At 35.4% G+C, this 110,036-nt stretch overlaps 15 protein-coding genes and 3 pseudogenes across 17 annotated transcripts; 6 read left to right on the forward strand and 12 right to left on the reverse strand.

The window, feature by feature from the left end:
* Window positions 1-2,561: 2,561 nt before the first annotated feature.
* LOC108979334 lies at window positions 2,562-4,306 on the reverse strand. Its single transcript, XM_018949991.2, has 2 exons — window positions 3,718-4,306; window positions 2,562-3,381 (listed from the first exon to the last, which is right to left on the reverse strand). Exons 1-2 carry the CDS (start codon window positions 4,304-4,306, stop codon window positions 2,738-2,740), a joined length of 1,233 nt encoding a protein of 410 aa, XP_018805536.2. The 3' UTR covers window positions 2,562-2,737.
* Window positions 4,307-5,353: 1,047 nt separating this feature from the next.
* On the reverse strand, window positions 5,354-8,806 carry LOC108979339 (protein HEAT-STRESS-ASSOCIATED 32). Its single transcript, XM_018949998.2, has 5 exons — window positions 8,551-8,806; window positions 7,747-7,938; window positions 7,446-7,656; window positions 5,777-6,000; window positions 5,354-5,685 (listed from the first exon to the last, which is right to left on the reverse strand). Exons 1-5 carry the CDS (start codon window positions 8,671-8,673, stop codon window positions 5,575-5,577), a joined length of 861 nt encoding a protein of 286 aa, XP_018805543.1. The 5' UTR covers window positions 8,674-8,806; the 3' UTR covers window positions 5,354-5,574.
* A 2,625-nt stretch (window positions 8,807-11,431) lies between these two features.
* Window positions 11,432-12,768, reverse strand: LOC108979341 (cysteine-rich receptor-like protein kinase 10). Its single transcript, XM_018950000.2, has 2 exons — window positions 12,413-12,768; window positions 11,432-11,825 (listed from the first exon to the last, which is right to left on the reverse strand). The coding sequence occupies exons 1-2, from the start codon at window positions 12,558-12,560 to the stop codon at window positions 11,695-11,697; spliced, it is 279 nt and encodes a 92-aa protein (XP_018805545.2). The 5' UTR covers window positions 12,561-12,768; the 3' UTR covers window positions 11,432-11,694.
* A 1,111-nt stretch (window positions 12,769-13,879) lies between these two features.
* LOC108979340 lies at window positions 13,880-15,027 on the forward strand. Its single transcript, XM_018949999.2, has 3 exons — window positions 13,880-14,171; window positions 14,261-14,469; window positions 14,561-15,027. The coding sequence occupies exons 1-3, from the start codon at window positions 14,073-14,075 to the stop codon at window positions 14,784-14,786; spliced, it is 534 nt and encodes a 177-aa protein (XP_018805544.1). The 5' UTR covers window positions 13,880-14,072; the 3' UTR covers window positions 14,787-15,027.
* Window positions 15,028-17,797: 2,770 nt separating this feature from the next.
* LOC108979338 (probable transcription factor At1g61730) lies at window positions 17,798-19,651 on the reverse strand. Its single transcript, XM_018949997.2, has one exon. It carries the CDS (start codon window positions 19,345-19,347, stop codon window positions 18,091-18,093), a length of 1,257 nt encoding a protein of 418 aa, XP_018805542.1. The 5' UTR covers window positions 19,348-19,651; the 3' UTR covers window positions 17,798-18,090.
* A 13,708-nt stretch (window positions 19,652-33,359) lies between these two features.
* Window positions 33,360-34,659, reverse strand: LOC109020091 (oxygen-evolving enhancer protein 3-2, chloroplastic-like). The gene is made up of 3 exons (XM_035688413.1): window positions 34,203-34,659; window positions 33,673-33,968; window positions 33,360-33,570 (listed from the first exon to the last, which is right to left on the reverse strand). Exons 1-3 carry the CDS (start codon window positions 34,507-34,509, stop codon window positions 33,472-33,474), a joined length of 702 nt encoding a protein of 233 aa, XP_035544306.1. The 5' UTR covers window positions 34,510-34,659; the 3' UTR covers window positions 33,360-33,471.
* A 1,499-nt stretch (window positions 34,660-36,158) lies between these two features.
* Window positions 36,159-44,468, forward strand: LOC109020088 (kinesin-like protein KIN-14C). The gene is made up of 17 exons (XM_019002491.2): window positions 36,159-36,437; window positions 36,857-37,105; window positions 37,209-37,353; window positions 37,682-37,791; window positions 37,875-37,994; window positions 38,182-38,385; window positions 39,383-39,592; window positions 39,665-39,739; window positions 40,377-40,523; window positions 40,597-40,735; window positions 40,876-40,985; window positions 41,782-41,943; window positions 42,023-42,243; window positions 42,681-42,762; window positions 42,852-42,956; window positions 43,085-43,189; window positions 43,952-44,468. Exons 1-17 carry the CDS (start codon window positions 36,393-36,395, stop codon window positions 44,129-44,131), a joined length of 2,409 nt encoding a protein of 802 aa, XP_018858036.2. The 5' UTR covers window positions 36,159-36,392; the 3' UTR covers window positions 44,132-44,468.
* Window positions 44,469-46,135: 1,667 nt separating this feature from the next.
* On the forward strand, window positions 46,136-47,804 carry LOC109020092 (thioredoxin-like protein CXXS1). The gene is made up of 3 exons (XM_019002498.2): window positions 46,136-46,483; window positions 46,706-46,828; window positions 47,475-47,804. The coding sequence occupies exons 1-3, from the start codon at window positions 46,376-46,378 to the stop codon at window positions 47,628-47,630; spliced, it is 387 nt and encodes a 128-aa protein (XP_018858043.1). The 5' UTR covers window positions 46,136-46,375; the 3' UTR covers window positions 47,631-47,804.
* A 1,432-nt stretch (window positions 47,805-49,236) lies between these two features.
* Window positions 49,237-52,474, forward strand: LOC109020090 (transcription factor ILR3-like). 2 transcript variants are annotated; one of them, XM_035688414.1, is made up of 6 exons: window positions 49,237-49,728; window positions 50,471-50,533; window positions 50,801-50,878; window positions 50,981-51,143; window positions 51,336-51,432; window positions 52,376-52,474. In XM_035688414.1, exons 1-6 carry the CDS (start codon window positions 49,574-49,576, stop codon window positions 52,378-52,380), a joined length of 561 nt encoding a protein of 186 aa, XP_035544307.1. In that variant the 5' UTR covers window positions 49,237-49,573; the 3' UTR covers window positions 52,381-52,474. The 2 variants fall into 2 exon arrangements, with proteins under 2 accessions (XP_035544307.1, XP_018858040.1); XM_019002495.2 differs by lacking the exon at window positions 52,376-52,474 and having other exon boundaries at window positions 49,242-49,728; window positions 51,336-51,793.
* On the reverse strand, window positions 52,209-55,132 carry LOC109020089 (sulfite exporter TauE/SafE family protein 2-like). 2 transcript variants are annotated; one of them, XM_019002492.2, is made up of 4 exons: window positions 54,258-55,132; window positions 53,051-53,200; window positions 52,819-52,968; window positions 52,209-52,677 (listed from the first exon to the last, which is right to left on the reverse strand). In XM_019002492.2, the coding sequence occupies exons 1-4, from the start codon at window positions 55,059-55,061 to the stop codon at window positions 52,369-52,371; spliced, it is 1,413 nt and encodes a 470-aa protein (XP_018858037.1). In that variant the 5' UTR covers window positions 55,062-55,132; the 3' UTR covers window positions 52,209-52,368. The 2 variants fall into 2 exon arrangements, with proteins under 2 accessions (XP_018858037.1, XP_018858038.1); XM_019002493.2 differs by having other exon boundaries at window positions 53,066-53,200; window positions 54,258-55,125.
* A 7,478-nt stretch (window positions 55,133-62,610) lies between these two features.
* On the reverse strand, window positions 62,611-64,340 carry LOC118343734 (26S proteasome non-ATPase regulatory subunit 6 homolog). The gene is made up of 2 exons (XM_035688660.1): window positions 64,296-64,340; window positions 62,611-63,944 (listed from the first exon to the last, which is right to left on the reverse strand). The coding sequence occupies exons 1-2, from the start codon at window positions 64,338-64,340 to the stop codon at window positions 62,835-62,837; spliced, it is 1,155 nt and encodes a 384-aa protein (XP_035544553.1). The 3' UTR covers window positions 62,611-62,834.
* Window positions 64,341-64,836: 496 nt separating this feature from the next.
* On the forward strand, window positions 64,837-66,051 carry LOC118347964 (cysteine-rich repeat secretory protein 38-like). Its single transcript, XM_035688661.1, has 2 exons — window positions 64,837-65,635; window positions 65,972-66,051. The coding sequence occupies exons 1-2, from the start codon at window positions 64,837-64,839 to the stop codon at window positions 66,049-66,051; spliced, it is 879 nt and encodes a 292-aa protein (XP_035544554.1).
* Window positions 66,052-67,253: 1,202 nt separating this feature from the next.
* On the reverse strand, window positions 67,254-69,486 carry LOC109011558 (cysteine-rich receptor-like protein kinase 10). Its single transcript, XM_035688662.1, has 6 exons — window positions 69,425-69,486; window positions 69,150-69,340; window positions 68,739-68,949; window positions 68,322-68,559; window positions 67,675-67,825; window positions 67,254-67,583 (listed from the first exon to the last, which is right to left on the reverse strand). The coding sequence occupies exons 2-6, from the start codon at window positions 69,276-69,278 to the stop codon at window positions 67,254-67,256; spliced, it is 1,059 nt and encodes a 352-aa protein (XP_035544555.1). The 5' UTR covers window positions 69,279-69,340; window positions 69,425-69,486.
* Window positions 69,487-70,361: 875 nt separating this feature from the next.
* Window positions 70,362-71,192, reverse strand: LOC109011557 (cysteine-rich receptor-like protein kinase 25). The gene has a single exon (XM_018992809.1). The coding sequence runs from the start codon at window positions 71,190-71,192 to the stop codon at window positions 70,362-70,364; it is 831 nt and encodes a 276-aa protein (XP_018848354.1).
* Window positions 71,193-78,708: 7,516 nt separating this feature from the next.
* Window positions 78,709-81,857, forward strand: LOC109011548 (annotated as a pseudogene).
* Window positions 81,858-82,902: 1,045 nt separating this feature from the next.
* Window positions 82,903-87,373, reverse strand: LOC109011547 (putative receptor-like protein kinase At4g00960). Its single transcript, XM_035688416.1, has 7 exons — window positions 86,445-87,373; window positions 85,523-85,645; window positions 84,702-84,829; window positions 84,385-84,595; window positions 84,003-84,240; window positions 83,665-83,815; window positions 82,903-83,525 (listed from the first exon to the last, which is right to left on the reverse strand). Exons 1-7 carry the CDS (start codon window positions 87,289-87,291, stop codon window positions 83,172-83,174), a joined length of 2,052 nt encoding a protein of 683 aa, XP_035544309.1. The 5' UTR covers window positions 87,292-87,373; the 3' UTR covers window positions 82,903-83,171.
* A 4,128-nt stretch (window positions 87,374-91,501) lies between these two features.
* LOC109011544 lies at window positions 91,502-97,177 on the reverse strand (annotated as a pseudogene).
* Window positions 97,178-100,335: 3,158 nt separating this feature from the next.
* LOC109011556 lies at window positions 100,336-104,345 on the reverse strand (annotated as a pseudogene).
* Window positions 104,346-110,036: the final 5,691 nt, after the last annotated feature.

Consider the following 110,036-nt stretch of genomic DNA (forward strand, 5'->3'; position numbering starts at 1 on the left):
ATTCATTTCATAAATCATACTGGCAATGTAACATAATACTACATTTTTAAAACATTTTCAATTCAAATAATATAATTATAAATCAAAACATAATTTTTATAATAAACTCTGTATTTTTTTTGCATGAGCATTTACCATTCTTAGAAATTATGGCCAAAGAAATCTCAGAAAAAAAAAATGGATAATTGAACTCCGTGCAAATGTAGAGCAGATGAGCCAACAACGGCATAAAATTTTTAATATTTTATCAATTAATTCTACAAAAGAGAAAGAAATATGTTAATTACTATGGTTGTAGCATGAATTTTAGTTATTGCTTAGGAATTAAATCAAACTACATTTTGTAAGCTTATATCAAGCTTCTTTTGCATATATATATTACTATGATTGTAGCATGAACTTTGGTTATTGTTTAGAACTTAAAATCAAACTACATTTTGTAAGCTTATATCAAGCTTCTTTTGTATATATTATTTGTTTTCTTTTACATTTAATTTTTTTTTCAATTAGTTTATAACTTTTTATTGTTATATGATTTATAAATTTATAAGAAAATATAATTTTTTTTTACAATACAATTATGTTATTTTTATTTTTATCTATATATATATATATATGTATTGGCATTTTCTTACCGATCTAGTGTGTTAGTTGGCAACGTCCTAGGGTGTCAACTGTCACGTGCTACAAGGGGTTAGGTTTTTCTAACAAAGGGGAATCAAGGGAATGCAATAATTGCATTGCTCAGCAAGAAGAAAAAAAAGTCCAAAGCTGGTGGTTGATGGATTCTCACGTGTTTTTATTCTGTTAAACCAGCCCTCCTTCCGTCTTTTTCTTTATTTTCCTCGCCTCGTTGGAGCTCGTCATCCAAGTTCGGCTATTTGAATACAAATCTAGCTACTCGCCCAACCAGTGAATATAAGCCCGAATTAACCCATTTTTTCCTTTCCCCTATCTATAGCGTGACTCGTAGTGTTAGGTTTTATTTGTATGGTAAGCTGAATTTAGTTATTTATAAATAGTAATAAGTTGAGATGATAGAGTGAATTTTATAAAATTTATTTAATATGAGTTTATATACGTTTGGATGTTAAGATGATTTAAAATATATTTATGAAAATTTGAAAAAATTGTGAGTTCCACATACAAAAAAATTTTGAGTTGAGATGAGTTTAATGATTTGAAAATTAAGTGTTTGAATTTTAGAAAATATTTAAATTTAAACCGAACTCAACTGAACTGAGTGCAATCTAACAACCAAACGAGCCCTTAAAAAGGTAATTCTGCTAGTGCTCTGATAAAAGACCCTCGATTGCAAATTTCCAAAGTTTTGCAACCCTTCGTTTTGGACAACCGACAACCAATTGGATGTAAGCCATAATAATTCAAAGTCCATAAATACTTGATTTAACGGTAAGGTATAATCTTAGTTGAATGACCTCTATGCTCTGAAGTATCTTTTTATACTTTTGCAGTTCAATTCAGAAAGACTGGACTGATTTTTTATCTTTTTAAGGAATTTATTTGAGACAGCTTCGATCTCTAGGATTTCGGTTTGTTAGAGAAGGAACGGAAAGCACTCTAATGATAGGATTTTTTTAGGATTTCTGATTGAATAATGATATGATTACTCCTTTATTATTATTCATTTATTATTATTTTTTTCTATTTAATTTTTTTTAATTTTTTAATTTTACTTAATGTTTAAGGAAGTTTGGAAGTTTGTATTAGTAAATTTATATATTTTTTTAATTTTTTCTTAGTGATTAAAGATGTTAAAAAATGATAAAAAAAAAATTTGAAATGTATTTTGATAGTAGATGGGTAAGTAATAGGGTAATACTATTAGAGTAGTACCTTTTTGATTGAGTTTTGCTACACAATCTTTACCACACTCTATACTCTATATTTTTTTAAATTTTTAATATTTTTTTAATTTTTTTTTGAGTTTATTCTTTTTAAATTATTTTAAATTTTAAATTTATTATTTATATATTAAATATTTGATAAAAGAAAAAAATAATATGGAGTGTAGAGTGTTAGGAGGTTGTGAAGATTGTGGTTTGGATTCAGAGATGAGTTGAGATGATTTGTGAATAATAGAATAAAAGTTAAATTATTTATTATATTTTGTGTAGAAATTTAATAAAGTTATTTTGAAATTTGAAAAAGTTGAATTATTTATTATATTTTGTGTGTAAATTTAAAAAAATTATAATGATGAGATGAATTGAAATGAGTTGAGATAGATTACGAATATAAACGAGGTCTCATCTTTCGTACTATATAGAATAGAATCATCACTTGTTCCGACAATTTAAGTTGACGAGAAAAATTAGATTTGATTATTTGTATTATATTATTTCAACGATTATGTTTGATTCCAAATTTCATACGTGTGTCCGGAGAAAGCAACAAGAGTACAAATCATGTATGAACATGTGGCAATAGTGGAACGGCTTCACCTTCATGGCTAGTTGTCTCTACGAAAACAACCAAAGACATTATTATCATTCGATTGTCTCAACAGTTTCAGAATTATTCTGTGGGGGTGTAAAACAACCAAAGCCATTATCCAGACCAACTTACTCACAGGAAAATTTCATGGCAGATTACAAGCTGAAAATAATGTACAAAAAAAAAAAAAAAACTCTCCTAAATTCAGAGTAATGGCAAACCAAAATTGGCGCTTCTGGATAACAATCTAAAGCAGGTTCAGATATTCGTGTAGATTCCTCTAAACGAATGATCCTTTACTTATTATTACCACAAAACAGGGTAGGATAGCTTGGGGATTCAGCACATAGAGTTCCTCAACATTCGAATGAGAACCCATTTTCCTAGCCAATGAATCGAACCCTGGGGCAGTCATATCTTGAATGCTTTCCCCAGGTTTATGAACTCTCCCGGCCACTACTCTGCACACCATTAAAGCCTTCCTTACAGACCGATCTGCTTCATCTGTCTCAATAGATTCTAATGCTCTTTCACTGCTGGAAGTTGTAAAAACACCTAACCCGCCATTGCATTCCTTCTTAGCGAAGAATCCATGTCTTAAAACTTGACATACGCCACAGTTATCCAAAGTGCACAGGCTACAAGAGTCCTTATTCATGCCAAGAGAGCACACAACGGTTGTGCCGTAGAACATTAAAAGCTCATTCCCGTCGACCAGGCAGCGTGGATGCCTTTTGGGTAGTCTGCTAGCTTTGATCTTCATTGTTTCTCTATGTTCTTCAAAGCAGGACACATTTTTTGGCATGTTTTGGACCTTCAAGACCCTCTCCATGCGTCTGCAGTTGTTCTCTGTCTTTAACCAACTCTTTTGGCAGATTTTTTCTACAATCTTCCTAGATAAGTCTCCTTCACCTAGTTCAATTACTGCGCAGAACAGAGGGCAATCCAGTTTTCTTTATAAACTAGGGTAATTAAAAATTTGAAATCAATCTGCACAGCTAACAAATTGATTCTTTCAAAAGTATCAATGACGTCAAGTCCGAAATGATAAAAGGATGATGATAAAAAAAGAGAATCAAATAACAATTTTCTTCTTTCAAAAGACAAGGAGAGTCGTTATAGTTTAAATTAAATATTTTTACTTGATACTTCATAGCAACCAACAAGTGAATGATGATGAAACGAAAACATCAACCGGAGGAAGATTGAGGCTCAAACAATTTTAATAAGAGATGGAACTTTGAATGACTTGGTGTTCACCTGCATGCTTGGAAAGACGGTGTCCTTCAATAGCATCCAATTTTCTGAATTTCTCCCCACACATTTGGCAAATTAAAGTTGAAGAACCATTATAATCTGTCTCATTTGATCTCCTAATCTTTGAACATATATGAATACCACCACCACAACCATCATCAAAGATAATAGAACCACCATGGGTCCTAATGGAGGAAGTAGGCCCGCTAGGCTTAAAATGGGGCACCCTATGGCTATGGTCAGTGGTCCATGGTCTTAGGTTACCCACAAAAGTTGGACCAATATCCCTTCCTCTGTCTCTATCTTTATGGGAAACACAAAGCGGACCAGTTTTAGTTTCACATGTTGTTGGGTCGTCAAGGACTATTTTATGGGTCACAGGGTTGAGGGATTCACTGCTCCATGCTGTCCTTGCACTGCAACCTAGTGGCTTCTCTCTCAGATTTGATATGGATCCTAGACACCTAGACCTGCCTGGCCTTTTTTCCGAAGTGCTCGGATTACCATCGGCTTCTGGATCATGCACATCCGATGGGAGTTGTAACTTTCGGCAATCCAACGAATTCTTCAGAGCAATCCAAACCATTGACATTTCTGCGTCCTTTGTCTTTTCTATTATTGGTTCAACTTTCTGAAAACCTCTGACACTTCGATTGGATTTCTGTTTGCACTAACATTGGAATTAAGAGAAAGGAAGACAATTAAGGAAAGCCAGTTGTCAATAATATTTTTTACTCTTTTTGGTAAACTATTATGAGAATCTGAATCTTTTTATTTTTCCTTTGTTTCCATGTGGCAGTTTCATTTTTGGAACAACAAAATAGACTCGTGAAAGATATTATACTCCTAACCTTTTAAAGTTACATTATTTACTCCAACCAAAAAAGCAAACCTTCCAAGATTTAAGCACTCCAAGCAATTGAGGATCCTGTCAGCCTATCATGCAAGTAATTCAGCATGCATAATTGATTCATAGCGTTAGGGTGTCCATGAGAGTGGAGTGACAGACATCTGCAATTCATGCAGGCAGACATGAAACACGAGCAAAAACCGAGAAGTTTGCCTGAATAACTCATACCCCGACCAACCGGCATGATCATTCATAGGCCCAGTCAACCACTTAGGATGACTTCGCCCTTAGCTGCTAATGCTGGAGCCTCTCTGAGGACAGCACAAAATACATTTCGACAACTAACGGTTATTTATGTGATAGATTGAAAGATGCCTGTACACCGGGATTGAAATCCAAATAATGGCCCTTTATCCTTTATTTGTTTACTAGTCAGAGACTTGGATGCTTGGAATTTCTGAGGTTCGATTTCTAGCATAAATTACCCGAAACCATTCTGCATATCTACGTTCCCACATCAAAACTTCGATCATAACAATCATCTATACACCTTCACTGGGAGCAATGACGCTAAACATCATCACCATGTATTTCTCAATCTTAGATGACTTTCTTTTGAGGCCCTCTGCAGGCAGTTCGTAAATAATTCGAGGCTCAAAACAAAAGCATGCAAGTATGGCACTCGACTGGATCATGACACACTGCTAGGAAAAATAGCATTAGAATAATCATAATGATAATTAAGATAGATATGACTTGCTTGGCTAAGAAATTAATAAACAGAGACAAGCTTGTCAACCAAGATTATCAAATGGGCACACTTCCAGGGACTCACGTAGAACACGTACAAACTCACTCAGGTTTTATTGCCATTATAGCTCGTGTGATTCATGCTATTACTCATTGGTGGACCATACATATAGCAAACATCATCTCGACAGGCAATAGCATCAAATTACAACGTAACCGGTTCGTACTAGTAAGATATCTCTCTACAAAGCAACACCAGTTTAGAAAAGAAAATACGAGGATCCGAGGACAGATGCGTGGTTTTTACCCAGGTTGCGTCCCCGGAGACATTCAAGATCCATCAAGTGAGAGTGATCCACAAAGAGGTTCACCTGGAAGTAGAGGGCATCGGATAGGATGTTAGTACATGCAAAGATTCCAAATTCTGTAATGAACAAAAGGATGAAATAAAGGGCATCATACCCTGGGACCATATTGATTAATGAACCACTCAGAGGCTTTGGGATTCGATGCCTCAAACATTATCTTCTCAAGACCAAGACGCCCAATGACCTTAGCAATTATGTCAGCCCGTACAGAATCAGCATGCTTGCAGACATCATCAGCGTCAATCATTATCATGTCTGCTCCAGCTTCCAAGCATCTCACTGACCGTCTGAGCAGAAGATCCACATCTTCAACAAATTCTGTAAGAGCAAAGAAAAGCATAGTAATGATTCCATTAGCTCTCCCACTGTTCTAGTCTAATGAAAGAAAGCCCGTCACTTTTTTCTCATTTGATCTCAAATAACCGGTCTCCATGCAGTCCAGACTTACGGAATGCAGTAAGCAAATGAAAACATGATAGCATGAGGGTTAAAAGGGTGCAACACCTATACACACCCCGACTTCCAACTTCCAAACATTAACATCATAATTTTGATTTGGGGCTCGCAGTCCAATTTCAATGTTATACAAAACTGCACCAGTATCCTCCCCACCAAGATTCAGAGTGAAATTCAATTTGAATGGAAGAATAACATGCAGTTAAAATGCCAACAATCGTCTAATATGGTGCATGTGAAGTAAACATGAGGCACAAAACTTCAAAGATTGTGAGAAGACGGTGGATGAGCTTAGATTCATAATGGTTATTCTAAAAACTCTTTAAGGTTAGGTTTGGATAGTAAATTGAGATGATATGAGTTGAAATGAAATTTGAATAAAATATTGTTAGAATATTATTTTTTAATATTATTATTGTTTTAGAATTTTAAAAAATTGAATTGTTTACTATATTTTGTAAATTTGGGAAAGTTGTAATGATAAATGAGTTGAGATGAGTTGGAGGGAGTTTTTAATCCAAACCGGGCCTAAGTCTCAATATTTGTTCAGAATAGTCTTGGATTGTCTGCATTTATTGAATTTATGTCTTCTATTTCCGTTTTCTTCCTAATTGGGTGCTTTTTCTCATGTACACCTTGTGTACTTGGGTTGCGCTCCTCTGCGCTTTCAATGAAACTGGCTGACTTATTAAAAATACATTGACATAAAAAATGTGTAACTATGCAACAAATGATTTCTTTTCAATGGTGAGGTCCTCATGCTAAAATAAATGCATAACAACCAATTAGAGTATGGTTCACATACTCGGGCAAAGACACAAAGGGTGTTTAGGAAATATATTAATAGCATGAATTTAAGCTCATAAAAGAATTTAATGCATTCTAAGGAAAGTCGCAGCTTGTTTAATGCTAACCTCATCATTGAAGCTATGCATTTGTTAATTGCAACCAGAACAAAATCCAAGATGTTCTATGAAAAGTACTTCGAACCATACCAAACAATGCATGCAACGGTGAAACAAGCCACCCCGCCCCCTACTTTCCTCAGAGATCCTTCTGGAACACTGCTTATCAACCTAGATTAGGCTTATTACTCTAATCCACTTCAAAACCGTTTAAATCAAAGATGCTATGAACCAAGGATGTGAATTGCGCTTATTTTACTGGACAAGCATCCCTGGCCCATATAATTATATGAACACCAGATGTGTCCTTGTCAGATAACCTAAGTTCGTCATTAATCTTGAAAATAATAAAACTAGTAACAAATATTTTAATAAGCAGATTATCCAAAAGGCTACACGAACCAGTTGATCGAGGTCTTGGGGCAATATAAGCTCCAAATGCTCTATCACCATCCACAGGAATGTCAGACTTGTTAAACTTCACTGCAAACTGAGGTTTGGCTTTCAGACCAGCACTCTTAATCAAGCGCACAAATCTTAGAAGAGTTTCTTCAGGAACTCCAAGTGAGCCCACATTCAGCTCAATTGTATCAAACCCCAATTGCTTGCACTCCTGAAAAGATCATAGCAGGACACTGCATTACTGCTCTAAATAAATATCGAAGAAACCAACTTATTATATAAAACGTCTCACATGTCTTACCTCCACATACTCTTTGAAAGCAGATGGACCTTTGCGAAGCAGGTGTTCAGCCCAATCCCCCGTGCTCACATATATGTCATGTTTATGAGCTAAGTCGGTCACTTCTTTAACGAAACTCTTTGGCATCAGGCTATGAGAACCTCCGGAGAACTTCAATCCATCAACAAACTGCCCCATAGACTCAAAGATATCCTGCAGAACATGATATTTGAAACTATAACTATCAGGAGATCCAGCCACCGCATAGTGCATAGATCATAGATAATCCACAAGAATGAGCTGTTTTTGGCAGATAAGTAGGCCGTGTGCAACTGTAGATGTACACCTTCATTCGTAGTGGATATTACGAACTACTAACCAAAGGAAGGATCACTCTCCGACATTTCATTTAACATAGTTTTATTTATCTATATAATTCTTCAATCAAGATTCTCCAGATTTTTCTAAGCACAAATTCACGGTGGGGTTATAAAAGTCTTAACCAAGATGTTTAAATAAAGTGTTTGGCCACCTGAGTCACCTCGGCATCAGATGAAAAATGCCGAATGAGGTCAAACCTAGATCACTGTTTAAACATAATTCTTATCAAGATTCAAGAATCCTGGAGTTATCCTAGAAGAAAATACACTAACCCGGTTGCAGGAGCTGGGCTGAGAATAAATTACAAGATGCTAGAAATTAAGCTGATAAGCTCCATTTTCCCAGCAAACAAAAGCTCCCAAAATAAAAGCAGTTGTGGAGCATAACAAGATTATGATCAGATGTAAAAACCAAACAAAATGAAGAAGGTAGGAGAGGAAGTACCTGAAGAACGTTTTGGCTTAAGAGGGTGAAATGGGGGCCGCTCATCTCCGTAACTCCATAGCGGCGAGGCTTCTCGGGGCGGTCCTCGTCCTCGTCGAAGCTCTTCCATCTGTAGGCCGACATTGTCAGAGAGAGCGTGACAGCAGGATAACACGATTCCCTTTGATCTTGTTGTTCTTTCCCAGTCTGATTACTTGGGATTTTTGGATAGAGAAAAGATGTTGGAAAAATCGTCTTCAATGTTCGCGCTGCTTCTAGAATTACGTTCGTTGAATAAATAAGTTACCACACGTGTCGTTAAAATGAGAAGCCACGTCGTACTCAAAGTGTCATTACTACCCTTAAGGGTACAAGGGGCGAGATCTCCGTCAGGACTCAGGCCCATAGGGCATAGAGCTCGAAGTCGTCCATTCTATTGCCAGATGAGAGTAGTAGAGTATCCGTGTGCGTAAAAAAAAAAAAAGAATAAATATAAAATTTATATAAAAAAGTTAATTTTTGAATCTTAAATTTTACAGTATTTTAAAAAGGAGTGGGAAAACTCTGGTTGCAGTCGCAACTTGCAGACGCGGGGCAAACGGGGCTTACGTGGCATAAATGAAAACGCACCGTTTCGTTGAAGACGATGCTTCATTCTCGACATTTCTCTCCCTCGAATCCCATCCCTTCAAAACCCTTGCTGCTGGGGTTTCCCTTTCGAGATCTCAGCTCTCTACCGGCAGATGCTCCCCAATCACACTCCTCCTCCTCTGCATCATCCCTACCCGGCCTCCTCCGGCCTCTGGTTCCACCTCAGCCCCACTGCCGCCCAGTCTTCTACACTGTCAGGTGGGTCTCCCACTCTCTCCTCTCAGCTTGTATTTTTTAATTGAAACCCAAAAAGTTAAAATCGATTATATTCTTACCTTGTTGTGAATCGGAAGGACCATGGTGGGAGAGATGGGGTGCATTCAATCGCTGGTGCCGCTGCAATTTCGGATAAACATGTTCATTTATTTACCAATTTATTCTACAAAATGTTGGTATCTTCTGCAAGAATGAATTATCATTGAGAAGTATAATTAAGATTTGCCAGGTTAGGTACTGTTTAAAAGTGTCTCTGTTAGACTTGTTAGTGTAAGAGTTGGCTTCGGTGGGCTTACTCAATTTGTGGATGTTGTAATGTCAGGTATATGTTACATGCAATGAAGAAAATCCTTAGCCCCGTTTTTTAGATTACTGAGTGGCATGGGAGAATTGTTCGGTTGCATTAGCTGAAAGATCTACTTTATTTTGCAGGAAATGCAATTCTTTTTTCTTTTTTGCATGTCTTCTATTAGTAATTCTGAGAGCCATGATGCCAGAAATTTGAGATTTTTATTTATTATTTTATCAACAATAGAGATGGGGCTCTGTGTAATTAGCTACCATTCGTAGATTGATGGTACAATTGGCTATTAGGGACAACTTGGCAGGAGCTATTGGTCGACTTGGTTTTAAAAGTCTATAAACTTCTATAAGTGAAAATTGGTGTCTCCCTCTAGATATTGGAAGTGAGAACCCCCTTATTGAGTTTTTATTTGCTCTTTTGTTTTTAATTTTTTTTTTTAATTTGAGCCTGATGAGAGGGATTTTTTTTTTTTCTTGGTAGGAACTAAATAGGTGGGAAGTGGTTTTAATGAATTGAATGAGATGGAGTTGATAATATTGACCCTGGTTGCCCTAAGCACCCCAAAATGATTGATCATATTCATTTTCCTAAATATCTTAGAAATCTTCTTATTCAGATATTTTGGCTCAAATCTTTAGAATTAGGAATACGATTCCAATCTTGTGTACAAAATGAATAGCTGTGGTATTTGACTTCAATCTTAATTAACTATAATCCTAGCTTCCTTGATAACTTAAACTTTTTAATGGTAGAGGAGCAGTGTTTTTTTTTTGTGATATATTATTGCAAATTCTATCATTACTTGTGAAGGTACTAGTGAAGATGCTTGTGTGTAGGTACTAGTACTACTTCTGGAAATACTAGTGAAGGTACTAGTGAAGATGCTTGTATGTAACTGGAATTATATGGATTCCTTCTGCTAATCAATGCTGTAATCTTTTCCTGTGTTGTAGGTACCTGAATAGACTATTGGTTCTGTACGCCGGTGCTATATCTTATGGCGTTAGAACGTCATTCTTATCTTTATGGAGAGTATTGGGAGTACTTTAAGGGCATTTTCAATTAGATGGGTTCCAAAACGGTCCTGCTCTTTGGACAAAGGGCTCCTGTTTTTTATTGTGAACTCATAGAAGATTTTTTTTAGGTTGGATATTCAGCAGCAGTGGAAGGTTTTGGAATTAAATTATTGAGCCGTAGTTAGAACCAGGAATTTAATGTAATATTGTTGAACTGGTGGAAAGAAATGGTTCACATGCCAAATGTAGTTTTGTTTTTGGGGAAACAATTCTATTGTTGTGAATGAGCATATGAAATTTTAGGTATCTGACTTTCTTTGGTTTGCTCGTGCATGTCAATTACCCTCACTTGAATGCCACTTCCAAGTTCCAAGTCATGGATGGTGTTAATAAACTACTATTTCACATTTCTTACAAAATATCTGTATTGGTGATTAACCATTGCTAAATCAAACATGTGCATTGAACGAAAAGATTCCTGAATTCATGTACATTGCTTCAAAATGAGAAAAAAGAAAGATGCATGCAGGTTGGTCATAATGGCATGGCTTTGGATTAACGTGAATATGAATAACTAGTGGTAAAATATAGTCTGGTATGAGAATTAGACGTTTCTCACTCCTAAAATCGTTCCAAAAACTTTTTTTAATTTATACATAGGTAAGTCATTACAACAGCTTTTTCCTTCTAGGTATACCAAGCTTTCTTCCTTCCATAAATCATTACAAAAACAATCATTAGGACTATAGTCCTACCAATCTTTCTTCCTCCAAAAATAATTACAAAAACTATCACTTGCTTTCAAATAATTACAAAAACAATCACTAGGACTATAGTGCTGCCAATCTTTCTTCTTCCAAAAAAATTACAAAAACTATCACTTGACAAACTTTCTTCTTCCAAGCTTTCAATAGTATCCTAAGTAGCACCATCTGCCTCCACAAACAATACTCCTGCATCTCGCTAAATTAAGAATATTTATTGAGAAGTCATATCCTTTGTTTTTGCTCTCTTACTAAGGAAGAAGTAGCGAATAGCGAATAGCACCGCAGAGACGGAAATAGAAGCAACAATGGCAATAAGAGTCGGTGATGAGATTTGACTTTTTCCTGTATAAACAACAATGGCAGTCTATCAATTATTTTTGCAAAACATTAACATGCTGGCAAGGATAGTGACCTATGTTCTGAAGTTAAAACTACAAAGTTGCCATGTGGAATGAGAAAACCAAGTGTCTGTTTTTTTATATATGGTATCATCCAACAATGTTTTCCTAACTCGTTTGATGTTTTATTTGTATTTAGACTTGTAGCCTAAACACACTCTAAATAATTTAAATAAAAGTAACGTTATTCTTCATTCTTGATTTTGTCATCCTAAGCCACACTGTCATGTTTTAAGTGGTTGTTCCTTCAAGTGACTGGCATATAAAACCACTCATTATCAGATCAGGGTGATTCAGGATGACAAATTCAAGGATGAAGAAAGAAGAAGAAAAGGCCCGACTTTCGCATTTTAATTACTCGGTGATATCATATTCCAAGGTCCAACATCTTGACAAAACAACCAAGACAGATATATAGGAAAGTAAAAATCCCCAAGTTCTAATCATAATTGAGAAACCAACTTTACCTTCCATATTTTGGATTCCTTTCTTTATCCTCTAAAAAAGAACAAGAAAAGAATTAAACTTTACCAGGTGGCGGAGGCACAAGTGGAGTGGGCTTTGCCCCCGATGCGTTTACACTCGAGTAAAACGGGTGCACATCGTACCTAACTGTGCAGCTGGGAAAGAGAACTGAGGCACTTTCCTTTCCACCACAGCAATCCGGCAAATACGACATCGCTATACGAAGACACCTATTGCAATCGAAACCTGAAATTGAAAAAACTCACCAGTTCTAGTCCTCAAAGCTTGAGGGTCGGTATATATATATACCTGTTGGAGGATATGGTTTAAATGGTAGGTGAAAATTAAAAAACAAAAAAATTAACAAGGGATTTGCATACCTGAAATTGAGGGAGAAGAAATGAGGTGTAAAGAAGAAGAAGTAAAGGAAAATGGAGGCGACGAGAAGTCTTCCTGGGCGATGTGTTAGATGGAGGCTACAGGTAAGTTTTTTCCTTCTTTTGCCGTGCTCAGAGCATTTTGGAAGAAACTTGAAGAAGAAGCTCAAGCTTTTCGTCTTTCCCGCACTTTTGCTTTATCTTTTTTTTCTTTTTTTTTTTAAATAAATTGACGTGGCCAAAAAAAATTATTATTTTAAGCGCCGACTGTGTCCCGTTTGTAACTGCCGACTGCCTGTAGTAATATTGAAAGGAGTGTATAGTACTTATATAATTAATAGTTATATCTAATATTATTTTTTATTTAATAAAAATTATTAGATATATTACTATTAATTTTTTAAAAATAAAATAATATGAATAAAATATGTAATATTTTGCACTAATGAATATTTTAAAGAAAAAGATATAATAACTAATGTTATAATATCTTTAAGATTGAGAGGGAGAGACACATGCGTTGATTTTATAATATTAATTATTGTCAATATAACTCATACATTTTATCTATTTCTACAAAATCTATGATATTAAAATCCAAGTAAGAAATATAACCAATCTCAAATTCATATGTGAAGTTGCAGAAAATATTTATACAACATACTATAAAAGGCAAGGGAATACTTGCCATCAACCTAATTATAAAGTTATTTTCCCATCCCAGCAAAATGGCCAACTAGCCAGGGGGCTCGGTGATCTGATCTCCCAAGGATTTACCTCAATCCTGGTTTAATAATTTATTTCATCAAGCCAAGCACAAAATCATATGCTGTTTTCTTTTCTTAATTGAAGAAACAATGAATCTGATTCTTCCACACTATAAAATGAGTCCAATGGCCAGAAATAAAGAGATCAAGACCAGATGAGATCAGAACGAAGGAAATGTTGTGAAGGAGTAACTTTGTGGTATCTGTATGTGTCTGTGTGTGATGAACTGTCGTTATCTACAAGATACTTCTAGGCATCAATGTGCCCCACCCTTCTGATGATACCCTGCGTTCCTTGTATCCCATGAAAGGAATCCCACTTTAAAAAGAAAAAGGTATGGCAAAAGAAGAATAAAGAAGAAAATTTGAAGACCAAAAGAGGCATTTTACCCCAAGAACACGCTAATCTCTCTCAAGATATGTCATCACTCTGCATTCCTGACCCTACTTTATTCTTATTCTCATCTTCAACTGGAGCTCTTAAAACATTAATTAATAGAGCTAGGGAAAGTTGTCCATAAGATTGATCTCTCGCATCCTCTCCTCCAAAGTGATCTCTAGCAAAGCTCTGACTTCAAAAAAATGGTGAAAAACGTGGGCTTCCTCGTCTGCGTCTTCATTATGGTCGTCGACACTGTGGCAGGGATACTTGGGATGGAGGCTGAAATCATTCAAAACAAGGTACTCTTAGCTATACAATAAAGACTTGTATAAACTCATATTCTACTGATAAGTGACAAATTTATCTTTTATTTTCTTTCTTTTCACAGGTGAAACATTCGAAGGTACTTTGGATGTTTGAGTGCAGAGAACCAAGCTACAAGGCTTTCCAGCTAGGGTTGGCTGCTGCTATACTTCTAGCAATTACTCATTTTGTTGCTCACTTGTTGGGTGGGTGCACTTGCATTTGGTCAAGAGAAGATTACGGGAAGTCTTCACCTAACAAGCAATTAGCAGTTGTTTTCCTCCTTTTCTCCTGGTAGGTGTACATTTTACATGTTCAACATGCTAAGATACCATAGATTTCAATACATATACAAGTATTCCGACCATTATTGTGAAATTACCAGGATTGCATTAGCCGTTGGATTGTCGATGTTGATCATAGGAACATTGGCGAATTCAAGATCAAGAAAGTCATGTGGGATAGCACACAATCGCATTTTGTTTATCGGAGGGATTGTCTGCTTTGTTCATGAATTGTTCACAGTTGTCTACTATGTCTCCGCCGCTGCCGCCAAAACAGAAGAAAAGCAGAACAGAAACCCTCGGGGAGGTCATGCAACCCAAGCTTAAATTTGTCATTTGTCACTCTTCTTTTTGCTTCTTTGTGATTACATAATGTTAAATGGCACATTAATTGCCAATTCAAATGACAATAGATGCACGAGTGGATAGATATATATACAATATTCTGAGAAGTTCGGCTTTAGCTCAGTTATCATCGCCTGAGTTAAAAAAGAGTACCTATAAAAGAGTGCTGCATGAATTGAAGAACTTGATGCTGCAATGTCAGAGACTTTTGCTTTGCTTCTTATTATTATTTTTTTTTTATAGAAATAGAGGCCTTGCAAAACCAGATCGACTACCACATAGCCCCGACTCATCCATAAATAACATTGTTCAGAGCACTGAATGCAGCAAGAGATTGCGAGTACTCATCGACTCACCTTCAAAAGAAGAGAGCTATGTTTAGCTTTCACGACAATTTCATTAGTTGATTTCTTACTTAGAGCACCGGTTCCTTTCTTTTGCTTTAAACCTAGAGCTAATCAACAGACTAGCTTTTTTTGCAAAGCCATCCAACTTGGTTCAAGTTGTAGGGTTGATTGTTAACACATAGGCAAAACACGCAAAAGCTTCCGAAAGTAAGTTTTATGTGCCTGGCTTTCTTCATGCTTAAAAGGGGTAAAACACATCTTCCAATCTTTCCATCTGCTCAGCCAGCAAATATGGAATCCATTATAAAGACACGCAGCACTGCTTAATGCAAAGTGCATAAATTCTTAAGGAGAGAGAATTCAAGGATTGTCAATGATATCATCCAACAAAAAAATTATATACAAATCAACTTCATCCATTTTACTCTGATTTAGACGCATATGCCATTCAACATAAATGAAATCCAACCACTGCCGAAAAGAGTAGACATAGAACCTCTAAGACATAAAACCTAGATCACTTCTATAGCGGACCACCGGTGCATACTTGTATAATGCTTAAATGAGAATCCAATACCAGCTGAGCTCTTTGATGGAAGCAGTTGCTGGTATTCCGAGGCAGCGAATCTTTTCACACATTACAATGAACTATGAAGTATAAAAATCTCATTGAATCAGCTCAGCTCAGTTGGATTCTGTTTTAGACTTATCCTAACATCAAAACACAAAACTCCCAAATCACTAAACATCACTCAACTCAAAATCTCTTTACACATTAGACTCATAACTTTTTTCAACTTCTCATAAATACATCTAATCTCATCTTAACATCCAAACACATCTAAACTCATCTTAGATGGATCCCATAAAACTCACTCCACCATCTCAACTTCCTACTACTCATAAAGAACTCAACTCATCTAGCCCAACATCCAAACAGGGCCTAATATTAAGCACAGAATACATGACACACAATAGACATAAGTCAGTCTGGAGTCATAAGAAAGGTGCCAATCTCAGGATTCCAAACATTTGCCCGATAATATTAACAATACTATGCAAACATCAATCAAGTGGGAGCAAAAAGAAAATACAGAGACAATATTCCCCTTTATAGGTGCAATTTACAAATCACAATTATATACCAAAGAAAATGACATTCAAGCAACCAACACAGATGAGGTTGGACGCATTTAAAGAGGACGTAAGAAAAAATGAGGCTACAAACCTCAAACTCAATAAATGATTTTTGATCGATTTTATTAATCATAAGAATAGACAAGAGCCCAAGTACATGGAACATATACTAGTGCGTCACCCATGCGTGATATTCTAGTGATACAAGAAATTCATAAATGTTCATGCCAACTTACAATGTTATTAACAAAAACTTAAAATATGCATTCTTCTACTAAAACATATAGCAAACCTTTGCTTGCCGGAGGAACCTTGCACCAATTCGAAAAACCATCCACTACCAAGATATCCACATTTTCAAAAAAGAAAACATTTTTCCAAATGCCTTCCTTTCTAAACAAAACTCCAAAAATCACTTAACCTGAAAGGCATTATAAATTAGAGGACGGGGTCTTGTTCTTTCTTCTCATTTGGTGACAAACTACACAGTGACGTCTACATTCATTGGATACAACAGAGACACCGAAATTTTTGAAGTACCTGCATTGGTATACCATTACACCTTGTTAACAAGTTGGTTGGTAGATATGACATGGGCAGGTGTGACCTCAGCCCAGCCCACATTCTCCTCTAACCTCTTTACTGGGTGTCCCAAACTGTCTTAGAAGAGGATGCCGGGGTCCAATTAGATACTAACCAAAATTTGTGTACCTAATTTTCCATCAGTATTTCCAACCTAAACTCTATCATTTGTATAACACATTCATGGAATGTCCCACCCTGGTCATGGATGCACAAAGGAACAACACATCAGGGCAAGTGTGCAAGATGTTGAAAATTCACGATGCTGTCATTAAGACATAAAATACGAATTGAACAAGACTAGTAGAACTGATGTCCAAATCAAACAAATGATATGCGTGAGAGAAAACTGTTGTACACCATAATGGAAGGGACAGGACCTTTCAGCAGATAAATCATAAGTTGAAGTAGGAGCTAAAAGCAAGAACACATTAGTGTTTGTTTCCAACCTAATCTAGGATAATACAATCATGAGCCTGCTCTTCAGGGTAGACAGGCTAAAAAGAGACTTCTCTATACAGAATTCAGCTATCTTGGTACCCCTTGACATCTAACCACCACATTTTTCGCACCATCTTCTTGCAAACTATGTAACCCATTTCCTACATATCCAGAACCTCTGGGCATGTATGACCTATATAACAATTGGAAATAACCAAAAACTTTAAACACTTCAATAGAAGAAGCCCAGTGCTCTTTTCTCTCTTCTATTACTGAGATTTTTGACATACATCATCCATGAGTGAAATGCCTCCTGCATTAACTCCGTCCCAGCATATAAACCTTAATTTTTTTTTTATAGGTAGCATATAAACCTTAAAATACCAAGAGCTTAGTAGCACTCAGTATGAATGGGCCAAATTAGCTGTAAGAGAGAGGCAGCGAATGCGACTTGCCATAAGAATATAAGAAATCGGCACCTCGGAGTAGCAAGCATTGACGATCAAGCAATGGCATTGAAAGAAGCAACTAGCCCAATTCTAGAGCTAAATACCAGAGTTAACAAACCACAGCAAAGACATTTACGGGACATCACGCATGGCAATGGAATGTCAGACTCCACGCAGACGCCAACTTAGTCAGACAAACACAAAATAACAACATTACAGATTAAAAATCAGTTATTCCTAGGCATTTAAAATAAAGATTACAACCTGCAAACGTTCTCCCTAAAAATAAGCAGCAACAAATGCCACAGTTACCTTACCAAGACCCTTATTCTAATGGTCGTTTTCCGCCGCCTTGTACGCCTCCAATATCAACCTCGCCTGGTCCCTAATCAGCTCCGTCCGCTTCACGAAAACCTCCAATTCAGCCATCTGGACCTCCTTCCACCTCTCCTCTAACTCTGCCCTCTTATCTTTCCCGATCAACTCAAGTCCTCTCTTTATCACGCCCTCTTCCAAACCCGCCACACTCATGTTTTTATCAAACCGAACCACCTCATCAAGACTCCGCAATGAATCCGAACCCAGACCCGGATTCCCGTCATTATCCATCTTTTCAACCTCCTTGTTTGCAATCGGTGACACAGCAAGCAGTTCATCTTTCAAACTCCTGCCAGTATTAACTTTCTGATTGTTCTTCCTACTAGCCGCTTTCCCATTAGACTTGCCGTCCTCTACTCCTCCTCCTCCACCGGTCCCTTCAGCTGGGCCCCAAATTTTCTTCGATAATTCGTACGCCTTCTGCTCGTGGGGCTTGGAAAATGTGGGCTCCTTGCCCTTCTTTCCTCTCCCGGCGTTGTTCTTGTACTTCTTTCTCAACCTCCGGATCTTGTCCATCAGCTGGTTCTTCGAAACGTCGACATGCAGAGATTTCTTGACGAACTCGTGGAAGGCAGCAGCGTCGGTGAAAGGGTCGGCGCCCCTCTTCTCCGTGTAATCGAGCAAGCCCTTAAGAATCGCAATCTCGTCGTCCTCGCTCCACAGCCTCTGGAAGAGTTTCTTTTCTTCGCCCGCTGACTTCTTCGAGTCCCCTGGGGAAACGGCACCGTCCGTATTCGGTTCCGGAGCTTTCTTCTTGGCCCGCTTCGACGAGTCCTTGATATCGGTCTCGTTGTTCGGTCGCTTGGTTGCCACCGATCTCGCGGGCGTAGTAGACGAAGGCTTGGATCTGGGTTTGGTGGTCGCCTTCGGGGCCGCGTCTTCCATGGGCTTGGAGGCAATTGGCTTGACAGTCGGATTAGGGGTGGCTCCGGAGTCCGATTCCGACTCGGACTCGGACCCCGATCCGGACGAAGAAGATTGCGGTTTAGTTAAAGGAGGGTCTGGCTTTTTAGAAGGGGCCTTTTTGTCAGGTAGAGGAGTGGATGGCAAAGAAGATGTTTTTGTTGGTTCAGCTTCTTCTTCGGAAGAAGCAGATCCTTCTTCTTCATCCTCATGTTCTTCTTCTTCTTCTTCAGATGAAGCTACTTCTTCTTCGGAGGAAGAAGCGGCCGGGGGATCATCCAGATGAGATTGGCGCTTCGGGGCCATGATCAAGGAGCTAGGGTTTGTGAAGAGCAAGAGAGATATTCACACGGAGTGTTCAGCTAAATTTCGGAAAATTAGAGAGAACATTCCCCGTTCGTATGATTGCCGGTGTATAGATTTAATCGTGACCCTCAGATTATAAGAAAAAAAAAAGGTCAACCCGAGACTAGTAGCATGCCTAGCTCATGTCGACACCGTACGCGTAGCGGTGGCATGGACATGATTGTAGTCTGATCCAGTCAAATCAGTTTGAAAAACTCTATACACAGAGGCACAACTGGCCCTCGCGCACGATATTTTGATGAAGAGTCTTGACTCTTGTCACGTACAAGTGAGTATCAATATTAACGTTGTCTTCGAATTTTAAATTTAAATTAGTATTACTTTTAATAAAATTTATTTTTTGATTAATTATATTAAATAAATACGCGTATTACAGAACCACTTATAATTAAATTTTTTTATAAAACGGTACTTTAGTAACTGATGTTGAAACGGTGCGTATAGCGAAAAAGAAAAAATCCATTGAAAGATAACTGCCCCTCCATCTCCTGCTACGCGCGCGAACCGTAAGCCCCCTCCTTTTTCGATACCTAACCCTAACCCTCACCCACGACAGTCACAGCAGTTCTTCTTGGTCGTGGCTGCTTCTACTAGCAGACAGTGAGTCCCTCCTCCTTCTTCCTCGTGGATTCATTTTCATTTTCGTTCGTTTGTTGGCAAAATGGGAGGTGTATTTGTTGTGCCAAACGAATCCAAGGTAGCAGGAGCAAATGTTAGGGACGGATTCGTGCTTACTAGTACAATTGGTTTCTATGCTTGCTTCTGGTTCACAAGGCTCATCTACTCATCAGTGAAGATTGATTAGTTGTTTTTCAAGTGATGATGGAGTGGCCGTTCGGTACTGCCTTGAGGAAGCACAGAGTTTCACTTGGGATGTAAAATCGTGGGGAATCCTTCTGAACTTACCAGCTGGGTTCAGTTTTGAATTTTAAATCACAGAAATTGTTATTATCGGTAGCTTTCCCTATACAGCTTCTTCGGCAGTCCTACCGCTCCTTCCCAAAACCCCACCAATTTGGTTTTTTTTTTTTTAATAAAAAAATAAAAATAAAAATAAAAGTTTAATAAAATATTCTTAAAATATATATTTTTAATATTATTTTTATTTTAAATTTTAAAAAAATTAAAATTAAAATTTTTATTTTATTTTATATGATAATTTAAAAAAATTATAATAATAAATTAAATTAAGATGAATTGTAAAAATAAACGACGCATTATAATTCTGAATTAGATATTTGAGGGAATTGTTAAGCAATTCCCTTCCAAAATTAGTAGTGTAAACTCAAACCGGAAAACCAGTCCAGATCGGACTGGATCGGACCGGTTTTGAACCTGTCCGGTATAGAACCGGTTTTTAAAATGTAAAAACCGGCCGGTTTCGGTCCGGTTCCGGTTTTGAAATTTTTTGGACCGGACCGGTTGATTAAAAATAATATTTTTATATATAAGTTTTATACAAAATATTTTAAATATATATTAAATATTAATATAAATAAGTTTTATATATAATGTATAATTATAAATTTATACATTAAATGTTAATTTATAATTTCATATATATATACATATATATGAAATAATTTCATATTATAATTTATAAATTATTATATTAAATGTTAATACTAATATATAAGTTTATAAATAATACTAATAGTCTAATATAGACTATAGATTATAGTTATATTTATAATTAATACTAAAAGTTTTTACTAAAAGATTATAACTAATACTAATACTTATAATTAATACTAAAAGTTTTTTTTTTATAAACAAATTTTTAATGATAAATTGTGAAATTTATATTTTAAAAAAATAGGAAAACCAGACCGGACCGAACTGGAAACTGGTAAAACCGAAAATACTGATTTAGGAGGGTAATCGGTGCATAATCAGTTTTAAAAAATATAAAATTGATATATACCGGTTCGATCTTAGATTTTATCCAAAACAGAATCGGACCGAACCGGTTACACCCCCAATCCAAAATGCTTATTTTCGAATGAAAGAAGGAATTATTTTGTGTCAATGCTGCTGGCTGTTTCCTTCTTTTTCTATTATCCCTTCCCTCGGACTTTTTAGTATGATATAACTGCAGAGTAGTTAGTTAGAAGTATATTCAGTTCAACCTCACAAGCCTCGGGTGTTTTTTTTTTTTAAATAATATAAGTGCTGACGGCGTGCACATACTTGGCACAAGTTGTGCCTGGACGCAGCAGTACTGAATCAGTTTAATAGCTTATTTGGGTTGAGATTTGAATTTTATGAATAGCAAAAATATAATTTGTGAATAGTGATAGATAATTTAAGTTGAGTATTTTTTGTGTTTTAAAAAATGAGATGAAAAAAATTAAATAAAAAATATTATAAAGTTGAAATATTTTAATAATTTAATTTTATAATTTAATATTTTAATAATATTTTTTTAATAATATTTTTTATTTGAAAAAGCTAGAATTATTTTTTATTTTTTGAAAAAATTGTAATGATTAGTTTAAAAATTTTGTATTTGAATTAATGGAAATTAAGATCAGATAAAATAAGATCAGATAAAAATTTTGTATCTCATCTAAGGTCCTAAATCTGCCCAATTTTCGTTGTTTGATTTTTGAGAAATCCAAAACATCATCCCAATTTTTTACAATACACATCAATATATAATTTATTATTATTTTTCTTCTATTTAAATATACATATTTATATATTAACATGCATGTATTTAAATAACAAAATAAAAATAATAAATTACATGTTAGTACGTGATGTCGAAGATGATAAGCAAAATTTTTCTTAATTTTTATTTGAAAATAGGCAAATTCAATCAATTGATGATGCACAGTTTAAATAATAGGGATTTTTTCTATTTGCGATTCTTTTAAAAAAATAATAGGAATTTATTATTAAAAAATTAAACTTTTGAAATATGTTTTTTTTTTATTTATTTATTTAGTATAGAGTGCGTCAACTTCCACACTTTATGACAAATATCATTTATCATATTTGATAGTCAATCCATTTTTTTTTCAAACCACACGAATTAGTTTTTAGTTTATTATTATTTTAAATGAATAAGATTTCCTAACTGAAAGTTTATATTTTTTCATAAATTAGTATTAATAATCATAAAACTATATCAATTACATTGGTTATTTATTACTGTAAAAGTTACAGTAGCATTAGGGTGATAGAGCCTAAATAAGAGATGGAAAATGATAGAGCCATCGCTGGTGGCTCCAGTTGGTAGTCACCGTTGGTTCTATCATGTGTTTTTTAATATATTTTTTTTATAGTTATTTTTATATAAATTTTTTTAATAATTTAAAATATTTAAAAAAATTAAAAAAATTATAATATTATTAAAAAATACTTCTTTAATCATGAAGTAACAAAAAATTATTTTTTTATTTTACTTTATAATTAAGGAAGTATTTTTTAATAATTTTTTTTTACTTTATGATTAAGAAGTGTTTTTTAATAAATTTATTTTATTTTTTTAAAATATTAAAATGTATTAAAAAAAATTTTATAAAAAATAACTGTAAAAAAAATATATCAAAAAACACATACCGGAGCCAACGGTGGCTAGCAGTACTCACGAGAGATTCTATATGCATTAGGGGGCGTGCTTTGCAATTGTTCGTATTTTTAAGGCAATCAAAATTTTTTTTTTTTTTTTTAATAAAACACATACTTCATTAAGTAAAAAATAATTGGCAATCTGCCATTACAACTGAATTGATGCACTCGTTCTCTGTTTCTCAGTGAAAGATCTTGTTATTCAAAAATAAAAAGAGATGAATTGAAATGATTTGTAAATAATAATAAAATTTATGAGTTAAAATTTGTAAATAGTACCGAATAGTAATAAGATGAGTTGAGATGATCTGAACTCACATCTCAATCTAAACCAATCAGGGTGCAGTTTAAATAATGAGATGAGATGCCTTAGATGAAAAATAAAAGTTGAATAAAATATTATTAGAATATTATTTTTTAATAATATTATTATTTTGAGATTTGAAGAAGTTGAATTATTTATTATATTTTGTGTGAGAATTTAAAAAAATTGTAATGATGAGATGAGATGAAACACTTTCACTATCCAAATGAGGTCACTTTCTAATGTCCACAATCATTTTGGTGATATAGCTAGATAGGTTAGGGTAGAAGGTAGTAGAGAGGAACTGGAAAAAAAAATTCTTAAGTTCATGGAGCTTGTGGTATAGACAAAATCAGAACATTTATGAGAACAATATTTTGACAATGAAGTAGGTCGTGGATTATGCACTATCTTTTTAGAAAAGTCATAACGCAACTCAAGGTTTTAAAGAAGCAGAGCAATAAAATACGGTATTGTTGGGTTCATCCAAAAGAAGGCTCTCTTAAACTTAATGTGGATTGAGCTATCTTTCAAGATCAACATAGAGCAGGGGTGGGAATGATTTTATGAGATCACAAAGGGAATGTCCTTATGGCTGCAAGTAAAAATGAATATGAAGTGTGTGACCCTTATGAGATTGAATTATTGGTTATGTTCAAAGGCTTACAACTTTGTGTTACCCATGACATTCAAGATCCCATTCTGGAAAGTGATTCCATGTTTATGGTGAATGAAGTCAAAGTTGTTGGGGATTCAATGTCACTCATTACAGAGATAAAGGAGTTAATGAAGAAATTCAGGAGCTGCACTATTCAACATACTACACGAGCAGGGAATGAAGCTGCCCAAAAGCTTGCTAGATATGCTTGGCATGTAGATGATATTTGTGTATGGTAGGATTTTTTCCCATATTGTGTATCACAAGTTATCTAGGCTAAGAAACTTTTGTAACTCTTTGTGGTAATGAATTTGTTGTCATAATATATATATATATATATATATATATATATATCAACAATTTCCCGCAATTTGGTGATTACATCTTTGGCTAAATGGTGGGCTACCATATTAGCCTTTCTCTTCACCTGTTTGATTGGCCACTCTGTAGTTTGTGCTAAGAGTTGTTTCGCATCAACAACAAGACAACCAAAGGAGGTAGTTTCCAATTCATTACACCACTTGGATAGCATCTCCCTCCAAGATAAACTTGTGTATACCAAGAACATGACAGAGATGAACTGCCTCAACCATTTCGCTTGCCTCAACTATAAATGGAGTAGTGCAGTAATTCAAAGCTTTTCTTTTTGTGACAAGAACATCCCTTTGGTAGTTCCTAATCACCACACCAATCCCAATCTCAACAGAGTCCTTTTGAACAGCAACATCCCAATTCACATTGCACCATTCAAATCTATGAGGTTCCCATCTAATAACTGGACCAAAACCAGTTGTACTCCTCTCAATATGGATCACAGATACCTTTTGATAGTCAGCAAAAGTTAATTGAGCTTGATCATAGAGTAGTTGGGGATGTGAAAAAACACCTTCATGAATCAACCTGTTTCTTCTCAACTATATCCCCCTAGCAAGAATAGCAACCATTTCAAGTAAAGGTTGATTAGTAATATATGTATATATATATATTGTTAAAAAATGGCATCAAATTCATCAGCGTAGAGAGAAGATTTATGGATGGTTTGTCCTGCTAACATCCAAACATCTTTAGCTGAAGTATAAGACCACAAAATATGGCCAGTTGTTTCAACTTCCATATTACAAACAGGGCACATTTTATTAACCACATTTATGGTATAAAAGTTCAACTTAGTATAGAGATAATCTGTGCATGCACACCAAAAGAACATTTTAACTGCATTGGGAGTATTAAGGTTCCAGATCTGCTGCCATAGAAAATTTTGAGAAGAAACATACCAAGAGACATTTGTTTGCATTGTTTTTAAAGATGATATGCACTTTTCAATGTAAATTTTCCTGAGGGTGTACATTTCCAAGCAAGCCTCTCGTCACCATTTTACACACTCACAAGTAAGGAAAAAATGAGTTGTGCATCTGCCTCACTGAAAACCTCCTTCACTAGCTGAATATTCCACCATCCAGACCCTAGATCAACAAGATCAGATACCCTTGCATCCTAATGGAGTATCCTAAGGGTGATTGGATTATGCTTGAGGTCTCCTTTGGTATCCATTTATCATGCCATATCTGAATATTATTTCCATTACTCACACGTTAAATAAGACCTTCATGAAGCAAGTCCACAGCTGCCCTTAAGCTTATCCAAGCAAAGGAAGGTCTAAATCCCATACTAGAGTGCAAAAAAGTAGTTTTAGGATAATATTTGGCCTTAAAAATCTTGCATGCTAAAGAGTTAGGATCTTTCAACAATCTTCATGCTTGCTTAACTAAAAGAGCTTTGTTAAAAGAATGCAAATCACGAAACCAAGACCACCTTGTCTCTTCCTATACCTTAGTGAACTCCAGCTCTTTCAATGAATTTTGTTATGTTGTTGCTGAGAACTCCACCAAAATCTGGCCATCATACTATGTATTTTCTTACACAAAGTCTTAGGTAACAAAAATACACTAATTATGTAGGTTGGAATTCCTTGTAATACAGCTTTGATGAGGATTTCCTTCCTAATTTGTGATAGAAAACTCACCTTCCAATTGTCCATCCTTCAAGTGACCATTTCCAATATATTCTGAAAAGCATGCACCTTTGATCTACCAATAAGAGAGGGTACACCAAGGTATTTATCAAAGCTGGTTGATGCTCTTAACCCTGCACTAGTCATCAACTATTGTCTAAGCATTGCACCTATATTTTTATTGAAAAAGAGAGAGGTTTTTTTCTCGATTAAGTTGTTGACCAAATGCTCCTTCATACAAGGCCATAATCTTATTCAGTCTAGCCCATTCAATCAGATTGGCCCAACAAAGCAACAAACTATCATCTGCAAAGAATAAATGATTTACTATAAGTGACCCTCAAGTAATAGGAACACCAGAAATAAGGTCTCTCCCTTCAGCATAATGAAGTTGATTACTTAGCTCTTTTGCATAAAGGATAAACAAATATGGAGATAAAGAACAGCTCTATCTTAAGCCATGTTGAGGCTTGAACACTTCTTGTGGAACACCATTTACAAGTATTGAAAAAGAGGAAGATGTTATGCACTTGAATATCAACTGCAAGAAATGACTGTCATTTTCAACATAGTAGCTCTAAGAAAATCTCATTCTACTCAATCCTAAGCTTTGCTCATGTCAAGTTTTACTGCCATATACCTTTTGTAACAACCCGACCCAATAATTCTAAGGTCGAAATATCTATAATTTTTATTGGGTCTGAATTATATTTAATGAGCCATATTGGATAAGTTCACGAGCGAAAATTATTGAGGTTGATTAGGAGTTTTAATTAGACTCAATAATTAGGTTAAATCTTATTTATTATTTAATGAGTTAGACTCATTTTAGAATTTAAAGATCAACCATTAGAAATTTGTTTTAATTTAAAATTATCACTGATTGAAAGTCTCATACACAGTCTTAGTTATTGTCAATCCTACATTAAATGAAATGCTAAATCATGTTTTTGAATTCAAACTCTCTTCTTAGATGATCACCACTGAGTGTTCAATAGATTAGTGTCACCACATGTATTAACCGAGTCAAACTCAAACTCGTCGGCACCTAGGGGTGTTCATCCGGGTTCCAACCAGGGAACCCGGGTTTCAAACCCGGGCCGGAACCCGGACCGGGTTGGTCCGGGTTAGACCCGGGCCGAAACCCGGTTGAACCCGGGTTTTTTAAAACCCGGATTCCAGGTTCCGGGTTGAACCCGTTTTTTTTTTTTTAAATAGAAGTCTGTATTTAAAAGAATAATTTTATTTTAATAAAAACCTATACCATATTAAAGATTTTTCAAGAATAATCTATGTTAAAAAACATAATTTTTCTTTTTTTAATAAAAGCCTATATTATGTGAAATTTTCTTCTAAGAGGTAATGTTATAAAGCATAATCCTCACATTGTGCAGAATAATAAAATATATAAAAATAAAAAACTAAAATGCATGCAATCTACTACATATTACATTATTACAAAATATAAAATTACAAGATATGAGTTACAAATCAATAACATAGTCTTCTATGTGATTTAATCACACCAAATAAAACTTCAAGCCTATTCGATGTAGCCACCCAACTGAAGACAACCGCTACATTGAATTCCTAGTATATTCTCTGCAGCCACCCAAATTGAAGATTTTAGTTTAAATTAGAAATATATGATATAATTGAAAGTGAAATTGAGTAATAATGAGAGAGAGGGAGCAATTTTTCTGACCCCAATGTGGAGATCACCATAAAAGTTACAGATCTAGAGTTTTCAAGTAGAAGCACATGAATAGGTAAAATATAAATGAATTGCAAGCGGTTGTCTCATCTAACACAGCTCAAAAATGACTTAAAGGAAGTTCAAATATCAGATTCACACCAAAAACATGACAAACAGGAACAAATCTGCCCATAAACAAACCCATAAGCCCACCATAACAAAAACCATAAATTTCCATCGCAACCAAGACAAAAGAAACACAGTATTATAAATCTCTCAAAGCAGAAATCCAAATCAAGCACAACCCAAGATAATTTATAACATTCTCGTACAAACCAGACATATTGCTAAAAGGGTCTATTGATCATTGATCCAACAGAATCATCAAACACACTTGAAGCTACAAGAACACTTGATAATCACATGGGTTCTTGCTTATCATTTCAACAATAACACATTATAAATAAAAATAACCAAGTATTGACATTGAAATCAGTAAAAATAAATAGTTTGTAACCCCACAACATCCCACAAACTCCATCTCAATCCATTGTGAAAAGACTCCGAGAGAGAAAAACAAAGCAAAAGGGTTAAGCAATATGAAATCTTCTACCTTCATGTGTTTACCTTTGAGCAAAAACAAAAAAAGCACAGACAATATTACTGTGTTTATGCAAAATTACTCATAATATTCCACAATATTATTGTGTATGCAAGAAATTAGGGATGATGTATAATTAATCCTTCTAGAAATTAGGGCAGCAATAAACTAATTAATGACTCATAGAGGGATAAAACCAAACAAACCCATGTTTGCTCCAACTCTTCGAGGGCGAGGGCGAGGGCACGGCGGGCTTTGAGGGCACGGCGGGTTTGAGAGATGATAGTGGTATCATTTTACCAGGTCTAGAAGGCTCGAATGGATGTCGGTGAGAGATGGGTTTGAGAGCTTGATGGGTATGAGTGTATTGGTGGGCGAAGAGATGTACTGTGATCTAGGGTTGGCTAGTTTGGCCGAGGAAGAGAAGATTCTCAAAGCTACGCTTCTGCAAGCCATCGGTGAGAGAGTGTACTCAAATCAGCTACTCCTCTCCTTCAAGTAACCATCGAGATCATCATGACAACGGCTAGGGTTTCGTAGAATCGTTGCTAGGGTTGAGAGATGAGGGGGAGGGGGAGGGGGGGTCTGGGGTCACACGGGCCGAAGGAACGAGAATTTTTTTTTGCCTTTTATACAAATCCGGTTATACGGGTTATGAAGATGAAACCTAGGTTTCATACCCGGGTCCGGACCGGATATATCTGGTTTTTATAATACGGGTTCCGGTCCGGATTTAACCCGTAACCGGAACCTAGTTTTTCGGATTTCGGACAGGGTCGGAAAAAAATCCGGCCCGGATGAACAGTCCTATTAGCACCTTCTCTCGATCTTTCTATAAACATCTCCCTTTCGTGTGCTATTTGAAAAAACTCATAAAATTTTGTAAGTGCAGCAGTTGACCCAATACCTAGCCTGTCGCACAGTGTTCTACAAGGTAAGTAACTTGATCATAAATTAGGATTAACATACATTAGCTAATTATATATATATTATTATTAAAGCTAATTCTTTTATATACCATGCATGTCATGATATTCGCAAGCATGTCATTCATCTTATTTCATTTTGCATAATATAGTTATGCACTTTTTATGCATCTCACGTTACATAAGACACATCAACTTTCATAAAATCAAGTGTAAGATAAAGATCAGATTAATCAAATGGCCATTCATATGCATGGTACCATTGTAGATAGGGTAAATGTGCAAGCCACGGACTCAAGCGTAGCCCACCATAGCATTTTATCATATCAGATCAATGGTTCCCTTTATGGCCACAGGATGTGGGACTTATGCACAACCTTGCACACAGGGTTAAGTGCGTTGGTCAGTTAATTAAGTCAGATAATTCAGATCAGTTAAATCAATCAATATACCAAAAATATTTTCAAGTCATGTGTGTCATCAACATATTTATGAATAATCATGATTTTAACTCTCAACATGATATATTTTATGAAAACCTTATATTAAGTATGTTTACGTTATGATGAATTTCTTACTGAGTCATCGACTCATTTTAATTTATTTTTATATTTTTAAACCACCTATGTTAGAATATTTATGAATGTAGAGTTGCAGGATGAGCCTTAGTCCAAGGAGGCGTGACAGTGACCTAGATCATGTACATAGATTTTAAGTTATGATTTTTATGGCACAAATTTTAAGAAATTTTAATAAATGCTTCCGCACGCTCTTATTTATAATTGCATTATTTTAATACAAAAAGACTCTATTTATTGTAAGGAATCTTTGTACTTGGCACTTTTTTCAAAATAAAAAAAAAAAAATTTTTAAGTCAAAGTTAGTAGTAACACTTTGGCTCCCGAGAATTTTTAAAAGTAATTTTATTCTAAAACTTGGGGAGCGGGGTGTTACACCCTTTTTTTCCATTAATCCTGCTATTCATGGTATGTAGTGTCTCATATGTAGCCAAAACATTATCTGTTATCAATCTACCAGGAATAAAAGCAGATTGATTTGCTGATACAATTTCTTGGAGAATGAGTTTCAACCTATTTGCAATGACCTTGGTTATTATCTTTTAAATCACATTGCACAAACTAATAGGTTTGAATTCAGTAACTTTTGTTGATTTCTTATCTTTGGGATCAAAGTTAGTAGGTGAAATTAATGGATTTAGGACTTGCATTTGAATTCAATATGGATAGAACCACCACACTTACCTCTGGTCCTATCACATGCCAGAATTTTTGATAAAAACATGTTGTAAAACCATTCAGAGGCCCCATTTGAAAAAGTGCCCTTTCTACCTCTTCCACATAATAAGGACTCAGTAAAGTAGCATTCATTGTTTGAGTCACTCTCGATTCTACTGCTTGCAAACATTTATTGAGATTCACAGGATTTGAAGTGGTAAAGAGTTCCTGATAATATCTGGTGAAAGCTTGATCAATAGCTTTGGAGCCAACATGAGCATAATCATTTGCATCCATAACCTAGGAAATATAGTTCCTTATCTTTCTCTGAGTTGCACAATGATGATAATACTTAGTATTACGATTTCCATGTTGTAACCAAGTCATCTTAGCACGTTGTTTTCACTTGAGATCTTCTCTAAGTAAGATACCACCCACTTCATCTTTGACAGTTATAAAATCTCCTATAGTAGCTGCATTCAATGTTTGCTGTAAATTATCAATTTGTAAGAGTTTTTGTTGTAAAACCTTATCATTTTCCTATTTTTCAACATTACTCCAAGACACCAGACATGCCATACATCTTTCTAGTTTCTTACACATTGACATTGGACCCCTTTTTGTACTTGGGTTATACCTCCACAAAATAATCTTTACAATTATCATAAGTTGGCCAGCTAGCCTCACACCGAGAAATTCTCCCTTCTATCCTTTGGCTTAACCTGTCCATTGATAACGAAAGAAAGATAGCTCAATGATATGAAGAAACGACTGGTACAATAGTGACATTTCCATTACCAAATCTAGAACACCAATTCATATTTGCTACAGCTCGAACCAATCGTTCCTTTGTAAAAGAACTATCATCTCTGTTATTAGACCATGTAAATTGCCTCCCATAACAACCAAGATCAGACAAGTTGCAATCCTTTAATGCATCTCAAAAGTAGTCATTTGTCTGGCATTTCTGTTAGCACTCTAGCTTTCTCACTTTGATACATAATCTCATTAAAGAAAACACAAGAAAAATAGATGATATAAACTTGCCCAAAGCAAACTGCCCTTTTCAAAGTGAAGGACGAAAACTTTCTCCTCTCAAGACGAGAGAGAACTTTTTTTTTTTCAGTTATTAATATGCATATATGTTTTCCTGGATGCAATGTTGAATAATGGAGCTTATGAATATAACTCCTAGAAAAAGAAGCACGGAACTCATTGAAAAACTTTAAAATACGAACACGTTTAATGGAGAGGAGGCGCAAGACATCAATGAGGCGCACATATGGCGTTAAGAGGCAGTTTAAGCGTAGATATGGGGCTAAAAACCTTGAAAAAGAAAAAGATAAGAAAGAAGTTCGAAAAATATATAAAAACAGCATAACATGACTGAAAAGCCAACATGCAATTAGCTAAAAGTGGCTAGCATATAAAAAACCTAAGACTCGAGTTGGCTTGGTGGCGTGTGGTAGCCACATGCGTCGAAGGTGGTTCCATCGTGCGCTTGGTCAGCGGGGATTGCTAGTGGCCATGGGTAGACCAATATAGAGTGGTGCTTCTAATGGTAGGATTGGCTTGGTGAGTTTATAGTCCATGAAATTTCGTTAATAGCTCGAGGAAAATGAGAAAAAACTAAATAAAAAAAATGAAAAAACAAGAAAGAAAATAGGGAGATGGAGGGCATGATAGTACCATTAGATGAAGAGGAAGGGAGAAGCTTCATTGAGTTGCTAACTAATTGCTAACTGAGTTGAGGGTGAGATACGCACCATTTGAACTTTTAGTCTCAAGTAAAAAAGGAATAAAAATTACACTTTACTTCCTTAAATTACCTTTGATATGATCTTTAAGTTATTATTCTATCTTCCAAACTATCAATCATTTTGCAATTTGCTCATTTCTCTTGACTTCCAACACATAAATGGTATAAATATGATTGGTTTGGGTCAGAAGTTTCCAAAACTTTCAAGAAACACAACAATGCATGAAACACAAAAATACACTAAATAAGAGGCTAGATGGCAACTTTCCCCCAAAGGTTTTTCTTCACTTTCATTTGATGTAGCAGTTAGAAGCAATGGAAGTATAATAACAGCAATTTGTAGTTTTGACATTGGCGTGCCTCTTTTTGTCCACACAAGATTCATAAACAGTATCAATCCAAACATAGAAGAAGCCACAACAAAGCTAATGGCAATCCAGAAGCAGAAGCAGTGAATAGAAATTAGAAGACAATCCTTGTTGAAGGAGACTTAATTGGTAGTACAGACAATTGCACAATTAAAGTATGCAACATATTGCACAATGCAGCCTATAGTAAGAGACAATATTTATTACATTCATTTGATAAATGGAAAGTGCAAAAACAAATTGATGTGCGCATTATCTTACACAACATATGGAAGATATGGAAGCATTCCCCTTGTATGTATTCTCTAATGTCTACTAGATTTTTATAGTGAAAAAGATCCACTTATTCTGTAATCTGTACTACAATTTATTTTTCATCAACGAATCTTGCTTACAAATGATCAATTGCTTATCTCATACTCTTTCATGAAGAATCATAATCTCACTTTTAACATCTGAAAATTGAAACATGTGACATTCTTGGTAACTTGATGGAAGTATCACCACAATGTTCAATATCAAGAAGGAAAATGATACTATATCGTCTAAATTTGTTCCCTCAACTTGATCTTCATGTATTTTATAATTTTAATTTTTTTTACTTAATAGGTAAGAAAACGATTATTAGTCTATTGATATTTAAAAAAAAAATGTTTAAAGATATTCAAAAAATATATATTTAAAAGAAAAAAAAGTGCAATTTGTACTGCACACCTTGTAGTTTTTTTTTTTATTTAAAAAAAAAAACGGTAGTTGTTACTTTATTCAAACTCTCCTCTCAGTACTTAAATCAACATACAGAGAGAGAGTATCACAAATTGAGAGATGAAGCAAGAGTTTTTTCCAACTAGAATCCCTTCACATAGCTTCAAACAAATTGTCTCACAACCTTTAAAGAAAAAGCTTACATCAGAACATTGCTCATTTCTCTTAACCAAGCTTGGAAAGAACAGTATTCAGGGAAGATACAGTCGCAGTATAGTACTTCTCTGCTTCTGGGGTGCTCTTAATTTTTGCTGCATGGTCCAGCTGTTGCAAAAAAGATAAGAACAAACACACAATAATAATGAATAAGAAAATGAATTCAAATACTCACATAAATGAATAGTGAAATTAACTTTTTGGACTCACATTGCTAATGTCCTGGAAGAGCTTTCCAGTGAGGTCCTTGAGGGATTTCTTCTCGTCCTTCGGCTTAGCAGAAATGACAGTGTTAAGGTCGTATCGAAGATACTCTGCCTTCAAACGAAGATCCATCTGCACGTAGGGCCAAGCCTTCTTGTCAATCAACTCCTTCACGCCAACAATGTCCTTGGCTGACTCCTTCGCCCTCTGGGCTGCCTGTGCTGGGGCCAGCGGTTGAATGAAGAACCTCTCTTTCAAGGGCAGGTCAAGGTCTCTTGGCTCATCAGCATTTAGAGTTCCAGCTGCCAACATATAAAACAACTCCAATTGTTGAAAATGCCAAATACCCCACACCCATTTAACATGTTATGGCAGTTGTAGTATTGTATCGTTTCCATTGAGTAAAATATCAAACATCTTCAAGGAGAGTTCCAGCTGAAAATATCAAACCTCTTCAAGTATGGTTGAAAATTCCGATTTGAAGCGTAACTAAGGCTCGCAGATGCCTAAAGCAAGAGATGGGAAGGAAGACTTACGCAATCCACCGGAGGGTGGGGGAGGAGGGCCCACCTTGATTGACTTTGCCTCAGCAAGCACGGCTTGAACAAAGGACCCCGAGGCCAACCCGACAGCAACCAGACCAAGGACTGCCCGGCGGCTGGTTTCGGGATCAGCAGGCACCGGCTGCTGGGCTCTGACGGTCAGCCCCGGCCGTGTCATGGCCACAACTCGGCTGTTGCCATTTACATTCAAGCGGGTTGAGCCACTCAGCCGGAGGCTGCCATCTAACACAGCCTGAGATGAACCACGTAAGCCCGCCATTGAAGCTATAGCTTGGGCCATTTTCTCAACTTCTCTCTGCCTCGGGTGTACTGGGTTTCTCTTTTTCTTTCCAACTGGATTTCAAGTGAATGAACGCGGAATTAATATTTTATTTTTCCAAGTGTTTGTCTTCAGTTTCTGTGATGTAGAGTGAGCTTCGGCAAATCACCTTATCCGCCATTTCCTACTTGGATAAGTTGGATATGGCCTCAGCCAACCACTGCTTGAAACGTGTTATTTGATCATTCCTGTCTTCGACCCTTTGGATTGGGTTCCAGCTTGGGCTGCTAACATGTTGACACGTGGACACTACCAGATTTGTATGATGTACCGTCAAAGTATGGGCTATTATTGAACTCAACTTAAGAATGCAGCGATTTTGACGACAACAACTGCGTTACTCCCGAGTAGCATCAAAATTCTTTTCGGGAATACAATTATTTTTAGATATTTATAGAATAATTTATTATTATTTGTAATATTATTTATACTATTCATTATTATTTATAAATGGTATGAGACATTCTTAATTTTCAAACAAAAACTTGATGAGAAAATTGGTACCGTGAAATGAGAAGGAAACACTTGTGTTGTTGTGATTGGTTGTGTTTGGATAGTAAAATATTTTATAAATAATAATAAAATATTAAAATTGTAATAAATAATAGATAAATAATAATAATAAAATAATAAATATCTAAAAATATCTGATTATCCAAACGAAACTTTATTCATCTGAGCACAAATTATTTGCAGCAGCCGGCACCTTTCCTACAAACTAGTATGGTGGAAGTACTTTTTATATTGTTATGATTTGATTCTATAATTTTTTTTATAACTCGTATTTTAATAAATGAATTATATGGATGGTGCCTCCTCGTTTACACTGATTTATAAATATAACTTTTCATCGACATAATTAGATGTAACTTCAACATAATAATGAAGAGGCTTATTGAAAGGTAAAGCGCCTCTTGCCTAACTCAGCCATTTGTTTTTTAATGCATGTTTTGCTGATTGGTTAGTGAGGTGATTTGAGTTTATTTTATTATTATTTATAAATTATTTATTATTTATTACTTTTTTACTATTAATCATAAATTAGTTGAGATCAACTCAACATTCAAACGTACCTTAAGGTCAGGTTTGGATTGAGAGAGAATCCATTTTATTTCATTATTATAATTTTTACAAATTTTTATATAAAAATTTAATTTTTTTTATAATAATAATATTAAAAAAAAGTAAAAAATAAGATATTTATAATTGTGAATTGTGCAACTGTCGTATAATCGTTTTGAAAGAAGTGAATGAAACATTAGACTTATATAAAAAAAATTAATTTTTTAATAATAAACTCTACTTTTTTTTTAAAATGATTACACGACATTTACGTAATTTACAGTTATATTTTCTGAGATTTGAAACTGAAAGGAAACGTTTTCTCAGGTAAATTATCGATCGAATTACGGCTTACTAGGTTGGTATGGGCCGTATTTCAAAAAAAAAAAAAAAGGTTGGTATGGGCCGGATAAGAATCCGCTTCGGCCCAATAAGAAAAAGCAACGTCACTTTCGAAGAGCGTTATACAGACAGCGCCTAATTCTAAATTCAAATTTCATCCTTCGGAACCCCGTCCCAGTCCCAAACCCTCTTTCCTTCGTCTCCAAACCCCCCCACCCCAAACTTCCCCCAAATCCTCCGAGAAAAAAAAAAAAAAAAGTACTCGAACATTATATTCGCTCCCCTCCTTCTTCCTATCCTCGCCCTTCACCGGCCTTCCATCTCGCAAATCGACACCTATGAACTAGATCCCAGCTTACACGGATGCAATTCACGGGCCCACACCAAGCACGCTCCAGAAAAGCGATCTGAGAGTCCGATTTGTGTTATCGGCTTTGAACATGGCCTCTCGCAATCAGAACCGGCCTCCCAGGAGTTCCTCCACTGTAAGCCTTAACTACTCTTACCGAATTATTTTTATTTTTCTTCTTTTACAGTGGGGTTTTTTTGGTTGTTGAGAAAACGAGGAGGGAAAAGAGTACTTTTAGATCTTATGTTCCGTATTTATGTTTTCTGAAGTTCAGGATGTTGTTTAGTCCCTGGTTAATTAGTTCTTTTTCCCCCTAGGGTCTTAGATAATGGAAAATTAAGGATCCAAATTGCTAATTTGCGTACTTTTCATCTAAATTTGAGAGATTGAATTGCAATTTACACACTAATTGGATGCCGAGAAAACACTAGTAATGGGTGGCAAACGGAAATACAAATTTCTATTTCGTAGTTTTCAAGTTTAAAACGGATTAGTTTCGTTTCTTATGTAATGTTATCAGTAATTCATTCTTCGACTGGTACATCTTTTACGTAGAAAAAGGATGATATCGACCAAGTTTCTTTTGACAAGCGTCGGAGGATTGGAGCAGGAAGAATGGTCGCACCGGCAAGCACAGGCCGTGGGCGGCAGGCATTTGCTGTAGTCAACAATAGGCAGGATGTTACGGCTGCAAGTGACATGGGCAGTGCTGAGGGTTCGGAGTGTGGAGCTATAGAGTTTACAAAGGAAGAAGTTGAGGCATTGTTGAATCTGAAGTTTAAGGGAAAGCAGTTTGATCTTAAGGTTCTATTTGCTTTCATGGATTTAAAACTTGGTCTAGTCTAAATTGTTTGTGGGTTTCTTCTCTGGCTTCGATATGGATTTGTTTTGTTGATATGCTTGGCAGGGGAAATTGGAACAAATGAGTGAACATATTAAGAGGCTAAAACTTTGCATCAATTGCTTCCAACAAACTGAAGAAAACCATGTTACTGAGAAGGAAAAGCTTCAAAGTGCGATGGAAACTGTTGAGAAAAAGTGCATGGATACTGGTAAATTTTCATGCTTTTCTAGGGGAAGTGAAAACAAAAAGTATCCATTAGAACGATGGACCGCATTTTTTATTGTATATAAATTTATGAACCAACATTTCTCTTATATATGAGTGATTGTCCCCGTGTTTATCACTGTGCGTTTATGACTTCAATAGATTCCTATGTTTGATAAAGCGTTAAAATGATATCATTTCATTTATACCACTATGCCTTCATGAGATACCCTTCATTTTGTTGGATGTGCAGTTTCTTGTGTGATCGTCTAATGCATTAGAGTTGTTAATTGGAACCATTTTTTAATGTAGACTCATTTATGTTTTCTTAGAGATGGAGATGAAAAACAAGGTGGAGGAGTTCAATCTGATCATTTCAGACTTGAAGAAAAATATATCATTTTTAGAAGAGAGAGTTGCAAAGGAAGAATCGGATAAGTTGGTAAGTTTTCCAGTCATTGGATTTTGTAGGAACAGCGGATATCTCTGATTTCCACATCTTATTTATCATGGTTTGATGACTAGGATGCGATTGCATGTCATATAAAAGAGAAAGAAGCAAGGGTTGCTAGTGAGAAGTCGCAATCTTCTCTTTTGGCCGAGCTTGAAAAAACTCGGCAGGGAAAATCAGCTGCTGAACATAAGGTAATATAAGAGTCATACTTCGGTTGCATCACATGTGTTATCTTACCAGGGGAGTTCAGGAGTTGTCTTCCTTTGAATTTGTTGAATAATGAGTGCTAGGCTCAATGGTTGCGTCAGTTTATGTTTGTAACTCTGAAGATTGCCTCGCTTATGGTATTCTCTCCATATAAATTTGCTAAATCTGCAGGCAGCCTCCTTCGAGGATATGTACAAGCGAGCGCAAGAGTATAACATGAGTCTACAACAGTATAACAGCAAACTCCAAAAAGACAATGAAACACATAGTGAGTCTCTCAAACGAGTTGAAAGGGAGAAGTTGACTATTGTGGAGAACCTTAGCAATTTAAGGTGTCACAACAAGGCATTGCAAGATCAATTAACTTCTTTCAAAGTAAGTTCTCATACTCTAAAAGCCGTCCTCTGGCAGCTCTTGCTTTACTGTTACAATGGCTTGTAGTTGAGTTCTGCTTGTATTCTTATCTGGTTTATGCGATAAAAATCAACCTCTACTTGAATTACATATCAATACAAAAAAAAAAAAAAAAGGATAATAAAAATCAACCTCTTCTCGAATAAAATCTTTACTGTTTAGGTCTTAAAACAATCAAATGATTAGGTGACCTCTTTATACATGTTAGGGGCACGCTTTGTATCAGGATGACCATTCGAATTCCTTTATTTGGTGGCAACATATGAGATTGAAATTGAAATTAGAGTAAAATTCTAAATCTGTTTTAGACGTTAAAAAAAATTGGCCTCGGTGATTCACTCTAAAAAAAAGCAGGGGTAATCGTACCACTCGTGAAAACGAATCATCCCAGGACCTTTGTGGGTGGTGCTTTCCTTCTCGTAGCAGGGATGGTTTTATCACACTTCGAACCTTTTTTAAGCTTGGCTGACCATCTCCGAAAATATAATGATTTTGTTTTTAAAATTCAGTTTTTTTAAAAGAGAAGTGCTCTAGTCACGAAAAGATCTCATTAAAATAAATCTATAAACCGATATAGTTTTATACGATATATTAAATTTATTTTATAATAAAAATAATTTTTATATATTTTATTAAATCAGTTTAATTTTTTTTGTAATCTCTTTAGAGCTTAATCATTTCTCTTTTTAAAATACATTACTGTATTTCAGAAATAACTATTCCTCTTACCTTTGAGAGGATTTGCTCTTATTTTTAGGAATGGGATTACTCGTCATAAAACTCAATACCTCGCGCTAAACTTATCCGATGTCTTAGAATAATAAGAGGAATGGGTATTCAAATTGCATGCATCTTATGCAGTCGTTGGCATTGTGCTTGTCGCCAGAGACATTTTTCATCTTCACTCAAAAAAACCCCCCTGACCATTGGTGGTGTATTGTTAATTATTATGTTCTAGGCTTCTCAAGATGAGTCCATAAAGCAAAAAGAGTTGTTATCAAATGAACTTCGATGCCTTCGTGGGGAACTAAATCAAGTAAGAGATGACCGTGATCGCCAAGTGACGCGGGTGCAAGCTTTAACCGCTGAAGTGGTGAAGTATGAAGAATTCACCGGGAGATCATGTGTGGAGTTGGATAACTTGACGCTAAAATCAAATGCCTTAGAGGTTCGTCAATTGTTTATATGCATGATATATTCCTGCCTTTACTAGGGGTAATATTTTTGGGCCCTTTTACAGGAGACTTGTTCTTCTCAAAGGGAGCAGATTCGCATTCTGCAGCAACAGCTTACTGCTGCGAACGAGAAATTAAAGGTATGCTGATGGTGTACAGGTTGTAGGATGGTGGCTTGTGTTTTCTCAAGTTGGGCAATGTTTTGAATACCGTTCTGGACGTTGTACCGGTCAAGATATTGGAACGAAAATATTTCGATATCGGTATCGTTTTGGAATAGCGTTTCGAGATAACGTTTCAAGTTAATCGATATATAAATAAATTATATATATAAATATATATAAAAATTATATTTCAAAATAATAGTCTATATATAAATAAATTATATATAAATACATATATATAAAAATTATAAATAGTCTAGTCTAAATTAGGGATTAAAAAATAAGTTTGTAGTTTGAAAAAATGAAAAAAAAAAAAAACATACAGGCCGAAATATCAGCTGGTACCGGCCGGTATCGGCTGAAATATAGGTCGATACATGCCGAAATTTAGTCTGAAATGACCAGTACGGAAGATATTTTAACCAGTATAAAACATATATAATACCTGTACCAGTCGGACGGTCGAAACGAAAAATTTTAACTATACAAGTTGATACAGTATGAAATTTAAAACACTGGTAGGGCCTCATTAGTATGGTCGCAGATTCTGACGTACATGGAACATGTGCCTGACCGGCTGACCCCACGCTACTGCTACTTTTTTTTCCATTAGATGACCGATTTATCTGCTTCGGAGACCAGAGCTGAATTTGAAGAGAAAAAAAGAATTGTGCGTGAACTCCATGACCGCCTGGTGGATGCTGAGTTTCAGCTTAGTGAAGGAGAGAAGTTAAGAAAAAAACTGCACAACACTATTCTGGTAATTATGTTTTCCACTCTACTTGATCAGTATTTATGAGGTTTGACTTGTACTAAATTCCCTGTTATTGCAGGAACTAAAAGGGAACATTCGAGTTTTTTGCCGAGTCCGTCCCTTGTTGCCTGATGATGGCGTTGAAACAGAAGCTACATTAATATCTTACCCTACATCAACTGAAGCTCTAGGCCGTGGCATTGACCTGATGCAAAGTGGTATGGCCATTTCTGTTATCCCATTGGCATTTGATATGGGACTCTTGATGTAGACACTCAGCTGCACATTTACACGTTTACAGATTGTTACTTCAAATGAAAGCGTCTTGCTTTGAATTAATGCAATTTAATGTCAGCAGGGCAGAAATATCCTTTCACATTTGACAAAGTGTTTACGCATGAGGCTTCTCAGCGGGATGTTTTCGTAGAAATATCCCAGCTGGTGCAGAGTGCACTTGATGGCTATAAGGTATGTCTGTTGTGCCTGTCTCTGGTGCTCTTCAATTCTGACTAACTTTAAAGTGAGTTATAATCTGTTCTTCTGAGGTTGCTAGTCTTTCATACTGAAGGATCTATATTTCAGCTCATCGACTTCCGCTTATAAAATCAAGATTTGGATTGTGTGGCTCAACCATTGTAAACCAAAATGCAAGTAGGGTTAAAGAGTATCTGGTTATTGCTTTGGGATGAGAGAGGAATCTCCTCAAAATGCGATCACCTTCAGCTCTACAAATAAGCTTTTTTGTTGATGTGGCACATAGGAATTGTCACAAATTTGCTTAAAGGGGTCCAGACCTAGTCCTGAATATTTTTGGTTTTAGTTTTTATAGGTTTTGCTAAGTGGATGCAAGTGCAATGGTTTTAGCCATTGTTTGCTTTCCAAATTTTGGTGTCTGTGTTGCTTTTTTTTCAAGTGTGCACTAGTATCGTCTGGTTTATACCCGTTAATATCGTTTATTTATATATCAAATTTGCATGTTGGATAAGTTCAGAGTTATTCTCAACTCTTGAGTTGCCTCCTGCTGAAGTTCTACTCTAGCATGTTGTTTTGGTGGTATTAATATCATGCCACACCTTTAGTTGTCACTGCCATCCTAGGTTTGTTCTGGAGAAAAAATATATCCTATTGGGAAACTCAATCAGGTCCTTCACCGTTTCTCTGAAAATACGGGGAAGTGCAATTGCAATGTTAGACTAAAAAACACTGTTTGGTTGTGCATCACCTCTGAACTTGTATTATTCTGATGCTGATGTTTTTTTAACAGGTGTGTATATTTGCTTATGGCCAAACGGGCTCAGGTAAAACGTATACTATGATGGGCAAGCCAGAAACCTTAGAGCAAAAAGGGCTAATACCACGTTCACTAGAACAGATCTTCCAGACTAGTCAGTCCCTTCAAGCGCAAGGCTGGAAATACAAAATGCAGGTAAATTATCTGGAACTTCTTGTTTCAATCTGCTTACATTTTGTAGTAAAACTCTTAACAGTTATAAAAAAATATCCAGGCTTCAATGTTGGAAATATACAACGAGACCATTCGCGATTTACTATCAACAAACCGATCAAATGGGCTGGACATGTCAAGGACAGAAAATAGCATTCCAGGAAAACAGTATACTATTAAACATGATGCAAATGGAAACACTCATGTTTCTGACCTCACCATTGTTGATGTCTGCAGTATAAAAGAGATTTCTTCTCTTCTGCAGCAGGCTGCCCAAAGCAGGTAAACTTTAGAACATGTGTATTTGGTTCTGGAGGCTGCATTCGTGAGAATAATGGGATATACTGTATACATTTGTTTCTGTATCATGTGGCAGGTTTCTGTCTGCAGTTCTCCAGCAGTTTGTGTTAAAGTGGCTATGTTCTATGAAATGTTGAATGAGAAATGCCTATTCTATTTAAAAAGTATTCAAAGGTTAAACTGCAAGTTCATGACGCATGGGGAAAGGCACACAATTTCCATCTTCAAATATTTCATACATATAAACAACAAACAAACATATATACTACTGTTTCATAATGTCGCATAGAAATTGTGTATTCAGAGTTTTCATCTTGATATCCATATTACCTTTGGAGATTCTTTGAGTTTTCATCTTTATCTCCGTATCACTTTTATGAATAAAGTTAATGCGAAAAGTTGTTGCCATTGTCTTTTAGGTCTGTGGGTAGAACACAAATGAATGAGCAGTCATCAAGAAGCCATTTTGTCTTTACATTGCGCATATCTGGTGTAAATGAGGTATATTTATCATAATGCTGTATTCATGTTAGTGTTCTAAAGCCTTTCTTTATACATCTTACTGTTGATATGCTTTCCTGATTTGCTAGAGCACTGAGCAACAAGTTCAGGGGGTTTTAAACCTCATTGATCTTGCTGGAAGTGAGAGATTATCAAAAAGTGGGTCAACTGGAGATCGGTTGAAGGAAACTCAGGTGAATTTCGCTGAGTTTGCTGATTTTTTAATTTTTTCAACTGGACATCGCTATTCACCATTAATTTCAATTTTTTTTTTAATGATATCTATCTTTTTAAAATGATTTTGCTGATTTTTTGTAATCAGGCCATAAATAAAAGTTTGTCTTCTTTGGCTGATGTAATATTTGCATTGGGAAAGAGGGAGGAACATGTGCCTTTTAGGAACTCAAAGCTCACATATCTTCTCCAGGTACAGTGATTCATCGAAATTTTCAACCAGCTGACCGCATTAGTATGGTAATTTGTAGAGTTGCTGACACTGACATGGACCAACACCTTCCAGCAACTTCTGGTTGGCTTGGTGATGCATGAGTTGAATTTTGAATTCCATATTTATGAAGAGAGTTGCGCATTGAGCTGGATAGGCTCTAAATGTGATGTAGACATAGTATGACATAGTATCGGAAACTGCTGAAAAACTAAAATAAACTAGACTTCAGCTCAGATTTGTGTAAGAAATACAGCAAGTTAAAATGGAATGAGTCTTTGGCATACTGAACTATCATGTCAGAAGCTATCTAATCTTATCCTTAGAAATTCGTCTAGATATAACTTGTTTTTATTACCTGTAGCATGAGTTCTTCGTGGTTTAAGGCTTATACTAATTTATTTGTTTTTTTGTTCGTGTTTGGCCCTGTGAAATTGAAGCCCTGAAATATGTTCTCCTCGCTATCCATTGCTTCCTTCATGTAATCATGTTGCATTAGGACTTCGGAATACTACATTCATCTTCACAATAAAAATCATTGACTAGATTATTGCGTTAGAACTAAAAACAAAAGTCGATGCGTTTTGAAGTCAATAGTATTGTTTGTTGGAAGCATGTACTTGTTCACTTATCCCAACAAGTGGGCTCGAAGTGTGCTTATCTGATGGTTTACTTTGTTATCATATTAACCCTGTTTGTGGCCTCTCTTTAACCCTATATTTCCTTTACTGAATACAAAAACAGCCATGCCTCGGTGGGGATTCGAAGACCTTGATGTTCGTAAATATCTCCCCCGATCCTTCTTCAGTTGGCGAGTCTCTCTGCTCTCTCCGGTTTGCTGCCAGAGTCAATACGTGTGAAATTGGAATTCCTCGGCGTCAGACAACAGTTCGACCTGCAGATTCTCGTTTGAGTTATGGCTGAAATTGCGGCCCTACGTTGTCTGCCTCTGCCCTGCCCTGCTTCCATAACCTGCAAAGAGCAACTGTTAGTTGTACTGAGTAATTGTTATGATGTGGACGATGGGTGGATTGGTTGTACCAATTTTTTCTAGTTCCGTTTCTAGCTACTGCTAATTTGTACTTTAGATTTATACTTTAGGTATTGATTGGATGAATTTATTGCCTCAGCGAGATGATCCTCCACTGTTATATGAAAATGTTCATAACTTGACGTTTACAGGTATGAAGAAATTATGCATGATTTCTTATAGTCTATTCAGCCAAGATATGTGACTTACTATTCATTATGATCATTCTAATATTATCCCATATTATTACTAGACGGATTGTTATAACTCGTACACCATTCTTTTTATGCGGACTCGTTTTAGGGATTTTGCAATCTTGCTTGCTTGTTTGCATGATGAAAGAAATGAACGCGGGGTTGATTGTTTAGAAATGATTTCATTTGTATGATCTTCTCAGAGCACTTATATTGGATTAGTTAAAAGTTAAATTCAATAAATATTTAACTATTAAAGAGTAAAATACGCTCATATTGAATTAGTCAAATCTCAAATATTCAGAATTTAGCTACAGTGACTTTTAAATTTTTTTTTTAAATTTGAAGGTTACTGTACATACATCAAATACATATTTTATTAATTATTTATCTATTTATTTATTTCTATTACATATTTTATCACAATTGATATATTAATTTGACTTAGTAATATATTAATTTAATAAGAACATGATTATTAATTAACATATAATAAGTAGAATATTAAAATATGATAAAATTAAATAAATTAATAATTAAAAAAATTAAATATTTTTGAAATTAGTAGTTATTTATTACTATGTTATGAATATATGTATAATCTAATATAGAGATTTAATGTGAATAATTAAAATCAAATTTATCTTATATTATTTTATTATTATATAATGAAAAAATAGTTATTCTAATATGAAGATTTATGTGAATGAAATAGTCAAAAGTTAAATTTCTCTTATATTTATCAAAATTATCGTTTAATTTTAACTAATTTAATGAAAATACTCTTAAGTGGGCCATGGGCCCATGGTAGAGGGTTTTGCTCTTGAAAATGCCAAATTTAGATCCAGAAATAGTGGCTTAAAGTTCTACTGTAATGGAGAAATAGACGAGGGTGTCATTTTGTTTGATCCGACGATATTTTCATTCGGAGGTGGACCACTCGTCATTTGTGGGTGTATTTTTTGTCAAGTAACTTGATGGCTGTGGTGAAGTGAGATGAGATGATATAAAAGTTGAGTAAAATATTATTATTATTTTAGATGTAAAAAAGTTAAATTATTTATTATTTTTTATATAAGAATTTAAAAAAATTATAAATTTATAATAATAAAATAAGATAAAATATTTTCACCATATAAATTGGGTGGGGATTGTTTTCCATTCGTTCATCAATAGAATCAATACCGGTTGAAGAAAAGGTGGAGTAATGGTGAATTATTTAAATTATGTATAAGTTTCAGGCGAGGTCTAGAATCAACTAACTTTCATTCTCAGCCTTTTTTTCAACTATCCCAAAACTTCAAATCAGATAAAAAAGGCATATCCCCCAAGAAGGATGCATCCCTTCATTTTTAGGTTGTGTTTAGATGTTGAAGTGAGTTGAGTTGAATTGAGTTGAGATGATAAAATATTGTTAAAATATTATTTTTTAATATTATTATTATTTTAGAATTTAAAAAAGTTAAATTATTTATTATATTTTATGTTAGAATTTAAAAAAATTATAATGATGAATTGAAATGAGTTGAGAGTGGTTTAAATTCTAAACGCATCCTAATATCAGTGAAGTGGGCCCCTGTCTTGTTTACTTCTTTTATTTTTTTTTGAAAACCCGTCTTTTTTACTTGGTTCATGTCTATCTTGAAAAGTGAACAAATATCCAACTTAAAAGATGATTGGATTGATTAAATAAAACTTTATATAAAACAGTAATTTCTGACAGCTGAGACAGAGAGAACTCAATGGGGCATCGTCCTTATCTACCCCTTTGGCCTGGAGCGGTAGTGGAAATGGAATTATAGGACGGTTAACAGTGTCTCCGACTCCAAAGCTTTGACATATTTAGCCACGAAAACTTCCTTCTTTGTTTACACTAGCTTCTGTTTCTAGAGGGTTCAAAGTTCCTAAGGGGTAGCTGAAGAAAAAGAAATCCAGAAGCAGGAAATGGAAGGCCAAGGCGAAGAGCAGCATCCCAAGTCCAGAATTGTTAAGGTTGACTCTTTGGAGTCATGGGACTTCTATGTTGGCCAAGCCACCACTCAAGGCTGCCCTGTAAGTTTCCTCAACCCCACTAGTTTCACTCTTAAAACTCTCTTTTCTTTTTGAAACAAGTGGGTATCGAAAACAATCCCTTCAAAATCTTCATCAATCCCCCCTCCCTGTTTTTAATATAGATTTTATTAGGTTTCGTTTTTTGAGGAATTATTTTTACTTGGATGATCTCGAATAAGATTGCGTTTATCGGATTTGTTGTTTTGTGGGGGCGTATCATAGATTGTTGTGCACTTCACTGCTGCATGGTGTATGCCTTCAGTGGCTATGAACCCGTTTCTTGAGGAATTGGCTTCAAGCTACCCTGATGTTCTGTTTCTCACACTTGATGTCGATGAGGTTAAGGTAATTCGTCTGATCTTTTTAAAAGATTTAACGATTTATTTGTGGCCTATGTTTTTCATATAAGCATAATGACTGGTTTATCCAAAAGCACATCAAAATGAACGTTGGCATTATACAGCATCGTACTTCACGTGTTGTCGGCAGAATCTTATGTTATCTATGGAGTGCTTTGGCATATTCTTCTGATCTTGTGGTTTATGCACAATTTGGAAGTTGGATTTTTTTCAGATATTTGTGGTTCTTGCTTGAACCATTAGAAAAATTCCCGATTCCTCTTGACATAGGTATGATTTGACTTGTCTTTTGAGATATGTGCCAGCTATGTTACAACATGTGTGGATAAGTACCATCTTTTCATAATATAGATTTGTTCTTATGTAAATGGGACCAAAAAACGTAAAAATGAAGTGCTTGGAGAAGATCATTCACCTGAAGTGAATTCGGACATATTTTTTGTTTCTGAAACTCATCCTTCGCAATAATGACAGCTTTGAGATCTGGACCAATATTTTAATGGAATAGCATTAAAATAAGAAAAAGCTATATTTCCATCTGCTAGACATAAGATTTCTTCATATTGATGTTTGGTGATTTTCTTTGTTGAAGGTGATTTGATGTAATATATTTTTGCATTGTCATTGGTTAGGAGGTTGCAACTAAATTGGAGATAAAGGCCATGCCCACATTTTGGGTGATGAGAAACGGTGCTCCGTTTGACAAACTTGTCGGTGCCAATCCAGAGGAGATAAGGAAAAGGATAGATAGTTTTGTGCAGTCCATTCGTGTAAATGCAGCAGCATAATTCCAATATTAAGTGTGATCTTGTCCTTTTGAAAGTGTGAAATGTGTGACAGGTGGTTCAGCATCAAAACAGATGATAAAGTTAGTGTGCTTTGTGTGGGGTTTGATTTAAATATCATAAATATTTTTTTATTCACTGTCAATTATGGTATAAATTTGCTGCCTTTTGCATAAAGTTGTCCATGTTTTGGGCTCTGGATGTAGGTATGGTGCTTGAATTAAAGGGTATTCTTAACAATAGGAAATTCAGTTGTATACAAGAAATAAAACCAATATGGAGAAATCTTAAATGCCTTGTTAATAAGGTTGAAATATTGGCCTGCCTAAAACAGCTAGCTAGCTAGCTAGCGCTTGCGCCCAGCTCTGCGCTCTCTCGTTTTGTCGAAACCAAGAACTCGTTCATAGATCCGGCTTGAGGGGTGGGAGCTTCGGCTCCCTTCCCCTCCCTTCCTCCTCCTCCTCCTCCTCCTTCCCTTCTCTTCTATGTAGTTTTTGTTTTGTGTTTTTGTATTTTTTCAGGGGAAATAAGTGTGAATCGCCGTTCTGGGTCTTCCCGCCGCCACAAGCCAGCACGCGCCCCTCCATGGTGATGCCCTGCCGCCAATCTTAAAGACCACCGAATACGGCACCGAACGGAGCGGCGAGTAGCCCGCACGTGCGGCTCGAAGTTTCGGCGACGTCCGGCGCGTGGCCTCCACGCACCACCCGGGAGCCTTCTGCCAACACCTCGTGCGACGTTTCTGGAGTCTGTGAGTCTGGGACCTCCATGGTTGACTGGCGGTTCCCTCCCCAGAGTGGCGCGTGCGCTGCACGCGCCACAGCAGCCCCTGTGTTCTGTTTTGTTGCAGTGTTTTTTCTTTGTAGTTTTCTTTGTGTAATGTAGTCTCTAGGTTAAATAAAAATCCAAAAAAATTAGTACATTCGGACTTTGGTCCGAATGGAGTATTAGTCCCCCCTTCGCGTTGACGGAGTTGTTGGGGTTTGGGATACCCTACCCTGCTTAGTCAGGGTATGGGGCTTTGTAATCTCTGTCGTGGACAGAGAGGGTATTTTCTCTAAAGATTTAGGTCTTTAGAGATTTACTGTCTGGACTAGACCATGTCAGTCACGAAAGTGTACTGGGGAGTCATTAACGATTGTAATTGATTTGTTTTTCAAATCAACTTTGTAAGTCCTCTCTTAATGAAGGTTGACACCTGTTTACTCAAAAAAAAAAAAAAATGGAGAAATCTTATGTCTGAGCAAGTGATACAGACAATCACCAAACATTAATATATGGAAATCCATGGTATCATTTGTCATACAAAAAATCCGTAGTATTTATGCATGTAAGCTTGGCTGGTTTTTAAAAACAAGGACGCGAGACAAGCTGTTATCTATCTAGAATCAGATTGCTGTTAAGCCTTGAAAGAACAGGTTTCATATGAATCTGTTGTGTATTACTTGCTGCAGATCCATTCGAAGTAAGACCCAAAAAAAAAAAAAAAACAGAACAAGAGCGAATCTTCAATGCAAGTTCCAACTTCCAGCTCCAAAAGGAAAAAAAAAAAATAGAAGCTGATGTCTGCTTCGGTTGGGCCTTCTGGGTGTCGTTTATGAAGCCCAAACTGAACGTCCTGACAGCATCAACGTGTGGTGCATGCCTGTACTGCAAGCATATGGCATTGTGTGTGGTGGTGAAGGTTGGCGGGCCTGGTGGCCTCTCTCTCTCTCCCCGAATCCCCCTGTAACCTTGTTTCTGCGTTTTCCCCACCATCATATTCCACCACCTTTTCCCCACCCACAACCCAAAATCCCAACTGACCAACCAAATTCGCTCGTTCTATTGCCACTGTCGTTATCATCATTATTCTTATTCCTTGCTTATTATCTCTCAATCACGATGGCTACAAACGCCGCTTTGACACCAGCCGGAAATATTGAATTTCCACTAGTAAGTGAGACATGAGTTCTCAGGGAAGTGGAAATTCCCGTTGGGTGGTATTCGATGATTACGCTTTCATGGAGGACATCCCAGTCCCCTCTCTTCTCGACCCCACCGCTTTTGCTTCTCCTACTTGGCCGCCTCATCTCTCTTTCCCTGCCTCCACCTCTCTCAGGTATCCCATCTTCATTTTCTCTTTGATTGATTGATTCTTGTTCTTTTCTCGTTACTTGACGTGCTTTGGCCTCTCAAGTTGTTTTCCCTTGTGTTCTTCTTCTCTTAAAAAAAAAAAACAGTTGCTTTCCCTCGTGTTATTTTTATTTTTGTTTCGTGTTTTGTAATTGATTGGCGAGTGGTATTTGATGCAAGCATGAAGGAGTACATTATTGCTTAGGAAATTCACCGTTGAATATGTCAATCAACAGAATAATAACCTTTGACTTGGATGCTTGCTATCTGCACGCAACGATTTATGTTTCGAGTGATAATAGTAGCCGTGTCTAGTGGTTTTGTCATCAGGACTCGATGTTCCAATAGAAAAAGTAAAAGAATGCTTTTAGCACTGATATATTATTGTCTTGAAACTTTTAGCAGTTAAATTAGGAAGATTATAAGTTCATATAAATTCAGAGAATTTTAGTTACTTTTATGTTGTTGGTGAACATTAGGAAATTATACCTGGTTATGATGAGGTGACATGATATTAAGCAGATACCTATTTGAGCGGCTTTGCCCAGTTTGTGAATCTCTTGTGCAGTGTGGGGTAGTCAATAAAAGGGAATGCTGGTGAATATTTCATGCTGCTTCAAATTGTTGGATTAAGAGCCTGGGCTCCTGTACCTTGAGCAGGATCAGCTCCGATTATCTGATAACTCGTGCTATAGATATGCTCATGTTTTTTATTCTTGTTTCCTCAGTGTGGAGAATGGAGGTTCATTTCTGAATTCAGACTGTCTCAAGGAAATTGGCTCTCGAAAAAGGTAAACTGCCATGCAGCCTGTATGCACAAGAATTCTTTTATTCCATTTCTAGCTAGTTTTAGTTTTTAGTGTTTGAAAATTTTCCTATTCTGACTTCATTTGAGTCTAATTGTATCTCTTATCCCAAAACAGATTGCTTTCCAATGAACGTTGGCTAGTTACTTGCTATGTATCTCAATACCCCCCTGCCGTCCTATTCTTGGTTTGCTTTCCTAGTTTTTTTTTTCCAATTATGTATATAATTTCTGTACAATTGTTCACTCGCAGGGTGAGGTATGAATCATGCAGTATATCTAGTTCAAAAGCATGCAGAGAGAAAATGCGGAGGGATAGACTGAATGACAGGCATCCTCTTGTTCTCTAATTTTCTCCTTCCCCTCCCCTCCCCTCCCCTCCCCTCCCTCCCTCCTTCTCTCTTTGTTATGTTGACATTGGCATAATCTTAAGGTTCCTGGAATTGAGTTCAATCCTGGACCCTGGAAGACATCCCAAAATGGACAAGGCTGTTATATTGGGCGATGCTGTGCGAATGGTGTCTCAATTACGAGGTGAAGCCCAGAAGTTGAAGGAGTCGAAGGAGAATCTGCTGGAGAAGATTAATGAATTGAAGGTGCGCTTCGGTTTTGATGTTCCATTTTTTTCTTTTTCACTCTAGAAAGTATATGGAAAATGAACCTTTTGTTTGGAATTACTCTATACATGTGAGTGCTACCAAGTATGCTCAAGGAAAATAGGCAACTGCACATTCCGTTTTTTTTTTTTCATTTTTAGTGGAGCCTTGTTTTTTTATTTTTTGGTATAGGAAGAAAAGAATGAGCTTCGTGATGAGAAACAGAGGCTAAAGACAGAGAAAGAGAAGATTGAGGTGCAAGCAAAAGCTCTGAGTTCTCAATCAGGAGGTTTGCCTCATTATTCTGCAATCCCAGCTACATTTTCTGCCCCAGGCCAATTTATTGGCAACAAGCCAGTGCCATTTATTGGGTATCCTGGAGTTTCCATGTGGCAGTTCATGCCACCATCTTCTTTTGATACCTCACAAGACCATGTTCTTCGCCCCCCAGTTGCATGAATTTGCAGGCTTAATTTTTTTGTTATGCAATCCTTTATGCATAAGGAAGTCTCTGTTCATCTTGTTATCTCCAAATCTATGAGGGTTGAAATTATAACACTGGATAAGTTGGATGATAAATCTTATTCAATATTTTGGAACTGCCATCTCAATGGCCTGGATGTTCTTGAGGAAAGAGTTTTTTACCTTGAGCGCACGTTTCGATATAATTTTCGAAATGGATAGAAGCTATTTTTATTTTAGAAAAAGGTTTTATCTTGTCACAGTTATGAGGCCCTAATCCTGAACATGGGGCTTTGAATATGCCTTGTTGATTTACGATATCAGGTAGTTAAGGCGTGAAGTTTACAGATCAGTTTATCTACGAAGTAGTTTCAGATTTGATAGCTTAGTGTCTGTTTGGGATTGCTGTAGGTAAATAGATCGAGCTTTTACTATAAAAAGCTCTACTATTGAAATGCTGATCATTCTTTGATAAACATACATCTAAAACACTTTTAAAAGTTAAGAGTTATGGTAGTTTTTACATTATCTACGAGAGTTTTTTAAGAATTTTATAATCTTCCAAAAACTCAAAACCATACGGGCGCCACAAATGCTAAAAGAGGACCAGACCAAAAGTGCATGATTTTTTCCATTTAGTAGTAGCTGTCTCTGTTCCACACCGCATGTTGTTTTCTCGGTTCTTACAGATCTTCATCTGAAAACACAGTTCCTAGTACCTAACTGGAGCACTTCATTAACGAACCTATTGATAACATTGTTCTTAACAGGGTAATTTGAACCCCATGTATTTCCCAGACACATAGTTCCTCCAAACATCAAGAGCTCCAAAGCTCGTCATCAGAACGGTACTCAAAGCCATCACAATGCTGACTGAGAACACGATGAGAGATGCCCTACCATATTGACGAACTGCGCTCTGCACCACCCCCAATCCGAGAAGTGAAGCGGCGAAACAGATGACAGCAAAGATAAGGGCAGTGTGCGTATCTTCCATTCCTAACATTACATACTGCAATGCCGACATGGTAGATGAGAAGAAAACCATGAAAGAACAAGTCGCCGCTGTTATCTGCACCGAGATTTGAAAGCAAATAAGCATTACTGGCAGTACTTTAATCTCAAAAATTTAAATTGATGAGAAGATGTAACTTCAATTATTTAATTATACTCTTAACATAAATTAATGAGAATGATTGGACTCGGAGGTTACCTCGGGTGCTATTCCAACCTGAAGAAGAAGTGGGCTTATGAGCATTCCACCTCCAATTCCAAAGACACCTCCCAAAATCCCTGCTAATAATGCCATTCGTGGGAAGAGAAGTTTTCTTGATGGTCCATCTCTAATCAGTCCTTCTTCGTCCTTCAGAATTAGAGTAAAAGTTTAGGCTAATCGAAGTATAAACATTTTAATCCAAGTAAATCCTGGAAACTGGTATTCACACTTTTTTTTCAAGCACCTCATGGTCCGAACCCTGACTTTTAACTCTTTCCTTCTTGCAGAGGATCCAAGAGGTGAAAATCACGGCCAAAGGAATTTGGAATGATGAGATAATCCAGTAAGCTGCTCCACAAGGTTCTATTTGAATCATACCCTGTACATACATTACAGGGAAACTGAGAATCATACATTGAGTAATTGGTATTCAAGTTAAACAACTGAAGGTTTTTAGCTGCTGTCTTATGCACATCTCAAATTATATGTTTCCAATTTTAAAGAATGTCCCAAAATGCTAACTTTATAACACTGAAAACATTTGATCCTTTATTTTTATCATATCTCCTTGAACTTTGTGATTCGTTTTAAAAGTTGGGCCAGCAATTGAATAGTCAAACTATTTTTCGTACGAAGATTATTATATCTAAGCATTTTAACTACAATCAAGACATTTAATTTGAGGTATCTTTTTTAGTATATTATATGCTGTCCTTTTCATATCATGTGTTGGAATCAAGACACTTGATCTTGGGGCTTCGATCCCACGGCGTTTAAATGGGGTGCTTCGAATGGACCGTTTGGGTTTGCCTTCGTTTAGAGTTTAGAGGCTACCTGTTTGATGTATTGCCTGTTAGAGTGTTTGTATTATGTTTCTACAAGTTTTTTGGTTTCGGGAGTCCGTTTGTGGTTTAGAGAGTCTGTACCGTTGAAGTTTTTCTTGAATAAAGTTTGAAGGTTTTTTTTATTTTTTATTTTTAAAAGACACTTGATCTTGGGATATTAATTATTCTTTTTTGTTTTTTGTTTTTAAATTGCTCTTGAGATAGTTAAGAGAAAAGAAAAAAGAATGTTGAAGAAACAAAATACAAGGAATGTATGAGATCCACAAATAAATCTGGTGGTCGTGGATGCAACTTTCCCCCATGGTGGGTGTCAATTCCAAGGGACCACGAATCCACTGGGACTTCCCAATTAATTACATGGCAGCAATTCCATTAGTCATGAAGTACTAAAAAGTATCTTGATTTTATAAAGTTAATGGACCATCAAGTTAAGATGTTTCGAAATGGAGTGGCGATTTCTAACCATCCCATTTAATGATATTATATATGCAAAGTAATTCGAAAAGCCAATGAGGAATACAATCCGTTCATTTTGAAGTTCAAGATTAATACGTACAGAAAAGGATGGGTTAGAAATGGAGCAGCCTGTACCTGACCATGCCGATCGCCACGAAGAAGATAGAGACCAAAGAAGGAAAACCAGACCAGAACCAAGACCCCCATTTTCATCCTTGGAAACCTCAATTTGCAGCCTCCTTTCACACCCAAAAGAGGTTCTTTTGCAGTTTTGATCCCTTCGCTTTCATCAAAAGTCCCATCTTTAACCAACCCGTTTTCTAATTTTTCACACTCATTTCTCCTCAGCTCTTCAGACTCCATTTTCCAATGCAAAACGCCATTTTTACAGGTCTTTGAGGTGGACCAAGCAAGAAAAGCAGCAAAAAGCATAGTAATAAGCCATTCTGGGAACACGAGGTTGCAAATCACACCTATACTCACTCCTAATAACATACATGGCTCTGAAAGCAGTGCTATATCAAAGTCAATCAAAATCTTGCCACCAAACTTGGAACTGGTGGTGCACAAGTTGCACATAACATTTGCAACTGACCCACCTGTGACCATGAAAGCTGAGAAACTTGAGGCTGTCTTGAGGTCTACGCCTGCCACTATAGTCAGTATGGGTATGAAAAGCCCACCACCACCAATCCCTCCTGCACTAGATATAGAGGCAGCTATGAAGCAAAGAACTCCTGCCAGAACAACAGGGGTTGATAATTTCAGCTGGGCTTCTTGGGACTGTGTTTGGTGATTCCTCCATTGATATAGTTTGTTTATTAATTGGTCAAATCTGAGGTCATAGGATATGGATTCTGTTTGCTTTGCATGAGAATGATTGAGGATGATGAAAAGGATAAGGGGAAGAACAAACCATGGAAGACTATGGTTCTTCATTTGTTTGGGGATGCTTGAAGGTGGTGTCTCCAGATGAACTGCATTAGTGTGTTAAATAACAAGAAGTGGAAGTGCTGCATGGCAGTTGCGAGGAAGACGACAGAAATGACCACATCAAGGAGACAGAGGAAATGGCTGTGATGTTTCTCGTATCAATCCAGTGGTTGGTAGGCACGTACCATGCTTGGTTCATAAAATATAAAAAAGTACCTTGTCATGGAAATTAATGGCCAGGGTATTTAAATTTTTTTTCCTTCTATTTTCTTTTTTACATTCTTAATAAATAAGAAAAAAATAAAAAAAAATACACAATTTCATTAATAATCACTTCTTTAACCATTAAATAAATAAATAAAAATTACAATAATCAAACGGATAAATTTGAAGAGTTCCACTAGTATTTTTCTTTTTAAAATAATGGATTTTGATCTTTGATTAAAGAAAGACTAGATCAGAGGGACTAAGGCGAGATTTAGGAAGACTAGGAACCACAGCTTGTACCCATCTTTTTGTTTTTGACGATGACTAGTTGCAAAAACGAAATGAAATTTTGGTTCTACTTTAATTATAATTTATTTCACCAAGAAGGCACAGAAAGAGATAGAAAGGGTTACTATTCCAGTGGCTTTTTGTAGTGAGAGAATAAAAGAATAGTGGACTGGTTTAGTAGGCGATCAGGTTTATGTCGAAAAAGAGACTCGTTAATTGATGTAGTAATTAAGAGACTTTTCATATCATGGAAAACGTTAGAATGATTACCCTCTTAAGATTCAAAAGGCAGTCGATCAGACTGGTAGAATATATATGTTAATAAAAGCTTAAACAACTTAAAAAGTATCATTCCCATTATCCTAACTTTATAAATTACCACTATCATTAAAAAGTATAAAGTACATTTAAAAATTAAGTTAATTTCTATTAGCAGGCCAATTGAAAGCCAATTCAACAGCCACTTGCATCTAATCATAATCTGATTGATATTTGGTATCACTTAAGTTAATGCCTTCGATTTCTATGCCAAAATGATTGAAATTGCAGTATATGTCACATCTACAGTGAAGGAAATATGGTAGCGGACTCTCCAGCGAAGGAGGATGCCAATAATAACAGTCGGATATTTTCTAGATCAGGAATTGAAACCGGGACGCTTCGAGGACTTTTGCGCACTGATTATTGAGAACTTCTTTATTTACACTTGTAATTCAAAACTTATTATTTTGGTGTAAATGGTAGTTCTTCTTCCGCCTTAGCGAGAGTCTTGCATTAATAAAACTTCCTCCTTTTGATTAAAAAAAAAATGATTGAAATTTCGTGCACTGCAACACAATTTTATCTCCAATTCTATAAATAGTGTCTTGAATACCAAATTATGTACTAATGAATTCAAATGAAAAGTACTCTGGACGCCGCTGGAATGGAAAATCAAAGGAATTTTAGCCTTTAAATTGTGAATAAATTGGCTCCAACAAGGACGTTACAGTATAGCTTGAAGCCCTGAAGGCAAGCGGGTCGATCGCTTGCATGCAGTCACGTACTGCTGCAACAGGAAGGAAGCTGCTCTGCACTTCACATGTGAGCTTAAAGGATCGTTGAAGCCATGGGAAGTACCGTACGTCCTGACTCCTCACTGGGCCAACTGACACAATTTTCGAAAATGAAAGCTCTAACAAAGAATTTTGGCCGTATTACCCAATTCAAAATTTGGAGAATTTTCAGTGTAGAATTTAAAAGTCTAAAGCAAATTGAGACAACGAGTTCAATGCATATGTCGCCCACTTTTTAGGTTTCGTTCATGACCCACATGCTGCTGGTTATTTTGTTTGCTTGTCTGTTTTTTCTCCCTCTTGGCGCCCTAGCCCAGCTCTTGTTGCAGTTGAATTGCATGCAGAGGATGAGTTTAGATACTGTCCAGGGTAGGTATTGATAGCTAATTTAGATGTTTGGAAATGGTGTAAAGCATGGGTCACATTAGGCCTCGAATGCATCAATGCTATAAGATTTTGGCTATCATATATGACTGAGTCAATTAACTAATTATGTTGGACTAAGTTTCTGAGAAGATCAAGCTCAACTCACGAGCATATTCTAAAAAAATTAGTCAAAGTTACAATTGAAGTTCCTTAATTTAAATCATTAAAAATTATAAGAAATTTTATCCTTAAGCATTATGGAATCACATTGATGACCACCCTTCTACATAGTTGGGGTATTACAATTGCAGCAGTACCCTCAAATTTGTAACATCCTTGTCGGATCATTTTGTCCCTTCAGTACTTCTAGCACGATTAATTAAAGTTAATATTTCAATATCCTAACTTTATAGATCAAATGTGGTGAATAAGATCCCATATTGTTTTTAAAAAAAAAATTCTTATTTTTGTATAACAATCTTATATATATAGGAGTTTACAATTAAAACTTTAATAGGTCATTTTAGATTATAATAAGTCTAGTTCATGTGGTTTGAGCCTTCCTTGTATATTTACAAATGATATCAATATCAATTTCAATCAAAAGTGTGAGACTTGAGTTATGACAAAAAAAAAGAAGATGAAATGAACTAACGTAGCATCCGAGAATTTAGTGGAAAGATAATAAAACCTTGACTTTATAAAAGGTGGATGGATGATCCTATATATGTTGCTAGAGAGGGATAATTTCTTGTAGTTAAGAATAATTAATTTTAGAAGTTCCAATTTGTAACCCTGGCCACTTTTTTTAGAGCACGTATAATCTAACTTCTCTCAGGATCGATGGAGTCCAACCTATATCAAGGTAGCTAAAATGTAACAAGCGAGGATACACTAGAGGCCTAATGCGAACCATGCTTTACATTGTGTTAATGTAAAATGAGTGTGTTGGTATATTCATGTGACAAATTGTATTAAATTGTGTTGTAACTTGTTGGGTGATAAGTGGTTGAAGAAAACTGATAAAAAGACAAGGGATGGAAGTCAGCTCGACTATTCGCTCAAGCAAATCTCATGCAGAGAATTTGCTCGATACTTGTTCAACGTTGTGCTCGAGCGGTATCTCAAACATAAAGTTTGCTTAACATGCACTCGATTCATGGCTCGAGTGATGTTTGTATGCAATGTGCACTCGACACTCACTCGACACTACACTTAAGCGAATGTTAAAAAATTTGACTTTGACTAGGATTATGTGAAATCACCACTTGTCCCAAAAGTTTAAGTTGATGAGAAGATGTACATTTTATTATATATTTTTATATCTTAACACTCCCACTTACGTGTAAGCCAGACTCTACTTCAATGGATGACCCAATACGTGGAATGTTTAGTTAAATGGATAGAGTGTAGAGTTAGGATTCGAACTTAAGATTTCTACTTTGATACTATGTGAAATAACCACTTGTCCCAAAAATTTAAACTGATGGAAAGATATATATTTTATTATTTATTTTTGTATCTTAACAGGTTACACGCCATACAACACATTCTATAAAAGGAAACTTCAGCTCATTTCAAGGGAGTGGAGATATAGTGCAGTAGTTGAAACTTTGAGTTAAGAATACTTGAGAGTCTTTGAAATTCCATTCCACATCGACCAAGGCTCATTTCCTCTTGAAAATTATATCTCCATCTTACTACACTTAAGATCAAACACTTTTGAGTCTTTTGGTGTGGACTTGTTCTTTGGCCAGAGGAGATTCTGGAGTTGCTGTTGAAGCAAAGATCGAAAGGTTCTCATGGTAAAGTTATAGAAAGGTTGGAGGTCTGAAACTGCATGCGTGCAGAGATCGAGTAGGTCACTCATGGTGTTGCAAACCAGATTTAACTACTACAAATGTATTGTAAGTGTTTCTAAATTGGTTGCAACAAACTAAATCTCTATAGTGGATTTTAAATAGTGACTTACACCCCGAAGTGATTTTAAATTTTGAAGATACTTTTCAAATTAATTTTCACTTCGTGAATAAATTGTTGTGTTGATTATTTTTCTGTCAATTGTTTTATTGATCGACTATTTGTATGACAACATTTTTAAATAGTCTAATAGAATTGAAAAATACATACTCACCCCTCTAGCTGTTGTGTTAGGTTAGAACCACTAATTTTTCACATTGCATTTTCTAACATGTTAGCTATCAAAACCTACATATATAGGAATATATTATAAACTCAACCGCTGCATGCAATTGAACTGCAACAAGTGGCCGGCTAATAGAAAACCTCGAAAGGTGGGGATGCAACCAACCATTGTCGTGGGTGATCTTTGATGGACAGTTGTCCTGCACCCAGGTTACCCAAACCCTTTTATAGAGCAATTCTGGTCCAATAAAGTGACAATCTTCTGTATCATAAAAGATATTTTCATCGACATCTCATTAATCACATCGTGCATTATTATTACTATTATTTACTTTTTGAGTTAATGGGAGATCAGTCGGTAATCTTCTGTGAGGGTGGTTAGCTTTGTTCCTGATCGTAGGTCCAATGGAAAACAAAGACAGTACTGGTTTAGCAGAAACCAAGATGATATCGTCCGATCATCAAATCCTATGGGAATGATGATCTGGAACATGTAACACAGATAGCTAGACCGGGGTTCACATCATACATTAATCATATATTTAATTAATTACTTCCTTTCCTTCCCTTTTTATCTGGATTAAGCAAAAGAAAACAGTAATTTTGTCGGATAATAATAATTAAGGATGAGACAGAATTAGGTGGTGGGGATATCTCAAGGATAAAGATTTCAAACGTTTCTTTATTATTTCATAAGCTTGCTGGTGATCATCGCTTCTGATCACTAGACTCTAGTCAATTATTATGTATCACTATGATGCAATATCATGTCTCAACATGGCTTTAAAAAGGAGAATAATTAATCATCTCAAGTGTGCGGTGATTTTACATGTACCAGATAGATGATTTCTATGATCATCTCTCTATCTAGACCGGCCAGTTTATATCGCGCCGCCACCTTTGAATTATTCCAAAAAAGAACTCATGAGAGAAAAAGTGCATGCAGTAAGTGCGCACATGTGACTAAATTAACAAAATGACAACTCAAGAACCATATCCCACGCGGAGGCTGGTGAGTGGCAATGATCTGCACTATATATATTTTGCGGGTAGGATCGAAGTTAGGATCCTGATCAGCTTGTTCACTAGAGAATGACCGCACTGCTCTCTCAGTCTCTCTCTTACGTACCAATGAGTGAATCATAGTTATCCATGATACGCATGCGCGCTTCAGAGAAAAGCGATGGCATGATTTTCTGGATCTCTCTTTCCTCATGTCTCTCTTCTGCTTGGCGAGAAATATATAGATGATATTGGGTCAACGTATAAATTATTAGGCTCAGTTTGTTTGTGTGAGGACAATAAATAATCTTCTTCTTTTGATCAGCAAAGTAGGGCGTAGGTATGTATATATATATATATACCAACAAATATCTCTTCCTAGTTGTCAATTAATATTAAATTTAGTTTGATCTAGATGTTTAAGGGCCGGATAGATACGCTTTGAGACTGACTTATGAGGGGGATCGATAAATATGATGATGGGTAGATTTTGTTTGTTCCTGCACATATATAATATGATACGTACATATCTTACATGATAATTTATTAAATTTAATTTCTAGATATTTTAGGAGTAGATATAATATTTCCATTAGGTTTTTGTTTTCGCCTTTCGGATGTTTGAACCTCCATCGATCATGCTATATGCATCCCGACAACTTATGCATGCGCTAGCTCTTTGTTCGGTGTTCTATCTATACCAATTACTAGTCACGCTTGATCATGATTACAAGCTACGTACGTGAGTCTTACACGCTCATGTTCAAGCCACACGTAAGTTGAAAAATTCCTAAAGTTCTGAATTGAAAAATTCTCATGTTTGAAGATTAGAAGTGGATTCTTCGGCAATTAAATTCCCACTCCAATTTGCAGTGGTCATGAAGATCGATCGGCCTCTTGATGAGAAGTGGTGTATATATATATATATATATATATACACACACCATTGGAACAGAAAAACAATGTGTTTCATAACATTTAGGATTGTGGTGGCAACCTTTTTCTTAAGACTTGATCAATCGAGAAAATACGGGACTAGACCATTGAGTAAACTCCATTTTCTGTTCTTTCTTTTTTAATTTCCTCTTGTGATATTATCTGTAATCGGTTTTTTATTTTTATTTTTAACTTTTTGTTGAAATTAATCCTATAAAAACTTATCAAACAAAAGGGGAATCGAGGGTGTGGGGAGGTTGGAAGACTTAACCCAATGATAAGTGCAGTACATGCATTAAGTTTCTTAGCATTATCTTCTGTATTATTTCAACTTAATTTAACTGTTGCTTGATATATGTATGTATCCATTGTCTGATCGATCAGGACATTACTGGGTGTTTTTCTTTTGTTTTTCTGGGCATGTAACATCATTCTAATTAAAAGACAAGAAGAGTAAGCAATAAAAAATAGTAAATATACACAATGCCACATTGCCAACATCATTGATCTAATTAAAAGACAAGGGAATAAAGATTAGAAAAGAATGAGGAGCATCTACAAGATGGCCACCACCAAAGTGATAATAATTAAACAATAAATGACCAATCATGGATAGAGTTCATGATGCCATGACAGCTGATTATAATCATTTTAACATCTTTAATTAGGATTTTGATTTCTCAGATCAAATGGACAAGGATAATGTGGAATCGTGCCTTCCCCCGCTACAGGACCTGGTCATGATCTCTTATCCTAATACACAAATTAAAGGGGAAGCTGGGATATATGTAACTCAATGGCAGGAGGCCGCCATAGTGGAGACTTGATGTGGTTCAATTTGGATGGAGATATGATCCAACACTAGACAAGGAGCAATTCTGATAACCAATGAGTCACGTACACGTTATATAGTATGTTTTTTCTTTCTTTTCAATTCTTCTCCTTCTTTTTTATTTGGGGGGGAGATTTAATTGGTTGCTTCTTAAAGATATTTTAACAAGATGAATGATATTTATAGTTTTAAGATATGCAAGTCGCATACACTTCATTTGAAAAAGTAGATAATTAATATAGAACGCACATGAAAAAATTATTTTTTTAAAAGTGACATGACTCCAATATTTTTCAAAGAGAGTATATGAAATTTACAAATTATAAGAATATATTTAATATTACTCTCTAAACAATTCATATTTTTAAGTGAAATAATATTTCAGTTATCAACTTAAAAGGGAAGTTTATGGACAATATTTAGGCTAAAATAATTTTATACATACCGAGATGATCCGTTTTTTATGGCGCATTATCCTTTAGATACCGGCCATTTGGTTACGCCTTTATCTAGATGACAATAAGAAAGGCCGGTTTTAAATTAATTGTTAAATTATTTATGAATGGATAAATTTAAAATGCCATAGCTTTGCACCATTCATTGATTTACGATATCACGAAGAAGTATTTTTTTTTTTTTTTTTTTTTTTTTTTTTTTTTTTTTTTTTTGCTTTAATGACAAAACATCTTATAACCTAAGCAGTCGTACACTGTTTTTTAAAAAAAAAATCACCAAAACGAACAAGCAAAAGAATCTGAAAAACTGAATCGGTACCTTAAATCAGTTACTTCATCACCTTGATAAATTGGGATAACGAAAACAGATTGACTACCGCAAGATGAGAATCAGATTTATCAAATAAAAGGCATAGAAGACTTGTGTTCTGCATTACTAACAAATACGCAAGTTCCGGCGCCGCTTCCAAATTGCATGGAAATCCAATGTACCTCACAGATCAATGACACGAGACAGCTTCTGGATCCGATTTAAAAGGAAGTCCCCTTGCTTGATAGTTGCTTGGTAAAGAGCATTCTTTGCATCTGGACGATTGGTCTCAAGAACACCTGCAACTTTGTCAATCTTGCAATGAAGCTTCCTTGCTGCAATAAATCGTGAGAGTTCCAGATCAATAAACTCCACCGTAACTCCAAATGCCTTAGCCATTGCATCAATCGTAACACTCTTGTAGGATTCCAAGAACTGGGAATAAACCACAGTTCTGATCTCCCTCATATAGTACCGGAAGTGTGGATGCAAATAGCGGTCCAATTTTATTTGCTCCGTCAGGCCAGCAAATGCCAAGAAAAATGGTTTATACTGACAATCATATAAAGAGTTCAAAAACTCCGAAAGATGAGGGATTTTCCCGATCACTGTCAAGATCTCTGGAGCATCCACAACCTTTTGCTTCAGGGAAACTCTATCCAGGGATATTATGCTCGTAAGAACAGTGTAGAATATGAAGGTGTCATAAGGAAAAAGTTCATAAGTTGTGAAGGTTGAAATTGAATCCAAAAATAGATCAGCTGCCTTCTTGAAGTTTCGAGTAGACATGCAGTACAAGCCTTCATACACCTTCAGGCGGTTCTTTCTTTCCCAATCTCCGCCTTCTTCAAACAAGTTCTTTGCTTTATCAATGCTTTTGGAAATTAGATCAAAATCCATGTAGAAAAAACCAAGCTGCAGTGTATAGAACACCAAGTCCATCTTTTGCCCAACCGCAACTGTTTTGCTTTCCGTCACCTTGAGTTGTTCCAATGCTTTCTCCTTGTCACCAATTCGAATGAAAAACAAGGACTTTGCCAAATGAGCTTCTCGGACTTCACTTTCACCCAAGTTCTCTTCAGCATCAGCTATCTTTTCGTCAAGCTTCTTAATCTCGTCTTCGATCTTCGCGCGCATCGAGTCCAGAACGCCCTGATCTTTCTCCAGTACCGACTCGGAAATTAGGGTTTCATACAACGGAGCCATATCATCGGTTTTGACGATGGCGAAGACCTCCTCCTTAAGGCGGACCTTCTCGATGTCCTGGACGTCCAGGTGCCTCAAAAGGAAGAGCTGATATCACGAAGAAGTTCTTTTCATTCTTACATGTCTAAGTATACAACTTTATAAGTAGATAAATAGCAATTAATGAAAATAACAGGAGAGCCAAATAAATATTATAAGTTGGCCAAAAAAATAAATATCTAAATTGCACAAAAATAAAAACTTATTTAAAATCAAATTAGGAAGAATATAAGTTGGTTTATTAAAATAAATATAAACGATTAAATCTCTATTTTTCCATCCGCTCAAACTTTTAGATCAAGCGATACTCTGTAATCAATGTCGCTGCTTGTTAAGAAATGTTTGCAGCTCTTGGGCCTTATAAAAACCGAAAGGAACAAGTGGGCTTTTCCTGCTTACGTATTTAACAAACTCGAGATGCAAATTAGGCAATCCCCTGTCCATAATTGGCTTGTCTTTGTTGAAGGATTTATTTATTTATTTATCTCCGGGTAGATCAGAGATTGGTATTCTTTAATCCTTGTGTACGTAATATATATACTTAAGAGTCCTTTTGGGAATCTCTCAAGAAGATCTTAAGCGGATCTGCAGACTGCAGAGAAAGAACCCGCAAAGGTCGCAGATGCCAGATGGAGGACATTGTTGGAGGATAATCAACCATAAAAAATGGATACTTGATTAACTTATTTGCCTATATCGTACTAGTCAACGCCCTGAAGAAGTGTCCAAGAGGTAACCCATTCGCTTACAGCGGGAGCTAGCATCCGTTTCATTGACCTTCAATCGTACAAGTTGACATAATTTATGTATCTGACCAAGTAAGAGAAGTTGACTTTTGTGGAGTCTAAAATAAGGAAACCCCCCATTATTCAACACTATCCTGACCAATTGCTTAGTAGTATCCACAGATTTAGAACATGAAAATTTCAAACCCTTTCACATGAACTACACCCAAATTGTCAAAGAGGACAGAGGCTCCGAGGAGATGGAAACATTCCATCTTGCTATAGTCTGTGTTATATTGTCAGCTATAGCTTTGTCAAGTTGTCATTGCCATGCTATAACGAATGTCAATACAGGTTTTGTGTGCTCAGAAGCGGATGGTTCTGCCACTGAGAATGCATTCCAGACAAATCTCAAGAATCTGTTGGATACCCTTGTTGTGAAAGTGCCTGTATCCAACGGCTTCTATAAAACAGAAACCGGAAAGAAATCCAACAAGCTCTACGGACTCGTACAATGTAGAGGCGACATGTCTGCCGGTGACTGTGCTAATTGCACCAAGAACGCCGCTGCAGCAGCCCTCAAGGAGTGTCCAAAGAGCAAACAGGTTTGGACCTGGTTCACGTGGTGTTTTCTACGCTATTCTGATCAGAGTTTTTTTGGAATTATGGATCAGGCTTCAGCGGCCATCACCAATGATACTGATTTCGATGATCCATATGTGGTTTCTAAAGGACTTGACTTCATGGGTGGCCTTGCTTCCACAGCTCCTAATCAGCCTCATATGTTCCAGAAAGCGGTGTTGGATGTTGGAAAAAGTGGGAAGAGGTATGGCATGGCTCAGTGCACTCTAGATATCAATAGGGCTGACTGTGGCAAGTGCTTGGATTCTCAATTGACGTTGTTTAGGACAATTATTGGCAATAAAAGAGGGTGGGAAACATACGGTTCTAGTTGTTTTATGTGGTACCATGACTACCTATTTTACTTCAACATCTCGACCCCTGCAAGTGAAGGTGAATTTCGTGCATAATTCCTTGATTTTTCTTTCTTAATTTGCTGTATTTAATAATCGGATCAACCATTTCTAGTCAAGAGCACTTTCACGTTTATAATAGCAATATAATCAGAAGTCTAGGTATGCTTTGGCCTTTCATTGCTATGTGGATAGTCTATAGAATTAAGAGAAATTCTTTAGTTACAAAGTAAACTCATAAATTAAGTGATAAGTTTCTTTTACTGTAAAGTAGATTTACCGTATTATATGAAACTATGTCAGTTCATGAGTTTACTTTTATGGGAGTTGCAACAATTTTATAAAATTAATCTCTTTTACTTGGATACTAATGCAGGTGCTCGAAGACCCTCTTCGCATATAGGAGTTACGATTGGCGTAATTATTGGAATGCTAGCACTTCTGGCAGTCGTCTAGTTTTCAAATTGTTTGTCCTGTTTTCTCAGCTAGAATATGAATGCTAAAGGATCTGCAGATAGATATTTTTTCATCTGATTGCCTGATTTCCTTTATGAAACCAAAGAAAATTAGCTTTTAACCATCGTTTTATACAGAATCTTGATGTACTGCTTCATGGGTCCTGCAGAATTTTGTTGCTTTTGTGTTCTTTTACTGGGACCGATGTATACTGATAGTGATTATAAACAAGTAGAGGTGGGTCAACTCAGGCGAAAAAAGCCAAGGAAAAACTAGTATAGGTGCTAAAACAATTAGACGCCCCTACGCCTGCTCACTCGCTTTTTATAAGTCTCAATGGGGTGAGTCTCGACCTCACTTGTGGCAGCAGCTGTACTCTGTATATCCCCTGCGTTTGCAATCTGTTTAGCCTCTCATGTTAAGTTCCCTAATGAGCAAGGTGTTAGTTTGATTATGCTTAAAAAGGGAGTACCAACAGGCTCCCGTCGCTCACTCTTATCTTTTGTCTATTGAATTTTGATAGTCACAGTTAGGCAGGACACCTTTTTTTCCCTTTAAATTGCTATTTTTTCTTTTGTTTGTTCATTACACAATTATATCTTAAAATTGGATTCTTTTAATCTAAAATAATTGGCTTTTTTTTTTCTTTTTTTTTTTTTTTTTGCAATTCATTTTCTTAGTTGATTCTTCAATATTTGAAGTAGGCCTGGGGAGTAGTTCACGGTAAGAATCTCACAGGGTGCGTGTGGAAGCTGCTCATACTTGATTTATTAATTCCTATGCGTATCACTCAGTATATGGTTACCATTTTCTCATTTGATTTAGAGAAAAGAAGATATATCATCAGAAGCATCGAGCATTAGATTCATCACAAGAAATGCCTCTGTAAAATGCTGTAAGTTCAAAAAATTTCAGGACGAAGGTCTTTATACATGTAGATGCACAGAAATTTTGGTCTTTACGCGTATCACAAAACCAGGCCGTCCATATAGGACAGATCCTTTTATTTGCTTCGATATTCTGGTATATCATTGGAATGAAAATGACGCATCCCCTGCTACCAAAAGCTGCTAGTAACGAATTTTGTAATAAAAATGAAACATTCATGTTTGTTTGTTTGTTTTTTTTTTTTTTTTTGAAGTAGCCAGAACACTTGCTCCACAAAACATTCCTGAATCTCAACTGTCCCCGGTTGTTGAAAATTAATCAGATGCGGCAAAAGCTGCCGGGGCCCCAGATTTTGAAGATCGATCAGAGGTGGCAAATCCTATCCCGGCCCCAGTTGTGGAAGAACGATCGGATGTAGCAAATCTATTTGTAGAGAATGTAGGTGCTAATGGCTGAGGAATGTTTATCGATTTGCTTGCAAGCAGGAGACGGACCGATGTCATTGTAGGTCTAAGATTAGGATCTTCCTGAACACAAAGCAATGCGATTTGTATCAATCTCAGAGCCTCGTTTTCAGGACATGTGTCGACCAATATCTGATCTATCAACTCCATTCCTCTGCCTTCACTCCATAGTCGCCATGCCTGTTTTGTATTTGTTTGGTAAATAATCTCATTACAGTAAGTAAAAACTTCATATTTGAGCTGATGATACTGATAGGAAAGAGAGACCTACATGGGGCGGAAGGCTTTGTGCACGCTCTAAATAATAGAAGCCACTGTTCTTTTTCCCACTTAGGATTTCTAGCATTAGTACTCCAAAGCTGTAAACATCCGTCTTGAATGAAAATAGTCCTTCCATTGCATATTCTGGTGCCATGTATCCACTGTTGCACAAAATATTTAGATGGTGAGATGAGAAATTTTTTGTTTTAGATGAATGTTTAAAATATTATTTTTTAATATTATTATTGCTTTAAGATTTGAAAAAGTTGAATTGAGATTTGAAAAAGTTGAATTGTTTATTATTTTTTGTGTAGAAATTTAGAAAAGTTGTAATAATGAGATGGGATGAGATAAGAATTTTGTGTCTCATCCCACTTGCCAAACCTTATGGCTTCAATCATTCAAAAGGAATGACCATGGCTTATGGCAAATGGCTTGCTTCCTTGCAAGTCTCTGTTCTTGAACTTTTTACTCAAAAGTCACATTCGAAATGGAACATTTTCCACTTCATTTTACTATTAAATTTGAATGTATGTTATAAAACAGGATTTTCTAAACCAAAAAGTGCACAAGGATGAACCCCATTATCTAAAAAACATGCACCCAAGAACACGCAACTTCAGGTTGATCGTGTCTTCACAGTTGTCAATCACTTACTATGTACCCACGACTCTGTTAATGTTGGCTTCTATTTGATTATCTCCAAAAATCCTAGCAGTGCCGAAATCTGAAATCTTTGGGTTCATCTCGGCATCTAGCAATATGTTGCTTGCTTTCAAATCCCGATGGATGATTTTGAGCCGAGATTCCTCATGTAGATATTGAAGGCCCCTTGCGATCCCATTGATAATGTTTGCTCGCTTAGCCCAGTGTAGTTCTGTGCATCTTGCTGGATCTGCATCACAATGATAAGAATTAAGGCAAATAGCTTTCTTGTATAGGAGATTTATGCATGTGCTCAGAAAATAAGATCGGAAACTTGTGCCTCTGTAATAGAGAACTTGGCATATAATTAATTAATGGATGATAAAAATTAGTGTGTGAGGGAGTGTTTGAGAGAGAGAGAGAGCAAACCAAACAGGACGGCATCAAGACCGGCGTTTGCCATGTACTCGTAGACTAAAAGCTTTTCTTCTCCTTCCACGCAACATCCCAAGAGCCTCACTAGATTTCTATGTTGAAGTTTCACAATTAACATCACTTCATTCTTGAACTCTTTAAGGCCTTGTTTAGAGTTCATTGAAAGCCTTTTCACGGCTATTTCCTTTCCATCAGTCAGCTTGCCCTGCAAAACCATTTTTAACTTTCTCGATCAAATATAAATTATCCCTTTAAGTTCATTTCCCCTTCTAAAATACCAAGTTATCACAGCAATCCTCTCGATCTCAGGGATCCCCAACAACTACTACTAACAATTTCAAATGCCAAGATTAAAATTTTCCAAAATGCATATCATGTATTAAGAATTTAATTCTGTTTCTTAACCTTGTAAACCGGGCCAAAACCACCTTCTCCGAGCTTATTCGCATCTGAGAAATTGTTTGTCGCAGTTTCTATGGTACTTAAGTTGAAGTGCTGCATTTCTCCACTGTTGTCCGGCATACTTACACTCATCAAGTGTGTTAGCGGTGAAACTACGAGTTCTCGTAAGGGAACTTCCTGGTTTGTTTCTTCCCCTGAGTAACAAGTTAACTACGTTAACTCATCAGGGGCAGTCTATAGGTACAATTAAGCTTTAATAGACGGCAAAACAAACTCACCTTCTTGTCTTTTTCTTCTGCTAAAGGATGAATAGAACCAGAAACCCAGAAGGGCTGTAACTATTGCAATTGATACTACAGTACTTGTTACGATCTTTATTGTATTCTTTCCACCTCCCTCTCCACGGCCTGTATTATCATACAATGCAACCACGCGTTAGTTTGCTTAAGATATCTAAGAACATCAATATATAAATAGATGTAGGGATATAGCTAGCCTGCGCAAACTGGCAAATAATACCATTCTCTTCTATATACAAGACCGCGTTCTGCGAAGGTAACTGTTATCATTTGGCAAAAAGGGATAAAAGATGCATTCAGTATTTCATGAAGGTTACTATTAGCAAATGGGAATACTGGAGAACTTTGTTTACATTGTTATCCTTTTGTATGTTTGGACTCTTGAATATCTCATAAATATGAGAAAAATAGTTTGAGTAAAAATATTTGATTGGATTTTGAAAAATGAGAGAGAAAAAATTGATTAAAAATATTATAAAGTTAAAATTTTATATGAATATAATTTTACTATAATTTTTGTTTAGAAGTTTGTAAAAGTTGTATTGTTTTTTATATTTTAATAATGATTATATAAAAAAGTTAAAAATTTGAAAATAAAAAATATTTTATATTTGAGTAATGTTGACCATTTGTGAATGAAATTATGAAAAGTTTTAAAAATGTCCAAACACGCCCTAGTCTCCTGCATATGATTTCTTTATTATGAGCTTCATTATATTGTTATGTTTTCCAACGCTCCGCTTGCCTGATTTCTTAGATTTACAAGGACCTTTATCTTTTGGGGAATAAAAACTTGATGGTCAAATACTACTAGTACTTTTATAGTCAAAAGTAATGAAGGTACTAATGGTTAATTGTTTTACTTTAAAATGGCCTAAATACACACAAATCAAGAAGTCGTTTTAAACTCTTTACCTTACGGTGACAGTGCTCTAGAGACACCAGGTGCAGGTGGAGTTGGAGGTGGAGGTGGGGGCTGCGTTGCTTCTGACTGGAGATCAAAGAAACGGTAGTTCTCATACCTAATACTGCAACTTGGGGCTAAAATGCGCCACCCTATCCTGTTTTGTAATTGCTCGAAGTAAGTCATCAAGTAATTAAAACATTTGCGGCATGTAGTTGCATTGAGATCTCTAGTGCACTGCACCAACCCATATCTTAGCTGAGTCCCATCGCCCACTGCCTTCTTATCAGCCTTGAACAACATATGATCTGTTTCTACAGCTGCATCTAGGAGAGCGTAAATGGTATGTTTTGCACCATAATAAGGGTCAACTCCTGAGGTTGTATTCTCGGCATTCCACATGAATTCCTTTGGCTCTGTCTGTACCTCTCCAAAGAAATTACTATCCGAATATCGTAACATGCATTCATCATACCATATGATGGCACTGCGATTTCCAGCCAATACATTGAATTCACACCGACTTCGGATCTCTTTAGTCGCATAATTGACACAATCTCGGCAGGTGTCATTAGAAACATCACCTCGGCAGAGGAAGAGACCGTAGATGCCACCATTGGAATCGTTGTAGAAGCTGTTGCTTTGGGAAGCTTTAGTGGATAAAGAATCCAAAAGGGTTGCGAGGCTTTGGTTTGAGATGTAAGACGAGATGGCGATTTGGTTAGGTCGATTCAAGCAAGAGTGATCATTGTAAGTTGGCAACAGGGAATTGATGGAGCTGATTGAAGTGCAGACTGCGAGTAATAGGAAAAGAAAGGCTCGGGAGTTGTGTAGGAAAAACATTGTTACCTCCTAGGTTGCTAGGCTTAAAGGCTCGGAAGAGTTAGGCGGCAACGTTTAGAACATCCCCGTTCCATTCCCGTATCACTATTATCTCTAAATTATAGAGAAAAATTTAGGAAAAAGCTCAAAAACCCCCTCCCATCCCATTCACTATTTTAGAATTTTGATTTAGAAAATGAACAGTAGTTCCCTAAATATAGGGAATCACTATTCATCCCATAAATCATTTTTTATTAATATTTTATTCAAATAAATAAAGTAAATTCTTTTTTCAATCAATTACATTTTCTCTTATACTCATATTTATCATACTTTTAAATAATATTTTTAAAAATAATTTAAATAATTACTAAAATATAAAAATAATAATTTTAAAAATATTATTAAACCCTTAAAAAATAATTTAAATTGTAAAATATTCACTATAATAATAGTTCAAAACATAAGAAAAAATATTAAGTAGTTAAGTTTGAAAATAGAAGTGAGAGAAAAAAGTAATAAAGAAATAATAGAATAATATTATTTTAATAGAATAGAAAAAGGATAGGGAATGAGATGTAGAAGGTTTTTTAAAAATGAGTAAAATTTAGGATAAAATTATAGGGAGTGTCATTTTTAGCTAAAATTTAGAAAAAAATTTAAGGAATCGGATGTGAATGCTCTTAGCAAGTCAATTAAATGCAATTACCAAGGAAGAGGTCACAACTAGCTAGGATCCTTATCTGGGTTCCACTTCGGGAGTTTAGATTCAGGTTTACATCTGAATTTGGATTTAAAATTATAGAACATCTCATCTAATGTATTATTTAAATGATAAGATTTGATTTATAAGATTTGAAAGGTGAGATGGAAATTTTATGTTTTGTTTAAAAGTTTAAAATATTATATTTTAGTATTATTATTATTTTAGAATTTGAAAAAATTCAATTGAGATTTGAAAAAGTTGAATTGTTTATTATATTTTGTATGAAAATTTGAAAAAATGTGTAATGATGAGATGAGATGAGATGAGAATTTTGTGTCTTATCCCACCCCCCAAACCTGCCTTTCTAAAATTTTTATTTCAATTAAATTATGCCATATAAGAAATTTACTAGGTGTGTTATCTACACTTGCTTATAAATAAGATTTTTATTATTATTTTGTCTATATTAATTTTGATATACTAATTATTTAATTTTTTTTATGAACAATATACTAATCATTTAATTAAAATGTGTTAAGGATTATTCTGGTAGTGAGATAATGATAGAGTTTTTAACATTATTATATATATATAAAAACTGAAATATTCAAATCACTTGTTCCTTTTCTTTTTCTTTAAAGTCTAAATCGAAAGTTTAGGGAATACATATGATCCTATACCTTAATACTAAATGAACCCATTAAGGTCAAGAGATGTAACGCCAAAACCTCTTTATCAACAAAATTGCTTACCAATGCAATATCAGCCGGCTAACAACTCTTTCTTTCTTTCTTTTTTTATTTATTTTTTATTTTTTTATTTTCAGGCTTTTTGAGTGAACTTTTTGTTGCAAAAACGATAACAATTAATGAAGTAAAAGTAGACAAGAAATAAACAAACAATCAATCACAGGACATAAATTTATGAAGTTCGACAACATGCTTATTTTCATGGAGCTGTAGATAATTTTATTATACCAAAAAATCACAAATTACACTTTTGGGCAAATATTACTGTTCATCATGACCATAATATTCATAAGAAGCATATTTATATGGTTATACGACGGAAACTCTAATTTTTATTTTTTTTTGTAATTTTCGCTTGAGCGGAGTGTCGAGCAAGCATCGAACGAAATATCTGTCTGGTTTTCACTTGAGCGTCGAGTCGAGCAAATTCTCTGCCTAAGCTTCTCTTGAGACCACTATAGAATGAGACTCGAGTGAACTTTTTGTCTGAGTTTCGCTTGAGTTGAAAGTCAAGCGAACATTGAACAAACTTTCTGTTTGGCGCTTCCTAAATAAAAAACAGTGGCAAGCTTACACTTCATCGCAAAGCCTCATTGAAAACCTACTCAAAAATCATAACGAATCATTGCCGGGTCAGATGATTAAGTTGGGCTGCCACAACAATAAATCAGGCTTCACAAACCCAACACTTTTTCCCATCTTTTTTTTTTTTTAACAAAAAAATCTAGTATGTGTGTTTATAGAAAATATATATAGAGCTAGGCAGATGTGCTTGCCAAAAAAGCAAACTTTCCATCTTAGTATAATTCCGTTCTCTCAAGTATTCTTTTAAGTAAAAGGGTAAAGTGAGGGAGATCAAGGTTGGTATTGTCTCTACGTCTTTATAGCGCTCATCGTTAACTCCTTACTCCGCAGGCCATTGGGGGTCTCTAAAGCTCGGACAACATGATTAATAAGGCGGAACGCTTGCACTTCCACTGTTCCACAAGAGAATTTATACTTTAAATCTACATATTCTGAAATAGATAATTCAGAAGCCAGCTGTGCTTTTTAATTACATATCTTTAATTTGACAGATTCAAGACCTGTGTCTTAGATCTATTAGATTGTACACATCTTCTTTAAATAAGTGATGAAAAATAGTGTAACACAATAAATTTAAGGATATATAGATAGTATATAAGGTTTTATATTGTTTGAGAATGAGAAATTCTTATTCTTTATGATGGGTTCAATGAGGCTCTGATTGTGTCATTGACTAGTCTTTTTAGAATAGACTCACATATGGATTGTGTCTGGATGTTATAAATGGTATCAGAGTCTATTTCAACTATGAATGTGATGATAGCTGGGTGGTGTTCGCAGCCAAGTTGCCGTTACAAATTGGACTATCTTTTGAGGATTGAGATACTGAGGATATATTATACTATCAAGTTGTCGTACATCTGTAATGCCTGATTGTTAAGATATAAAATAAATAATAAAATCTATCAATTTCTACTAGGTTAAACTTTTGGGATAAGTGGTGATTTCACATTGTATCATAGTAGAGATCTTGAGTTCAAACCCTGACTAATCTATACTCTATCCCATTTAATTAAGTATTGGATCATCCATTGAGGGAAAGTCTAGTCCACACGCGAGGAAGAGCGTTAAGATATAAAATAAATAATTAATTCTACCTCTTTCCATTAGCCTCACTTTTTGGGATAAATGGTAATTTTACACTAAAAATAACTTTGGCTGCGAAGGCATGATCGCAAGTACATTCGAAAAACAAAAACTCTATATGCAGTTACTTTGCGTATTCTTTGCGCACTGCACTAATATGATTGGCTACGTTACTTTTTTTTTAATATAGAATAATTGTTTTGGTCAATCACATCAATGGAGTGTGCAATGTATATACAAAAATGACTGCATGTAACAAAACTCTTTGAAAAAACATAATGAAAAAAGGAAAAAAAATAAGGTTGCCCTCGGTAGTGGTGGTGTGTTCGCACGAGCAATTGAATTTTACTTCAATATATCTTTTGAGGGTTGAGATCTGAGGAATATGCAGTATGATTTCTCTATGGAATATCACAAATATTACGAATTAGTCGATCACAGAGAGCCCCAAGCTGCATGCCTTCGGTTTTCAATAATGAATCGGTGAGCGTGATCACAAGGGATGTGCGCAATTTGCATGAAGGCCGTTGGATCATCTCATAATGGCAATGGCCATGTATGTATCTTGGACCGTAAACGAGCTGATCATATTTGTGTTTGATTGGCTTCATCATCATGGCTTCGTGCAAATGAAAAGGAAATGCTACGATTTGATTACTAGATCTGACCATCCACTCTCTCCTTACCAATATATTTTTCAAGAGCATTGAGACCCCATGAAAACGAGAACGTTCCATTTAATTTATTACATTTGTTGTTTCTGTCACCCCAGCTAGAACAGGTGCTGCAGGCTTCCCTCCACATGGAGGCGTTCCAAATTCCAATTGGCGTGATTTAGCGCTTTGATATTGGCTCGCAATCTTTGGATAGTTTTGTCTCATGCAGAAGCCCGAAGGTGATTGTTAAAGAATACCCATCAGGACTGGCTGGGGCCATGAAAAGCATGCATGGGGATCATCTATCTGATATGCTCAATTATATTACGCTTGATCGACAAATTAAAGAAATGGCGTGATTTGCATCCCTATACTCATGGCATGTTAATCATGGGGAATCAAGACCTATATTGCAGATAATTACTGCATTTAAAGCCGTTCCTAATTAAACATTTATTGCAGATTTGAGGACTGTGAAAAGAACTGACTAGAAATAGAATGTGGAGAAAAGATTTTGTCTAGACAAATTGCATGCTACTGTACAAAATTTCTTGTAAATAGAAAAAAAAAAAAAAACCAAATTTGGGAACAGCTGGTATGACACCGACAGGGTGCGTGGTTGTCATAGAAACCTGTCTTCACATAACTTGTCGTTGTTGGGTCTCCGGATAATGTGTTGAAAATGGAAATTAGTACTTGTATGTGGTATAACTATGACAACCTGTCAGTTCACATAACTTGTCGTTGTTGGGTCGGGTTAAAAATGGAAGGTACTTATATGTGGTATATAATTTTTTTTTTCTTTTAAAAGTAGTTATACCAAACTCCTTTTTTATTCTCTCCCAGACGGCTCGAGATCAAATACAAAACAGATTATGATAAAAGAAATATTAGGTGGATTGTTTATACCTTATGAAGCTAGAAAATTAACTTCTAAAATTCATTTTATTTTATTATATTAAAAATAAATATGGTCTTATGACCCTTACTTAGAATTTTCTGCTCAAGCCTCTGTTTTTATAGAGTCGCGCCCGCCATGGTGGACCGGATAGCTGTGTCGGAGGGAAGTTTCACACCTCTCCTCGCTTCTATTCTACTCACAGGCTAACTTAAGAGTCAAGACATAATAATTAGATTGCAGAATTCTTCATAAACAATTAAGATAACGCGTTTCATCCGCACAAACACTAACGTATCCCATGGACCACTTGACATCTTGCGTGGGCTGCTTAAAGTAAAGGCAGGCAGGCTTGCATAATTATACGTGCTAAACTTTCCTTTAAAAGAAATTTCAACCAAGTATATAAAGATGCTCTGTATTTTCTCGTAAAAATGTATGAAAAGAATATTGTATTCAGCCTACAACTATGATGTATAGAGTAACATATATATACAAAAAGATAAGGAGCAGAATGCAATAATCAAAGGAGTGATCGTGTCACTATATAAAAATATTACAAATAAAGGCATTAGCAGTTGCTATTATTTAGAATTGCATGATTTGTTGAAGCTGTCTCCTCATTGATTTTGGCTTATTTTTGAACGCATATGAATGGTTGATTTTAGCTGATTTGGTGGGATTTGTGATTGCTGGAGTTACCCTGTCACCTCACTACTAAATGCTTCATGCTACATGCATGTATGTTGAATTGAATTTCTTTTTTGACATTCTTTGACAGAATGCAAGGTTTGTGCGCTCGATGGTCTAGTATTGTGGTAATAATACACATCTGGGTGAACGATTCCTGCTCTGTTGCTCAAGACTTGGTAGCTGCTTTCTCGCCTAGTATGCTAATAGATCTTGTTCAAATCAGAACTGTTATGGACACGGGTGTGCATACAAAATCCAAAGTATTACAACTGTTTACACGAAGAGTAAAAATACTGCTCATATAAGAGGTCCTAGCCATAATAACTTTTTCATTTTTGCTAGGTCCAATCGGTATATGCAAGCGGCAGGTAAACGTAAGAATAAAAAAGTAAAAAGAACAAACAAACTAGACCCCTCTCTCTCTTTCTCTTTCTTCTTTTCTAAAAACTTTTCTTTCTTCTTCGATTTCTTCTTTCTCGTCTTTTTTTTGGATCAATTATTTTGTGGTTGGTTTTGTGTTTTTTGTCCAACAACGGCACACGTTCAATCACTTCCAACTTCTCTTGCCTTGATGACTGGTTTCTTTACCTCCACATTGCTTTGTTTGCCACAAAATGAACTTGGAATCAACAACATCTTCACTTGTTTTCTTTGACACTTAGGATGGTGGGGTCTCCAATCTCGTAGAGAACGGGCCATCACAAAACAAAAGTGGAGAGAAAAAGAGAGAAAGAAAGCGAGCAGATGAAAAAAGAAGTGGAGAGTAAAACAAAACAAACTTATGGATGAAAATTGTTGTGCATTGTATGTCAAGATATTACAAATATCTAATCAATGTACAACCCTATTGTCAGCAGAAATATGGAAAACTTCTAGCCTAGGATCATGCACAAAATATATACATAAGTGCAGAATTATAGGGATGTTATAAAAACATATTTGCAGCCGCTATCACAGCATCAGTTTAAGATCGAGAATCACTTTGCACGCTGTCATTGGAAATTTTCTTAATACGCCCCTTCAAACACAACATAGAGGGACAAATGTTGAACTTGTTCCGTAAGAGTGAAAACCGTGTAGAGACCAGTGGTTTAGTTAGCCCATCAGCTAACTGGCCTTTGCTGGAAATGAACTTGACTTCAAGAAATTTTTGTTGAACTTTTTCCTGGACAAAGTGATAGTCAATTTCAACGTGCTTGGTGTGAGCATGGAAGACGGGATTGGCGGTGAAATATGTAGCACCAATGTTGTCGCACCATAAAACCGGACGTTGAGGTAGAAATATATCGAGCTCTTCTAGTAGAGATTGCAACCAAAGTGATTCCGCTGTAGCATGGGCAACATCTTGGTATTCGGCTTCGGTGCTGGATCGAGCCACCATTGGCTGCATTTTGAAACTCCAAGATATTAGATTACGATCCAAAAATATGCAAAATCCAGAGGTGGAAACTGGATACAAACTTATGGATAAAAACTGTCGTGTATTGTATGTCTAGATATTACAGATATATAGTCAATGTACAACCATGCTGTCAGTAGAAATATGGAAAACGTCCAGCCTAGCTAGGATCACGCACATAATATATACATAAGTGCAGAATTACAGGGATGTTATAAAAATATATTTGCAGCCACTATCACAACATCAATTTAAGACCAAGAATCACGTTGCACGCTGTGATTGGAAATTTTCTTAAGGGAAATATTTTAGATATAAAGGAATTACATAAAAATAAATTTACAAACTGATGTGAGTTGATATGATACATCAAATTATAAAATTATTTTTATTGTAAAGTAAATTTAATGGATCATATTAAATCATATTAGTTTATGAGTTCAATTTTGTATAATCTATTTATGTAGTAATTTTCTTTCCTTAATAGATAGGGAGAGGAAGAAAATGAGCGGTTGAAAAAAGATGCGGAGAGAAAAAGAGTGAGAATGTGGGAGGAAGAAAAGAGTGGGATCCAATTGCGTAGAGTTTTTCTAATTGTTTAGCCAAACCAGAAAAGGACGGAAGAACGAAGTTGGCGAATTTACTCCGAAAGTGGCACCAACGCGAGTGGAAACAAGAAGTCAACCCTCTACTTCTCGCTTCGCAAATAAATGTCAATTACAATCTTCAAAACGTAACTATGATTACTGTTGCAGTTTCGAGGAATACAAGGCAATGGTTTCCCCAAGATTACCGTTCTTCTTCCTCGCCCTTTTAAGATTCACTGCCCATGCTGTCGCGCAGCCTGACGACTTCGTCGACCACAAATGTTTAGACAAGGGCAGCTACGCCTCTAACAGTACCTACGAGGCAAATCTCAACGATCTCCTCTCCTCCCTCAACTCCAACTCTGAATTTGACTATGGCTTCTACAATTCCTCTCATGGTCAAAACTCCGACAGAGTATATGCGATTGGACTTTGCAGAGGCGATGTTAACACAGATACCTGCCGGAGTTGCCTATATAATGCTACCTCTCGTCTCCCACAGAGTTGCCCAATCAAAAGGAGGCAATTGGATGGTACGACTACTGTATGTTACGTTACTCGAATCGCTCCATTTTTGGCATCATGGAAACAGCTCCTTCTTCAATTATTCACAACCCAAATAAAGTATCGGCCACTTATGTGGATCAGTACAATGATGATCTTCGGACCTTGTTTAAAAGCCTAACAAGTCAAGCTGCAGCAGGCGGTTCTCTTATTAAGTTTGCAGCAAACAAGACAACCGTAGCAGAATCAAAGACATTGTATGCGTTTGTGCAGTGCACCCCTGATTTGTCGGAGCAACAATGCAGCGAATGCTTACTCGGGACTATAGTTCAAAACTTTTCACAATGTTGTGATGGTAAGGAAGGTGTGAGAGTGTTCAAACCCAGCTGCAACGTCAGGTTTGAGGTCTTCAACTTTCTTTCCTCTCCTCCCGACCCTTCCACGCCGTCATCTCCACTTGCACCGCCGGTATCTCCCCCTCCATCATCAAACAATACAAACACCAACACCACCACCACCACCACCACAACAGGTACCCAGGCCATTTTGATTATAACGTACGTTTTTTCCCAATCGAAAGGGTAAAGGGGAAGATTTAAGCCTACTCTCTACGCTTGAATTTGACCATAATAACACTTGTACTAGTTTAAGAACAGAGCAAACACGGCCCAGGATGTATGAATCTCATCTCTCTATCTTAAGATGGTCGAATCATAGCCTCCAATTAAATTCATTTCTGAGCATTACTTCTACGGTTACTTTTACTTGCGATATCAAGAGGCAATGCTAATTCCAAACTTAACCCTCATAAAATGCTCACAGATACATGGTTTTTGCAGGAAGGAAGAAGAACACATCTCGGACGATCATCATTATAGTTGTGCCAGCTGTTGTTCTTATGCTGGTAATCATCTCCATTTGCATCTATACAAGATCGAGGAGGCCAAGGGAGAGAGTTGAAAGTAATTGTAAGAACTCTGTATTTCTATTTATGATTCGAAAGTTAGGCAGTCTTCGTAATTCGGAAAGAGAAAAACTTTTCCAGCATCTATTAATTAACAAAGGAAGGACATAAATTTGGGAATAATTCTATATGTGACGATATTTGCTTTTACATTACCATGTGGAAGTATTTGGAAATCAGTTTGTTTTTATCACTTGTGTTGGAGAGCCCATTTCTGGAGAATGCACGAATTATAATTTATGTTAAGCATCTTCAATGATGAACTTTAGCCATTCACGAAGTGCTGTCCTGTTTCTCTTGCGAAGTTGTGGATCAAATTAGAAGCATGGAATCCTTGCAGTTCGACTTCGGCACCATCAGAGTTGCAACGGATAACTTTTCTGAAGCAAATAAGCTTGGAGAAGGTGGTTTTGGTGCCGTTTACAAGGTAAATAGATATATTCTTTTGGAGAAGGGTACTAACGACCACTTTAAAGATGCTAATTTTCAAGGTTTAACCCTTGAATATTAACAGGGTTTACTCTCTAACGGACAAGTTATAGCTGTGAAAAGACTGTCAAGAGAGTCGAGACAAGGAGATTTAGAATTTAAGAATGAGGTCTTGTTGGTGGCCAAACTTCAACACCGTAATTTGGTTCGCCTCTTAGGCTTCTGCTTGGAAATGGAAAGTAATGAAAGGCTTTTAGTATTTGAGTTTGTGCAAAATGCAAGCCTTGATCAATTTCTTTTCGGTATGTTTGCGCTTCTGATTTCATGTCAGTGTATCTTTAATATCTCTTTACTCTCTTGTTAGATTACTCTGTCGCATATTTTTCTCAAATCATTAGCCACATACTTGCTTTGATATGTAGATCCAATTAGACGTGCACATCTTGATTGGGAAACACGTTACAAAATCATCGGAGGCATTGCTCGAGGGATGCTTTATCTTCATGAAGATTCTCGACTCCGTATTATTCATCGTGATCTTAAAGCTAGCAACATCCTTCTAGATGGAAAATTGGATCCAAAAATCTCAGATTTTGGCACGGCAAGAATGTTTTTATTTGATGATCAAACACGAGAGAATGCAAGCAGAGTTGTGGGGACCCCGTAAGTACTTTTGAAAGGGAAGAACTGATATGTACTTGCTTTGGTAGAAACTGCATCAATAACCTACTAATAATATTGTCGTCAATGTGCAGTGGATATATGGCTCCAGAATATAGAATACATAAGCAATTTTCTGTGAAGTCTGATGTCTATAGTTTCGGAGTACTAGTGCTAGAAATAGTGAGTGGACAAGGGATCAATTCCTTTCGAAGTGGAGAGAATCTGGAGCATCTTCCAAGTTATGTAAGTAAAATCATACTTGGGTACATTTCCCTTGTCTTTTCCTCCAAGTGCACATGCTAGAGGTATTTTCTCTCTGGTATTCATTCAAATTATGTCTTGCAGGCATGGCGAAGCTGGAGCGAGGGAACTGCTTCAAATATTGTAGATTCCAGTATAAGGTCTGGCTCAACAATTGCAATAATGAGATGTATCCACATAGCATTGCTATGTGTTCAAGAAAACGCAGCAGACAGACCAACGATGGCTACGGTTGTTGTGATGCTCAATAGCTCTAACACTCTGCCAGCTCCCTCACGACCTGCATTTTTTATGTATAGCAATATCGAATCAGACATGTCTCCTAATCAGTCCTTGCAAGCTTCAAGAAACGAGGTTTCAGTTACTGATCATCTAGATCCTCGCTAGTATTTGATGGAAGTAATTACACATCTTTATTTAGACATTTGATAAAGACAATGTAGTTCTTGGTTTACTCGAGGTCTAATAATGTTAAGCTCCCGTTTAAATATTAGAAGTGTTTCATATCATCTTATCTCATTATTACAATTTTTTTAAATTATAATATAAAATATAATAAACAATTCAACTTTTTCAAATTTTAAAACAATAATAATATTAAAAAATAATATTTTAATAATATTTTATTCAACTTTTAACTATAATCTCATATCATCTTAACTTACTATCCAAACAACACCCAATTTTGAACGAGGCAATGTAGTTTTTGCTTTGCTCGATGACTAAAGAGCTACACAACAAGAATCAGTGCACTTCCTTCCCTTGAACCCTCCTCACTCAAATAGAAGTTCAATTCTACAATAATAACCTCGTTTGGTTATAAAGATGAGATGAGATGAGATGAGATAAAAGTTGAAAGTTGAATAAAATATTGTTAGAATATAATTTTTTAATATTATTTTTGTTTTAAAATTTAAAAAAATTGAATTTTTTATTATATTTTGTACGAGAGTTTAAGAAAATTCTAATAATTATATGACATGATATCATCTCATCTACCAAACCAAACCAGACCTAAGTCTGTTAACTGGATCACAGACTATAAAGATGTTTTAGAGAACCAAAGATATGATTTTATCTCACACACCAACAATATTATAGAGAGTAGAAGTATTCATATTCCTACCACATCAATCATGAAAACAAATAATTGACTTGATTTTTGTCACCACTGCGATGTTACGCGAGTGTTATACTTGAAATTTTACAAATAGTTGAATCATATAATCCATTAGAGCAGTGACATTGGTTTAGGTATTAGGCAATTTTGACTAAAGATTGTCAATTTTTGCATGCTAGCTAATGTATTCAAAATCAAACCCATATTGGATTAGTTATCCTTCTCTCACATATATAAGTTAAGAGGTTTTATTGCAGAAATGTCAAAGGGGGAGATTGTTAATGTGAAATGAGTGTGTTGGTACATGCATGTGACAAACCTGGTTCAATTGACTTGTAATTCTCTTGGGTGAAAGTCACATGATGAATGGTTGAAGAAAACTGAAGAAAAGAAATGGGGAGAGGAGGGATGCAACATTTCGTTATCTACAGTCAATTCTAGTTTTCATTTGCTGGAATCTATACTTGTCACACAATTATTGGATAGTGTAAATCAACTATACTCACCTCGTCCAGCTCCTAGGGGCTCTCAAACAAAAAATAAAATAAAAGCATAATCCTTATTGAGTTTCATTTCACAAAAAACAGAGAAACAAAACAAACAGAGAAAATGAACCTAACCCAAGTTTTACATACGAAGTTGAACTCAAATAACCACAAACCACACGAATCATGGAGCACCCTAATATGTGCATGAAGCACTAGCGAGGATAGAGCTCAGTAATTGAAGCCTCATTTTGTGATGCCTGCACAGAGCTCCCTTTGGATCTCTCATCTGACTGATCTGTAATCCGTTCGCTATGCTGCCATCCAGATGACATCTCAGATTCCATGTTAGTGTGCATAAAAAATGCAGGTTGTGAAGGCAATGGAAGAGTGGTGGAGTAGCTATTGAGCATGACAACGACTGATGCCATGGTTGGTCTGTCAGCTACATTTTCTTGAACACATAGTAATCCGATGTGGATGCATCTCATTACTTCACTTGTTGAGCCTGGCTTCATTGTCGGATCTACAATATTTAAAGCTGCGTTCTCCCTCCAATTTCTCCATGCCTGTACGATATAATACAAACAGGCAGACAATATCAGAGAGAAGAACCTTCTATTTATGTATTAATTTGTTTTTGTGCAAAGACAAATGCTATAGCAATTACTGGAAAATTAAGGAAAATGCACGAAGAATGATTCTTACATAGCTCAGGAGATCCTCCACATTCTCCCCACTTCGGAAGCAATTGTTCTTTTGTCCACTCAATATCTCCAATACTAACACACCAAAACTATAGACATCGGACTTCATTGAAAATTGACCATGCATTGCATACTCTGGAGCCATATATCCACTGCACATTGACATCATTAAGGAATTATAAGTTTTGTTTGAATATCAATAGATATCTCCATGATTATCGTCTAACCTCTCAGCTTTATCTCGATTTTGGAAACGGAATAAGCCTTAGTTAGCATTTTAATCTTATTTCTATGATGCAAATCATGTAAATATTAGCTCTCCTCAATCATGATACTTACTAGGTCCCCACAATTCTGCTTGTGTTCCCTTGCGTTTGATCCAATACAAACAATCTTGCCATGCCAAAGTCTGCAATTTTTGGATTCATATCTGCATCTAGAAGGATATTGCTGGCTTTAAGATCGCGATGAATAATACGAAGTCTAGAATCTTCATGGAGATATAGAATCCCTCGAGCAACGCCTCCTATGATTTTATACCGTCTTTCCCAATCCAAATGTCCACGTTTGGTTGGATCTACATATCCAAGAAAATTAGAAATTTGTAAATCTTCATGCAATTAAGTAAAACATGGGAGAACAAATTTCAACAAAACTTATGGCCCAAAAATAATAGTATGCATACATACAACATCATATGAAATCAGAAGTGCAAACATACCGAAAAGGAAGTGATCAAGGCTTGTATTTTCCACGAACTCATATACTAAAAGCCTTTCCTTTCTTTCCAAGCAGAAGCCTAGGAGCCTAACCAAATTACGGTGTTGAAGTTTGGCAACCAACAAGACCTCATTCTTAAATTCTGAATCTCCTTGCCCAGAATCTCTTGACAGTCTTTTCACAGCTATAACCTGCCCATCGGAGAGTTTACCCTGATAATATACAAGAGTGAAATGAACAGAACCGTTAGAAAAATGGATAATAAACTTGATTTAACTAATTATTGATACCCCTATGTAGAAGATTATATGTAATTACCTTGTAAACAGCACCAAAACCACCTTGTCCGAGCTTATTTGCTTCAGAAAAGTTATCTGTCGCAAGGCTAATAGTGCCAAAATCAAACTGCAATGATTCGACGCTTCTAATTTCATCCACATGACGACCTTCATTACACGAGGAACATGCCAACATTTAACAAATCAACTGAGTTCATTCTTTAAGATCAGGAGCAACAAAATTTAAAATATACGCCTACATAGATGAACAGTACCAATTCGAATGGTTTAATATCTAATCTCGTTTTGAAAACATCCACTTAAATGAACAGTAAATAATCAGTATAAAACTGACATAAACATTGTGTGAACAGTGCCAAAACTCAAGTAAACAGTATATAAACAGTAAAAACTGATGTAAACAGTACATAAACAGTATACAATTCAGGTACTCTATGAAACAGTGGGATGTACACCTTTTTCAAATTTCAAAAATTAAAAACTATCTCATTTTATCTCACAATTCAAGTACATATTTTTTTTACAAATTATTTCATCTCATCTTAATTCAAAAATTTTATTACTATTCAAAATATCTCATCTCATTTGAATTGTGGATCCAAACGAGGACTTATATATCTTTAAAATATTATAGAATTATTTTCCCTATATATTAATTAATAAATGCCCGAAAAACATATGCCCATGATCGCATACGAATCTTAATTCTTCCTGCCTGCTTTACACCTACTGCAAATGGAAGCACATGATACATATATGGACTATAGTATCCATTGACGAATCACAGACAAAGCCTAATGTTTGAAGAATAAAATAACAAAACTGAATCATGCTACTTACTTTCGACTTTCTCCCTTGGCCTCCTCAATCTTAAATAAACGCAGACGGAGAAGATTAGTACCACAAAAGCAACAGTTGGCACAACTATAATGATGACAGTCCGAGATGTGTTGCTCTTGCTTCCTGCAAATCATAAACCCGTTCGTCCTCAAAAGTCAAATCTACTAAACTATTTTAAAACTTCTTTTTTATTTTTTCTGAACTATTTTAAAACTTGCAATATAGACAAAGGCCCCATGTCAATAACAATCAGATCATTCCTGATATTGTTTAGTAACGAACCTATAAATTTTTTTTCGAAGAATTCTATACCTCAGCTATTGCTTACTTTCACATTCCACATTTATATATATTTTTGAAGAATCCTATAATTTAATTAATGAGAAAAATTATTTTTATAATCATATTTAAAAATAATTATATTTTAATAAAATAATGTTATTTTTATAAATTATTCCGTCAATTTTTCTTTTGTAATTTCTTCCCAACTAACGTAGAAAAAACCTCAAAAGGAAACCGACTTTTTGAATTCGCCAACATATCATATTCGCATCTATTAATTTCGATGGAATGTCAAAAGATTTATTAAAAAAAAATGTGATTAAAAAATGATTAATAACAGTAAAGAATCGAAGATCAGAAAGAAACTGTAGACTCGCGATGCCCTAGCACGCGCTCTCGTCCACGGTTGACTTCCTTTTTTTCTTTTGCAACTTTGGTGTTTTGCATTTTCTTTTCGTTTGTCTACTTTTTAGATTTATTGTTTTGAACAAAATTGTAATCGACAGACGGACCAGGATTCTTTTCAGAAGAATCGAGGAAACAGAGACGAAAGAAACTGATTGCTAAAATGGAAAACCAATAAACAATACGATATATATTTCTTTTAATTGTTATGTTGTATTAATGATGGCGTGAGTACCTGCACTCGAAGTACTGTTGGTATTATTTGAAGATGGAAGAGGAGAAGAAACTGGTGGTGCTAGTGGGGACGAGATCGACGGCGGCAACGCCTCGGCTGTAGAGTTGTAGAATTGTTCGATCTCAAACCTGAAATTACAGCTGGGTCTAATCACTCTACCTCCTTGCTTCCCACTACAACAATTTGGGATTTCTCCGAAAGCCCCAGTTAAGCAGTTGTCGCATTGTCCCTCAGATAAATCAGGCGTGCACTGCACGAGTGCATATAGCGTCATGAATTCGGGTGCGCTTGTACTGTTATTTACTGCGTACTTACGAAGAGAACCACCTGCTGCAGCTTCATCTCTTAAGCCTTCCAACAAGGTCCTTAGAACATCATTGAACTGATCCAAATAATTGGCCGATACGTTATTCACGTTCCACATATAGAAACGAGGACCAGTTTCCATGAGGCCAAAAATAGAGCGATTTGAGTAGCGAAACATGCAGTAGTCGTACCATAAGATTGCCTCCTTCTGAACGGGACAGCGCTGTTTAAGAACAGACGCAGCGTTGTTGAGGCAACTGCGGCAGTCCTCCGAGTTAGAATCCCCTCTACAAAGTCCGATTGCGTGTACTTCGTCAGAGTTGTTGCCATAAGAGGAATTGAAGAATCCGAAGTTAACTCTGGCGTCGGAGGAGAGGGAGGAGAGGAGGTGATTCAGATTCTTGTCATAGGTACTGTTGGAGGTGTAGTTGCCCTTGTCGTTTAAACAGAAATGGAATAGCGGGTTTGTCTGCGCGACGGCTTGTGCAGTGAGTATGACAATGGCGGAGAGGAAGAACGGCCATCTTGAGGAAATTGCCATTGCCTCGTGTACCACAAAATGGCAAGGTCAGTTTATGCCTTGAAGACTGGGAAGGCAGTTATGGAGAACAGGGAACTAGAGGGCTGAATTTAGGTTGCGTTGGTGCCCATTTATTAGACGCTTAATAATTTAACGGTCTCTATTTTTTACTTTAGAAATTGTTATAAAGCCTATTGCCTATAGAAAGACAATAGGAAGCATAATATTTCTAAAAGAACATACTATGCTTACTGTTGGGGGTAATTTTTTTTTAACTTCGTGATTAAGTATATATCTTTTAACAATATTATGAATTTTTTTCTTTTTTAAAAAATATTAAAAAAATCATATAAAAAAACAAAATAAAAATAAAAAAACATATAATTGCATTAAGGAGAGCTGTGGGCGTAGACCCACCCATTCTAAAAGGAATGAGTCAAATGACCACCTGGTTAAAAAATAAAAATTTGCCAGAGTACTGTAGTCTCTAATCAGAGCACTCTTATTAGATTAATAAAAGTTAAATAATAATTTTGATAAATATAAGATAAATTTAACTTTTAATTATTTCATTCACATGAATCTTCATATAAGAATAGTTATTTTTTTATTATATAATAATAAAATAATATAAGATGAATTTAATTTTGATTATTCATATTAAATCTTCACGTTAGATTATACATTTATTCATTATATGGTAATGAATAACTAATAATTTTAAAAATATTTAATTTTTTTAATTATTAATTTTTTAATTTTATCATATTTTACTATTCTACTTATTATATGTTAATTAATAATCATGTTCTTATTAAATTAATATATCATTAAATCAAATTAATATATTAATTGTGATAAAATATGTGATAGAAAGAAAGAGAGAGAAATAATTAATAAAATATGTATTTGATGTATGTACAGTAACTTTCAAATTTAAAAAAAAATTTAAAAGTCACTGTAGTTAAATTCTAAATATTTAGAATTTGATTAATCTAATGTGAACATATTTTATTCTTTAATAGTTAAATATTCATTAAATTTAATTTTTAACTAATCTAACGAGAATGCTTTCAAAAGAATAGTTCCAATTAGGATAATGGTATTCATCATATTTATTATCACCTTTCTTTTCGTTAAATTTTTTATTATATTTATCTTTTAAATCCATCATCTAACATAAATAAAAAAATGTTTATAGTACGATAATCAAAAGATATTGATAAAACTTCAGCATAGGATCTCTCTCATTTTTAAACACGAAAAAATTTTATTTATCATCTCTTATGTCATATATCAATAAATAATTTGTTTTATTTGTTTTTTATTTTTTTATTTATATATATTTAATTAAAAATTAAAAATAATAAATTACATATTAATATATAATTTGAAAATAATAAATAGCATTTGTCTTTGAATACTCGTGTCCAGAAAAAGTAAAGACAAGAAAATGAAAGTTGCGGCACCAACAAAAGGTTTTCTTTAACACTTATATATTAATGAGATTTATAATATCACTATTTATTTTTACGTTTTATATTTATAATTTGTTTATAAGATGTAGAGGTATTTTTTATAAAATATGAAAATATTTTTTATAAAATATAGAATGTGAAATGATAAATAGTAACTGATGAAAGAATTTTTTTATATTAAAATGGAGAAGAAAGCATGACTATTGACTGGGGGACGTTTTCACATGCCTTGAATGAAAATCAATTTTTTATTATTTTATTTTAAATAAATAAGCAGGTTGATTGAGATAGAAGTAGTCGATGATTAATTTCCTTTTTTGTATTTTTTTTTTCGGTCAATGCATTTCACAAAATTACTCGGGACCAAACGCGCTTTCTTTTTTGAAAGGGATGTAGATTTTCGGACATCATCAACAATTTGAATACTATGTGTGCGCAAGTCAACCTAATTAGATGTGTTGAAACTCTCATCACCGACAAATGCAAACGGCCTATAATATTGCTAAGCCACCTTATTTTGTCATGTTATCTTGTGGTCACATGGCTCGTAACACATTAAATAATATTTTATTAATTAATTTTCTTTTCTTATCTTTTTATCATATATTTAATCATAATTAGTATATTAATTTAATAAGAATATAATTATTAATTAATATATGATAGATAGAGTAGTAAAATATGATAAAATAAATTAATAATTAAAAAAATTAAATATTTTTAAAATTATTAATTATTCATTACTATATAATGAATAAATATATAATTTAATGCGGAGATTTGATGTGAATAACCAAAATCAAATTCATATTATATTATTTTATTATTATATAATAAAAAAATAATTATTTCAATGTAGAGATTTATGTGAATGAAATAGTTAATAGTTAAAATTTTCTTATATTCATAAAAAAATATCATTTAATTTTGACTAATTCAATAAAAGTGTCCTTAGATGTGTTAAAACTCTCATCACAGACAAATGGAAACGACCTATAATATTGCTAAGCCACCTTATATGGCTTGTAACACATGTTCATTTTGGAGTTATGGAAGAAGCGTATCGATCAGAATTTTTGGCCTAAATAAAATAAAATAAAGTAATTTTGTTTTTTAATATCCAGATGTGACTTGTCTTGTTATTTTATTGGTATGATGACCCAAATAATTTGTCCGTGAGTTCGGGTTAACAATTTCAACAGTTTTCCTTTATTATTATTGTCTTGCATGTATTCCTTTTGTTTTTCTATTCTATTCGAATGTTTACAATACCTATATATATAAAATTGGTGGCAATTTTTTTTAAACATTATCCTGAATTGAGAAGGAAAAATATTAATTAAAGAGTTGATTAGTCAATTAGCTGGTAGCTTCCGCTCCCAATTTTTAAACATTTTTCAGCTGGGGGCTACAGCTGGTAGCTTCCGCTCTCAATTTTTTAATTTAATAATTAAATATGCATTTTTAAATAATATTATGATTTTTTATTTTTTGAAAAAATATTAAAAAATACATATATAAAAAGAATTTTAATAAAAGAATACAATTCTGAGATTAGCCGTGACTTTCAGCGAGAGTTGGGTGTTGTGATTGTAGAGCCATCCTATATATAATTCATGTCGCTGTTATTATCCCTAGTCACATCACTATCGTGGCTAGGGGTTTAAAATTTTTTTATAACAATCATTTAAGTAGAAAGCCAATTGAAGCTAAGACACATCAAATGAAAAATGAAATAAATATTTAAGATGAAGAATAATTTTTTTTTATACACGCGTTCAATCGACACTGCTAAATCAAAGTGAATTCGCAAAGGATGTCCTTTAATGCGTTCGATGCTCCATGTGGGTGCCTGCCACTGTAAGCTACTGCCTATAGCTCGTCATAAGTTGCATTGACCAGCTTATTGTATTTTACATTATTTTGATCAAATACGTATGTATATTCAAGAAAGTTTATCAGTTGTAATTAACTCGCCAATAATGTGTGTAATTTGGATCTTTTAAATTTAGATTAAAAATGTCTATATGATATATATTAAGGTTTGGTTTGGTTGTTAGACTCAACTGAAATCAACTCAGTTATGTCTAATTTTAAACTCAGTCTAAAATGTAAACACTCAACTATTAAATTACTAAATTTATCTCAACTCAAAACTTATTTACACGTAGGATCCACAACTATTTTCATATCAACATTTATTTACACGCTGGACCCATAATCTTTTTCAACTTTTTATAAATACATTTAAATTCATTTTAACATTTACACATTTAAACTCATCTTAAGTAAACCCCATAAAATTCACTCCATCATCTCAACTCACTACTATTTATAAAAAAAAAATTAACTCAACTCAACTTAATATACAAAACAAATGATACCTCGGGCAATCTGCCAAGGTTATAATAATTCGAATCGATCCATCCAATACTCCAAAAAGGGTGAAAAGTCAACCAACGACCTCGTTGTGTTTGTCTCCCTTTTATATCCATCAAAATTCCCCCACAAAGTTCTCCAAAAATTCAGAGAGGTTTTTTCATTTTCCAAAGAGATAAGTTAGAAAATTTAGGAGAACAGAAGTCATTGCGGCAAGTTCGGTGTTTGTGAGGTTTCCTTGATTGTTCAAATTATAGGGGTTGCAGTGATTTGGAATCACTTTCAGACCCAATTATACTAATAAAAGAATCACAAAAGGAATTAAACGCACTTGTACAGCAAGGAAAACAATTAGTTTACATAATCACGTACAAACAGTACTTGTAATGAAGGAAATGAACCAATGTGTTATTGCAGATTTACCATTTAAGTAAAAAAAAAAAAAAGCAGGAAAGGGCATATTGTATCAGTAACATTTCATTTCGAAACACAAATGTTTAAGTTAAAAGGGGGCATTTCCATCAGATGCTACCGAGGATCTAGCTCAGAAATTGAAGCCTCATTTATCGAGGGTTGGGCAGAGCTACTTCTATGTACTTTATCTGATCTATCATTGTTGCTGTGCATAAGAAAGGCAGGTCTTGTGGGTACTGGTAAAGTGATGGACTGGCTATTGAACATGAGAACAACTGAAGCCATGTTCGGTCTGTCAGCCAAGTTTTCCTGAACACATAATAGCCCAATGTGGATGCATCTCATTATTTGAGTTTCTGAACAACTGTTCCTTATGGTGGGATCTGCAAGATTTGAAATTGTCCCCTCCCTCCAATTTCTCCATGCCTGTAAAATGGTTATATTATTGGCAGATAAAAAATAGACACAGCATTAATTTATTTTTTATTTATTATGTGAATTACTAGTGATCACACTTTGACACAAAAAGGATCGAAATGTGCACAGAGATTTTAGTACTTACATAACTTAGAAGGCTGACTTCATTATCTCCATTACAAATTATAGAATTAATTTTTTTACCGCTTACTATCTCCAGAACTAACACGCCAAAACTAAACACATCAGATTTTACTGAAAAGTGTCCGCGTATTACATATTCTGGAGGCATGTATCCACTGCATGCAGGGAGGACCAAAACATTAGTTCATGTTAAATACCTACATAATTTTTCGTATTTAAAGTTTAAAATTGACTAAATTCAATGTAATTAGTTGTTGGTCGGAGAAGGTTTTAAGAATTTCTATACAGTCTCTATGACAGAAAGTAAACGTTAGGGTATATGGCATGCTATATTCTAGTTATTAGCTATAGACTACGTTGATATACTTACTAGGTCCCCACAATTTTGTGTGTATTGGCTTGAGTTTGATCTGCTTCAAATAATCTTGCCGTCCCAAAATCTGAAATCTTGGGGTTCATGTCTGCATCTAATAAAATGTTGCTAGCTTTGAGATCGCGATGAATAATACGAAGGCGGGAATCTTGATGAAGATAAAGAAGTCCTCGAGCAATGCCTTGTATAATGTTGTCACGCACTTCCCAATTCAATTGTGCACGTTTGATTGGATCTGCATATTCATGCAAGCTGATGATTTTGCTAAAGCTATATATGAAGGACAAGACATTCCAATGGACGGAAAGAAATTACTATGACTAGAATTCAAAATTTAAGCAGAAGTGCAACCATACCAAATATGAACTTATCAAGGCTTGAATTCCTTACAAGCTCATAGACTAGAAGCCTTTCTCTCCCTTTCAAGCAAAATCCTAGAAGTCTTGTCAAATTTCGGTGTTGAAGCATAGCCACCAACCTGACCTCATTCTTAAATTCTGCATCTCCTTGTTGAGAACCCATGGACAATCTCTTCACAGCTATTTCTTTTCCATTTGGAAACGTACCCTAGAAAATAGAAATGCATCAAAATACTGTATATAATATTTATAAGCTTATCTTGCACACGATTATCTTGCATTACCTTATAAACAGCACCAAATCCTCCTTCTCCAAGCTTGTTTTGAGCAGAAAAGTTCTCTGTAGCAACTTCAATTATCCGATACTCGAATTGCAGCCTTTCTTCAGCACTACTAATTTCATATACGGGTTCATCTAAAGACCGAGTGATAAGTTTGAATTAGATTAGTGCATTGTTCATTTTGTTTTAGCAGAAGTCAACTGGTTAGGCGGAACACTCATCTTACGTACAATTAATTAGCTATTTTAATTTCTAGAACTGTTTGATAGTTGACAATTCCCAAATTATGCCATATATTTGTGTAGAATCATACCAATCACCAGTATTGCTTAGAAATGGTAAAAGATAAATTAAATCTGAACTTACTTTGAAGTTGCTCCCTTGATTTCTTCACTAGTCTTGTATAGAAGATGCAGATGCATATGATTAGAACTAAAGAAGCGACAATCGGGAGGACTATAAGAATTACAATTCTTGTTGAGTTTCTTCCGTTTCCTGCAAGCACCAAAGCTCTGCTTTTGTCAATGTGTTGTATTTTGGAATTTGCATTAACGTAATCAGAATTTTGGAATCTGACAATTCGTGCAAGTATTAGAGGGACAAAGCTAAAGCACCGTCATTAAGAAAAGAGAAAAATTAAAATACACCTATTATTACCGGTTATTGTATAATGTTATTTTTTACTCTATATGTTCACACGTAATCACGTGCACAGTTACCTCAAGTGTACTTTAGTTTCTTTTTTATATTTCGTGTACTCTCGTTTCAGTACACTTGGTTTGAATAGGCAATTCGAATGAGATAAAATAAAATATTTTGAATAATAAAATTTTTTGAGTTAAGATAAGATGAGATGATTTATAAAAAAATATATTTTTGGATAGTGAGATAAGATGAGATAATTTTGATTTTTTAAAATTTGTTTGAGATGTTTGAGATGAGTTTGAAAATTTATAGATGAAATAAAGATGAAATATTAACCGTTTGGATGTCCAAATTTATAGATAAAATAAAGATAAAATAAAGATGGCTTCTCTCATTTCCTTCTCTTCGGTTTCTCTTTCCTCGGTTTCTCTCTTATCATGGTATCGGATGAAATCCTAACCAATGAAGCGCCATCAAGCCTATTCCTACAGACGAATCGTCTTCTGCTAATTCTTCCACTGTTCCACCTTATTCCTCTATGGATTATTCGAATCCTTACTATCTTTAGAGTGGTGATCATCCTGGAGCAATTCTTGTCTCCCAACCACTTACTGGAGATAATTACCTTACATGGAATCGGTCCATGTCTATGGCTCTCATTGCCAGCCTGCTGAGAACGATCTGATGTATCATGCTTGGATTCATTGTAATACTATTGTTCTTTCTTGGTTAATCAATGCTTTGTCGAAAGAAATCTCCTCCTCTTGCATTTACATCAATTTTGCTAAAGAGATGTGGAATGATTTGAACGAGCGATTTGCTCAAAGCAATCGACCTTGTATATTCCAGATCCGGAAAGTTGTTGTGTCTTTGACTCAAGAACACATTATTTTACCCGATTGAAAAGTTACTGGGAAGAAATGGTCTATTTTCGACCCCTGCTTCCATGTTTTTGTAGAGCTTTCAAACGGATTTTTGAATATCAATGAACACAATTTTCTTTTATCATAATACAAAAGAACTAAAGTAACAGATGGGTTTGATCAGCTAAACTCAACAAAACTTTATATTATGAGAAATATTTTATCGATAAAGGTATTATACAAAATTAAATTTATCATATTTATATCAAATTTAAAATCAACTTCGTAACAGCATCAATCTTCACCTATATGCATTTTAAAGTTGAGGTATTAAAAAAAACTCATCGAACCAAAACAGATGCAAGCATCAAATTATGTAATTAGATCTTTCGCATCCGGCTATGTACGCTTCTTTTTCTTTACGTTAAAGAAGGAAAATTTTTATTTATCTTTAATTAATATATATGTACGCTTGTTTATGTATATACTGATAGAGTTTTTATACTTCAAATTATGTTTGTAAGATTTGTATATCAAGTTGGCATACCCTGAGTTGTAGTCGGAGAAGGACTACCCAGGTTCCGCCCAGCCTTAATTTGCACAAATTAAGAATAATTTGAATAATAAAAAGGAAACCAATAAGAAAACTTCCAGGGCATGAAGCATCAATAAGCTTACCTTCTACAGGGGGAAGCGACTGTGGTGGTGGGGGTGATGCTGGCGGCACTATCGGCGGTGGCGATGATTCCTCAACGTTCAAGTCATAAAAAAGGTAAGTCTCGAATCTTAAATCACAACTGGGTGCTACGTATCTCCCTCCTGCTTCCCGTAACAACATCGTGGAATTTCTTTCACGAGTCCCTTCAGGCAGTTGGTGCATTGCTCGGGGTCCAAATCAGGAGTACATTCCACAAGTGCATATAGTGTTTCAAAGTCTGTGGCAGGCTCGCTATCCAGAGCAAACTTGCGAGTAGAATTCCCTTGTGCAGCGCGTTTTGTTAGCCTGTCTAGCAATTGTCCTAGCACCTGATTGAAATTCTCTACGTCCGAGGCGTTTTCAGTATTGGAAAAGATAATTGCATATTCAGTTTCCAAGGTGCCAAATATAGTTCTGTTTGAGTATCGTAGCGTACACATGCCGTCCCCCGTGAATGCCTCCGTCTGGTTGGGACAAGACTGTAACAGAGCCTGACTTGTTGAATTGATACAATTACGACATGACTCCGGCGTAATATCTCCTCTACAAAGTGCAATCGCGTTCACTTTGTCGGTATTTTCTCCGGCGGAGAAATTGTAAAACCCGTAATCGATCTCCGTGTTGGAATACATGGAGGCCAGGAGGCCAACGAGGTTTGTCCTGTAGGTACTGTTGCTGGAGTAGGTACCAGTTGGATAGCAGTACTGAGCCGTGGGAGCAACAGGAAGTAAGATAATGAAGGAGAAGAAAAGTAGTCTCCAACACATCTTCGTTGTTCCCCTCTCTAGTCTACAAATTGGAAAGCTTCCAACGAGGGTAACCCATATACATGATTTCTGTGGAGAATAGGAAGGATGGACTGGCGCTGCTTCTCTGTAATTCTCAAAATTCAGGATATTAAAAATTCCTAAATCAATGAATTGAAATGAAATGAATTGAAATAAAAATTAAAAGTTGAATAAAATATTATTAGAATATTTTAATAATATTATTATTTTGATATTTAAAAAAATTAAATTATTTAATATATTTTATATAAAAATTTATAAAAATATAATGACGAGATTAAATGAGATAGATGATACATCCAAACCTAACCCTACTCTTAAGATTTCTTTTTTGTTAAACTACTCTTAAAGATTTCAAGCACCGAAATCAGGACTTTGAAATTCCGAGGCTAGGTATAAAGGATGGCATTGGTCTCTACATGACTTTCACAACACGCGTGCTTTTAATAACCAGTTAGGTAGGGCTATCATGCTATTTAAGTTTAGTTTTGCTACACAATTTATTACTGTTCACACAACTTTTGCATTCCAACCTCCGTGGCTTTCTTTCTTTCTTTCTTCTTTTCTTTAGAAAAAAAAAAAAAAAGAAAAGAAAAGCAAATATGCATTTTGGTCCTTGGTCCAGAAGGTTCATCCCCCTCCCCTCGACATGTTCTTCTTCACTTCTTCAGAAATCTTAGAGAGAAAATACTGAAAAATCCAAGATTTGGCAACTACCAACGAAAGCAAATCAGTGGGAGAAAAATGAGTAGGTAAATTGAATTTGAATGGGATTCAGCCAACTCCTGTTGGATTGGGACGTGCGGATTTTTTTTGGCCTTGTGTAATTTTTTTTACAAATCAGTTGTATACTAGAAATCACAAAAAAAATCAACCAGATAAATTAACACAACCAGTCGCAATAAACAGTGTACGTGCAAAACAATTACACGAGATCTACCAAAAATCAACCCTTTCGAATAAATGGTGTTACCATGTGATCTGGGCTGGTGACTTGGTGTCCATGTGGGAGATCTAGCTTGGCCCGGGACGTCTGGAGGCAAATCTAGGTTGAGGGAGAGAGAACTGTGGCTGGGGTAAGGGGTGGTAGCCTGTTGAGGAGCTTCATTGCTGAGAAGTAGTTGGGGTTCTCGTTTTCGGGGTGATGAAGAGGGGGAGAAGTGTGAGTAACGGGAGAGAAATCAATGAACTGTGACGTAGGTAAGGAACTGGGTTCACCACATCAGGAGTGTGGTGTGCGACCCAAAAATCGGAGGCTAAGCAGAGTTTTTCATTTAAGTTTTGTCTATTTGGTATGTCGTTATAAATTGTAATTTTCTCTTCTTCTTTTTTAATTTTTAATTTTAAATAATTTTTAGGGTAATGCTATTCTTCATATATTTTATTGTCTATCTTTCTATTATTTATTATATTTCACTTTTAAGATCATTTGTGATATTAGTATTTAATTTAATTTTCATTTTTTTATTTCATAGTTAAAAAAGTGATTATTAGTATATTAATTTTTTTATATTTTTAAAATGTTTAAAAATTATTTAAAATTAATTTGTTTTCTTAAAAAAAAAATTACAATTTACAGTAATAACATACCGAATAAACTAGAGGAAATAATCTTGCATCTAATCAGAACTCGAAAGAAGTTAAAGCAAGAGGAAAGCAAACTTCATGACATCACTAATGGGGCACTAATGGGGCAGGATCCAAAGTAGTGGGAGAATCCAATGGTTTTTATTTTTTATTTTAATATTAGTGGATGACGGCAGGTACCGCACCGGAGATGCAAGCCGGTTGTCCCTAGAAGAATTGATTTTCTTTAGGCCAGAAATTCTGATCGATTCTGCTCTTCCATAACTCCAAAATGAACATGTGTTACAAGCCATGCATGTGGCCAAGAGGAAGTATAAAAAGGCTTCTAATTAGTTTCAATACATCTAATTAGCTGGTTTATCAATACATCAAGATAACATGACAAAATACGGTGGCTTAGCAATATTATAGGCCGTTTCCATTTGTCTGTGATGAGAGTTTCAACACATCTAATTAGGTTGACTTGGTAACAGCTCACATACTATTCAAATTGTTGATGATGTCCGAATTAAAGTCTACATCCCTTTCATAAAAGAAAACGCGTTTGGTCCCAAGTAATTTTGCGAAATGCATTGACCGGGAAAATAGATAAACACACACAAAAAAAAAAAGAAAAAAAAAAAGAGGGAATGCCGTGAAAAGGAAATTAATCATCAAATCATCCACCTTCCTGAATCGTAGCTTCTCATCGACTACTTCTGTCTCAATCAACCTGCTTATTTATTTTAAAAAAAAATGATTTTCATTCAAGGCATGTGGAAACATCCCCTAGTTAATAGTCATGTTTTCTTTTCCATTGTAATATGAGATTTAGAATGTATTAGTTACTATTCATTCTCATAATTTATATTTATAATTCTTTTATAAAATATAGTCGTATTTTTTATAGAGTATATGAATATTTTTTATAGGATATTAGATGTACAGTGATGAATAATAATTGATGGGAAATATTTTTCTTTTAATACGTGGGTGTTAAAGAAAATCTTTTGTTCGTGCCGCAACTTTCATTTTCTTGTCTTTAATTTACAGAAATGTTATTTATTATCTCCGTACTATATATTAATTGTGATTTATTATTATTATCATTTTATTTAAACAAACATAAATAAAAAGATAAAAATGATAAATTACGTGTTTATCTATGATATAGGAGATGATCAATATAATTTTTTGTATTTAAATCAGAGAGAGATCAAGGGGATAAGCATATATACTGAAGTTAAAAGCATATTGATCTTCTGTTTCTTGAAAGAACAAATTTATTTATCAATATCTTTTTATTATCATACTATTGACATTTTTTGATTTAATACTATAGGACTGGTCGGAATCTTAAAAGTATCCATACATTTTCGTTACAAACAGGATGGTCATCTTAACCGAGAAATTGAAAGGGTTAGAAGCATTTTTACTTGTAATGGTAAGGACTCCAAGATTAAACTTTCAGAGGTACACGCTAAACTAGTCCTTGTAGTTGTGCATTGTTCAAATGTGAAAGTCATAATTTAGTTAATGTGATTCAAATATAATCTATCCCACAAATCATATATGACTTTAGAGTTGTAGCAAAGTCATATGTATTTTTTACTATTTCGTACAAATCCGTCCTGCACGTTCTCCTTTCTCAGCCGTTGGTACGTTTCAGCAAGTATTTGTGTCATTTCTTCGGTCTTCCCAAGTACATTTCAGCATCCGTTGAAGTTTGATTTATGGAAAACTTTGTATTAATGCAATGCCTGGTACTACATAGTAATTATAAATGTCTTTATAGATTATTGGATTGTGAAAATGATAGCAATTGTATAGATTGTGAAAATAAAAATAATTGCTGGAGATTGATGGGGAGAGTTAGAGATTATGAAAATGAAAATAAAAAAGTATTTAAATAAATAAAAAAAATTTATTAAAAAATAGTTAAAAAATAATAATAATCTAATGTAGAGTTTAAATTTTGAGTAATTAGTCAAAAGTCGCATATTAAACAAATTTTAATTTTGTAGATATATCGGTCTCTTGACTCAAAAATTTGAACATTCTAATCTTTGAATTTTTCACCATTTATCAAATTACTCCATTTGTCGTTGCATTCACATCAATAAACCATTCGAGACGTCCTCTCAGCTCCAATAATGGTTCGAGATGTGTCATTTTGACATGCCTTATATGAAAATTTAAAAACAATAATAAATTTTTTAATTAACAAATTTACTAGAAAAGAAAATTAAATTAAAAATCACAAAAATTAGATTTCAAACAAAAAAAGAAAAAGAAAATAGATTTTATTAACAACACCTGTGATCAATTGTTACTCATTCATCCCCTACAACATCTACTTAATTATTTAAAGCGTAATCACGTCTAAACATTTGGGATGAACAAAATGACAACAGATATCTTTGCTGTTTTTTTTTTATTTTTAAGGGGGTGGGAGGGTTGAATTCAGATTTTCTATTTGGAGAACCAGACTATATGTCATCATGCCATTAGGCTGTTGGCGATATCTTTGCTACTTAAGTATACATGACCATCTTCATTTATAGCGAAGTTGCTTAATAAAAAACCAAGGGGTGGGAGATGGGATCTTGAACATGTATAATTGCATTTCAAACAAAATGTTGCACTAGCTTCCATCAAAAGTTATCGGCCATCTAGCTCAGATATTGAAGCTTCATTTCTTGAGGCTTGGACAGATCTACTTCGTCTCCTATTTGATCTTGGTATGCCAACACCGTTCGCCGATTGGAACAACACATCTGATCTGGTGCTGTGCATAAGAAATGCAGGTCTTGTGGGCACTGGCAGAGTAATAGAGTTGCTATTAAACATGAGGACGATTGTAGCCATGGTTGGTCTGTTGGCCACATTTTCTTGAACACATAATAATCCAATGTGGATGCATCTCATTATTTGAGTTGTTGACTTGGCCTTTAATGTGGCATCTACAAGATTTGAGGTTGTCCCCTCCCTCCAGTTTTTCCATGCCTACAGGATGGTTACATTGGGAGACACCACAATAAGCAGAACATTCATTTATTTTTTCAACATCATATGACTTACTATCTGGTTGGACTTTGAGATAAAAAGGAAATGCATATAAAAAAAAAAGAAAATATTTGCACTTACATAACTTAGAAGGCAACCAGCTTCATTCTCTCCTTGAAAACTAGAGTTATTTTTTTTACCGCTCACTATCTCCAGAACTAACATGCCAAAACTAAACACATCGGATTTTACTGAAAAGTGTTCGCGTATTGCATATTCCGGAGGCATGTATCCACTGCATGCAGGGAGGACCAAAGTATTAATAGACTTCATGTTAAATAGCTACATAGTTTTTCATATTTAAAGTTCAAAATTGACTAAATTCCATCTAATTAATTGTTGGTTGGAGAAGGTTTTGGTAGAATTTCCATACAGTCTCTATGACAGAAAATAATCGTTAGGGTATATGGCATGCTATATTCCAGTTATTAGCTATAGACTATGTGGATATACTTACTAGGTCCCCACAATTTTGTGTGTATTAGCTTGAGTTTGATCTGCTTCAAATAATCTTGCCGTCCCAAAATCTGAAATCTTGGGGTTCATGTTTGCATCTAATAAAATGTTGCTAGCTTTGAGATCACGGTGAATAATACGAAGTCGCGAATCTTCGTGAAGGTAAAGAAGTCCTCGAGCAATGCCTTGTATAATGTTGTCACGCACTTCCCAATTCAATTGTGCACGTTTGATTGGATCTGCATATTCATGCAAGCTGATGATTTTGCTAAAGCTATATATGAAGGACAAGACATTCCAATGGACGAAAAGAAATTACTATGACTAGAATTCAAAATTTAAGTGCAACCGTACCAAATATGAACTTATCAAGGCTTGAATTCCTTACAAGCTCATAGACTAGAAGCCTTTCACTCTCTTTCGAGCAAAATCCTAGAAGCCTTGTCAAATTTCGGTGTTGAAGCATAGCCACCAACATGACCTCATTCTTAAATTCTGCATCTCCTTGTGGAGAACCCATGGACAACCTCTTCACAACTATTTCTTTTCCATTTGGAAACTTACCCTGAAAAATAAAAATGCATCAAAATACTGTATATAATATGTATAACCTTATCTTGCACGCGATTATCTTGTATTACCTTATAAACAGCACCAAATCCTCCTTCTCCAAGCTTGTTTTGAGCAGAAAAGTTCTCTGTGGCAACTTCAATTATCCCATACTCGAATTGCAGCTTTTCTTCAGCACTACTAATTTCATATACGGGTTCATCTAAAGACCGAGCGATAAGTTTGAATTAGATTAGTGCATTGTTCATTTTGTTTTAGCAGAAGTCAACTGGTCAGGCGGAACACTCATCTTACGTACAATTAATTAGCTATTTTAATTTCTAGAACTGTTTGATAGTTGATAATCCCCAAATTATGCCATATTTTTGTGTAGAATCATACCAATCACCAGTATTGCTTAGAAATGGCAGAAGATAGATTAGATCTTAACTTACTTTGAATTTGCTCCCTTGATTTCTTCACTAGTCTTGTATAGAAGATGCAGATGCATATGATTAGAACAAAAGAAGTGACAATCGGCACGACTATAAGAATTGCAATTCTTGTTGACTTACTTCCGTTTCCTGCAAGCACCAGAGCTCTTTAGAGAGGGGAATGTTTTGGCAGGTTTCTTGGCAAGGATGGGATCGGAGGGAAGTAACAGCCTATTGTGGTCTTCTATGGATATTTCGTCTCGTCTTAGAGGCTGTTTGCATATAGAAACTAGAAAGACTAGCAGGTTTGGGGGGTGAGATAATAATTTTGTGTTTTGTTTTAGTGTTTAAAATATTATGTTTTAGTATTATTATTGTATTGAGATTTGAAAAAGTTGAATTGTTTATTATATTTTGTATGTAGATTTGAAAAATGTGTAATGATGAGACGAGATGAGATGAGAATTTTATGTCTCATCCCACCCCCCAAACCTGCCCCGTCTTCCTATTATCCGATCCGCTTAGGTTGAATTTATTCTGTTAATGGACCTGTTTTTTGTTTGCCTTACATGTTTTAATGTTTATCTGGCTTTCTTGGTTGACTTATTCTGGTTTCTAGGTATATGGTATAGTGTTGTTTGGTTTGCTTATGGTCTTTTTTTTATACTTGAGTTTAGGTCTTTTTGAATATTTGTAATTCCTGGGTATTTGACTTGTTTTTGGTATGGTGTCTAGGTCTTTTTGAGGCTAGGGTTTTGGCTTTTCTTGAATATTTGTAACTCTCAAGTTTCTGATTATAACTACGATTTTTTTTCCTGTCATAAGTAAGGATTATCAATTAAATTAGAATAATGTATTTTTCTTTAAAAAAAAAAAAAAAAGCTGAAATACCGTCATTAGGAAAATATTTTATTAGAATAAAGAAAGAAAATATTGGAGATTCGGCTAAAATGTGACCAAGAATATAAGGACGCGGATGCTAGTGCTCGAATGGGCTATTACCGATTGAAATATAGTAGTTTACCCCTAAAAGGTCAAAATCATGTAATATTTTTCTTTTCTTCTTTTTTTTTTTTACATTCCTTTCACCGTTCTTCTTCCTAGTTAAATGTAAATATCTTCAATTTTTTTTTTTTCGTTAAAGAAGGAAAATTTTTATTTGTCTTCAATTAATATAAATGTACGCTTGCTTTTGTATATACTGATATAGTTTTTTTTCCCTTCAAATTATGTTTGTATGATTTGTATATTAAGTTGGCATACCCTGTGTTGTAGTCGGAGAAGGAGTACCCATGTACCATGTTCGGCCCTGACTTAATTTGCACAAAGAATAATTTGAATAATAAAAAGGAAACCAATAAGAAAACTTCCAGGGCATGAAGCATCAACAAGCTTACCTTCAGCAGGGGGAAGAAACTGTGGTGGTGGCGGTGGCGATGATTCCTCAACGTTCAAGTCATAGAAAGGGGTAGTCTCGAATCTTAAATCACAACTGGGTGCTACGTATCTCCCTCCACGCTTCCCATAACAGCATCATGGAATTTCTTGCACGAGTCCCTTCAGGCAGATGGTGCATTGATTGGGGTCCAAATCAGGAGTACATTCCACAAGTGCGTATAGTGTTTCAAAGTCTGTGGCAGGCTCACTATCCAGAGCAAACTTGCGAGTAGAATTCCCTTGTGCGGCGCGTTTTGTTAGCCTGTCTAGCAATTGTCCTAGCGCCTAATCGAAATTCTCTACGTCCGAGGCGTTTTCAGTATTGTAAAAGATAATTGGATGTTCAGTTTCCAAGGTGCCAAATATAGTTCTGTTCGAGTATCGTAGCGTACACATACCGTCTCCCATGAATGCCTTCGTCTGGTAGGGACAAGACTGTAACAGAGCCTGACTTGTTGAATTGATACAATTACGACATGACTCCGGCGTAATGTCTCCTCTACATAGAGCAATCGCGTTCACTTTGTCAGTATTTTCTCCGGCGGAGAAATTGTAAAACCCGTAATCGGTCTCCGTGTTGGAATACATGGAGGCCAGGAGGCCAACAAGGTTTGACCTGTAGGTACTGTTGTTGGAGTAGTTACCAGTTGGATGGCAAAAGTACTGAGCCGTGGGAGCAACAGGAAGTAAGATAATGAAGGAGAAGAAGAAAAGTAGTCTCCAACACATCTTCGTTATTCCCCTCTCTACTCTCTAGTCTACAAATTGGAAAGATTCCAACGATGGAACCCTTATATATGATTCCAGTGGAGAATAGGAAGGATGGACTGGCGCTGCTTCTATGTAATTCTCAAAATTCAGGATGCTGAAAATTCCTAGTCTTAAAGATTTCAAGCACCGAAGTCCAGGATTTTGAAATTCCTAGGCTAGCTATAAAAGATGGTATTGGTATCTATGGGCTGGTTTGGATTCAATCTCATCAGATATTTATGTCCTGAGATAGCTAACCCAATGTGCTTCAGTAGATATATCGGTCTCTTGACCCTAAAATTTGAACATTGATCTAATTTTGAATTTTTCACCATTTATCAAATTATTCCATTTGTCGTTGCTTTCACATCAATAAACCATTTGAAACGTCCTGTTAGCGTCAATAATGGTTCGAGATGTGTCATTTTGACATGCCTTATAAGAAAATTTAAAAACAATAATAAAATCGAAATAAAAATCACAAAAAATTAGATTTCAAACAAAAAAAGAAAAAAAATAGATTTTATTAACAACGCCAATTGTTACTCATTCATCCCCCACAACATGATTTACTTAATTATTTAAAGTTTAATCACGCTTAAACATTTTTTTTTAAAGATGATGGTACCCTAATTTTATTTATAGCTCTCACTAGTGGCGGATGAAAACCCTGGTTACAACCCTAAACCTGGAGGTTACAAATATTCAGAAATGACCAGAACCCAGGACTCAAAAATTCTTAAATACCCAACCACAGTACAATTTGCCAAAAAGATTGCAAGAAATAAAATCAAAGCGACAACCTGCAAGAAAGAATAACAGCACATGCATATAATAAAATAAGGATTAACCAACTTCAAATTAAAACATACCTCATGAGAAAATCCTCAAATAAAGAAGACCAATTCTGTTCGTGCAAAGAAGACCTCTTAATTTACTAATCAAAGGGGCCTGGTCACCCAACCAATCTGTAGTTAAACCCTCTGCACCCTGTTTAGCAAGAAAATCCGCAATTGCATTTTCCTCACGAAAACTATGACTCACTCTATACTCCAATTGATCGAGACAACTTTTCAGCTCATCCCAATAATCCTCGAGATACCAAATATTACACTAACTCCTTTTGATCTAATTAACATGGATTTGAGAATTAGTTTTAATATCCACTTGATAAAAACCAAGATGATAGCACCTTCTAACCCCTTCCATCAAACCACTCAGCTCAGCAAAGTTGTTAGAACCCTGACCTAAAAAATAAAAATAAGCCACGCACATTTGACCACCAGCATCACAAATGACACCTCCAGCACCAGCAGGCCCAAGATTACCTAAGCTGCCATTCGTATTAAGCTTCACCCAATTCTGTGAGGGAGGACTCCACTTAACCACCGAAACCTTCTTCACTTTAGGAACTCACACCGAAATATCCATATGTTTAGAATAACAACATCCTATCTGGGAAATCTCAAGGACTTAGATCCAACTACATGATTCTACGAATCCATAACTTGATAGCATGCCAAACCGTCTGAACTGAATCTATCTTGCCATCATACCTAGCTCTGCACCGCCGTTCTTAGAGTTTCCAACAAACGATGGACGAGATAAGACCAAAAATAGTCTGAACTTGAGACGACTTGCCAGCACGACGAAACCAAAAATTAACTTGCTCCTGCCACGAATGGAAAACACCCACATAAAAACCTAATTGAATCAAAACCATCCGTCAAACTTGCCTAGCAAAATCACAGCTGCAAAGAATATGATTGAGATCTTCAGAATGGCCAAAGCAACAACAGTTACATTTAGAAGCAATTTGGATACTAGTAATTTTAATCTTCTCATCCATGCTCAAGCAACTATTAGTAGCCTTTCACATCATAACAGAAATTTTCTTGGGAATATTATTATGCCAAATCCAGTGAGACCAAGGTAAAGGAGACGCCCGAACTCTAATACACTCCCAAGCACTTTTCGTAGTAGACTTTTCGTCGTGCTCTTTCATCCAAATTAACTCATCTTGCCTCTCTTTATGCCTAGCCAAAATCTAATACAATTCATTAACTTTATCATGGCCAACAAGCCTTTCTAAACAAGAGGGATTCCAACCATTCTTAATGCAAAGCTCATTGATTTTAAGTAGAGGTTGATCAATCATAGAGAAATGTATATTAAGAGGACCACCATCCTCCCCATTTTGGGATGAACAAAATGACATAATATATATCTTTGCTACTTAAGTTGTAACACCCCCTTCCCGTAGGCTAGGTGTGTCACGTGTTTTTCTTAAAAATAAATCCGGCAAGAGATCTCAAATCTCATAAACGAAATTTGAAATTATTTTGTAAAAAAGGTCTAATAAAATGTCTTCCTAAAAACATTAAATGAATAAACTGAATAAATTCATGTCATAAAAACATGTTTTATTTTAGAAAGTCTGAACTAAAAATAACTACTCCTTCTACTCCTGGCCTACCTGCTCATATTCATCATCCACACTTGGGTGGTTAAAAACATGAAAACAAACTAAAATGAGTCGAAGACTCAGTAAGAAATCCATCACAACGTGAACATAGTAAGCGTAAGGTTTTCATAAAATTTTTATGCTGAGAGTTTAGAATTCATGACTGTTCATACTGATGCTTATGCTATGTATGACTGGTTTAACTAAAATAACTGACTGATCTAACTGATTTAACTGATTTATCTGACTGGCTAACACACTTAACCCTGTATGCGAGATTGTGCCCTAGCCCCACATCTCATGGCCGCAAGGGGAGCCGCTGATAGTATTCTGGCATACTATGGTGGACCACGGCTGAGTTTGTGGCTTGCACACCACCCTGAAACTGAACTGCATTGGTACCATGCATCTGAATAGCCATCTTATTATTAACTGATCTGATCTTATCTTGCACTTGAATTTAAGATAGCTTACGTGTCTTATACACATGAGATGCATGACGTAATACATACATAATTATAATTTCTGAATTTAAACATGATGCGGAATGACATAATCGTATGCCATGTTGGATGACATGTTTGCATATGACATGAGTGGTTCATAAATAATTGGGTAGAAATGAACTGGCTTGAATAATACTTATACATAAGCTAAACTGTGATGATCCTAATTTATGATCAAATTACTTACCTAGCTGAACTTCTTATTGAATAACACTTCGTAACTTGAGACCTATATACAATAATTACTATCACTAAATATGTTCGGAAACCAATAAGTACTAATATCTTATTCAATTAAAATTCACAATCTAAAAGATAGTCAAACAAATCTTTTGTTTAACCCTATAATCAATAAATCATAGTATTTAAATTACTTAAATATTAATATATAATTTAGTAGAATACTCGAGCTATTTTAAAATAATTCATAAAACTTAAATTCTTAAACTAAGTTTCATTTCTTAACATAATAATTAAATCTTATAAGAAATCTAATAAATATTAGTATCATTTAAAATAATTCTTAATATATTTCTTTATTTTCAACCTACAACTTTAATAGCATAATTATAACAATATCTATTAAAGTAGACAGTAGAATCTTGTTTAATAAGATGTTCAAAATAATTTAAAAACTTTTCCTGCTGAAATATGATATCTAATCTTTCAAATATAATTTAACTGTGTGTATATATATATATATATATTTATATATATGAATCTAAAATAATTGGTGGAAACATTCGATTCATAAACGTAGACTCAATCATAATATTATTCAACACTCATAACTTATTCCTTAATTTCTTCTTAAAGCATAACATAATAATTTTATTAACATCTGACTAAATAGATAAAGGAATATTAACTAAAATAATAGGCTCCATAATATACTTCAAAACACATTTTAAATTCTTTAAACATTTTCTTAAGCACAATTTAATTGAAATAATCAGTCCCACAAGAGTCCAAGCCCATTTAAAAAACATATACCAGTTTACAAAAATTAGCCCCTTACGTAAAAACAAGAAAGCCTAAGGCCGTGTGAAGAAGTCCACTAAGAAACAGGGCTTTTGGCCGGATGGGCTTTTAAGGCCCATGGCCCATCATGAAGTGTCTTCCACCTTAGGAAATACACAGGTTCAAAACAATGAGATGGTCAAGAGCAGGGAACTCACCGAGAGGAGGACACACGACGGTGCGGTGGTTCAGGCAGCTGGAAAACAAGGCGGCGCGACGGGGTCTCTGGGCAGGGTGGTGAAACGCCGTGACACAGAGAGAGAGAGAGAGAGGACTGCCTAGCCGAGAATAACAGAGGGAGATCACCGTGAGGCAGTCATGGCTGAGGTGGCGTGCGGCGTCCGTGGGGTGACAGAAGGTCTTCACCGGCGGTTTCTGTGATCCCTGAGAAGTGCTCCGACGTCCTTAAGGTGGCTGGCGAAACCACTTGGACTGGCTACGCCGAGGTGCTCGTCTACGGGTGTAAGAGGCCGCAAAGTGGTTGAGCTGGTTTCTCGACAGTGGCGGTCCATGAGCTGGCACTGGTGTGATCTGAAAGTGGTGGCGGCGTCGGCGTGTTCTGGGCAGTTATTTTTTTTACCGCTCACTATCTCCAGAACTAACACGCCAAAACTAAACACATAAGATTTTACTGAAAATTGTCTGCGCATTACATATTCTGGAGGCATGTATCCGCTGCAGGTGAACATTATCAGAAATATTAGTTTGATTTGAATGCAGATGTCATAGCTTTTGGTACTTGTTCTACTTTTTTATGAACAGGTGGCCTAGGCATGATTGCTGTAAAAACTTCAAATTCCTTACCAAGACCATTGAGAAGTCACCAAGACTTCTTGTGTTTAGGAATAGGCTTGCCAACAGCAACAAGCTCATCACAGATTGTTTTAAATCTCCTCAGGTATTCACTCAAGGAATTAGATCCTTTTGTGATTGAGGTAAGTCTTTGCTTAAGTGCAAGACTACGTTCAGAAGATACTCTTGCAAAAGCATGAACAAGAGCACTCCAAACTTCGGAGGCAATGTTCAGACCAACAACAATGCCTAACACTTCCTCGGACAAGGTGGTTGTAAGCCATCCTTTAACTAGCCTATCTGACCTGCGCCACTTATGATAAAGTGGATTGGGCTGAGATGTATTAGACTCATCAAGAATAAATGGTGATGGGGTATGGATATCACCTGTGATGAATCCTTGAAGATCATAGCTTTTAAGGATGTTTAGCATCTGAGTTTTCCAGAACAGAAAATTGGATGAATTGAGTTTGAGAGAAACATAATTGGATACATTTTGTAACACAAGATATGGATAGGGGTCTGAAGATGTAGATGAAATAACAGAGGCATTGGAATCCATTGACAGTAAAAAATAAAAAATAAAAACTCTATCAACTCATAGAGGCTCTTGATACCATAAAGATGTTTTGAGAAAAACTATCTCACGAATTGAGTGAGAGAGTGTACTGTCATTCATATTTATAGAACCATTTACAGTCTGTATAGTACCATGTACAATTTGTTTTATCTAAGGAAACTATACAAAATAGAAAGAATGCTAGAATAAAGGAAATTACACATTAATAATATACAGCAAGACAGATTTGACTTTCTAAGTTATCATGTTGCAGCTTTGGGAATTATTGCCGAAATCTTGCTCCTTGATTGTAGCTGATCTTCTTTGCC

The sequence above is a fragment of the Juglans regia genome, chromosome 3 (assembly GCF_001411555.2).
Source record: "Juglans regia cultivar Chandler chromosome 3, Walnut 2.0, whole genome shotgun sequence".
NCBI classification, from domain to species: Eukaryota; Viridiplantae; Streptophyta; class Magnoliopsida; order Fagales; family Juglandaceae; genus Juglans; species Juglans regia.

What these genes read in the sequence shown, in the direction of transcription:
- LOC109011558 (XM_035688662.1), bottom strand. Translation starts at nt 69,278, where the DNA reads ATGAGTGTAAGTATGCCGGACAACAGTGGAGAAATGCAGCACTTCAAC. An exon ending in GTTTTGGCCCGGTTTACAAG is followed by an intron (nt 68,950 to 69,149) that starts GTTAAGAAACAG and finishes ATGGTTTTGCAG; the next exon opens with GGCAAGCTGACTGATGGAAA. An exon ending in TCTTGATGCCGTCCTGTTTG is followed by an intron (nt 68,560 to 68,738) that starts GTTTGCTCTCTC and finishes ATTGTGATGCAG; the next exon opens with ATCCAGCAAGATGCACAGAA.
- LOC108979341 (XM_018950000.2), bottom strand. Translation starts at nt 12,560, where the DNA reads ATGTCGTATTTGCCGGATTGCTGTGGTGGAAAGGAAAGTGCCTCAGTT. An exon ending in ACTTGTGCCTCCGCCACCTG is followed by an intron (nt 11,826 to 12,412) that starts GTAAAGTTTAAT and finishes TTGTTTATACAG; the next exon opens with GAAAAAGTCAAATCTCATCA.
- LOC109020091 (XM_035688413.1), bottom strand. Translation starts at nt 34,509, where the DNA reads ATGGCCCAAGCTATAGCTTCAATGGCGGGCTTACGTGGTTCATCTCAG. An exon ending in CCCACCCTCCGGTGGATTGC is followed by an intron (nt 33,969 to 34,202) that starts GTAAGTCTTCCT and finishes ATATGTTGGCAG; the next exon opens with CTGGAACTCTAAATGCTGAT. An exon ending in TCTTCCAGGACATTAGCAAT is followed by an intron (nt 33,571 to 33,672) that starts GTGAGTCCAAAA and finishes TTTTTGCAACAG; the next exon opens with CTGGACCATGCAGCAAAAAT.
- LOC108979339 (XM_018949998.2), bottom strand. Translation starts at nt 8,673, where the DNA reads ATGTCGGCCTACAGATGGAAGAGCTTCGACGAGGACGAGGACCGCCCC. An exon ending in TAAGCCAAAACGTTCTTCAG is followed by an intron (nt 7,939 to 8,550) that starts GTACTTCCTCTC and finishes CATGTTCTGCAG; the next exon opens with GATATCTTTGAGTCTATGGG. An exon ending in CCCAAGACCTCGATCAACTG is followed by an intron (nt 6,001 to 7,445) that starts GTTCGTGTAGCC and finishes TTGCTCTTACAG; the next exon opens with AATTTGTTGAAGATGTGGAT.
- LOC118347964 (XM_035688661.1), top strand. Translation starts at nt 64,837, where the DNA reads ATGAACTACACCCAAATTGTCAAAGAGGACAGAGGCTCCGAGGAGATG. An exon ending in CTCGACCCCTGCAAGTGAAG is followed by an intron (nt 65,636 to 65,971) that starts GTGAATTTCGTG and finishes ATACTAATGCAG; the next exon opens with GTGCTCGAAGACCCTCTTCG.
- LOC109020089 (XM_019002492.2), bottom strand. Translation starts at nt 55,061, where the DNA reads ATGAAGAACCATAGTCTTCCATGGTTTGTTCTTCCCCTTATCCTTTTC. An exon ending in GTGGCGATCGGCATGGTCAG is followed by an intron (nt 53,201 to 54,257) that starts GTACAGGCTGCT and finishes ATGTATGTACAG; the next exon opens with GGTATGATTCAAATAGAACC. An exon ending in AGGTTGGAATAGCACCCGAG is followed by an intron (nt 52,678 to 52,818) that starts GTAACCTCCGAG and finishes ATCTCGGTGCAG; the next exon opens with ATAACAGCGGCGACTTGTTC.
- LOC108979334 (XM_018949991.2), bottom strand. Translation starts at nt 4,306, where the DNA reads ATGTCAATGGTTTGGATTGCTCTGAAGAATTCGTTGGATTGCCGAAAG. An exon ending in CCGTCTTTCCAAGCATGCAG is followed by an intron (nt 3,382 to 3,717) that starts GTGAACACCAAG and finishes TGTTCTGCGCAG; the next exon opens with TAATTGAACTAGGTGAAGGA.
- LOC108979340 (XM_018949999.2), top strand. Translation starts at nt 14,073, where the DNA reads ATGGTGAAAAACGTGGGCTTCCTCGTCTGCGTCTTCATTATGGTCGTC. An exon ending in CTGAAATCATTCAAAACAAG is followed by an intron (nt 14,172 to 14,260) that starts GTACTCTTAGCT and finishes TTCTTTTCACAG; the next exon opens with GTGAAACATTCGAAGGTACT. An exon ending in GTTTTCCTCCTTTTCTCCTG is followed by an intron (nt 14,470 to 14,560) that starts GTAGGTGTACAT and finishes TGAAATTACCAG; the next exon opens with GATTGCATTAGCCGTTGGAT.
- LOC109020090 (XM_019002495.2), top strand. Translation starts at nt 49,574, where the DNA reads ATGAGTTCTCAGGGAAGTGGAAATTCCCGTTGGGTGGTATTCGATGAT. An exon ending in CCTGCCTCCACCTCTCTCAG is followed by an intron (nt 49,729 to 50,470) that starts GTATCCCATCTT and finishes TTGTTTCCTCAG; the next exon opens with TGTGGAGAATGGAGGTTCAT. An exon ending in AGGGATAGACTGAATGACAG is followed by an intron (nt 50,879 to 50,980) that starts GCATCCTCTTGT and finishes CATAATCTTAAG; the next exon opens with GTTCCTGGAATTGAGTTCAA.
- LOC109011557 (XM_018992809.1), bottom strand. Translation starts at nt 71,192, where the DNA reads ATGTTTTTCCTACACAACTCCCGAGCCTTTCTTTTCCTATTACTCGCA.
- LOC109011547 (XM_035688416.1), bottom strand. Translation starts at nt 87,291, where the DNA reads ATGGCAATTTCCTCAAGATGGCCGTTCTTCCTCTCCGCCATTGTCATA. An exon ending in GCCAAGGGAGAAAGTCGAAA is followed by an intron (nt 84,830 to 85,522) that starts GTAAGTAGCATG and finishes CGTGTAATGAAG; the next exon opens with GTCGTCATGTGGATGAAATT. An exon ending in CCTTGATCACTTCCTTTTCG is followed by an intron (nt 84,241 to 84,384) that starts GTATGTTTGCAC and finishes TTGGATATGTAG; the next exon opens with ATCCAACCAAACGTGGACAT.
- LOC109020092 (XM_019002498.2), top strand. Translation starts at nt 46,376, where the DNA reads ATGGAAGGCCAAGGCGAAGAGCAGCATCCCAAGTCCAGAATTGTTAAG. An exon ending in CCACCACTCAAGGCTGCCCT is followed by an intron (nt 46,484 to 46,705) that starts GTAAGTTTCCTC and finishes GGCGTATCATAG; the next exon opens with ATTGTTGTGCACTTCACTGC. An exon ending in TTGATGTCGATGAGGTTAAG is followed by an intron (nt 46,829 to 47,474) that starts GTAATTCGTCTG and finishes GTCATTGGTTAG; the next exon opens with GAGGTTGCAACTAAATTGGA.
- LOC118343734 (XM_035688660.1), bottom strand. Translation starts at nt 64,340, where the DNA reads ATGGACAGGGGATTGCCTAATTTGCATCTCGAGTTTGTTAAATAC. An exon ending in ATCTCGAGTTTGTTAAATAC is followed by an intron (nt 63,945 to 64,295) that starts GTAAGCAGGAAA and finishes TCGTGATATCAG; the next exon opens with CTCTTCCTTTTGAGGCACCT.
- LOC108979338 (XM_018949997.2), bottom strand. Translation starts at nt 19,347, where the DNA reads ATGGCCCCGAAGCGCCAATCTCATCTGGATGATCCCCCGGCCGCTTCT.
- LOC109020088 (XM_019002491.2), top strand. Translation starts at nt 36,393, where the DNA reads ATGGCCTCTCGCAATCAGAACCGGCCTCCCAGGAGTTCCTCCACT. An exon ending in AACTGCACAACACTATTCTG is followed by an intron (nt 40,524 to 40,596) that starts GTAATTATGTTT and finishes CTGTTATTGCAG; the next exon opens with GAACTAAAAGGGAACATTCG. An exon ending in CATTGACCTGATGCAAAGTG is followed by an intron (nt 40,736 to 40,875) that starts GTATGGCCATTT and finishes TAATGTCAGCAG; the next exon opens with GGCAGAAATATCCTTTCACA.